This window comes from Danio rerio, chromosome 20, assembly GCF_049306965.1.
Source record: "Danio rerio strain Tuebingen ecotype United States chromosome 20, GRCz12tu, whole genome shotgun sequence".
NCBI lineage: Eukaryota > Metazoa > Chordata > Actinopteri > Cypriniformes > Danionidae > Danio > Danio rerio.
The window spans coordinates 24,863,322-24,984,657 of record NC_133195.1 but is presented as its reverse complement, the minus strand read 5'-3'; the positions used below and the strand labels follow the sequence as shown (position 1 = coordinate 24,984,657).

The 121,336-nt window shown below is 35.2% G+C and overlaps 1 protein-coding gene across 6 annotated transcripts; it reads left to right on the top strand.

Annotated features, from left to right (window-relative positions):
- The first annotated feature begins 2,292 nt into the window (after positions 1-2,292).
- kita (KIT proto-oncogene, receptor tyrosine kinase a) lies at positions 2,293-104,033 on the top strand. Of its 6 annotated transcripts, none has more exons than XM_073932141.1 (22): positions 2,293-2,469; positions 2,553-2,683; positions 61,865-62,125; positions 65,864-66,148; positions 67,277-67,416; positions 69,536-69,704; positions 69,851-70,037; positions 71,355-71,470; positions 71,905-72,019; positions 74,835-75,019; positions 82,387-82,493; positions 84,976-85,102; positions 85,514-85,618; positions 88,135-88,245; positions 88,331-88,469; positions 88,557-88,639; positions 88,899-89,029; positions 93,091-93,213; positions 96,691-96,802; positions 96,881-96,980; positions 97,102-97,207; positions 98,950-104,033. In XM_073932141.1, exons 3-22 carry the CDS (start codon positions 61,984-61,986, stop codon positions 99,121-99,123), a joined length of 2,757 nt encoding a protein of 918 aa, XP_073788242.1. In that variant the 5' UTR covers positions 2,293-2,469; positions 2,553-2,683; positions 61,865-61,983; the 3' UTR covers positions 99,124-104,033.
- Positions 104,034-121,336: the final 17,303 nt, after the last annotated feature.

The window sequence follows — 121,336 nt, the reverse complement described above, 5'->3', positions numbered from 1 at the left end:
CAAAAGTGCTCTATTGGATTTAGAACTGGTGACTGTGGAGACCATTTGAGTACAGTGAACTCATTGTCATATTCAACAAACCAGTCTGAGATGATTCACGCTTTATTGCATGACACGTTATTCTGCTGGAAGCAGCCATCAAAAGATGGGTACACTGTGGTAAAAAAGGATGGGCATGGTCAGCAACAATACTCAGGTAGGCTGAAATGGGCCTAAAGTGTACTAAGAAAATACCCCCCACACCATTACACTACCATCACCAGCCTGAACCGTTGATACACAGCAGGATGAAGCCACGCTGTCAAGTTGTTGATGCCAAAATCTGGCCCTAACATCTGAATGTCGCAGCAGAAAATGAGACTTATCAGACCAGGCAACGTTTTTCCACATTTCTATTGTCTAATATTGGTGAGCCTGTGCGAATTGTAGCCTCAGTTTCCTGTTCTTTGCTGACGAGTGGCACCTGGAGTGGTCTTCTGCTGCTGTAGCCCAATTACCTCAAGGTTCAACATGTTGTGTTTTCAGAGAAGCTCTTCTGCATACCTCAGTTGTAACGAGTGGTTATTTGAGTTACTGTTGCCTTTCTATCAGCTTGAACCAGTCTGGCCATTCTCCTCTGACCTCTGGCATCACAAGGCATTTGCACCCAGAACTGCCGCTCACTGGATATTTTCTCTTTTTCGGACCCTTCTTTGTAAACCGTAGAAATTATTGTGAGTAGATCAGCAGTTTCTGAAATATTCATGCCAGCCTGTCTGGCACCAACAACCATGCCACATTCAAAGTCACCTAAATCACCTTTCTTTCCCATTCTGACGCTTGGTTTGAACTGCATCAGATCGTCTAGACCAGTGCTCCTCAAACTTTTTTCATCAAGTAGGCTACCACCTCGGAAAAAAATTTAAGCAGTACTGAAATACAATAGCGTAGTAAGCCCAGTAAATCAGCTACAGTTCTGCACAGTTCAAAAACGTGGCAGATTAATTCTTATTATTAAGAATGTTTATCATCGTCGGCCACATTAAACATAAATAGTTGGAACGTTAACACTGTACTGTGCTTACATGTAAAACAAACAAACTAAAAACGTCAACATTTAAATTTAAATGTGTTTAAAGTAAAAAGAAAAGTGCTGTACTTAAATTTAAAGTATTAACTTATAGTAGCCAATTCTTCAACACCTAAAAATGTTGCCTGGACCTCAGAAGTACAGGCCCAAGGCCATATGTCACATAATGAATACTATTACAGGTCATATTCATATATAAATAATACTTTTTGATAAATTTAGAAATATATGTAGCATATACATATGACATATTTGATTCCTCCACGTACAACTAGAAGGAAGCCCGCGTTCCACATACCACAGTTTGAGAACCACTGGTCCAGACCATGTCTACATGCCCAAATGCACTGAGTTGCTGCCATGTAATTGCCGTTAACGAGCAGTTGGACAGGTGTACCTGTAAAGTGGCTGGCAATTTTTATATACATATTAGCACCCTTGTATATTTCCCCCCCAATTTCTGTTTTTCCACACATTTCTAAACACAATAGTTTTAATCACTCATCTATAATTTCATTTATCTTTGCCATGATGACAGTAAATAATATTTTACTAGATATTTTTTCAAGACACTTATACAGCTTAAAGTGACATTTAAAGGCTTAACTAGGTTAATTAGGTTAACTAGGCAGGTTAGGGTAATTAGGCAAGTTATTGTATAATGATGGTTTGTTCTGTACACTATCAGGAAAAATTAGCTTAGAGGGGCTAATAATTTTGACCTTAAAATTGTGTTTAAAAAATTTAAAACTGCTTTTATTCTAGCCAAAAGAAAACAAATAAGACTTCCTCTAGAAGGAAAAATATTATCAGACATACTGTGAAAATGTCCTACCTCTGTTAAACATCATTTGGGAAATATTTAAAAAAAGAATATAAAAATCAACGAGGGGCTAATAATTCTGACTTCAACTGCATATATATATATATATATATATATATATATATATATATATATATATATATATATATATATATATATATATATATATATATATATATAACCCTTTAGAATATTAATCATATATTTCTTTATAGGTCTATTAATTAATTAATTTATTTATCTATACTCTATGCTTTTAGTTTTACACCAACATAGTAAACTAAGTAACTAAACTAGTAACGTTTCTATACTTTTACCACTGTTACTTTTAACATAATTAAAGCATATTTAGTGTGGGCAGTCTCATATTGAAAGCTACACATTTCCCCCATGCAGCTTTGCGCGAATTACGGAAGCAACTTCCGTTTATTAAACTGGAGGGCTACTACAAGGTGGCATCTCCTCACAAATCATCACATTAGCAGAAATTCACATTTCTTTCAGCAGACCACGAATAGACTAGGCCAAAAAAACTAGCTACTAATGTCACGTTTAAATAATTCCATTAAGAATTAAGGTAAAACTACAAATTACATTTTCACTCCGGATTATTAGTAGCGCGCCATCGGTTTGTAATAATTTGTTTGTTTGTTTTTGTAGGAAAACGTAAAAGTTATTTACATCGTGCTAACAGCTTGAAAATCATCGCCCTGGTGAAGCCTATAGCTGAAATGCAGCTCAAATATCCATTTCAACTTCTCAGACCGCCAACTCATGCATTAACGTTACAGGTAAATAATTTCTTTCTTAAAACGTTTATGATTAAACCATTATGTCAATAACGTTATGCCAACTACCGCTCTCGACTACAATTGAGCATACAAATTAAATTATCTAATTATTTACCATGATTTCGACGGAGGAATCTTAACCAACAACTATTAACATAGCCAATTTCAAATTCAAGGCGTTCTATTAGGCATTGTTATGTAGTAAGAGCGAATGGCCACCAGAGCGCGCAATGGCATTATCTGTGAGCGCGCGAGTGAGAGCGCGCGTTCACTCGCTGCTATCTCTCCTTCGCATGGTTTGTTTAAATATTGTTACAGCTGGAGTTCTGGTTGCACCGCCTTCGTCTTACCTTGTGATACCAAAGTTAAACATTGAGAGAGTTTCTGGTTTTACAACAACAGGATATGCAAATAGACGGATTAGTGAGGAAAACGAGATAGGGTGTATGATAAATGTGATAAGGGTGCTATGAAACGTTTATTTAAGTGTACAATGATTTGAAAGCAGTCATCTCTATATGGGGAAAACCCCTTTAAAGGACAGTTTTTGTGACCCAGGAAATAGAGATACAGACTATACAGGCTACATAGATGCCGGGAGACTATTTAAAATGTTTTTAACAGGATGTAAACATGTTTTATTGCTTCATCATTTAGTGAAACATATTTTATTTCAAGTGTGTATCCTGTGAGAGTTATGAAAGTGTTTGGAGGTCTAGTGGAAAGTGTCCTGCACTTATGCAAAGGTCATCGGGAAGAGCTCATCACAGCCAAGCTCTTGGACACTTTTTAGACTAAACTCGTAATGAATGATGCCAGTGACGTACGGATTTTGAAGAGTTCTGTGTGGGTGTTCAAAACACATTGATTTCAATAGGTTTTAATCACTTTATTCGGTTTTTTGCACAGTGACTTGGACACTGCCAAAATGAGTGCACTCACTGCCTTGTCTTAGACTGACCTGTGGGTTCATAATATTTATTTCTGCATCATCATGGTGCATTGCCCAGTGTCGACTGCTCCATTTGTGTACAAGGAACATTTTAGACTTAATGGAAAGATTACCATTCCAAAAATAAGAACTCTTCATATGTATTATTAAGCAAAGTTCAAGAACTGTATAGTGTTTAGTATACACTATATTTCACTCACAACAAGAAGGTCGCTGGTTTGAGCATCGGCTGGGTCAGTTGGTGTTTCTGTGTGGAGTTTGCATGTTCTTCCCGTGTTCGCGTGGGTTTCCTCCAGGTGCTCCGCTTTCCCCCACAGTCCAAAGACATGCGGTACAGTTGAATTTGGTAGGCTAAATTGTCCATTGTGAATGAGTGTGTGTAAATGCGTGTATGGATGTTTTCCAGAGATGGGTTGAGGCTGTAAGGGCATCTGCTGCGTAAAATGTGCTGGATAAGTTGGCGGTTCATTCCGCTGTGGCGACCCCGGATTAATAAATGGACTAAGCTGAAGAAAAAAAAATGAATGAATGAATATTTCAGTGATATAGTAGTATAGTCTAGGCTACAATGTGTAACAAACTTTGAGTAAATTAATTTCGAATTGTGTTTCCATACAGTGTTTAGAAGGTGAACTTTTTAGGTGTAAATATAGTTTAATGGATAAACCAGCTCACTTTTAGTAAATTAAAGCACATTAAGTTACTAATATTAATTTTTAAAAATGATTATTGTAATAATTTATACTCTAAACCAGGGGTGCCCAAACTTTCTCGTATGAAGGTCAAATATCAAAAACCAAATATCATTGAGAGCCATAGGCAAATTTACCAAACTATTTTAGATTAAAGTTGCCATGGGTAATTTCCTAATTTCTAAATTGTATTATCTAATGTAGTATAACTTTTGAAATAATAACTTATAGCAATAAAAACATAACCACATTTATAACATAGTGGAGTTCAATGCTTAGTACACTAGTCAAGCAGAATCTGCCTTTGACTTGATTTGCTCACCAAATTCTCTGCATTGTCGGGTGGCAGTATAAACAACATCTGATTAATTTACACTATTTAACTCAAACATTTAATTTCAGTTTGTTTTTAACAATAAAACAAACATTAACAATCTCTATACCCTATCCCTATCCCCATAATTCTCTCTCTTCTCAGATGGGATGGTGGGCCAAATTAAAGCTTACCATGGTTCATCTTTGACCTAGTTTGGGCATTGCTAATCTAAACTGTACTTTAAACAGTATTTTAAGTCGAAAAATGTTGAATTACTAACAGTAACTAACCTCGTAATGTCTGCGGTGCGGGCATGAACATGAACATTATTGAGCATGTGGAGCTGAATGAAGAGGCATTGAAGATAAATCCAAAGAATCCTGATCAACTCTGGTAATCCTGCAAGAGCGGGTTTTTTGCCATTCCAGATGACTTTATTAATAAGTTATTTGAGTCATTGCAGAGATGTATGGATTCACTACTCCAAGCTCATGGGAGTCATACACAATATTCATTCTTTTTCCACTGCACCATGATTTTATATTCTATACTGTACATTATTTCTGTTAGGTGACAAGACTATTGACTACACAAAGTCAGACCTTACTGTCCTAATTAAACAATAAAAATCAAGGCATGATCATATTTTTTTTTCCAAAATAAGCATAATCTAAAGACTTTTGCCTTTCATATAAACCATGCCTGATACCAAATATCAACTAGAAGTCAAGTTATTTTTTGTTGTTCCTAAAACTTGTCTAAGCAACAAGACTTTTATCAGGCAGTGTATGAGGGTGTGTCTAATTAGGTGGAAAAATGATTAATAAAATAAAAAATGGCTATAAGCCAATTGCACTTAGAATTCTTAATCGTACTCTTAAGTTGATCTCGATCAAAAAATTGTAACTTGAACAAAACGTGTATTAATACAATTTTAGGCCAGATATACTAAATATATAAATATAGATCTTTCTGTATAAGTTAAGTATACAGTATAAAATTCAGTCTTTTGTACCTAATATACTTTATATATGTATATATACTCATGTGACTAGTTCAAAAGACTAAATTTTCCAGAAAAGCATTTATTTATTTATTTATTTATTTATCAAAAGTACATAGCAATATAGCAATATATATATATAATTTATATATATATATATATATATATATATATATATATATATATATATATATATATATATATATATATATATATAATAATTTTATATATATATATATATATATATATATATATATATATATAAATATATATATACATACACATGTATATGTGTGTATATATTTATCTATATATATATATATATATATATATATATATATATATAATTTTTATATATATATATATATATATATATATATATATATATATATAAATATATATATACATACACATGTATATGTGTGTATATATTTATCTATATATATATATATATATATATATATATATATATATATACATACACATGTATATGTATATGTGTGTATATATGTATATGTATATATTATATATATTATATATTATTATTTATTTTTTGCTAACCTATGTTTACCAGTTCTCAGTTCTGTGGGAAATTCTGGTTAACTCATCAAGCGACTATATTTAAATACTTTGTGGTTTAATCAAATTTAGTGTGAACAGATATCAAGATTTCACATGCAAGCTGTTCAGGTTAATTTTTTTTACATATTACATATGAGAATAAATCTGCAGAAATGCAATATCCACATTACTCAAACAAATGTAAAAAATATTAAGAAAAAAGTTACTACAGAGGAAATTATTTGTTTAGCATATGTATTAATTTTATTCATTATTATTTATTTATGTATTTGCTCAGCATAAATGTATTTATTTATTTAAGGACTTACTATAAAACACTACTTATGTTATTTATAATGTCTGTGTTATATAGAATGTGTAAAACAAATTTTCTGAAGAATCAAGTGTTCTCATTATCAGGGTTATTATAATTTCTGAGGGTCAGTGTCAGAGTCAGAGTCTTTATCTGGTATAACATGAAAGTGGCATTCTAGTTTTACCTTTCACAGAATGGGAGGTGCTTTCAGCAAAGCTATGCGTGAGCCTGTATGTACATATGCAAACTAAAAAGCTGCATAGTGTCACTTGACAGTTCTATGCAAAAGAAGAGCCAGTGAAAGATCATGTTAACAGGATGACAAGAGTGGGTGAGGGAGAGAGTCTAGGAATGTACTAGAAAGAGATGGAGATTTATCAAATGCAAGATGCTTTTTAAATAGCATTTTTGGTGTGGAAGAACATTTTCACCACAGTAAAGGGAAAATGATGAAAGCTATGATAATGGAAGTCATAATTATTACATAAAAACTGAAAACAACAAGCTGTGTCCAAGATTGATACGTCATGGGGTGACCTATTACTTGAAAAAATGCATAACTTGCAAAACTTTGCACTTTGAATATGTTTTAAGTCTAATTTTGTGTGATTTTTTACATTTTATCTCAGAATTATTACTTAGTATCTCAAAATTTTGAGATGTATTTTCTTACGATTTAAAAGATTAATATAAGAACTAGGCACGGATGGGATGATAGTCGTTTTCAAGGTATACCGCGGTTTGAAAAAGTCCAGGTTTTAAAACTGACAAAATTTTCTGTAATACTGTTCCTAAGGTATGTGTAATATTTTTTTATTTACTTTTTGTTTTTTAGGACAACAGTATCTTCAGCTGAAAAAATATCCAAAGATGCTGTTTTAAATTGTAAAGAAACCTGTTTTTAAAACTAACGAAGACAGCAGAAGTAAATAATTCATTTGAACTAACATGTTTACTGCTCCAAAATATTATATTAATATAATCTTTCAAAAAATAAAATATTTTGTTTTCAAATGGGAAAAAAGTTTTTCTCTTTTCTCATTTAGTATCTTATAACATTCTGATATCTTAATTTTTATCTCAGTGTGATTTTCAATATTTCAAAACATTTTTTTAATATTTCTCCTTTTTTTCCTCACAAAGTTTGGCTTAGTATCCCATAAATTTTACATTTTGCCTTATAATTATGACCCTCCCCAACCCCCCCCAAAAAAGTGGCTTATTATCTCATAAATTTGGTATTTTGTCTCATAATTATGATCCAGTATCTCAAAATGCTGTATTTTTAGCACAAAATAATTACCTCAAAATCGCAACCTGTTATTATGATTTATAATCTCTAAAGCTGTATTTTTAGCTTACAATAATAACTTCAATATCTCAACCTTTTGTTACGATTTATATTTTCAATGTCTCTTTTTTTCCTCAAAAAATAGGGCTTAATATCTCATAAATGTTACATTTTTATCTCATAATTATAACTGTTACAATTGTCATTTACCAAAACACATAATCCTCATGTGTCCGAAAAGGGCTTCTATGCATTTGCTCTAAAGCATCCTCCCACACCAATCAACTTTCCTCACAAACATTATATATTGATATTACACATTAAACATTAATAATAATATTATCCACACCCCAAATTGCGCATATGTGCATTTTTCTCACAATTGATCTCTCCTCTTGATGTCGGTTAGAGAAATACTCCCACCAAATTGTTCGCTCAACAATCATCCTGCCCAGTCCAGACCTGCCTAAGGCTGACATCATCTCTGAAAATAAAGCACCACTAATTGAGCCCTATACGTGTCTCCCTACACAGACGCCATGAACGGCTGAACAAGTGAGTTCAACAGGTCTTGTAAACATAACCTCAACATTTTCAACCTGTCAGAGTGATGGGTGCTGAGCCCAGCTGTCATTTATGCATGCAACAATCGCATGTCCTGTCGTCTGAAGATTAAATCCTTCAAAAGAAAACAAACTGAAGGTTTTGAACATATTGATCCAAACAAGACAAGACCTGGTACTTTCTCGCAACGTGTATCAAAACGAGCAAGCCGTTTAACTCAATCCACAGAGGGCAATGAAGTGAAATGAGATATTGCTTTGTTGTGCTTTATGCGAAAGCAGCGGGCTAGAATTGGATTTATGATGTATTTGGCTGCAGATGCATGTGAAGCATAATCACATTAGTAATCTCTCAGTCTTTCAGGTGTAACCGAATCCCCCACTGCTCTCTCATCACCTCTCATCGCTTGGCTCGGCCGAGAGAATATCGGCTCAGAGCGAGTTCGGATGGGCTTTTGTGCTGTTGTTGTTCGCCTTTGGATCCCCGAAAACCTCCCCGGAGCCCGTCTCTCGTTACCAGCCCGTCTCCACGGCCCGGTGCTCAGACCGCTCTCCTTGTTTGAATAGGGTATCGCATCTAGATTAAAACGCCATTTCTGTAAGTGATACCCTGATTGATTTATCACTCAGACAATAACACCCGCAATAAAATACAAATTGAAAACTGACAAAAGGTGCACGGGAAAACAGGCTTCCCTCAACACTGGCTTCTATGATTAAAATACTTATAGAGTTTACTATGTAACTGCAATTGTTATTGTATATTTGATATATTTTCATACATATTGTATATTTATGTAGTCTATTTTAGATTCAATTGTGCTCAATTCATTCATTCATTTTCTTTAAGCTTAGTCCCTTTATTTATCAACGGTTGCCACAGCAGAATGAACCGCCAACTTATTCAGCATATGTTTTACACAGTGGATGCCCTTCAAGAAGCAACCCAGGACTGGGAAACACCCTGACACACTCATTCACAATCATACACCACGTCCAATTTCGTTTATTCAATCCACCTATTGTGCATGTGCTTGGACTGTGTGGGAAACTGGAATAACTGGAGGAAACGCACACAAACATGGGGAGAACATCCCAACTGACCCTGCTGGGTCTCACACCAGCAACCTTTTTGTTGTGAGACGACAGTGCTAACCACTGAGCCACTGTGAAAACTAGTTTTGCTGTTAAACATAGCTCAAAAATATAGTATAGTATAGTACAACATGCTTCTTTAATCCAGCGATACCACAAAACATTTGGTACTTTTTATAATACAGGTGAGGGAAAAGTTATGAGACTTGAAATAAAGTTTCTGTATTAGATTTATTGGGTATGGATTTTATTCTCAGAAGGACTGATAATTTAATATCATTATATTGTTATTTAGGTCAACTGTTTCTTTCATTGATCCATTCATTCATTTTCAACTGTATTTCTGGGGCCGGGTCGCGGGGGCAGCAGTCTTAGGAGAGAACCCCAGACCTCCCTCTCCCCAGACACTTCCTTCAGCTCCTCCTGGGGGGTCTCGAGGCGTTCCCAGACCAGTCGAGAGACATAGACCCTCCAGCGTGTCCTGGGTCTTCCCCGAGGCCTCCTCTCGGTGGGACATGCCTGGAACACCTCCCTAGGCGTCCAGGATGCATCCGAAACAGATGCCCGAGCCACCTCATGTGACTCTTCTCCATGTGTAGGAGCAGCGACTCTACTCCAAGCTACTCCCAGGTGGCAGAGCTCCTCACCCTATCTATAAGGGTGTGCCCTGCCACCCTGCGAAGGAAACTCATTTTGGCCGCTTGTATACGAGATCTTGTCCTTTCGCTCATGACCATAGGTGAGAGTAGGAACGTAGATTGACAGGTAAATCGAGAGCTTGCCTTTCGGCTCAGCTCCTTTACCACAACAGACCTGTACATTGACCACATTACTGCTGCCGCTGCACCAATCCACCTGTCATTTTCATGTTTCATCCTTTCCTCACTCACTCCCCCACCAGGGATAAGGACTTTCCCCCAAGCTAGAGATGGCAAACCACCTTCTTCAGTAGGAACACCATGGCCTTGGACTTGGAGGTGCTGATTCTCATTATTTACTGTGATTAAAAATCAGGTTTATGTATCTAAAAAGTAATTTATTTACTCTTCTGAAGTAAAAATAATCTTAATAACTGTAATTGTGGAGTGAACCAACTCATCTAGTATATGTTTTAAACAGCAGATGCTTATCCAACTGCAACCCAAGACTGGGAAACACCCATACGCTCTCTATTTCACACCCATACACTACGGCCAATTTTGTTTACCCAATTTACCAATAGAGCTTGTCTTTGAACTGTGGGGGAAACCGGAGCACCCGGAGGAAACCCACACAAACGCGAGGAGAACATGCAAACTCCACACAGTAATCCCAACCAAATCAGTGACTCGAACCAGTGACCTTCTAGCTGTGAGGCGACAGTGCTAACCACTGAGCCACCTTACGACCCATCTAAAAAAGAATACTGTATATGTCTGTAATCATGGCACTTTTTTTGTTCTGTTAAGCAAAACAAAGGCTCTAAAGGAAAACAGAATTATTTTAGTTGATCAGATGTTTACTGAGTTTAAAAAAAGTTTTACTCAAACAAGCAATAAATCAAGAGGAAATGAGAATGAGAAAGTGTTGGTCGTTTTTTTAATCCTTCTACTTCAAGTTTTTTTTTTTTAATTTTAAAAAATCAATAAAGAGAACGTTGTTTCTTTTTGCTTCATTTGTGTGAGTAGACACTCATATTTTTTTTTATTGAAGGCATTTGCCAGTAAATGACTGAAATGAGGCATTATTCGTCAGATAAAAGTGTTGTTATAACTAGTCCACTCATGACTTGTTTTTACGGGATTTTTCACGGCTGCTTGATACTATTAATCCTTAATTGCTCAGTAAACACTATTAACTTCTTTTCTACACTAATCCAGCCACAATGCTATGTGTTGGCAGGTATGAAATGTTTGTCCAGTTTTCAGCAGGTTGTCTCCTGGCCTAGAACTTTAGACATCCTGGTTAAGAGAACAAATCAACAGCCTTATGTACAAATTAAACAACTGGGAGGCAAGCATTATGTACACATGCCATGAGTATAAAGAACATTTATCTGCACGCAAATACTCTGCTGTTTTCACTCTTTTTGTGCTGTAATTTGACCAAAAAAGTAGGTAGAGAGACTAATAAAGGGACTATTGGGTCTTATGATCTAAGATCAAGCTTTTTTTCTATCATGTGAACAGCCTATGTGCTACAGGCAAATTGTAAGCTGAGAAACAAACACTGTCTCTTTCACACAGATACACACATACAGTAAAACGCTGCACTTTTGAATCTCATAAAGGTATTTTATAATCAATTTAATGATAAAAATACATTTACAACCCCAAAAAGTAAACCATCTGACCACGGTAACAGCTTAACAGCTAAATTCACTCAAGTCAGTCTTTCATTTGGTTTTCATAGGTTTTATTTCTTTGCTTTATATCATTATAGGTTCAAGAAAAGCTTTTTTTTTTTTTTTTTTGCATGACACACTGACTTTTTCTGCATTTTCCTGAACATTATAAACATTTAGTTCTTGGTTTCGTAGAATAGACAAGAGACTTTCAGGAGTGTAATGTTTATATGAGTTCTTCACATAAACAAGTATTCTAGAAGCTTTAACAGATAGCCGAGAAGGCAAGTCTCATTTTAAAAGTTTTGTCCCGCTGTTCAAACAATGAGTTTAAAAAGCAATTGATACATAAAATGTGGAATGCATACAGTGTAGTATCTTCAAGATCCAAAAATTGAACGCAAAAGTGGTCTTAACAATTCTGGATGTCTCCTCACAATTTAAAAACACTATGGAAAAACTATAGGACATCCGCAGTGGGACAGCTATGAAGATTAATGCATGATCCTACAAATATATCATTTCAAGGGGTCAATTGACTTAAGTCAACTGACCTCATTTGACGAGGTCAAAATCTGATCTATAGTGACGTCCCGCTGAACAAACTCTTCTCCTTTTGCGAAGATCAGTGAATTGCAGGAATTCCACATGTCAAACGCAGACCGAAGGTTATGAAGTCAAACTCAAATTTAGTTCCTAGAGAATATAATTATATTTTGTCATGCGTCTCTTTTGATCTATGCTCTTCTCTGTCCCTCTCAATTAAATTCAAATATACGTTGTCCCTACATAACCTTACCACTTTTTATAGGCCAGATCCCACAAAATGGGCCCTTTGGGACATCTTTCTTTCAATCCAGCAGTATTCTCATTATTTTAATCCCTACAACAGTGAAATAAGGGGGACTGTTATTCTCTGCGTTTGTTTTCTGGATGCCTTCATACAAATCAGCACATATGGTTTGGAATTTCTCTGCTTTTGTTTTTGTCTTTCATGTTTCTTTTTATGAAAAATCTGAAATAGTGACCCTCTTTGACTATCATGTTTGTCAGCTCTCTTACTAAAATATATTACTGTTAAAAGTTGGGGATTAGCAATGTTTGCCTATATATAAAATATTAATACGTATATGTTGCCAAGATGCATTAAGTGTAACAAAAGTGACAGAAAAAAATATTTACAGGTAGCTCAGACGCATCCTGTACATATTTAGTGTGTTTAACTATTAATTGAAGCCTAATTTAGTTTGTTTTTGCTCTACCGAATGTTAATTTCAATCTCAAAAAATTGTGCAAACAATGTACAAAGTTGTAATTTTCCTCCATGGAGAAATGTTTTTTGACATTAACTGATTTGTCTTTAAAGACAGAATATGCTTTGATATGTGTGTGTATATATATATATAACAGTTCTGTCTAGTTCTCAAATCTGATTGGCTGATAGCCGTGCGATGTTCTGCAATATCAGAACTCCTACAGCCTCTTCTTTGCTGTGAATAACATCTGGTTTGGTTAATGGCTTATAAAGCTTTTTAAAATACTGCTTATAATGCTTTCCTAAAAGCATAAAATGATTTGGAGGAATAATTATTGCTGTTATCTCTCTTTTTTACTCTAATTAATACTGTTTTTGCTGTATTTGTTTTATATCGGCTAGAATGAAAACAGCTTTAAATAAAAAAAAATAAAAAAAACATTTTAGGGTGAATATTATTAGCCCCCTTAAGCAATATATATATATATATTTTTTTTCTCTTAAGTCTACAGGACTAACCATTCTTATACAGTGATTTGCATAATTACTCTAACTCGCCTTGTTAACCTAATTAACCCTGTCAAGCCTTTTAATTGCTCTGTAAGCTGAATACTAGTATCTTGAAAAATTTTTAGTAAAATATTATTTACTGTCATCATGGCAAAGATCAAATAAATCAGTTTTTAGGACTTGCAAGGAGTTATTAAAACGTTTATTATTAAGATAAAATTATTAAAATCATTTTTATTATTATTTTATTACTGTTTATAAACGTGTTGAAAAAATATTTTCATGAAACACAAATTGGGTAGAAAACATACTAGGGGGCTAATAATTCTGACTGTACATTATAGCATAACTTGCTTGTTTAACCACAAAATCCATAAGCACTGTTGAACATGACTAGTACAACCTGAAGATAATCATATCATCAGAAAAAAAAAGTCTTTTGTCAACAAGAAATAATGAAGGCTTGTTGAAGTGCGACTTTGTTCCCAATCAGTTCTCATGAGATAAATAAGATGGCCTATGGGGGTCTCTCAGACCTCGAGCAGAACATGAAAGGGCTTCATGCCGTGCAAATGCACTGTATTTATTAACCAAAGTACAGTAATTATTGAAAACAATAACAAATAATCCTTTCACGTCCATCTGTCATCTATGCGGTGGTTTTAGGGAATGAAGGTTTTTCTCTGAGAGCTTGTAGGTATTCCCAGCACAGAAGTCAGGCCATGGGCTTCACAAGCCCTCCTGTGCAGTTGCTAGAGTCAGTGCTGGGACTTCACTAACACTGCAGCTTATTGTTGCATTCTGGGACATTGACCTGAGGCTCCTCCCATTCTCAATGGTTTATATGTGCGTGTTTTTGTGCATGAATATCATGTGAGTTCTCACAGATCGAAGCTGAAGGCAGGGGATGCCAGCCCTTGAGTTTTAATGGAGGACTATACTGTAGCTCTGTTTGTATGCGTGCGTGCGTGTGAGTGTGTGTGCGTGCATGCATGCATTTACTTTGCTTTAATGTTATTTTTTGTGAGATTTTTCTTCTTTATGTTAACTGTTCAGTAAGTGACTCTTCAGATAGTGAATCATGTGATATAGTGGCGGTAAGGATGACCTGAGTCAAGTCAGGTCACTTTTATTTGTTGAGCCCTTTGAAGATTCATATTGCTTCAGAGCAGCTTCACATGAATTGTTCATCTCCATATCTTCATGTCTTACAATTGCATTCAGAATATTAGAGGTGGGTTGTAATATATCAAATATATTTATTTTATAATATACGCTACATTTTTTTAGCAATAAATAGTTTTATTATGTGTATATACATTTATAAGTATACTACAGACCAAAAGTTTGGACACACCTTCTCATTAAAAGAGTTTTCTTTTTTTCTCATGACTATTAAAATTGTAGATTCACACTGAAGGCATCAAAACTATGAATTGCCACATGTGGAATAATATATTGTCCTACTGAATAGACTGCTAGAATTTGTATTATGGCAAGAAAAAAAGCAGCAAAGTAAAGAAAAAAAAGTGAACATCATTACATAGAAATGAAGGTCAGTTAGATCGAACTTTGAAATTGTCCCCAAGTGCAGTCACAAAAACCATCAAGCGCTACAAAGACACTGGCTCACATGCGGACTGCCCCTGGAAAGGAAGACCAAGAGTCACCTCTGCTGTGGAGGATTAGTTCCTCCAAGTCACCAGCCTCAGAAATTGCAGGTTAACAGCAGCTTAGAGACCATGTCAATGTCACAGAGTTCTAGCAGGAGACACATCTCTAGAGCAACTGTTAGGAGGAGACTGTGTAAATCGGACCTTCATGGTAGAATATCTGCTAGGAAACCACTGTTTAGGACAGTCAACAAGCAGAAGAGACTTGTTTGGGCTAAAGAACACAAAGAATGGACATTAGACCAGTGGAAAACTGTGCTTTGGTCTGATGGGTCCAAATTTGAGATTTTTGGTTCCAACCACTGTGTCTTTGTGCGACGCAGAAAAGTTGAAAGGATGGACTCTTCATTTCTCACCAGCATTGCTGGTGACACTGTTGGGGATTTATTCAAAATTGAAGACATACTGAACCAGCATGGCTACCACAGTATCTTGCATTGGCATGCAGTTCCATGCGGTTTGCATTTAGTTGTACGTCATGTATTTTTTTTCAAAACGACAATGACCCCATACACACCTCAAGGCTGTGTAAAGGCTATTTGACCAAGAAGGAGAGTGATGGGGTGCTGCACCACATGACCTGGCCTCCACAGTCACCGGACCTAAACCCAATCGAGATGCTTTGGTGTGAGCTGGACTGCAGAGTGAAGGCAAAAGGGCCAACAAGGGCTAAGCATCACTTAAAACTCCTTCAAGACTGTTGGACTACCTCTTGAAGCTCATCAAGAGAATGCCAGGAGTGTGCAAAGCAGTAATCAAAGCAAAAGGTGGCTCATTTGAAGAAACTAGAATGACATATTTTCAGTTATTTTACACTTTTCAGTTGTTTTATACTCAGTGTGAATCCGCACTTTTCTTAGGCATGAAAATAAAGAAAACTCTTTGAATGAGAAGGTGTCTCCTAACTTTTGGTCTGTACTGTGTATATATACAGTTGAAGTCAGAATTATTACCCCCCCTGTATATATATTATAATAATTAATTATATATAATATGTAACCATATTATTTTAATAACTTATTTCTAATAACTGATTTATTTTATCTTTGCCATGATGACAGTAAATAATATTTGACTAGATATTTTTACAAGAAACTTCTATACAGCTTAACGTGACATTTAAAGGAATAACTAGGTTAATTAGGCTAACTTGGCAGGTTAGGGTAATTAGGCAAGTTATTGTATAACAATGGTTTGTTTTGTAGACTATTGAAAAACAAATTGTCATTATAATGGTGTTTAAAAAATTAATAACTGCTTTCATTCTAGCCGAAATAAAACAAATAAGACTTTCTCCTGAAGAAAAAAATATTATCGGACATACTGTGAACATTTCCTTGTTATACACACACACTATTTATTGCTTGAAAATGTTATTTTGCAAAATATTAGTATTCAGGTTAAAGTGCAATTAAAAGGCCTATTTATGTTATTTAGGTTTACTAGGCAATTTATTTGATAACTGGTTTGTTCTGTAACTTGTAATCTAAAAAAAATATATTTAAAGGGGCTAATAATATTGACCATTTTTATTCCCATTTTAATTCCAGTCAAACTACTGTAAAAGTAGTTGTATTTTCTAGAAGAAAAACAGGATTATAGGAAATGCTGTAAAAAATGTCTTTCCTCTGTTTCTTAGGAAATATTTGGAGAATAATGACAAAAAAATATAATAATTTAATGTAATTTTCCCATAATCTTTATTAACACACACATGCTTGCACACATACAGTAGACAAAATTGGATAAAATGTTGTTTTTACTCTGGCGGTCCTCAATGTGCTGCCAAAAAAGCATCGACCGGCATGGGTCGGTATTAGATTCTGAGAGTATGACAACCTTAGATAAAAATATCATGGTTTCACGGTATTGTGATTACTGCTCTAAAATATATTCTTTTTATTTGTCTGAGTAAAAACAATAACTTTTTCTACTTTGAACACAATATATTTTTATTTTGAGAAACATTTATAATATTTTGGAACAGTAAACATGTCAGGCTAAATAATTCAAATGAATCACTGGCCTCTGCTGTCTTCATTAGTTACAAAACATCTTTTCTGCTGGAAATTATGTTGTCCTAATTGTATTTTTTTTTTTATTAAAACAATTTTTTGACATATATTGTAAAAACGGTATAGCTGAAAATGTTTGCAGTTTTAAAACCTTGACTTTTCCAAACCTCGGTATACCTTGAAAACGGTTATCCTTCCATGCCCAGACCAACTGAGGCATGGACTCTACAAGACCTCTTAAGCTGCCCTATAGGTGTCTGGCACTAAGAGCAGATTATTCAAGTTCTGTAGGTTGTAAGATGATGCCAACACAAATCAAACTAGGAATTTAGATGTCAGGGAATACACTGAACTTCATTAAGGTCCTTCAAACCATTTATGAACAATGTGTGCAATGTGCTAATCAACTAAATCTGCTAAAAGAGGCCAAATCCACAAGAGAACGGAAATAATTGTGTACCATACTTTACTGTATCAAACTACTAAGTGGAATAAAGCCATAATTTACACGCCTTATCTCTAATATTGTATGCAGTTCAATCAAATTTAAATTGGTTCTAAAACATGAATCCCAGAAACTAGTCAAAACTGCTCAAATTTACCACAGCCAGAAACAAATGAGTTTGCATGCTAGACTTGCCACTGTTTAAACTGTTTAGCTTTAGGGGAGCACAATAGGCATCTCAAGCCAAGAGCTTCAGTACTTTGTATGCTCAGAGCAAAGCAGTAATGCTGCTGCAGCATAACGGTTTGAGGTTTGGCTTTGAGTTTTCCTCTGATCTTTCATATCCTCTTTTCTTTTATCCTTTTCACAACAAACCAACGTCTTAGCCTGAGATCTTCATCTTTCCGGCTTTGTGTGGAAGATTTCATGGTGAAAGTGGATGATGAGGCAAACTTTAGTTTTTGAACTGCATTGGTATTTTACTGCTTTTAGGCAACATAAATTTGAGGTCTTTTTTTTTACCCAGAAAATAGTGTTTTTCTCAAAACCGCTTCTCTTCATATTACAGCTTCAACTTTTTAGTCTGGCTTTAATGAAACTAATAGGTTTTGTTATCTGAAGCTGACTTCACTTGCCAGATATGCAATATATTTCATGGTTGCAAGAAGAATCTACGCCCTGCAAAACAATATTTCAGATGGCTTATGAAGTATAGTGCTTTTTGTGTTCTGTAATTAAATAAGGAGGAAATCTGATTATCTAATTCATTTTAGCCTCGGCCGGTTTGATGTCAAAACATTTGGAATAGACATAATATATTGAGGACTTTATATAATGCTTACACTTCTTGAAAGTCTTACACATCCCTGTCTGACTGGAGCCAGATAAAGAAATCAGCATGGTGTTGAGAGAATGTCATTTCTCATAAAGATCACCATGACAGTTTTACAACAGAGAAATTGTTTTCTGCACCCCCACACATATGGGAACTGACAGGAATGGCAATTGTGAAAATGGGAGAATTTAGTCTCATTGGAAAGGACGCACAATCAAAGGAAGCGAGAATTGTGCTGTTTTTGCACAGTTCTAGTGAGTTTTGCTAAATGCATGAATCATTGCGTGTGTTGAAAGTCGTCAGGTTCATCTGGGCAGAATGTGAGAAAACTGCTGGGAATACAATGTTGTTCATTTATGTCGTCTTTTTTATGTACCGGGTAACTGTGTGTGAATAAGTGATTGATTCACAGCTCACTTATAGTGGCTTTGCTCAAATTAATGATGATCTGATTAACAGTTTTCCCCTAATCTTCAATGAGAGGCATGGAACTGCTGTGACAGCACGGCTGAAACTCCAGATTTGAAGGAAAATCCATTTTCTTCTCTTTAATTTATTGAATAAACAAGAGCTTGGTCCATATGCTCCGTTTTTTTTCTGAAAGTGGAGCATTCCATTTGTCTGTTATACATAAATCAAAGCTTTAAATTACATTGAACTGTGTATTTAAAAAAAATAGTTAGTAAATCACTAGTATACTGATTTGCTAGATAAAATGATCACATGAAATGTGTCTCATAGACTTTTGCTGATTTTTAATGATTTAATATATCGTGATAATAAACGTACATTATTGATACTGTGGCCACTTCAAAATTCAGTAAACAATAATTTAAAATTTAAGCTTTAAATGTTAAATGTTACCGAAACGCAATCCGATATATAATACATAAAAAAAGAATAAAGAAGAGTGAAGAAACAGATCCAGGATATATATATATGTATCATATATATATGTATATATATATATATATATATATATATATATATATATATATATATATATATATATATATATATATATATATATATATATATATGTATGTATATATATATATATATATATATATATATATATATATATATATATATATATATATATATATATATATATATGATACATATATATATATATCATGTGATCGGATCTGGACACCCCTACTATTTATAGAGCTATTGCACCTTAACACTGTGCAATGAGGCTCCAATATTTACTATGAAAAACATGGATTAATTATGTAAAACCATGTTTTTTTTTTTACAGTGTAACATTTGTTAGTTTAACTAAACTCAATATGAAAACCACAAAAGAATTTATTAATCTGATGTAAATTTCTTAGTTAATTCCCAATCGCACATTAAAATTACACACATAATCTGATTATAAGTCATAATTATTTTATTAATTAAAGAATAACTAATCAAACTATGTTGTTTGCAAAACATAGAATTATTAAGAATAATTAAAATTAACAGTATTTAAATCTGGATTTTCTCACTTTTAATGCATTAACTAACATTTACTAATGAGTTTTTTTTTGTAAAGTGTTACTGATTTTACATCATAATGCTTTTTTTTTTACTCTGAACATACAATACAGCAATACATTAAGTATTTTGTTATACCTGTTAAAGTTACCTTTTCTGCAGTTTAGATCAATATAATGGTAATATATTGTGATAAAAGCTTCAGCAATTAATTGCAAGAAGAAATTTGAAACTAGCATAAGCCTATAGTTGAAAGTAGTAGTTCACCCAAAATGGAAATTTTCTGTTCATTTACTCTCAACAGGCCATCCAAGATATAGCTGATTACTTTCCTTTTACTTCTTTTCTTTTCTTCTACTTTTGTTGTAAGCTTCCTTGAGCACTTATTATTATTTTACACTTTTTTTTCCTTCACTAAAACACTAAAGACGATTGTCATCAGCAATCTGAGTGTTAAAATAGCAGACTGGCAAAGCAAAAAAAATATATATATATATAGCACCAGATACAGGTTTTATGAAGTGAAACAATAGGTTTGTGCAAGTCGTGTTCCCTTTACCAATGACAAATGCATTCTTTAAAAGAACTTCAAAGCTAGTCTTGATTGTTCCCAGAAATCTTATGACTGTTTGATGCATTGATGTCACTTTGGACAGAGCAAAATGGCGAAATGCCTTTAGTATTTTTCTACTTGTAGAAAATGATGAATAAGTAATAGTCTTCAGATAGTCTTTGTTACCCTCGTGCTTCGAAAAGCCTTGGGCAGCCAAAACTCAATCACCAGTTTGTGGTTTATTCTCCTTGGACTACTGGTTGTAAATTCTCACTTCTGCTGACTGGAAGCAACCCACAAGCCGTGCCTTAACAATTTGTGCCTTGTCAAAGTCACTTTGATTATAGTGATCTTTATTCCTGCTCATTTCTCTTATTCAACCCAATAGCTATAAGAACTGATTGTTTGCTTCTACTACGCTGGCTAGACCTTAATACTGCCTTGCTCAGAGATGTTTTGGTTCTTTTTAATTGAATCAAATTATCATAGCAAGTTATTTCATTTTACATTACATTAAACTAGTTTGTTTTATCAAGTTGAGTTTGAAATGGTCATACTTTATTTTCAGTTACAGTTCTCACTAATGAAATAATTAACAAGGATTTGGTCTCAATATACTCCCAATATATTATTGCTCAGCTTATTATTAGTTAATTAAGTAGTAGTTTGGTTTAGATATAAGTTTCATTTTCCCTTTCTTGTCGGCTTAGTCCCTTTATTAATCCGGGGTCACCACAGCGGAATGAACCGCCAACTTATCCAGCAAGTTTTTACGCAGCGGATGCCTTTCCAGCCGCAACCCATCTCTGGGAAACATCCACACACACATTCACAAACACACTCATACACTACGGACAATTTAGCCTACCCACACCTACCGGGAAACCGGAGCACCCGGAGGAAACCCACACGAAGGCAGGGAGAACATGCAAACTCCACACAGAAACGGCAACTGAGCCGAGGTTCGAACCTGCGACCCAGCGACCTTCTTGCTGTGAAGCGACCTACTGCGCCACTGCCTCGCTATAAGTTATATGTATATAGAATGATTATGCAGAACTTTAAAAGTTCTAATAAACACCAAATATCTTAATAACAGGCAAACATTTTTCTTAAAGTGATAGTTCACCCAAAAATGTCATCATTTACTCACCCTTGACATGTTTCAAAGCTGTTTGGCTTTCTACGTTCTGTTGAACACATAAAGAAGATATTTTGAAGAAGCATTCACTCTCATAGTATTTGTATTTGTCAGCTTTTTTTCAAAATATCACCTTTAGTGTTCAACAGAAAAAGGAAACTCATAAAGGTTTGAAACCACAAGAGTTTGAGTAAAAGGTGAGTTAACATTATTGGGTGAGCTACTCTTAAACCAAATTGTTCCCAAAACATGTCACAACTTATTAATCATATTGCTATTTACAGCGGTGTCCCTTCTTTATGTTCTACTATAGTGTAAAATCTGCTTAAAATTCTTTTTTTCAGGAATTCCAAACCAAATAAACCAGTTCATTTGAATAGGGTTTCAAACAGAACATGAAGCGACACACCTGGGGCCTCATGTATCAACGCTGCGTACGCACAAAAACTTTGCGTACGCCAGGTTTCACGCTCAGAATCGCTCACGTTTGGATTTACTAACAATGAACTGAACGTGGGAATGTGCGCAGGTTCACGGCAGCTTTCTTGCAGGCGTACGCACATTTTTTGTGCGTGTCTGTTTTATTTCCATTGGCGACTCCTAGAGGCAGTTGTGGTAAATTCCTCTCTACAAAGTGTCTGAGCCTTGCAATGGCAGCTGTATGAGACGGGTTCAGCAGGTATATAAGGTTTCCATACCATACATTTGACCAGCTAAACATTAAAGCACAATTTGCAGCGGTCGCCTGTTTTCCCAATGTAATCTGAGCAATCTACCGCACGCACATTGCTATAAAGACACTATCTGAAGATGAATTTGCATGCGTGTATCAGAAACATTTCCATTCAATAAATGTGCAAATTAAATATGATGCACAAACTTATTGATGATTCCTACTTGTCTTTCTCGTGATAAATAGTGGGCAAAATCTGATATGTAGCGGGAAAAAAACAAGAAAGAGTTCACCAGACACTGGTTTCGAGCCAAGTTCATGCTCGAACGTATCAATTCATGATCACATGTGTCTTACGAGGTGCGCCACTGAGACTGCTAAGGGTACTGCAACATTTTACAGCTATAAAACATTTTTTTAATGCACTCAGTGCGATGTTCAGACCCAACTGTGTTGACCGCATCAGCTAAACTCTCCCACTCTATTTTTTTCTTTTGTTGTTAATTCCGGAGAACAAACTTGCAAATAACACCGCTTTTCTCCGGTCTACCTCCGAAAGCAGCACCTCCATTTCACATTCTGTTCAAAGTTTCTCTTTTTGCTTGATTTTGCCATTGCTTTTTTCGTTGGGTTTTCCATTAGCATAGTCATTAGCATATTCATACGGGGGAGGAGGCAGGGAGGGGTTTTGTGCTCGTGCATGTTGCGCTCAGTTTCACGTTCATTCAGATGTACAAAAGAATATGCGTGAGATTTGGCGTACGCAGTGTTTCATACATCTGAAATTTTTTCTGCGTACGCACATTTACAGCTTTGTGCGTACGCAATGTTTTAGTAACATTTCCACGCAAGTCTTCGTACATGAGGCCCCTGATGTGGTGTGTTTTATTCATTCATTCATTCATTCATTCATTCTCTTTTCGGGTTAGTCCCTTTATTAATCTGGGGTTGCCACAGCGGAAAGATTGGCTGATAGCCGAGATATATTTAAGTAATATCAGCACCAGTACAGCCTCTTTACCCTTTGCAAAGAGCATAGAATGACCAGGAGGCGACACTCAGGACATTCCATTGCAACAGCAGAGCCCAGCAGCAGCCACTGATTCCGCCATTTTGGAGTGAAAGCGATCGGCTGTCCATTGGATCTTATTGTTGTCGTCATAACAAGCAGCTGCTTTGTTTTTTATTTATTTATTTAAAAAGTGCATTAAAGCTGAGATACAACCAGAAAGACGACAATACAACACTTACTATCACAATGTTCTGCACTTTTAACAGTTTATTGTACAGACTTATAATATGCTGTTGTTCTATTGTAGTTTTACTCCAAAATGGCCGCCGCACCATCTACTGTACTAACTGTTTGCCAAATTGCACTAGAGTGTCGCCTCTTGGTCATTCTAAGCTCTTTGCCCTTTGTGTATAACTCCGCCCACATACAGCCAGCAAAAAGCAGACACTACATATCTAAAGTTTAAAAGATGCTTGCTCAGCTGTTTAACTGTCAGCTTATGATTTAAATCCAACGCAGAAGAAAGTAGTTCCTACTACAAAAGGGTTTTTGAATCTCTCTATGTTTGATTTTGTTTTTATATACACAATTATGACGTCAAACTGTTGTATAAACGCTATATCACACTCGTAGCAGTGCAATATGGCTGTATATCGGTACTGGTGGGGGCACTAAGGCACTGGGCCTGCGGCCTTGTGCTAATGCACGCCTCCCACCAGTGCAGATATACAGCCATATCGCACTGCCACGAGTGTGATATTGCTCATATTTTATATAATAACATCATCAGAAGCACATTACAATATATAAATACAATACAATATCTATATAATATAATATTAATATGTAGCAATTGGCGGGGAAAGAGTGCACTTAGGGCCCAGAGGCTTATAGGGGCCATGATAATGTCATAGGGGGCCCAGAACATGCATTGGCAACCTGACACCAATATTAGTGTAACCAGTGGCGCAGTAGTGGGAACTATACTTGCACTTGTAGCTGTTTTCCAACTGTATATTGTGTAAAATATAATATGCAAATAAATAACATGTCTAAATTCGCAGCATTCTTAAAAGCGTAAACAAACAAATGCCAAAATTAGATTATTAAACTAAATTACTTCAGACAGCTTGTACCTTGACTGAGGATACATTGGGACACCATGTGTTTTTATTATAATATTTTTGAATTTAATGTAGTGAGACTTCTACTTTTAAAGAGTCCTATAACAATATCTTCTGTATGCATAAGCGAGGGGTGTGAGTAAATGTTTAACTGCAATGAAGATGGAGATTTAAAACGGAGCCGTTCCTTTTTTGCATTTTATCTCCTGTATGGACATACACTTATGTATGTGTATGAGTGAGGAAGAAAAATGAAGAGTACAAGTTAAGTTGTACATGAAGGAATGAGGTGAATAAATTTGTTAGTTTATCTCCTCAGCTTAAAGAACTATTCCTGAGTATCGACATATTTTTTACTGAGTATAAAACAAAGCTCCAGTTGAATGTGAAAAACACAAACTCAATGAGGGTTATTGAAGATCTAGCTCTCGTTCTGTCATCATGAGATGATGCATGAGCATTTGTGAAAGACTGTCATCAACACCCCTGCTGACATTCATTTAAATACAACCGTGAGTGAGGATGGTAAATCGATGCACTGATGAGCTGGGAAGCTCTTAACCGATCGACCCCCAGCAGATCTTTTCACATTTAGCCTCTCTTACTGTTTGAGACAACATATAATGGGATCATTCATCAAAGTTGGGCTTGTGATAAAACCACCGCAGCATCAAATTCAGATCAGCTTGTTATTGCAGCTCTCGAAACCGAGGTTACGTCCGTAGACTTGGAGGAAAAATACATCTTTTCTTTTAGACTACTCGAGTACACTCTCAGAAATAAAGGACTAGGTGTTACCTTTTCAAAAGGTACACATTTGTACCTGAAATGGTCCATATTAATACCTTAAGGGCACATATTAGTACCTAAAACATACAAAAGTGTTTCTCTTAAAATTATGTACTAATATATACTTTTTAGGTACCAAAATGGACCCTTTAAGTACAAATGTTTACCTTTTGAAAAGGTACCACCCCAGTGACAACTTTGTTTTTGAGGGTGTAAGAGTGACATTCAAAGAAGATTAACTTACCACAAAATACTCTTTCAAACACATTGCAACAATGTTCAGTTCATCAAGATTGGTTAGTTACTGATACCATTACATCCTATGTACATTTTTGTGAAAGTAATTGTGTTAAGACTAAAACAATTCAGATTTAATTAAATAATAGGTTATGGTTTACATAGGATCTTAAAACATGTGTAAATGAGAAAAAAATCTGCTTTTTTAAATGGGGATATTGAATTAGTAAGGAAGAAAAGAAAAGAACTCAGAGGTCAAATTAAGAAAGCTAAATTAGCATATAATGACAAGATTGGGGATAAGTTATTTAAAGGTAGTGCTAAGAAGGCATGGGAAGGAATGAACAGTGTAATGGGAAGAAAGAAACAGGCATGTTTATCACATGGTGCACCTATGATAGAAGATTTAAATATTTTCTTTGCTAGGTTTGATAAAGGGGAATGCAAAACTGAATGTGAGAAAATTGGATTTTATATTCCTGCATATATCCAATTAAACTCAATGAGCATGAAATAGCAGCCAGTCTTACTCAAGCCAAATAAAGCACCTGGCCCAGATGGGCTTAAAGGTCGTGAGTTGCTTTTCAGCTGTCTTGTGTATTCACTCGTTTGTTTCAGCTTTCGTTAGACTGTAAGGTGGTTCCAAATTTATAGAAAGAAACAAAAATTGTTCCAGTACCTAAAATATCTAATGCCAGTCAGTTAAAAGATTTTAGACCAATAGCTCTTACATCCATTTTGGGTAAATGTATGGAAAGAGTATTATCAAGGCACATCTGGAACAAAGTGGTCAACGATTTGGACCCACTTCAGTTTGCATATAGGTGAAAGATGGGCACAGACGATGCTGTAATAACTTTGTGTGATTTTGCTGCTGAACATATCCAACAGACTACAAATTGTTTTTAATTCAATTCAGATAGATATTCTCCTGCAAAGATTACTTGATTTAGAAGTGAATGGTGATCTTATTTGGTGGATAAAAGATTTCCTTTTATATCATCCTCAAAGAGTAGTTGTTAACGAAATGGTGTCTAAAACAATGATTGAAAATACAGGAGTTCCACAAGGAAGCATTTTATTACCATTTTTTCTCTTTACACAAATGAACTTAAGATCCAGGATTTAGGTTTTAAATTATTTAAATATGCAGATGATATGGCACTTGTGGGCCGATTGACTAAAATAGGAACAGAAGGAAAGACCCTGTACTATAATTATATAAATTTGCTTCAAAATTGGTGTAAAAGGTGTTCACTGGAGATCAGTTTTATTAAAACCAAGGAGATTATTATTAGCAGAAATAAACTATTCCTTAGTCAAGGGTTTAAACCTCTGGTCCTTGAGGGACATGGAATAGAAACAGTTGGCTGTTTTAAATATTTAGGAACACTTATTGACAGTGGATTAACATTTGCTGCAAATGAAGAGTGCACTTTTAAAAAAAGCAATGCAGAGATTATATCTCCTGAGGAGGTTACAACAATTTTACAACAATTGAGTCAAAATGTCCTGGAGATGGTATACAAGAACTTGGTTGAAAGTGTTGTGAGTTTTAACATGATTGCATGGTATGGACTGTTGACAATTAAGTAAAAGCAAAAACTGTTTCCAGTAGTAAAAATTGGCAGTGCAATTGTAGGGAAAGCACAAAGACAACCAAATGAAATGTATTCAATGAGAATTACACAGAAAGGACACATCAGTGTTGAAGATTGTTCCCATCCCTTAAATATAAAATTTCAGCTCCTGCCATCAAAAAGACAATTTAGGCAACCACAAATAATTAAAAATGTGTATCAAATGCCTTTGTGCCGAGTGCCATTAGAATTTTAAATACTGTGTTCTTAGTATGTAAAGGATTTTAAATTGAATTTATTTTTTTATTTTTTTATTTTTTTTATGTGATAAGGTTGAGTGTATTTGTGATGCCTTTTTTCTGTGATGTGTGTAATGTGAATGTTGATCTGTTTGTGTGGTGAAGCCAAAGATGAATTTCCACTTGTGGACAATAAAGAAAGTAAAGTAATACATCAGGTATCATGAAGTAGCAAAACATTAATGTTAGTTTCTACATATAATGATATATTTAAAAGTTACATAAAACGAGTGGACAAATATATGTTGTTAATATGCTGCTAATAGCGAATACTTTAAATAATATTAATGGAATAACCCTCATGTAAAATGTTACAGTTTTTTTCAACAATTTGGTGAATTGTGTGATTAGCGAGACCTATACGAGAGTGAGACATGCCATTTATTTTGGGGAAAAAATGTAAGTAGAAGTTTGTAGACAGAAATTAGGCATCACACACTGCAAATCTGAGCCTGACTGAATGTCAGTTAGCTTACAGCATTTGGTTCCACTTTATATTAGGTGGTCTTAATTGATACATAACTAACATACAGTATAGTACACTAAAGTTATAACTAATATGTACTTTAGTACATTGAAATTAATTATTTGTTACAATGTAATTATTGTGTAAATACATGGATTTATAATTTACTTATGATTGATTCAATCCCTGCATGTAATTACATCTGTAACTAATTTATTACATTTGTAATTAAACTGTTGACCAATCCTTACACCTTAACCCACCCTTAAACCTACCCATACCACCAAACCTGTCCCTAAACCTACTAATATCTCACCCAAAGAGCTCCAGATGTGTTCTGCAATACTTTATGAACACAGTAAGTAAATTGTATTTATTTTTTATGTAAGTAAATAGTAGTTAAGGCCACCTTATATATCAGTAAATCTGCTGTGTTTCTGTACAGTAGGTCTAACATTACAGCTTTTGGTTAGTTGTTGTTTAAATTCTCAATAAATGTATACACATGCACAGTGGACATCAACATTAGAGAACAACCTACAATTTCCTAAATTTTATGGTCAAAGCTTAATCATATTTATAGATAGAGAAGAGCAATAATTGTAGTAGAACAATTTAATTAAAACTTAATTAAAATTACAACAACAATTTATCAATATTATAGCAGTAAAAAATGAGAACGAAATGTAGACCCCCTTTCCTCTGTGATGACTAGACATCACTAGTCTCTCACAGGTCATCAGGAACTGCTTTACCTGTTTTGCTTTTTTTTTTTTTCTTCTTAATTATATTTAAGGAGATTACACAAACACAGTTCTGATCCCAAAGAAAAAACATACTATGAAGTAGGACTGCACAGTTTTGGAAGAGATTGCAATATATTGTTTTTTCTGCGATTTATATTGTGATATGAATGTAATTTCACAAGATCACCTTTATAGTTGAAAAGAATTTATCAATTTACCTTGATTGGGAGTTCATTTGACCTATTTTGCTTTGTTTTCTAAGATTTATATTGCTTATTGTGCAACCTCTTTATCTCTTTAGAGGTGTCAGTGTTAGTATGGTTTAAAAAAAACGCTATCTTATTTACTATAAATTACTGTAGTATATTTTCGTGTGGGTGCCTGACAGCTGAAAATAGATCTAGTGGTATTTTGCAGCCTCTGTTACTTTTTACCTTGTGCTTTTTTTTAGGATATGCATTTTCACATTCTGATTCCAGTGTCTAATTATTCAATTGTTAAAATAACTATAATTAAATGAAATATTCTTAAGAATAAAAATCTTTGGTAGATTGTACTTGCATTGTGATGATATTATATTGTCATTCTAGCATTTTATATTATGGGTGGCTGAAAATCAAAGGTGTGAACCTACACTGGTTTTATGGTTCGGTTACGATTATCATGCCATCGATTTGGTTCAATGCGATATCTTGGTGCATCACGGTGCATTGGAGAGGTTTTCCATACACATTTATGTTTTAACTTCACTGCACAAGAAAAAAGGTATAAATATACTTATATTTATATATTATTTGTAATACATTTTTGTCTTTTAATAAAACAGTCAGAACTGTACCTTTTAAAACTCAACTACATTCACAGTACAACATGGGCATTTACAGCAAATAAACAAATATCAATATCCTGTTTGCTTTCTGAGCCCTGTCGAGCGAGTTCTTACACCCCTATGATTGGTCACATGCTCAACAGAAAGGGCTGCGATTGGCTCTAACTCTCTGGCTCTGTTCACCGATAGGTGACACTGATAAACAGAATCGTTAATCACAGCTGATACATGATTGATGCAGAGGAGAAAAATTGCTCTGCAGACACGTGCTTGTGTTTGGATCTACAAGTATCGCTTTAACTGCTGAGAGGAGAAGAAATGTCAGGCCAGCAGGTCCAACAAGCCACGAAAGAGAGGGAGAGAGAGAAAGAGAAATTGAGTTTAATTTTTATTTTCTCAATCGCAGTGAAACTTCTTCTGTATGTCAGTGAAAGACTGTCCACCATACACACACACACACACACACACAGTGATTTATGCAGAGTTTCTGTGTTTTTAAGTAGTTTGAGTGTTTAAATTACTCGCCTCCCTCGCCATAGTAAGCTACCGCAACATAGCCCTTATGAGATAAATGACCTCAGTATGTAATAACTGGTTATGATCTATTACTGAACCGGTACCAAATTGTCTGTGTCTGCATCACTGTGCACCAAAGAAAATAAACAATGACAATAAAATCATTTATCGCGTTACATTTTGGTGCAATATATTGTACAACATAAAATAGATATCGTGACAGGCCTAAAACTTTCACACTATTATATTAGGGTTAAACCTTGCAATAACATCATCTACTCTGATCTGTGGTTTTAGGTTAATTATAATCCCAACAGATCCTGCAGTCTATTGAAGATTTGCACGTTGCGATATCGATGCTGAAACAATATACTATGCTGCCCTATGTAAAACTAGGATTCTGTAACAGCTCATAATAACACCTCTGGATTTGAAAATGGCACCTCAGACCACTTGTACTTTAGGGCTGTTTTATATGTCCAAACAGCCTTTTGTTTTCACACTAGAAGGTTGTGAAGACTAACCTCAACATAAGTGACCTAATTGAAGTACTTTATTGAATGCTATTGACACTCTCCTTCTTATAGGGTGGTTAGTGCATGTGAAACCACACTTCCTTTCTCTCACGGCAGGCTTGACATGTTAACTACCCTCTTTGTGGACATGCTGACAGCTTTATAGTGACTAAAATAAACACACAAGTGTATCTCACAAGCTAGCAAATGATTTAAAATTGGAGGAAGTGCTTCAAACAAATTATGCTGAGTCCTGGCTGTGTCTCTGTTTTCTTGGGTTTATGATACAAGATTATTATTTGAAATGAACCATATCACACAGGTACTATAGCCTTACTATAAGCAGTTTGTGATTAGATTAGTCACTAAACAGAAATGTGAAATGCTTTTTATGTTGTAGAAAGAACGATGTTCAACAAAATACCCATTTTGTAAGGAAACATGATATCAAACTTTAATAAATATTAAACTTATACAGATATATATATATATATATATATATATATATATATATATATATATATATATATATATATATATATATATATATATATATATATATATAGTTGAACAACTGAATTATTAGGCCTACCCTTTTTATTTTTTCCCCTAATTTCTGTTTAATGGAGAGAAGGTTTTTCCACACATTTCTAAAGATAATAGTTTTAATAACACATCTCTAATAATTTATTTTATCTTTGCCATGATGACAGTAAATAGTGCTTGACTAGATATTTTTCAAGACACTTCTATACAGCTTAAAGTGACATTTAAAGACTTACTGTAACTAGGTTAATTGGGTTAGGCAGGTTAGGGTAATTGGGCAAGTTTTTGTATAAGGATGGTTTGTTCTGTAGAGTGTTGAAAAAAAAAATAGCTTAAAGAGGCTAATAATTTTGTCCCTAAAATGGTTTTTAAAAAAATAAAACTGCTTTTATGGCCGAAATAAAACAATTAAGACTTTCTCCAGAAAAAAATATATTATCAGACATAATGTAAACATTTCCTTGCTCTGCATCATTTGGGATATATTAAAAAAAAATAATTAAAGTGGGGCTAATAATTCTGACTTCAACTGTATATTTTTTATTGTTTAACAGCCAAAGAACACACTTCACACTACTCATCCTCAGCACTTTCTATTCATTCACCTGTTAACACAAAGAAAATTCAACTAAGAAAAACTACTCTTGTAAGTCATACTCATTTATCCTCATTTTAAATGTAGCCAACAATTAGTCTAATTTCTATGCACTTTTCCCTCATTATGTAATCTCCCCAGCATACACTCATATGATGCAATTTGAATCATCCCATTTATCCACTCATATTTCTGGCATTCTGGGACGCTTCCAGTTAAATAATTTGTTTTATTTTATTATAAATATAATATATTTATATTTATACAGCAGTTCTGTCTGGTTTTTGAATCTGATTGGCTAATAGCCTCTTCACCCTTCACTCATATGTATTACTCTGCCCACATACAGCAACAGAGGACACTCTACAGTTTGACAAATATTGCTGCTGTTGGACAACATAATGCACTTTTGAGGCGTTTTTTTAGTCAAGATTGTAGTTGTTTAGATTGCAACTATGCAGTTTATTTATAAGAATAGTGCCTATTTTAAATATTTATAGTTTAGGAGAGACGACGCATTGGCGGCCATTAGTTTGTCTTTGAGCAAAGTTAGTTGTTCATCCACAAGATGATGACAAAGACCACATAATAAGCCCCAAGAAGAGTGAAAACACAGCTAATCAAATCATTATCAAACTGGTAAGTGACTTTCTAAGTCGATCTCTCTCTCTCTTTTTTTATGTTACAGTGCTGCATTTATACCATGGTAATTGTAGTGTATTGACTGTGAGATGCAACCCATATCAGGAATGTATGTATTTTGTGCCACTCTTCGTAAAACCGTGAGTTACTTTTTGGATGGCCTTCTATTTCTAATGAGTCTCCTGTTTTCGTTACTGCATAGTTGAATAAAAAGAAAGAAGAAATGCCTGCATGTGTTTAGTGTTTTTCCTTATAGCACAACAGTTATCTGGCAGTGATTGCGCTGCTTTGGCTTTTTCATGGATAATTATAGTGATCTCCTGATTACAGAAAGAAATCTCTGTAGACTATAGGGCTGCACGATTAACTAAAAAAAGATCATAATCTCGATTCGACCCTACAAACGATCTTAATTCAATTCGCACAAGTCATCACGGCAACTTTGACACCTTGAATTGGCGTTAAAAGTGACACATTCTGTATTTATAAGGTATAATTCTTCCAAAAAATGTCATTTTTGTCTTCATTTCTGTCTTTGTGGCTGCGAAATCACACCTGAGCTGACCGTGTTTGTTTACTTCTGAGAATGCGTACGTGCACGCATGACGCCTATTTTAGTGAACACAACCTGCAGAGGCTAAGTAATGAAGCTGTAAATAACGTTCAGTTTGTTGCAGTTTGTTGAGGCTTGATTTGCATGTTTGTGGGATTTTTCTCAGTGACAGCAGCTATAAGTTGCTCTTGGAAATGAAAGTGAAACCTGTGCGCACATCATTTATATAATCATAACGTATTTTAGAGTTACGATTACGACAAGCATTTGATTTGTTTTTTCTTTCATATCGAACACAGTGTTGTGCATGAAAATAAATGTTTACTGTGTCAGTATAACAACCCTAGCTTATATATAATGTTGAAAATGTTGCAAGAAGTAATCTGATAATGACAAAATTCTAATATTACCAGTGAAAACAAATGGTCTAATAATGATGTTAATGACAGATGACAAGCACATGTCTTAAACATAATAAATCAACTTCAGAATTATGAATATAGTTGTATTCTGATGTCATCATTTTACTGTGAATTAACAAACAGGTGATATTGAAAGTCTGTTCAACTCCGTTATAATGACTATACAAAATTTTGCAATTTAAGCAACAGTAGACTACACATAGGGCTAATATTATTGTTGTTTTACCATTCATTTATTCATTTACTTTTCGGCTTAGTCCCTTTTATTAATCCAGGGTCGACCACAGCAGAATGAGCCACCAACTTATCCAGCATGTTTTTACGCAGCGGATGCCCTTTCTAGTCACAACCCATCTCTGGGAAACATCCACACACACTCATTCACACTACGGACAATTTAGCCAACTCAATTTACCTGTACCGCATGTCTTTGGACTGTGGGGGAAACCGGAGCACCTGGAGGAAACCCACGCGAAGGCAGGGAGAACATGCAAACTCCACACAGAAACGCCAACTGACCCAGCGGAGGCTCAAACCAGCGACCTTCTTGCTGTGAGGCAACAGCACTACCTACTGGGCCCCTGCGTCGCCGTTGTTTTACCATATGTTTGAGAATTAACAATAATAATAGGCTAATTATATTAACCTTTATTTTACATTTACAGAATCATGAGAAAATTGTAATCTTGATTTTAAGCAAAATAAAAAATAGTGATTCACATTTTTGCCAGAATTGTGCAGCCCTAATGTAGACTGGTGGCATTTCATGCTGTTCAGCCCTATCATCTTAAAATGTGGGCAAAAAATCACCTGTTTTGTCATCACTTTAGACATTATGCTAGAGAATCATTCAAACACTAGCTCTAAAGAGACGTTTGTGAAGTAGCAGTGGAAGAAAGTAGTTCCTCCGCATACACAAGGTCTTTTGCATATATATTTATTTGGTAATTTACACATTAGGTACTGGATAACAAAACCAATTGTTATAACAATTTACATATGGGAAGAATGAGCAGTTTTTTGTTGGTTTTTGTTTTGTTGATTAACGTCTTCTTAGTTTCTCTGTACAGTAGCTACAAAATAAATATGCTTGTTTAAAAGTTAGCACGCGCATAAACCACAGCAGGCCTTTTTTTCTCACAGAAACATTCGAACGTCACACAAGAGTCTTCTACGTAAGTAACGACAACTAAAAATACAAGTCAGCGCCGCCCCTATTGTATCCTGTTAGTCTTTCTCTGCTCAGTCGGTCGTTTATTCAGCATGATGAGAAGCTAGAGAGCAGCACAAATATCTTAACCCCCGTTTGGTGTGAACAATGAGGAGTCTTCATGCCGTCTGCCTCGTGGACAGGAGCAGGCAGGAGGATCGCCTTGGGGAAACGATCACCATATCACATGGGCCGCGCTAAAAGAGAAGCTCCAGAGCAACAGCCTGTGCCCTACAAACTCTGGAGGTCTGGAGCAGTTTGAAAATGATGATAGAGTCGACATAAAATTGAGCTAACAAAAAAAAAACTGTAGAATAAAATGTAGAGGTTTATTTTTTCGTTCTTAACGAAGTTCTTACGAACTGTGTTTTTGTTAAATCCTAAATACAGTAAAATATGTGGGAAATTATTTGTTATTCTCGGAATGACATTGCTGAGTTTGAGCATTATTACTCCAGTCTTCAGTAGCACATGATCCATCAGAAATTATTCTAGTATGCTGATTTGGTGCTTAAGAATATTTTTTTATTATTACTAATATTAAAAACAGTTAACTTTGTTATAATTTTGTAATTTGTTGTTAATTTACTTTACCCTTAGACCATTCAAGATGTCGGTGACGTTTTCTTCAGCAGAACAATAATGATTTTATAGCAAAGAAAAAATGTACATCAAATGAAAAGCAGAGTTTAATTTTTGGGTGAACTATGCCTTTAAATGTTTATTGCCTTAATATTTATTAAACAAATAAATGATGGCTATTTAACATTCTATTATTATCAAAAAAGTCTGTGAAAAGTACAGATTTACCACAAAACCAATTGATATTTTCAACTCTGACAATAATAAGAACCATTACTAATAACTGAGCTTCATTTGAAAATAGTTGAAAATCAACTTTGCATGATTTCAAAAGGATCATGAGACACTCAAGACTCAGGAAAATTTTGCTTTGCCCTCACAGGAGTATATTACATTATATATTAATATGTATTTTATTAAATTCTATCATTTAGTATGTATCAAATAAAGGCAAAAAAAAAAAAATCTAAATTTTATAAAAACGAATACAATGATATCTCCACATGATCTCATTGGTTTATTCTGGACCATCTTTTACACAGTAAAACCTAACAGTCAACTTTATCACTAGAAATTACTGTAGTTAACTTAAAATGTACTGAAAGTTATTTCTACCCATTTGAAAGGAGTTTTGAACTCAGTGTTGAGGGTAATGAGTTAATTAAACACCTCATTAGTTCAACCTAAATGGAGTTAGTTCACAGTACTCATATAGATTCATTTTTTTGTTTTGTTTTGTTTTTTAACTCCAATGGTTTGTAGCAATCGATTTCCTCAAACGGTTTGAGTTGCCTTAACTTATTCAGTTTTACAGTACTCTGTTGGTTTGAGTTACCTTCATTTATCTGGTTTTACTGTGCTCAAATTTCTTCATTTACTCAAATGGATCAAGTTCACAGTACTCATTAAGATCAGTTTTTGAACTTAAATAGTTTGTTGAATCAGTTTTCTCAAACAGTTTGAGTGAGTTGCCTTAACTTTTTGGGTTTTACAGTGTACCAAGTTTGGTTAAAGGCCGCTCATCAACTGATTCATTTATGAGTAAATTCTACATTTAAAAAAAAAAAATACATATATATGTATATATATATATATATATATATATATATATATATATATATATATATATATATATATATATATATATATATATATATATATATATAGTTAGCATTAGAATGCTTGCCTAGCCTTATGCAAAAGCAGAAAAAGTACACTTTTACTTGTTAATGCAGTTCATTCCTGGCATCTAAAAAAATAAACCTATATAATTTCAATTATTTTTTATAAACAGTAGGTTAACATGACTTTTTGCAGTAATACAGTTGCCCCCAAACACTCTAACTTCCTGCATTAAAGTCAAGTTTGACAAACTAATTTCAAAAGGAGCTGATATGATTGATCTCGGCTGGCCTCTAATCCTTAATCAGCATCAATCCAATCAGATTTATTCAAGCTTACAATAAATAGACAGATATTACCATACTACCTTATATTTGTTTTGGAAGAATCCCCTTCTTCCTCCCCATCTCCTTCTTTTCCTCCCTTTACAAGGGGGAGCTTTCGTGATCTACCTGATCTCAGACCCCCTTATGTGCTTATTGACCATGCAGGAGCCCTGGGCTCAATTATCTCCGAGCTCAGAGCTCTCTCCCGGGACAGCATGCCAAACCTGCTAATAGCGTCAAGCAATATCTGAGTGTGAACTCTTGAAATAAAGTCTTGTATTTATTAGTGTAAATATTTTTATTTGTAAATGTGCATCAACGTTTGTATTTATTGTTTAACAAGTTGGATTAGACTTTACAGTGCATGATGTGGGTTATATAAAACTGGAGGGAAGGTTCAGGGGGAGGTTTAGGAACAGAACTTAGTTTATGTAATGACTATGACAAGCATGTACATTTGAAATTGGACTATAATATAAAATGCTACCAAAAGATGACTGGTGTATTTTAAGAAATCTGTGAGTTATAAAAAAAAATGTATAATTGCCCCTGGTTTCCCCTATTATGGTCATGCTCACTAAGACCTGTATTTGACTCTGTTTTGGGTCATATCTCAATCCCATCTTCTATTTTCCTCTCTCAATTTCCTGTAAGTTCTTTTATGTCCTGAAATCTTTTTCAGAGATAATCAACGGAGGCACGATGAAGCATATTTCTGTACATTTATGCAAGGAATATATGAATGTGACGGGCGACCGAAGACGGGTCTTATCTCCTTTCTTCATCAACTGGCAAAACAGCACAAAGCACTTTTAACTTGGGTTCACACACACATCTGTTTCATAGTCATGTGTCATTTGATAGAGAGCTATTAGCTGACATAAAAATAGTTTTTCTTGCTGTACTTTGCCTGCGGACAGGCATGGTGTGGGGAGGCTCCGTAAACACACACAGAGAGGCCTCTGTCCTAAACTGCTGGGCTGTGTGAATGTATGAGGCGGAAAGGCATGGGGGGGACTGTCGCTTATAGGGAACAAGCTCGGTTTTTGGTCACATTGGACAAGAAAAGCTGCCTATTGCGTTTTATTGCACTCTCTTGTGATGCCTCTTAAGTGGATCTTAAAGGATGGCGCCGTTTATCACGAAACATCATCCTCAATGTATGCAAGTGCACCTTAAGCCTGATACTGATATGACAGATCACTGTTACCTAAACAGAAAAAAAAACACTTCCCCTGGGCTGTACGTGTTGTACTTTGAGTGTCTGATTATTGTAAGTGATTGGAGGAGACTTTAGTTGGTGGATCAATATAGGGTGATATGGGTGAATATTTATGGGACTTTTAGGGGAGGTTAATAGTTTGAAGCGATCTGATTTAATTTAGATGGAGATCATGTTGCACTTGAGGCTAACCACCTGACCCCATTTATTGGCTATGCGTGAGAGAGAGATGTAGAGAGAGAAATGTGCTGTCGGAGCTTTGTGATGCCAGAGGTGGATTGTTACTATTTAAATAAATATGGTTAATAATGCATTCAGCGGGATTAAATGTTATGAAAACAAATCATCCTTAGGACAGTATGGGTTTTGCTTTTTTATTGACCATGTAAATTTGTCATGCATTTTTGTTAATACAGCAACAAACTATAAGGTGTCAGGAAAATCTAAATGATTTAATGCACAGATTTAAGTGGGTTTAAAAAAAATAAAATGGCAGCAATAAATTTTTAAAAATGTTGGTTTCCACAATGTCTTCATGTTGTCCCAACACAAATTGATTAAGGGTGCTTTCACACCTACACTTTTGTTTCGGAACGTATCTCGTTTGCCCAGGTAGCGCGGTTCGATTGGCATATGTGAACAGGGCAATCGCGCTCTGTTCCGCGCCAAAGTAATCGCTCCGAGATCGCTTGAATGAGGTGGTCTCGGCTCGATTGAAGCGAACCCTGGAGCGGTTCGATTGCAGTGAGAAAGCAATCCGATCCGAGTGCGGTTATATCACAGTGTTTTATGGATATGTAATAGGCATACGGCTATATGAAGAGAGAATTATGAGTAGGGCGGGAAGTTTTGCGAGTCTCCGGATGCCCGCAAACGAGTGATGATCTCCCGTTAATCTCGCGTCTCCCTCCCAGTCCTCAAATAGGCATCGTCGCGCACCCTTCTCACCCCTCCCCACCGTGTCTCTCCTCAGACACGTCACGCGCGCGCACCCTGTCAATCAATTCAATTCAATTACCACCAAACCACCACCTCTCCTGACAGCTGAGCGGGACGCTGCAAAATAAACCCTGACACTCTGACCAATGTGAGGAGAGTTTACTCGCACGGGACTTGTTTTAGCTCTTTTGGTCCGATTAGAAACTTTGCAGTGTGAAAGCGAACCGCTCCAAGAGCAAAGAGCAACAATGTAACAATTTTAATCTCTGTTTCGGAACAACTGAATCGATTCACAGGTGTGAAAGCACCCTAAGTTACCCTAATCGGTTTACCGATTCAAGTGGATTGAACATAAAGCAATTACTTTGTACCCCAAAAAAACCTTGAGAATTGTGTTATCTCAACTCATTTTAAATAAGTAGTTTGATCAAGCAGCAAAAGTCATTTTCTTCAGTCCACCAATGTTCATAATAATTACAATTTTTAGTAAATACTGTATATGCTTCTTCCAGCCTGATCTCACGAGGAAACGTATTATACGTTTTGTCAGTTTAGTGGCTAATTTGTACGAATTTGTATGAGTTCAGTCGTACAAAAATGTACGATTTTAAAAAGGAGGCATGGCACCCCACCCCTAACCCCAACCGTCATTGAGTGATGAGCAAATCATTCTAAATTGTACGAATTAGGTCTTACGAAATCATACGAATTAGCCACTAAATCAAAAAGTTACGAATTGCTGTGAGATTGCGTTGACTTCTTCCAAATAAAGTACACATTCGTTTGAAAAACATAAATACTATTTAATAATAATGGAAGGACTGTTAGAGAACTCCATTCACACAAAGACTATAAAATACGCTTAAAGGAAGTTTGATTTACACTTTTAGTGCCATGCAGAAAAAAAGCAGCACAATTCCTTTTATTTTCAAGGGAGTGATGACACATTTCAATGACAAGAGCGACTAGTTAGGTTTCTCAAATGAGATTTTGAATGAAAAAAAAAAGTTCCCAAATATGTAAAGTCACTATGTCAGAGTTTATTCATCTATTCTATTTCCTATCATTTGCAATAACCTTTTATTTTCTCCAGTCTGAAGCCACCTCAAACAAATGTAAAACACTTTGAGTGGTTATGTATCATTTATTTATTTATTTTTATTTAAGATTCCCATCCTTTCTTTCTTATGTGATACTCTGAAATGGCCAGAGTCCTTTGTTCAACTTTAGAACATAAATTAAGATGTTAAGAGAGATGTTAAGTTAAGAGAACTCCCTTATCCTCAGTTAGCAGATATGTTACTGAGTGTAATCATACAAACTTCAATATAATTTTTCAATTCAATTCAGCTTTATTTGTGCTGCGTTTTTACAATGTAGATTGTGTCAAAGCAGCTTCACATAAATGGTCATATAGTAACTGGATCAGGGTAGTTCAGTTTTTAGTGTTTAAGTTCAGTTCAGTTTAGCTCAGTTCAGTGTGCTTTAAAATCATTACAAAAAAACAAAAAAAATGATAACATGGGGAATATAAAATATAAAATAGGGAATATAAAAAAACTGAGAACATGGGGAACTCCAGGAATCACATGCGTCCCCTAAAGGATTCCTACATGTTCCTTGTAAAATTCCCACAGGACTCCTAAAAGTTCCCTGTAGAATTCCTTTAGAGGCCTGCATGGTCCTTGTGATATAATATCAGGAGTACTACATGTTCAATGTAGAATTCCTGCAGGATTTCTTCATATTCCCTGGAATGTTCCTGCAGGATTCCTGCATGTTCCCTGTTGGATTTTTGCAGGAGTCCTGCATGTTCCCTGTATGTTTCCTGCAGGAATCCTATGTTTTTTTTTTGTAAGATACCCACATGTACTCTGTCGGATCCTTGCAAGAGTCCTGCATGTCTCTTGTAAACGTCCTGCAGGATTACTGCATGTTCCCTATTAGACTCCTGCAAGATTCCTTCATATTCCCTGTAATATTCATGTATGTTTCCTCTTGAGTTCATGCAGGATTCAGGATTCCTTCATATTCCCAGTGGTGTTCCCTGTATATTTCCTGCAAAAAAAAAAAAAAATTCTACATGTTATCTGTAGGATTCCCTCATGTACCCTGTAGGATTCCTGCCTGTTTTGCCTGTTTTGTAGGTTGTTTCTTGTAGGATTCCTGCAGGAATTACCTGGTCTAAGCTCATTATTCACTAATTAGTTCTCACCTTCTGCATTCAAACACAAACCACATGATGACACTCACATAAACTTGCTAATGCCCACAAACATACACAGGCATCGTGTGCGCTTAAGAGAGAAGTTTGCTTTTATTTTTATAATCTGAAATTTGTTGAAATTATGAACCACGAGACCTTTATACATTTTTTTCATCAAATATTTTAAAATATGGAATTTATGCATTAAAAATATGTGTCATACAGCTCAGCTCTTACTGTCATTTTCTTTCTGGAAGTTACAAACAAATGCACTATTAAACATCATCTGTTTATGCAGAGGTTGATATTAATTCTTAACTGTGTTTTCCTTCACGTTATTGCATCAAAATACAGCCAATATGCCAGTCTTTTTTGTTGAGTTTAATTATAACTTAGCTTATGTTATCCACATCACCAATAAGGAGGTTACTCTGTATATAGGTTAAATTAAATAGCTCACTCATGTGGGTAATTTAAACATCCACCACTTAAGTTAGAATGATTTAACAAGGCATCTACTCTGTATTTTAAAATATTGTATTGACAAATTCAGTATTATTGTTTTGCACATATTTATTTTACATGTTCATCATCATCCTGTGTATGTGAGTGCATGTGTGTAAAAGAGAGAGAGAGCACTGAGAGTTGCGTCAGAGCAGAGCTTGTTCGCGACCGTTCTAAATATGTTCAATATAGAGCTTCTAGGGCCATTTTATTGAGAAATAAATGAGCATATAAAACCGTTTCTGGTTATATACAGTACCAGTCTAACGTTTGGGGTCAGTGGGATTTTTTAATCTTTTAAAATAAGCTTTTCCTGCACACCAAAGCTGCATTTATTTCATCAAAAATACAGTACAAATTGTAAAACTGTGAAATGTTATTGCACTATAAAATAACTGCTCAAAAGTAGAATATCATTTAATTTGATCATTTATTCCAGTGATTTTTAAAGAGGAATTTTCAGCTTCTTTACTTCAGTCTTTATTTACATGATCCTTCAGACATCACTCTAATATTTAATATTATTATTATTCATGGTAATAGTAATAAAAGCAATAATGTATGGAGTAATAATTTCATTTAAAACAACATACAATAAAAAAGTAGTTATTTAAAATGTTAATAAATATTTAGCAATTTACATTTTTTTACATTTAATAAACGCCACCCTGATGAACAGAATTTTCTTTTAAAAAGAAAAACATGAAAAAAAAACTAGCCTAAAACTTTTGACCGGTAGTGTATATGTTTTCCTTACTTAATAAATAACAGAAAACAATGTTACTTATGCAATATATGACAACTTTAATATGTTTCTAAGAAACTGAAAAAAGCACAAATGTCAGGGCATGCCAACATTTCTCCAGTGCAACAATCCCCCCTCTGCACTCTGTAGAAAATCGCAATAGAACAAAGCATTCAATCATTTATCAGTTACGAAAAAGTCATTTCATAAAGCATGCGTAGGGTTGCTTTTGGCATAGAATCATAACACACTGTGCAGAGAGTTACAGTAAAATGTACACAAAAGTATCCATTAAAGTTGGGAAAGAACAATAAAATGTGATTTTGAAGAGCACCATTACTGTTCCATCTGTTTCAGTGATACAAAAATATGTTCCCATTCCGTATAAATATACATCACTGTTGTGTTAAAAATTTGTTGGTTTCTATTCCTTGTTTTATTTTTGTTTGCTTTCCACAAAACAGATGTGAACGATTTCCCACCTGCATACTAACACTGTTTATGTTCACTTAGTACTTTTTGCAAGTTTCCATTGTTCCCATTTCAGTCTACAGTATATGTTGCATTTCTGCAAATATCATTTAGAGCAGGGGTCACCAATCTCGGTCCTGGAGGGCCGGTGTGCCTGCAGAGTTTAGCTCCAACTTGCCTCAACACACCTGCCTGGATGTTTCAAGTATACCTATAAAGACCTTGATTAGCTCATTCAGGTGTGTTTGATTAGGGTTGGAGCTAAAATCTGCAGGACACCGGCCCTACAAGAACAAGTTTGGTGACCCCTGATTTAGAGGCTTCTTTTAGGGTCAATTATAAGACTTACATATTTATGATAAAGATAATTGAGATGTTTGCATTTGAATCTCAACAACAGCAGTGATTAGACGACATTTTGAAAGAGCAGATCAACAGCGAGCTTGTTAAGAGTTAAGCATTAATGGTTGATCATTTTTATTGTCTTAAAAAAGCTCTTTCAGGAAAAGACACGTCCTGTTCAAGCTTGTTCAACAGCTTTTTGCCATACGATTTATATAGGGATACACAGGTATTTTTAACCACCCTTTCCTATCTGAAATTGATTTACTTATGTTCATTCTGAGTTATATATTAAAATTGAAAAATTATTTACATTGTAGTATTTAACAGCAGTGATCAGGCAACATTTAAGCGGGGTGGAAGGACAACAGCGATCTTGTTAAGTAGTAAGCCTAAGCTAGTATGTTAGCATATAGCTATATTCAGTAGGGTTTTTGCACATCTAGTGTTTTTCCATTTCATAAAGTTCCTTATACAGCATTGATGATGTAACGTAATCAATAATGGTAACACTTTACAATAAGATTTATTAGTTAATGCATTTACTAACATGAACTAATCATGAACAACACATGTACAGCCTTTATTAATCATAATTGAACATTTACTAATGCATTATTAACATCCAAGTCCATGCTTGTTAACATTAGTTAATGCACCGTGAGTTAACATGAACTAACCATTAAATACTGTATTTTCATTAACTAACGTTAACTAACATGAACAAATACAGTAGTAAATGTCTTGTTTATTGTTTGTTCATGTTAGTAAATGCATTAATTAACCTTATTGTAAAGTGTGACCTTAATAATAAATATTATGAAATAATAAAATGTGTTATTAAAAGGCCACATTTATTGTGTTTATATATGATACTGTGTATAAATATGAATATTTGTTTGCTTCAATTTTTAGATTAATGAATGCGCAACGTACCTTGAATGTACCCCGTATGTTTTATAATAATATTATTCATTAATATTCTTGTCGGCTTAGTCCCTTTATTAATCCAAGGTTACCACAGCGGAATGAACCGCCAACTTATCCAGCACGTTTTTACGCAGCGGATGCCCTTCCAGCTGCAACCCATCTCTGGGAAACATCCACACACACACACACACACACTCATACACTACCGACAATTATTATTATTATTATTATTATTATTATTATTATTATTATTATTATCATTATTATTAGGTATTATTAGATTTCCCACCTGCACACCAACACGTTATATGTTCACTTAGTACTTTTTGCAAGTTTTCATTGTTTCTATTTCAGTATATATGTTGCATTTCTGCAAATATCATTTAGAGGCTCCATTTAGGGTCAACTATCAGATTTACATATTTAGGTTGATTAGAATTCTAATATTGTTGATAATCAGTTGTAGGATGTTTAAAGATACAGGACAATAAAAGCATTCTTGCAGAGCTAATAAAACCTTCAAATGGCTGAGAGAGATGAAGAGAAAGATAAATACGGAGTGCACTTTTTTACAGCACCTCTTTGCACATAATACATCTTGCAGGTCAGAAAAAAGCATTTGCAGCAAAAGCTGAGGCTCATCTGACTTTTGAAACAGGTGCTCTTTAAACTTGCTGTAGGCTACAAAAGTTTCTTTCAACTGCTCTTGAGCAAAAATTGAAGAGTTTTCCTAAAATAGCCTAAAAGTGCAAACCTAAAGTCGCAGATCATCATTTTTTGTGTGTGTGTGTGATTTTTCCCACTGACATAAATCTGATCAGTGATTTTCTATGAAGCAATGATTTGAAAGGCTTTCTTGAGTTTGTTCTTTTATTAACACTATATTACTTTGATGATGAAAGTGGTACTTTATTTTCAAATATGTGACTTACCAGTGTACTTACCAAAGGGTTTTATAAGATAACGACATGGGTTAAGCTCAGTCTTTAGGGATAAGTTTTAGGTTAAGTATATTGTAATTACAGAACATGCGAATCAGGACCGTCAAATAAAGGGCTGTCAGTGTATTTATCCTAAAAAAAAATTCTAGAGTCATACATTCCCCTTCATGTTTTTCCAAATGTGCAAGACAGTGTTACATTGCACAAGTTATATACAGACCGCTTCTCAAATATCTGTGATGCTTCGGTGTCCCACTGTCTACTTTGGCTGAGTTGGCTACGATGTTGCTAAAAACATTGATGTTTTTTTCTTTGTGTAAAAAAGTTTACATGGTTTACAAAATGGTCCTTTGATATACACATCTACAAAAATACTGTTTATATATGCCAGGCTAGTATTTGGCGCTGTCACATTGAGTACGTTTACATGGGCGCCAGTAATCTGATTTTAATACGATTAAGAAAATACTCTGATTAAGCCTCTACCATGTAAACAGCTATTTTTGATTCATTTAATCTGACTCAGGTCATAATCAAACTGAACAAAAAACTGAGTTAAGACGTGGAGTATGCCGATTTTAGTCGCATTATTGAGGTGCAGTACAGACATGTTAACACCTTGATCATACTATTACCGTCGTGTAGGATTCCCCCAACCCCCCACCCCCACCCCCCAAGCAATATATTTTTTATAGAGAACAAACCACTGTAATACAACGACTTGTCTAATTACCATATCTTACCTAATCAACCTATTTGAGCCTTTAAATAGCACTGTAAGCTGAATACTAGTATCTTGACAAAAATCTAGTAAAATACTATTACTGTCATCATGGCAAAGATAAAATAAATCAGTTATTAGAAATTAGTTACTAAAAATGTGTTGAAAAAAAAATCTTTTTGTTAAACAGAAATTGGGGCTAATAATTCTGACTTTAACTGTACATCTCATTTCATGTTCCTTAAAGCTAGCAGTTGCCTGTTCAAATGCAAAGTGTTTCTCAATTAATGATAACATTCTATGGGTAAATATGTAACTACAGGCAAATTCGTCCTCCCGTCACATGTTTACCTTAACTTTACCCCTCAACCCCCTGGATTCGTTTATATGTCTGCCTTTGTCTTACAGTTCAACACAGCAGTCATAAGCAAATACAGCCAGTGTGTTCATGGGAATTAGATGAATCAGGCAGCCCAGGAGCTTCAAGTCATCTCATGAGGTTTGACAAGCATGACCAGGCTCAAGCCAGGGACCACTTGTATGCCAAAATATCCTGAATGATATGTTGTATTGAAAAAGGCCTTTAAATCTAGCCCACTTTCTTTTTTGTGCGGTTTTAGTTTGGATGTCATTCAACTAAACCATTAAAACAAGTAACTGCGAACTGGCGATGACCATGGAACTGACCGTTTCACTCTGTTTGCATTATATGATACATCAACACAAGTTATTTGGAACTGTGGTTATCTTATTTTCTTGAAAATTGCAATTGTGTGCTTAAGGTGGAACAAACTAAAAGTGACTGCATGAAAAAGATGATCTTATAGAGGAATTATTGCTAAAAATATACGTCTCATGTATATAGAAATATATAGAGCAGTGTAGAATGCTACACTCTAGAACAGGAGTCACCAATCTCGGTCTTGGAGGGCCAGTGTCCCTGCAGGGTTTAGCTCCAACTTGCCTCAACACACCTGCCTGGGTGTTTCAAGAATACCTAGTAACATCTTGATTAGATAGTTCAGGTGTGTTTGATTAGGGTTGGGGCTAAAATCTGCTGATCACCGGCCCTCCAGGAACAAGTTTGGTGATCCCTGCTCTAGAGTATAGCTCTCATAGAGCCTCACCCTTCTGTTTTACTTCACCCACGTAAAATGACAGCAGATCAATACACTCACTACAGTTTGACAAATATTACAGCTGTTGAACAACCTTTTGTACTTTAGATGTTTTTTTTAGACAAGAATGTAATTGTTTAGATTGCAACTAAGCAGTTTATTTATAAGGATAGTGCCTATTTTAAATATTTATCATTTCAGCGCGTCAGGCCATTAGCTTATACTGAGCAGAGCAAAGATGGCTGACGTTGTCCATCCACAGGATGTCGACAAAGACCTCATAATAAACCCTTAGGGGAGAAAAACTCTAACAAAACTTAGTGGCATTCTAAGTCAATCTCTCTCTTTTGTATGTTGTAGTGCTGTATTTATACCATAGTAATTGTAATGTATTTAGTGTGAGACGGGCCTCGCATATCAGGGATGTATGTATTTTGTGTTGGCCACTCTTTCTATAACCCTGAGTTACTTTGTGGCTTGTCATCAGTTTTTTTTTTTTTTTTTCTAAAGAGTCCCTTGTTTTTATTACTGCAGACTAGTTCAATAAAAAGAAAGAAAGAAGAAATGCCCGCATGTGTTTAGCATTTTTTCTTATCGCAAACACAACAGTAATCTAATAGTGATTGCGCTGCTTTGGCTTTTTCAAGGCTAATTATTGTAATATTCTGATTGCAACAGAGAAATACTGGGAAATGTCTTTAGAATGATGGCATTTTATGCCATTCAGCATTATAATCTTAAAATGTGGGCAAAATTTTTTTTTCATCACTTTGTTTTGTCATCACTTTGGATATTACGCTAGAGAGTCATTCAAATACTAGCTCTAAAGTGACGTTTGTGAAGTAGCAGCGGTTTCTGCTGTTCTGAAGTCAGCATCAGATGTGAAAGAATGGTGGAAGAAAGTAGTGCCTCATACAAAACGATTTTTAGACTCTTGTGTTTGAGTTTCTTTTTTATATACATGATTATGCCGTCAAACTGTTGTGTAAATGCAATATCACACTCATAGCAGTGCCAATTGCCTGAATATCGTTACTGGTGGGACACTAAGGAACACAACGCATGCCTCTCACTAGTGCCGATATACAGCCATATCGCATTGCTACTTGTGTGATATTGCTCATATATATCAGTAAAGAAATGTATTAAAAATAACTAGCAAAATACAATTTGACAGAATCTTCTTTTATAATTTAAAATAGTTTAAATTCTGTATTTATGTATCTTAAGACTGGCTGAGCATTAGTTGAATATATAGAAATTATTTTCCGATTACACTAACTTAATGGTAAAAAATGCAAATGAATGTCAGTTTGATAAGGAAACAAAGAATAGGGTGTCCAAGGAAATAATTATTTGCTTTAGCATACACAGTCTTAGATTCGTGTGATTGGTGTAAGAGGAAGAGGTAAATATTATGGTTTCGATAAAGCAGGGTGACTGCGGTCTGTTATAGAGAGACTATATATCCACATGTAAACAGCCTGGGGTTGTTACCTTAACTTGGGTTGCTTGTAATGAAGAGAACATGTTGTGGTGCTGAAGCTCTGCTGATGTGAAAGGAAATATCAAATATCTTTGCAACTGTTTTTGCTTAGTGCTGCTTATAAAGCAGATTTAAATTTAAAGGGATTAAATCACACAGCCTATAACAATATTTAAAATTTTATTTAATTAGCACATTTATTAGTCTTTGCTGGCATAGAATGCTAGTATGTTATTTCCCCATTGCTATACCCATGGGTTTTTTGGGGGGCTGTCCTAGAGAACTGAGCAAAAACGTTATATCGGAGAAAATGTGCAATGTCTTTTAATGTACACAGTTTCACTTGTATTAGAGCTGAAATAATCTTCTCTTAAACTTTCTTTTCATTTTGTCGTGACAATAAAGCATTAAACACTGTGAAACTGTGGTTTATAGTGTATTTAGAACAGCTAAAGGGTTTGGGTTATTCTAAATTATGTGGTGACCACAGCTTCAAGGGCCTTATTTAGTTTTATAAAACCATTACCGCAAAATACACATATTATAGATCAAAAGTTGAGGACAAACCTACAACTTAATAAAATTACTACTTGAAGCCATTTGAAGATGCTTTTAAGCATATTTCATGAGTTATGTGTACAGTTTTCTGAAGAATGGTGTAACCGTTTTTTTAAATATTTGAGAAAGCGCATGATCAAACTTAAAGAGCACTTTTTTATAGGCTGTTTACAAATGGTGATGTTTGATAGCTATCCAGACATGAAAACACTAGGTGTAAATGCACTCTGAAACACATTTGAGGCACATTTTTAGATTCTATCACACAAACTATTTCAGAAGGTGGTTTGGGACCACATGTCTAAACAAACAAAACTGGTCAGGTTTAAATGCATTTGGTTGTTGAAATTGCATACGTAAATTTTACTCCTCCCAAAATGTAAAAAATCTAATAATAATGTGACAGAGCTAATATGCAGCATCGACGCTAATATGCAACGGCAATGAGATGGCCATTTGATATGTTTGTTTGGTTTCATTTAAATTTAAATCTAAATTAGGGTGGTGCAGTGGGTAGTGCTGTCGCCTCACAGCAAGAAGGACACTGGTTCGAGCCTCGGTCCAAAGACATGCGCTATAGGTGAACTGGGTAAACACAATCATTCGTAGTGTATGGGTGAGAATGAGAGTGTATGGGTTTTTCCCAGTGATGGGTTGCAGCTGGAACAGCATCCGCTACATAAACGTATGCTGGATAAGTTAGCAGTTTTGCTGTGAGTGTGGCAACCCCTGATTAATAAAGGGACTAAGCCGAAAAGAAATTGAATGGATGAATTCTAAATTTGCCATTTTACAAACAAAGCATGCAGCTGTGATCCCAGCAACATTTTTGTTTAATAGACATCTAATAGACATAAACTTAGAGAACTATGCTGAAACAAGGCTAAACTTGGACTGTTAGTGAAAATCTAAAAGACATCTAAGAATAATCCAAAACTAATAGACAATCAATAGTGGTCAAGTAGACAGATCAGGCAGTCTTTATATGTGTAGTCATTCATTTCTGTTTATTTGATGACTAGTCTAGTTTTGGTTTATTCTAGGCATGGGCCGGTATAATATTCTGACGGTATGATAACCTTGGATATAAATATCACTGTTTTACGGTATCACAGTGATAATACTGTGATAATACTAAAATAATACTCTAAAATATATAATTGTAAATGATTGGGAAAAAAATAAAACCCTTTCCCCCTTTGAATACAATATATTTTAATTTAGGAAACATTTATATAATTTAAATTTAAATATTTTAGAACAGTGAACATGTCAGGCTAAATAATTCAAAAGAATTATTGACTTCTGCTGTCTTCGTTTGTTTCAAAAACACAGATTTTGTTTTAGAATTTAAAACGACATCTTTGGAGATCTTTTCTATACTGGAGATAATGTTGTCTTAAAAAACAGACAAAAAAAGGGAAATAAAAATTCTTACACATACATTAGGAACGGTATAGCAGAATATTTTGATGGTTTTAAAACCTTGACTTTTCCAAACCGCTGTATACCTTGAACACGGTTATCGTCTCATGCCTAGTTTATTCTTGGACGTCTATTCGTCTATTTTCACTGACAGCCCAAGTTTAGCCTTGTTTAGACATTAGACCTCTATTAGCCTTTTTTGTTTAAAAAAAAATGCTTGCTGGGATGCCACTGTGATTAGTGAGAAAAAAATTAAGAAAAATATAGCATTTTTTTTATTTACAAAGGCAGAGCATTTTGTTTTTTGAAGAGTAGGTTAACCAAAAAATATTAAGCTAAACCCTTAACAACCTTGAATGATATCTTGTGCATATCCGCTTGTTAAGTCATGAATATTTGTTTATAGACACTTTTTTAGTTTTTAAGTTTATTTCGACTTTATTTTTAAAACCATTTTAAGGTCAAAATTATTTAGCCCGTTTAAGCTATATATTTTTTCCGATAGTCTACAGAACAAACCATCTTTATACAATAACTTGCCTAATTACACTAACCTGCTAGTAAACCCTAAAAATCTTAGTTAACCTTTAAATGTCACTTTAAGCTGTATAGAAGTGTCTTGAAAAATATCTAGTAAAATATTATTTACTGTCATCATGGCAAAGATAAAATCAATCAGTTATTAGAAATTAGTTATTAAAACTATTATGTTTAAAAGTGTGTTGACAATCTTCTCTCCGTTAAACAGAAATTAGGGAAAAAAATAAACAGGGGGACTAATAATTCATGGCGGCTAATAATTCTGACTTTAACTGTATATATCGTGATCGTGATTTTTTCGAAAGTATTTCAGCAGTTTGTAAACGTTTATTATTACCATTTGATAAGTCTCTCTACAGTTTGATTGAGCACCCGAAAGCCACTTCGCATGACATCACACTTAACAAGCGGATATGTAAATCAAAAACAGATGTTTTATTTCACCTATATTGAAAGAGATTGAACCAATCTCACTAGGAAGCTTGACTATTTTGCTTATTGTCAGGAAAGTGACTGATTTGTATGAATTCATATGACTTCATTCACATAAAAACATGATTTTTTTAAAGGAGACGTGACTCCAGAACGTTAGCCCTCATTGGGGGTTGAGCAAATCATGCTAAAATGTATGAATGAGATTGTACAAATTAATACAAATTAGCCACTAAATAACAAAATTACAAAGATTCCAATGGGGTGATCATTTCAACACTGCAGCTGGAATTGCTCACTAGTTTATCTCTGGACAGGGCAAAGATTTGAATCTCAACGTTTATTTATTGTCCATCCTAACACCATTCCAGAATCTATTGCTATATTCATAGCAAGAACCAGTTAATAACCTGCATGTCTTTCTGCAGTGTGTTTTTTTTTCTAAGTAGGATGCAATCCTGGAGTAACATCTATGTTGCTCCTGAAACATCACTCCAGGTTCGAAAATATAATCCATACCTACTGTAATCCTAACCATAACTGTAAATCATCCCCCAAATCAGAGGGGATTGATAGTTGGATAACAATGATATAGAGGCACTTAACCCTAACTGTAAGCCTAAATTTAACATAAACTGTAATCTTATCCCTTAAATCTGATTGGCTGATTGGAATGTTGTTCCAGGATCAACATAGATGTTGATCCAGGAACATGTCCTACTTGCTAAAATCACACTAACCATCTTTTGGCTGTAGGAGGAAACCCAGTGAATACAGGGAGAACACAGAAAGGCTTCTTTGTGGCATTCGTCTGATTCATCATCTAAACAGCTTTGCCCAGGACAGTTTTGTGAAAAGAACTGGACCAAAGTTTACTTTACTAATGAAAGCAAGTTTATTCTATCTGGGTCCGATAGGAAACATAATTCTTGTCATCTAAAGTGTGGAAGAGACTCGTAAAAGATCACACCAGAGCAGTGTTTAAGACTAGTCATTCAAGTCAATGAAGTCATTCAAGTCAATTGTTCTCTATTATTGACCTCCACAGTATATGTTTGTCAAATATATGCTATAAAAATAGTCCCTGACAGTGACAGTAAGCAGCAGTGTGTAATACGACTCTGCTAGAGCTCAAATAAAAACGTAGACTTGAACAGTTCTCATGTTCTGTGTCATTTATTTATTTTTAACACAACATATGGTATTTCCTCACAAACATACGTCTGCTTTTCTCTCAGCAGAGTGCTGTTATAGTTTAAACCAGACCCGGGTCATGGCACAGTGTGAGTTCATCTATAAGACATTTTGTTAAACATGCAGTACTGCACTGTACCTGAAACCAAAAACTTTGAATGTCCTCTGAAGTGCCTTGAAACACTTAACCCCATCTAATGTGTTGATGTAATATCAACTGATACAGGAAGATGGGGGCCATGTTGAGCAGCTCCTCCTTATTATTATTTTTTAATAGGCAGTAGAGTTTTGTTTGTATTAAAGCCCAGCCAGGGCAGTTTAGTTCAGCCACATCTAACTGCTTATCACAGCCACAGTCTAACAGTATAGTGCTGAGTTTGTCTATGAATTGTGTAAAATTCAAATGGGTTTGATATGCTTTGTGGGAACAAGTGACCATAATCAGCTACAGCTTTAATGGAACGTTCCACTTTTTTGTAAATACACTAATTTTACAAGTTTTCTACAGTTGTATCTTCTTTAATCCATTTAACCAATTTCCGGATCTGACAGGAGCACTTTTAGCTGAGCTTAGTATAAATCATTGAAGCAGAATAAACCTTTAGCTTCTCATTCAACAATTTAATTCATTTTTTTGGGCTTAGTCCCTTTATTCATTGGGGGTCACCAGAGTGGAATGAATCGCCAACTTATCCTGCATATGTTTTAAACAGCGGATGCCCTTCAAGCTGCAACCCAATACTAGGAAATACCCACATACTCATATACTATGACCAATTTAGTCTATACAATTCACCTATACCACATGTCTTTGGACTGTAGGAAACCAGAGCACCTGGAGGAAACCCATGTGAACACAAGGAGAGCTTACAAACTCCACACAGAAATGCCAACTGGCCCATCCGGGACTTGAACCAGCAACCTTCTCACTGTGAGGAGACAGTGCTAGCCATTGAGCAACCGTGTTAACCGTGATGTCAGTTGGAATATCTGATAAGAACCTGTAAAGTGCAGAGTGATGCCATCAAAACACTGATTCATATTGGTGAAAGTGAAAGACTGCAAATTTTGAAATCACATACTGTATCTTCTAAAGGCAACTTTTATCTCCGTTTTGGAACACACTAGCTAACCTTAAAATCCATGTGAAAATAAAAACATACCACACATTGTTATTCATTTGGTGAACAATTAATGTGAAAGTTAATCCACTGAAAAGAAATGTCCATTTGCTAGTGCATTTGGTGTGGAAGTTTTTCTCTGCTGACATTAGTTTGACTAGTCACAATATTTTTACCATACCCCTTGTACGGTTAGTTTGCTATGAGGCAGTGATTAGCAAAAATATAGCCCCGCCCCTCATGACTATTTTGTTTCAGATGGAAGTACATCCCTACTGAAATAAAAGCCTCAGCAATATTTTTGATTCAAGCTGACTTTAACAGTAACATATTATACAGTCAACAGTACGAGTGCCATCCCTCATCCCTGCCATTCACCTGGGCTGGGTCCGAAACCGCCTACTACTCAGTAGGTACTGCATTAGAATCTAAACGTACTACTCAGCCGTTAGAAAAGTAAGTTCTATACAGTATGAATGTGAAAAGTATGAATGGAATTCAGACGTACTACATTCGCCATTTTGTCATAGTCACATGATCTACCTGTCAATTGTGTCGCTTCACTCCCATTTATAAATTCACTCGCAGGGCAGCAAGCATGGGATGCGCACTCCAGAATCTCACAGGAATTAGTAAGTCATCCGGGTACTTCTCGCATTCTTATTTTCGATTCTATGAATTCGGACATACTACTCGACTTGCATACTAATTTTAGCGTACTATATAGTATGGAAGTATGTGGTTTCGGACGCAGCCCTGGACTACACCTCCCACTATGCATTACACCAGTAACCCAGCTACAGCTGTGACCCATCTGACTCTGATTAAACTACACCTGTGGGAATGTATGACACGCATATAAGCACCACATTCACACACATTCAGTGCTTAGTATCGTTTTTCAGTTGTGGATATTGCCCTGCCTGTTTTGTTCCTTGTTTTATGTTTGTTTTCTTCCTGCCCTGACCTTCACTTCTTTATTGGACTATTCTGAGTGAGTGAGTGCTTTTTCTTTGTTGTTTACATTTAAATACAAATGTTCTTAATATTTAGAAAATCCCATAACCCATTTATAGCTATTACACCAAAAATACCTTTTCATGGGAAAAATGGTAGCAGTGTTCATTATTATTTTAAAACAAAATACTACGACAGTGTTTCTGATATTACATGTCAGTACTTTTACATCTTGTATTTCACTAGGTTATAAATGTGTAATCTTACTGAACTATCAAAACGTGTTTATAAAATGTACTGATTACTAGGACTGTACGATATTGGAAAAATCTGACATTGCAATATTTACTTTTTCTGCAATATATATTGCAATATACTTTGTTATACTTGGATGGAATTTTTCGTCACAATTTTATTTTAAGTTTCAGTTCTCACTCTTAGCAAACTGTTTTGACTTTTGCTTAAATAAACTCCTAATTTGCTCCTTTTTAACAGTTATTAATGTAGTTTAGGTATTGGGTAGGATTACGGATGTAGAATAAGATCATACAGAACAGTGCTTTAAAAGTAATAATAATAGTACTGCCAAGATTAATAGTGATAATTGGTCCCTAAAGTGTTACTAAATGTATTAATTTTGATTGACTGGGATGATTTAAATCTGAAAACTGGATTGACACATTTTCAGGTTACCTAAACTTCTAAGCTGCTTTGACACAATCTACATTGTAAAAGCGCTATATAAATAAACACGAGTTAAATTGAATATTGGGTTACGTTTTACATTGTTGTTTGTCATTCTATATATCATTCTTTCATTAAAGCTGCTTTGGAAATGTCACCTTTAATTCATAACAAGTATACTAATCCAAGAAAAAACTATATTTTTATTTCAAAGATGATTTAAAGGTAAATGAAGCCAACTGTCATAGTCATGATGGTGTCACTTGTATATTAATAAGTGAATATTTAACTATTTGCAACACATTTTGCTGAAAAGCATGATGTATACTGTACCACAGAGACACACTGGCGCAGTAATACCGATTTAATGAGGCCATGGGTATATATGTGGAATGATTTACAGCAGCTGGCTTAACTAATTTGTGCTAGTGTGTAGGATATAAATCCATTTTAATGTTTGTACATTTTGTTCTATTGGCACAATCATTGGGCATATTCGAGAACCATTCAAAATCATTTTGTTTCCCTCAAGGTTATATTTGCCTTGTTGAACTTGTTCAGCACTTTTATTTCACATTTGACAGTTCAATATTGAATAAAAAAAAACAAAAAAAAACAATGAATGTGTTTATCTCAGAGTCTGGAATGATGCAAAATCACAAGATGATGTTGAAGAATGGGAAAATAGCAACATGTTATTTTTTTTTTATAATTCAAAATGACTCCTGGCTACTGGCTCATTGAGAAATATGGGTAAATAACAGGGTGAAGTGGAGTTCGGCTGTCACATTTAAGTTATATGTTAGAATGACAAGTATAGTGAAACTCTGTTGTTTGTTATAATAAAAGCATAAAATATCAATCATTCTATTTTTGAAAGCCAATACAAATATTGGATATCAGTGGAGCAGATTAGGAAAGATACAAAGCCTCTCACAGACATTAATGACAAACAAATGCTTAAAACAATACTACCACTATCCACTCATTTATGTTTAATAGTTCTTTGTTCTCAGACAAAATCAAAGTATGATGCAGATGAGGCTAATCTTGCTGGTTCCAAAGCTAATTACCCCACGATGTGCTTGTCAAAATCAGTGATAACTGTGAAATAAATCAAACCAATGTGCATGGTTTATGAAAAGGAAAGTACAGCAGACCTACAACCCCCTGCTAAATCATTCACCTATCACCTCATGCTGTAAACATTATTGCTATCATGAGATAAGGTGATGTGTAATTATCTTTTATACCTCTTTTTGCATCTGGAAATACACAGCCTGTGTTCTTTTCTTTTTTTGTGTGCTAATAACATTCCATGAAGTTCTGTGAAAATCTAAATGTTTTAGTTTGTGTTGCAAATTCGCCATTGACAGATCAGCATTATCACACAAAGAGGAGCCTGTATTGAATCTGCAGTCTAATAAATCAATTAGATCGCCCTACTTATCATTATACAGTTTGTTATGGGCAATTCACAGTTTCTTCTGACAAGCCACGTGTCACCCCGTGGCACTTGTAACCTCTTTTGTGCGTCTCAGGTATGACTAGCATTATTGCTGTTGATGTTGTTACCTCCCTGTCCCCGCCCAGGCTCGCTCGTCGTTCCGCATGACCCGCGCGCAGGCTACAAGGTAGAAAACAAGGCTGGCCCTTTAAGACGGCAGTGATCGCTCCGCAGGCGACCGTTCGGCGTTATTATCGAGCTCCAAGACTATACAACACACATGAGATAGATGGACTTATAACAATGGAATATCACTGCGTTCTGTTTACTGTTTTGTTGCAGTTAATCATCCAACCAGGTAGGGCGGCTGTTATCTTTTTTTTGCTTTTTTTATGGTCTTACTTTGTTCCCCAAGCTTAAAGATAAACTAGAAGTTGTTCAGTGAGGAGTAGGGATGTGCACTTGCTGAGAAGAGAGCCTTGCTGAGTTACTACCGAAGCAAAACGGATTACTTTCTGAGAATAATGTATGGACCTGTTGCTTCTACTCATGATTCATTATTAAAGCAGTTTAATATTAATCTACACACTGTTCTGTCTTTCATTATAATTTAATTGTGTGTCAAGACGGGGCTTTCATGCTGGTCTGTCAGTCCAGAGCTCTCCCATTCTCTGAAAACTAAAATCTAAACAGCTTGTGAGAGTTTCCACTGATCATCCCTGTGAATCATATCCTCTTCACTTACCGTGCAGAGACTCTATATATCAGGAATTTAAGCAGTTACAGGAACCGCTCATTGAAACAAGATATTGATCCGGAGAGCGGCAGGTGAGAATGTAAAGTAAAGCCGATCCGCGCGCTGCTCTCAATTATTCATCACTCAGGCTCGAGCGCGCGCGCGTCTCCGCAACAAGTGGAGGAATATGAAGCCTGTTTCAGCTGGAGAGGGACGTGAAGGAAAGAGTTTAGACGCTAAAACAATTACACAAGTTTATTTTTTAGATAAAATGGCACGGTGAGCGATGAACGCATTGTCGCTTGAAAGCATTGGAAAGCTTTTGAACAAATGTTTTTTTACTAGGCGTTTAGTTATACATGCTGCTACAAATTACATTTTAAAAAGTCGACAAAAGTAGACATTTGCGAACAGAAATCGCGGTCATCTGAGGAGGTAGCCATAGCAACAGTGTCCAGCTTCAGCACTTTAGGTCCAGTAACATTAACTAAACACGTACTGTGTTTAAAACACTTTATTTTGTCAAGAATTAACATAAAGTTTGTTGTGCAATGCCTTTGAAGAACAATTTTGATTGTTCAAAATTAATTTAATTTAATGACATAACACTGAGTGGACATGTTTTAAAACGAAGAACGTTTAAAACATGTAAATAACTTGTTTTTTCCACTATAAAAACATTTTGTGGGAAATAAAGGTTTCATGGCTGTTAAACTTTCTAAGAACGTTGATATCAATAATGTTAAGGAATGGGCAGCATATATGACCAGAAATAAACACGAGTTTTAAAAGATATCTAAAGATAAAATTACACCTTAAGGTTAAAGTTTGTTGGAGTTTTCAAAAATGCCTTAATGTGTTTGCATTTTTGGTTAATTTTATTATTGTTCCTTTAGTCTGGACAAAGGTTGTATGTAAATGATCTGGAATTCCTTGTTTTATCCCAAAAGCCATTGAAGATGTTTTGCATGCTTCACCCTGACTTTTTTTTTTTTTTTTTTTTTTTTTTGCTTTGGCTCGCTGGCACCTCATGGACGTATCAGATGGTCTTTTGTACTGCTCAGATAAGCCCTTATGGATGTTCTAAAAGATGAGGGGCAAGTCTGGACTGCATCTGTTAACTGACCACTGCGTATCATGTGTTCAGACTTTTATCCCAGTGTAACTCGTGCTTTTAAACAAAGATACTTTTTGTCTTAGTTAGTTTTCAACTGCTGTTTTTCATGTGGTGAATTTACGTTTCAAGTAAGAATCTGTTGTGATGCTTTGCTTAAATTTCACGAACGCGCTTTTAGAGAGGCTTACCTGTAGAATCGTGGCAATCAGAGCCGTGGTATGAAGGACTTCATTCAATTCAAATGATCAGGTTTAGAGCGAGCGTGGACAATGCAGAACACATGCACACGCATTTAGTGTGGTTTTGGCATGAATCTGAAAATCAGCTTTGCAACGCCAGAGGGCTTCAGCGCTCAATTGACTACTTTGCATCGGGTTCTTTTAAACCGATAACGCTACGGGCTTTCGGATAACAGCCATGAGAAGTCGTTCACATGGAACAAATGTGCATAATTATTTAATGCCCTGATATAAACCGTTTGAGCATAATAATTATATTCATAACTAAGCCTTTTGGTGTTGCATGTATTAATTGGTTCTGCATGTAGGCTGGTGCCTCTAGTGACTAACGATGGTATCACAAGTCCCTATGAATAAATGAAAGATCTGTTTGCATCTGGGACTAAATGTTACTGATCTTGCAGGCTATCATATTTATCAAGCATCATTAGCTTATAGTGAACACTCAGCTCCTTTACATCACCTCTGTTCAGCAACTCATAATGCTGTCGTAATGGTGTAATTAAGATAAAAAAAAAACTCTCTGCATGGTTTAACCAATGAGGTGACAAGGTGATAATCTGCTTTACTAGTGTTACTCTCAGAGTTGTATTTCTCTCATTCTTATATGTCTATGTGGTGTTGGTGTTTGGAGCTTTGCGGAAGACAAGTAAACATGGAACGGTTGTGCTTAGGTTTTTCTCTGGAAGGACACCTGACTTTGCAGATGCTGTTTTCTTGGCACAGAGTGACAGTTTGCACTGAGGCAAGCAGCTAATCAGGCTAAACCACAGCTTCTATATTTTTATCATGTTATCTCATTTTAACTTGAGGCAACCATGGGGGCCGTAGCGTACCCCCTACCTCCTTTCTCACATTCTCAGAAATCAAGACTGAAATAAGCAGATGCAAAAAGTAATGTTTTATTGAACATTTATTGAAGATACTTCCATTCATACCATTCATACATACCTTTATTTTTAAGTTGCTTCTGCATCTAAACATTAACTTAGGAGTCATTAATATGATTATCTATCAATCTAAGCTAACTACAGAAAACAATCACGGCTTAATGCACAGAATTTATTAGCTATACCACAAACCATTCTTACACTTCGATACCATAATCTTTGATTTATACACACTACAGTGTATTGGGGTCATTTTGTTTGTTTGTTTGTTTGTTTGTTTTTTGTTTTTTTAATGATTCTGTTTATTAAGGTGGCATTTATTAAATGTAAAAAAATGTTAAATTGTTAAATATTAATTAAAAATTTAAATACATGCTTTCTTATTGTATGTAGTTTCAAGTGATTTTTTATTACTATCACAATTAATAATAATAATAATAATAATAATAATAATAATAATAATAATATTAGAGTTATTTTTAAAGGATCATGTGACTCTAAAGACTGGAGTAATGAAGCTGAAAATTCATCATTTAAATCACTGAAATCGATAATTAAATTATTTATATAAATATTTTATTTGTATAGGCGACGCAAGGTGGCACAATGGGTTGCGCTCTCGTCTCACAGCAAGAAGGTCGCAGGTTCGAGCCTCTGCTGAGTCAGTTGGCATTTCTGTGCATGTTCTCCCCATGTTTGTGTGGGTTTCATATATATATATAACTCATTTCTAATAACTGATTTATTGATTTTATCTTTTTCATGTTGACAGTAAATAATATTTTACTAAAAGGTTTTCAAGACACTTCTATGCAGCAACTAGGTTAGTTAGGTTCACTAGGCAGGTTAGTGTAATTAGGCAAGTTATTGTATAACACTAGTTTGTATTGTAGATTATTGAAAAAAATATATAGCTTAAAGGAGCGAACAATTTTGAATGTTAAAACTTAAAATGTTTTTTCAAAATAAAAACCGCTTTTATTCTAGCCGAAATAAAACAAATAAGACTTTCTCCAGAAGAAAAAAATATTATCAGGCATACTGTAAAAATTTAATTGCTCTGTTAAACAACATTTAGGAAATATTTAAAAAGGAAAAAAAAAATTCAAAGGGGGGCTAATAATTCTGATTTTAACTGTATATTAATTCATTCTCTTTTCGGTTTAGTTCCATTATTATTCTGGGGTCGCCACAGTGGAATGAACCGCCAACTTATCCAGCATATGTTTTACGCAGAAAATCTGCATAAACATCCATACACACTCATTCACACACATACACTACAGATAATTTAGCTTACCCAATTCTTCTTTACCACATGTCTTTGGACTAGTGAGGGAAACCGGAGGAAACCCACGGGAACACGGGGAGAACATGCAAACTCCTGGCAAAAATGCCAACTGACCGAGCCAAGACTCGAATCAGCGACCTTCTTGCAGTGAGGCGATTGTGCTACCCACTGCGCCACCGTGTCACCCTATTTTAAATAAAAGTAACTAAAATTGAAATATATATATATATATATATATATATATATATATATATATATATATATATATATATATATATATATATATATATATATATATATATATATATATATACTTTTATCTAAAATTAGAAAGAAATGACTAACTTAACATTTTACATTTTACTTAACATATTTCCACATATTTAAAACATATTTTTCCACAAAAAAAATAGAGAAAGAGAGAGAGAAATTTATTTATTTATTTTTTATCAAGAGCTCCAGTGGTTTTAGAGTACTATCTTGAGTATTTTTCTTTAAAAAGTTGCTATAGCAACTGCGGAGAGTAAATATTTTCCCTCCAAAAAATAAGTCCTTTTTGCTTTATCGGTGTGTTTGTTAAGAAAAAAATATAATTTATATAAACAGCTGCAAATTTTATTTCCATGTTACAAAGAAATGCTTTTTTTTTTTTAGTTTGACTGTTTTCCTTTGTTTCTTTGCAGTTTTTAAAATGCATTTTCACCATGTTCTCAGTCTGTTGGAGAAGTGCAAGATGACTACACCTTTATTTGTTTAAAACTCTAAAGCTTAAATTAAAGGTTGCATCTGTATAATAAATTGCAGCAATGATTGGAGCGTTGTGTGTAAAAAGATGCTATACTTCAATCAAGAATCTAAGATAAGATGAGCGAAACTAGATGAGCAGCTGTTCAACTGTCTGAAATTGCCATTTCTAGAGAAATTTATTTGAGGAACACGGTATAGACATTTTGAATTGAAATTGTGAAACTGTCCAATACACACCCAAAACTGCCATTTATGCAAGGGCTTTGGTTTGTGTGTTGGTTTGTATGTCTGTGTGTGTAAAATATGTACGTACTTGTCTATCCTCTTGTATGTTCATCAAATGTTAAACATTCTCGTTTCCTCTCAGGCAGGTCGAGGCCTACCATTACCCCAGAAGGTCCCCGGCTAACAGTACCACTGTACAGCAACTTCAGTTTGCATTGCCAGAGTAACAGTACAGTGCGCTGGCAGCATGAAAACCGTCCCATGCGTACCCTGAAGGAGGAACAAAGACAGGGTCAACAGACAATTCTTAAAGTAAACAGAGCCGGCCCTCAACACTTGGGCAAATATTCGTGTAGAGAGGAGAAGACTGGTGAAAAGAGCTCAATCTATGTGTATGTGAAAGGTAAGTGCATCTTTTATAGAGCGTGTTTTAATTGGGTGTAATAAATTGTCTGGGCTGAGTGACATGTCTGTAGGGCAATATTTAAGGAATTCTGAACCCTCCTTTACTGTATGTAATTTAGCATCTGCCTTGTTTGTTATACCTGCATGATTGTTGCTACCACATTTTTATGTGTTCGCAAACCTGCATGCCACAGTTTGAATAGATACTAGTAGAGATACTGTACAGACCAGTGGCAAAGGCAAAAACTGAGTGAACAAACTCTCAAATTAAATAAATTAAAATTTAAATTCTAACAAATAAAGATGTCATTATTGGTTGTATTTATCACAACAGTTTGTAGAAAAAAACTCAGTGGTAGAGATCAAACAGTACCATACATGTAAACTCTATATATATTTGGACCAATCAAACTTTATTAAACAGTATTAGATCAGGTATATTTGAATCAGGCAGTCTTGATTTAAACAACCTCAATATAGGACATCTGGGATCCCTTTACAGCACTATAATGAAGATGATATACTGCAGTGTTTTCCACCATAATGTGAAAATGTTGAGATACTCAACCAATGGACCCTATTCACAAGACTGCTATGATGAGTTTAACAATCATCATAATCTTAAAGCCTTGAAGGTTTATATTTATATTTTTAAAAAAACGTATAAACATATCTATCCATTTATGAATGTATATCATCTTTGCGTCAAATTAGAAAAAACTAATTCCTGCTCGTTTGAGGTGTTTTTAATGCAGTGTCTATGGGGCTGAGAGTAATTTTGATGTTATTCTCTCTTCTCATTGCCGTCATCAGTCTGACATGTTTTTTTTCCCTTTTTCTGAAAGTCTGGATAACACCATGGTGGAGTTTTTCATTTATTATTTCAACAAATAGGACTGAATAAAATTTGTTGTACTCTCCCATTCACTGCACTCTTAAGTTTATTTAGCTATGACGCCTTCCGCTAGTGAGAAACCCGGAAATGTGATAAGGGTCTATTGGATCGGGGTGGAATGTTATAGTGGGAGGAATGATGAGATTGGATCAGATCAGCTTGTTTGACATTCTAGCTTTAGCATAACTGGAGGATGCAAATGAAAGGATTATTACTTCTTACAATTGCTATGCAGGGTTTTTATTTTCTTCCACAAAAATCAGTAAATAAATTGTGTTTCATTTGTTTGGATTGAGAAACTGTATTAGGAATTAGGTATGGTCATTTTGCAAGATACCAATAAAATAACCAATATTTCTTTTTATTTAGAAATCAAATCAGGTCTTGATATAAAACCTGGTTAGAAAACCAAGCAAACAGATACAATTCTCAAATTCAGTTTTTCTTACAAAATCATTCCATGTAATAGACACCGATTAAATCGCTTATGGCTCGCAAGACATGTCTTTAACACTGGAACCGCCATGGGGTCAATTTTACCCATAACTGTTATTCAAATGTACATAACAGACATTCAAGCCTCCCAGTCATTGACCTTTACTAAAATTGCCTTATTTACAATTCCCAGATATTAAAAATTGTTTGGATAAAAAAGATTAAAAAGTGGGACATTTATACCTATACGCACCAGCGTGGGTTAAATTTAACCACTATAGAAAAATGTTTGTATTTAGGCACTGCTTATGTTTAAAATTACTCACCAATGACTTTTACTTTCAGTTTTACTGAATTAATGGATATAATAAATGAATAAAGTCACAATGACTAAAAGAAGATGGTTTGTTGAGCTATTAAAAACAAAAAAATGCAACAAATGAGGCAGTCTAGAGAAATAAGTTATGCATCAGAGTATGATGGCTGCAATTTAGAAATTTTAACCTACTCATAACCTACTCTAAAAATAATTTTCATTCATTCATTTATTCATTCATTCATTCGTTCATTCATTCATTCATTCATTCATTCATTCATTCATTCATTCATTCATGCATTCATTCATTCATTCATTCGTTCATTCATTCATTCATTTTCTTTTTGGCCTAGTCCCTTTATTTATCTGGGGTCGCCACAGCAGAATGAATGGCCAACTTATCCAGCATGTTTTACGCAGAACTGATGCCCTTCCAGCTTCAACCCATCACTTGGAAATAAAATAATCATTTCCTGAGTCTAGACACTTTTTGTTAACAGCGGCGAAAAACTGGGAAATAGTATGTTTTTTTTTTTTTTTTAGCAATTTCTAAATATAATTTACCTACACTGGCGATTTTAGGAATACATTGACCTCCGGCGGTTCTAGTGTTAAGGCAGGGGTGCCCAAACTTTTTATTATGAAGAGCCAAAGGTAAATGTAGCTGCCATGGGCACTTCCTAATTTATTTAACAATATTTAAAAATAACTAGAAAGCACTGCTTTGTATTAACTAATGCAGTATTCAATTTTGTTTTTACATTTTTATCATGAATTTATTACAGTAAAAAAAAGATTTAATTTATAACAGATTGGATTTATGCTAGTCAACTGTTCCTGATTTTGCCTTTATTTGCTCGAAGATGTCTTCTACTGTACATTGTTCTCGATCTGTTGAGTGACAATATTTATATTTTTACAAAGTAAATTAACGTATTTACATTTAACATTTAAATGAAACATTCAATTTCAGTTGGCTTTTATTTTGTAGCTCAGCAATAAAACAAACAAACAAAAAATATAATTATCAACTAGAAATAAAAATCTCATTCGCCCTTGCCCATCATTTGTACTCCTTTCTCGGATATGATGGTGCGCCATATCAAACGTTAAAATGGGCCATTATTTGCCTGCGGGCCCTAATTTGGGCATCTCTATTTTAAGGGATAGTTCACTCAATAATGAAAATTTACCAATAATTTACCTACCTTCAAGTGGTTCAAAGTGTCTTTCTTTTGACAAACACAAAAGAAGATGTTTTAAAAAACAATTGACATCCATTGTAAGAAAAGCAAATACTATGAAAACCAATGATTACAGGTTTCCAACATGTTTCAAAATAACTTCTTTTGTGTTTAACAGAAGAAACTATCTCATAAACAGGTTTGAAACAAGTAAAGGGTGAGTAAATGATGACAGAATTGTAATTTTTGGGTGAAATATCCCTTTCAGTAAATCAAATGGCAGAAATAATATATGATTTATTGGTCAATGATTGTTCTTAACCATCCATTATTAATCATTTATTGGCTTATACCGATATAGCCAGCAATTAATTGTGCATTATTAGTCAATATAAGTGCCACTCTGAGCCTTATAAACAGTAGGCTCACCACTTGTATAGAAAATACAGTTGCTCCATTACATGTGTTTTTCATGTACTTGTTCTAACTGTTTATGTTCTTTATCTTTATATCTTCCTCCCTAACTCTCCCTTTCTTTCTCCTACGAACACATGCTCAAGCATCTCTCATCTTCCTATATCATTCCATATACACCCACAGATGCCTCAAATACCAACCTTCAGCCCTCTTTGTTTACTTGTTACCTGCATGACCTGCATGTCATTCTGTGCCATGTGATTTTTCAAGCATGTTCTTATAATCCAACTTAACGAACACTTAAACTCAGTCCTTGGCAGATTTGTTTTTCCAAGTGTAAACACTGTTGGTGTGGGTTGCTTGTATTTGTTTGTTAGGTATGATGGAGGGTTGTTTTTCACTTTCTCTCTTTCTCTGAGCTGTAAAGTCTTGATCTAAGCCCCCTTGGTTGTGTTTCATTGGTTTTTGATTTAGCATTCCTCTCAGCAGATCCTGAAAATCCCTTCAGGAGGACCATCGTGTTCGACATTGTTGCGGCAGAAGGAGATACGACGGTGATCCCATGCTTGGCAACAGACCCAGATATGAAAAACTTGAACCTGCAGAAATGTGACGGACAGCCCCTTCCCAACAGTCTGCGATATTCAGCCAGTCTTGAGACAGGAGTGTCCGTGGAAAAAGTCAGGAAGGAATTTGAGGGATGTTACGTCTGCGTCGGAACTTTGGATGCCGCTACGGTTAAATCAGGAAGATATCAACTTACTGTTCGGCTTGGTGAGAGACAAAAATGGAGATATGCATGAATATTAGAGCTGTCAATTTAGTCTGAAGTGTAGTTAAGAAAGACAAATATATATATATATATATATATATATATATATATATATATATATATATATATATATATATATATATATATATATATATATATATACAGTTGAAGTCAGAATTATTAGCCCCCATGTTTTTTTTTTTCACCAATTTCTGTTTAACGGAGAGAATATTTTTTCAGTACATTTCTAAACATTATATTTTTAATAACTTATTTCTAATAACTGATTTATTTTACTAGCCAAAATAAAACAAATAAGAGTAACTCCAGAAGGAAAAATATTATCAGACATATTGTAAATATAAAAAAATTGTAATGGTCAATAAATCTGACTTCAACTGTATATATATATATATATATATATATATATATATATATATATATATATATATATATATATATATATATATATATATATACTTTTGATATTTAAAATAATGCTGCATAATAATAAAATACAGTAATTTAATTGCCAAGAAAGCCTTTAATTGATCAAGAGTGACAGGAAATATCTAAATCTGCCTAAGTTTAAAATAAATTTTCCCTTTAGCTTTTTGCTCAACCTTAAAAAACAGCATCACAGTTTCAAGAAGAATATATAGAAGCTCACTTGTTTTATGCATTGACTACAATAAATAGCAAATCAGGATTTTATCAATATTTCTGAAAAATCATGACAATGAAGATTAGTGTAATTATGATAAAAACTCAGCCATCACAGAAATTCAATAACATTTTTAAATGCATTTAAATAGAAATGGTCAATTGTATTAATATTTCACAATACTCCTGTTTTTAATGTATTTTTGATCAAATAAATGCAGCCTTGGTAAGCGTTCTTAAAAGAAAAAAGTAATTTTGTTCACAATTATACTTTTATTTTTGAGGACTATAACATTATTTATTTAATACAGACCATCTCATTGATTGCCAGCACTAATAAACATAACAAGAGTACACATACAGACACCAGACAAATGCATGTCCATGTAACCCCACTGTAGCTTGCTCTTCCTTTCCCACACGTTCCTGCTGCTTTGATACAATGCATCATAGCTCTTTGCTTTTAGTTCCAGACGCACCTCCTCCGATCACACTGGGTCAGCCTCAAAGAGTGTTGCTCACCCAGGGGGAAAAACTCTCCCTATCCTGCTCCACCTCAAATGTCAACAGCGACATCGCAGTCAAGTGGAAGGCTCCAAACGGAGTGGTAAGATCACCAACCAACCAGCTCTCACCTGTTTACCTGAGCACACTATGGCCACAACACACTCATATATAAACTGTACATACTGCAGGCTTTAGTAAACACCGCACCTGTCAAAGAAATCCACTGTTTTCCAAAGCATACTTATAGAAAGCATACAGAAGGTATGAGTGCACAAGGAAGTTTGTGTACCCATGATCAGTTGAGTGTTTGTACACTGAGGATGACAGTTTAAATTTTGTTTGTACTTAATATTTTGTCAAAATGAACGATGTGCAATTTGAAAGGCTCCTTTGAATTTTATATGATCAAGGTTTATAGATAGGGTAACACTTTATTTTGATGGTCCATTTGAGTATCAGTAGACTGTCTGCTTATAATCTGTTGATACTGCTCCTTCGACAGACATTTAACCGACTATAAGAAACTTTGCAAGTACATGTCAACTTACACTAGCCCTAAACTCAACCTAACAGTCTACTTAAAATTTTATGAGAATTAGTTTGCATGTAGATGCAATGTAACTTAAATTCAACAAACGGACTATCAAAATAAAGTGATCAAATATAGTTGTTCGCACACAGTTCAGCTAAAGTCTGTGTGAAATCAAAATGTACATTGTTATTCTTTGGGTGAATGTTTGTTAGTTAGTCCACTGAATAGAAATGGTTTTGGTCATTTTCAATCAAAGTCTCCCCAGGAGCTACTATGTTTTGAGTGAAGTATTTTTCTGTTGATGTCAGTATTCTTGACCACACCACTCTTACCATTAGTTTGCTATGAGGGAATAATGTGCAAAAAGAAATTCACACCTCCTACTTACTATTCAATTGAAAGTACATCAACAAACATTTAACTTTAAAGTGTAACCCTTCTGGTTCAACATCTTCCAAATCAAATAATAAAGGTTATCATGGCAATGAAGATGTATGGGCACTTTAATGAGGAAAACTGTAAACTTTGAGAACCACCACCAGACCACCCCTTGATATCAGAGGAGTGAGCCTTGTATAGCTTATTAGCTGGCCTCTGCTACACTGGGATATACACAAACAGATGTTTTACTAGTGTCTGGAACTTCAAGCCGTTGTGTTCGTGCCATGAGAGCATTCATGATTTTACTATTTATTTACACAATTATTTAAAGTATTAAACACTGTTATTTACAGGGGGTGGGAGGGTCCACCGGTGCCCTCAAAGTTCCCTAAGTCTATATGACTTTTTTCTTTCTGTCAATTTTAACTGGAGTTATTTAATTTGAAAAATATTGGCTCTTTTAAGCTCTGCAATAGCAACAGGCAGGTATTTTTCTTTAGCAGTCCAGAACAAGTCCCATAAAATACTTCCATTCGTAACGATTGGGGTGAGTAAACATCTCCTGTTGTGAACTGATGCATTCCTGTAAGAAAATATCCATATTCACTATTTACCCAGCACATTGAGATTTACTACTTTACCAAACCATATCACCAGTATTGTGTAACTTCTGCATACTGTTGTACATGTTTAAAAGATGAAAGACAAATGCAGTTCAATGTTCAACGGAGCATGCACTGCACATACTTCCTACAGCATGTCATCTGCCAGAAAGACCCCCTTGTAAAGCAGGTTTTATAATGGATGGATGCACTTTATTGGACTTTTGTAGAGTAGACTGTTAAAGACAAACACCCGCTTGCCGCCAGCTTGAAAGAGCCTGGAAATTCTTTAATATAACTCTTGAAGAAAGTCATATACACCCAAGATGCCTTGAGGGTGAGTAAATCATTGGATAATTTAAATTTCTGGTTAAACTTATGCTTTAACAACCACTGACAATCACATCTGTGAACTCCCGTACATTTTCAGGACTCGCAGCTGCATTTTTGGCAAACCTATGGTGTGAAAACACAAGCTATGTACATAAACAAATCTTCAGTCAGTCATTAAGACCACACTGGCATCTGAGACCGATCTTTGAAGGATGAATAACACGCTTTGTTTTACATAAAGATTTGGAAAAACAGCCACACCCACACATAGAGACAACCACAAGCACTTTACCCAATACACGGCCAATGCACATATTTTCCATAGTTGCCCAATCAGTTTATTGTCTGTTTTTTCTGTTGCATGTGCCAAGAACCCGTCAGTACACCAGAACTCACATCTTCTGACGGAGCCCATTACTCACGTGAGGACGGCCATCCTCAGCCTGAGCTCTGTGACCATGCAGGACGCCGGCAATTACAGCTGTGAGGCCATAAATGAGAAAGGGACCACTGCAAAGCCAGTCTGGGTCAACATCTATGGTAGATTTCATTTTATTCTTAGGGAATGCATGAATTGATTCAGTTTATATTTTAATCGCAATGAAATTTGCTTTGAAAATGTCTGTAAGACACATTAATACAATACACTGGTAATACAACAATGTTTTATGTGTTTGTGTCTCTAGAAAAAGGATTCATTAATATAACAAGTGTGGATAACAGTACTAGGAGAGTGCGGGCTGGTGAAAGTCTGTCTCTGCGAGTGGTAATGAACGCTTACCCAAAGCCGCATACTTTTTCCTGGAGCTACAGTGGTGTAAAACTTACCAATACTACTGATCATGTGATCACCAGCCGGACACATGGAAATAGGTAAAAATTTGGAATATTTTTAGTACTACAGACATTTATTGTTTTTCAAATGAAGCAATAGCTAAAGATGTATAGGTAACATATAGTTTGTTTGTTTTTTTGGCTAGTGTTAGAGGGTTTTTGTTTTCAATTAATTGGAAATATTGGCCAATATTGTTTTTTTTAACTGTGCTACTTATTTCTGCGGTTTTTATATTTCAATTAGCTTTTTTCATCATGTAATGCTCTCAATTACATTAATACTAAAAACATTTTAATGTAATTGCTTTTCTGCTTTTATGAAATAAATTAAAATATTGTGAGGACCACGTTTACATTTCACATTTAAAGTGATTAAAAAAGGACAGAATAAAGACAATGAATAAATTTGTGCAAAATGGTCCTAAAAAATACATACATCCTGACTTAAAGTCTTGTTGTCGATCCCAGTTGTAAGAGCAACAAATATTAACTTGACTTTTAGTTGATCATTTGGAAAAAGTGGAAGAAGGTAGATGTTTCTGCTGAAGACCTATTGGAATCTGCAAGGTCCAAGAGTTTTAAAGAAATCAGTCTTGTTTGGTGAAGGAGAAATCACTGTTTGGGCTTACATTCGGTATGGGGGTGTGCGAGAGATCTGCAAAGTGGATGGCAACATCAACAGCCTAAGGTATCAAGACAAAAGTGCTCTTTGCCATTCCAGATGACTTTATTAATAAGTTATTTGAGTCATTGCAGAGATGTACTGATTTAGTCCTTTAAGCTCATGGCAGTTATACACAATATTTATTCGTTTCCCACTGCACCATGACTTTATATTCTATTCTGTACATTATTTATGTTAAGTGACAAGACTTTTGTCTAAGCAAATTCAGACCTAATTAAATTATTAAAAATGAAGGCATGATCAAATCTAGAGGACTTTGCCTTTAATAATAGCCACTTTTCATGCCGAATGATTAACTAGAAGTCAAGTTTTCATTTGTTGTTCTTAAAACTTGGATAAGTGACAAGACTTTTGTCAGGTAGTGTATGTATGTATGTATATATATATATATATATATATATATATATATATATATATATATATATATATATATATATATATACATCTCTGCAATGACTCAAATAACTTATTAATAAAGTCATCTGGAATGGCAAAGAGCACTTTTGTCTTGATACCTTAGGCTGTTGATGTTGCCATCCACTTTGTATATATATATGAAAATGATTTCAATAAATTTGAACCTATAATAATTTTTTAACCATTAGAATAGAGTTCGTAAAAAAATCTAAATAAGCTGAAAGAAAATTTCCTTCTATATTTTTATCCAACAGTTACACCAGCGAGCTGAAGCTAGTGCGTCTCAAGGTGTCAGAAAGTGGCATTTACACCTTTTCATGCTTAAACCGAGACGCAACTATCCGTCAAACGTTCGAAGTCCATGTCATCAGTAAGTGAAAACTTTTAATACAAATGATAAATATTTGGATTTTCCACTTGCCAGAAAATTGCAAAGAACATACATGATCTATTGCTTTTGTGTGTATTCTAGTTCAGTAGTGATCAGTCATATTTCTTGAGCATTGTGCCTGATAAACGAACACAATTGTCTGTGTAAGACCCTGGCTTAAAGCCCACTAACAATAGTGGAGGCCATGTAAAGACAGATAAGAATGGATTGCCCTTGAAGACTGCAAACAAGACATTTGTCAAATTGTCCATTATATCCCTGAAACGGGTCTTACATTTCAAACAACAAAAATACTTTATATCTGGCATTTATTAATCCACATTTAATGTAACTGCTAACTAGACAGCTGTACAAACATCCATCCCGCTAACTAGGCTTGTAAATCTGACCCTGAACCGATCTTTGACTGTTAGGCAAACCGCAGATTGTGTCCTATGAAGGGCCGATTGATGGACAGGTGCGCTGTGTGGCCGAAGGTTATCCCACTCCTCAGATCAAGTGGTATTACTGTGACCTGCCTCATTCAAGGTATGTTTAATGCCAATTTCAAATACACCCACACACTCAGATACAATGGGCTCCCAAAGCTCCCTTGAGCAGGGTTAGCATATTAGCCTCTCTGAGGGCACATTGTGACGCAGCATGGATTAGCCGCTAACCGCTAACTTGATGTTTGATGATTGGACAACAAAGGCTTTAGCTTGTTATGGATGGGGATAAGCAATTTGACTCTGTCATGACTGTGACATCACCAAAGCGATTGGCTGCTGTCTGTCATGTGATGGGAACAAGCCGCTCCTGTACAAGGGCTGTTTGTTCTTGGATAGTTTCAGTGTTGACAGAACACCTTAGCAAAGACTTAGTGACAAGCTTATCCAATCAATTCCTCTTGATGATCAAATCCGATCGGGATAACGTGGCCTGCTTCAATTTGAGCATATAAACATGCAGTGCAATGTCTTTTGATCTCTTCTGTGTATTGCTCGCTGTATCTGTCGGGGGCTGTTGAGAAACTGTTGAGAGGTTTCCATCACAGACAAACGGTGTAATTATTAGTAATGAAGAGACAAGAGCAAGGAATGTAAACTAATTGAGATTATTTGCTCTTGCTTTTATCCAATGCTAACTCTGCTCAGAAGCATGCCCTGCTGAAAAATCCAGCTTAAACCAGCCAAGGCTGGTTGGCTGGTTTTAGCTGGTCGACCAGGCTGGTTTTAGAGGGGTTTTGGCCATTTCCAGGCTGGTTTCCAGCCATTTCCAGCCTAGTCTTAGCTGGTCAGGCTGGAAAATGACCAGCCAAATCCAGCTAAAACCAGCTTGACCAGCCTGGTTTAAGCTGGATATAGCTGGTTTTGGCTGGACTCCCAGCTTGGCTAGGCTGGTCAAGCTGGTTTTAGCTGGTCATCTCCCAGCCTGACCAGCTAAGACCAGGCTGGAAATGGCTGGAAACCATCCTGGAAGTGGCCAAAACCCCTCTAAAACCAGCCTGGTCGACCAGCTAAAACCAGCCAACCAGCCTTGGCTGGTTTAAGCTGGATTTTTCTGCTGGGCAGTCATAGTTAACACTGAGAGAGACAGCATAAAAAAAAAGAAACAAATAAATCATAGCCCTTGACGGTAGTGCATTCCAGTCTGATGTTTTAAATAAAAGAGCCCTCTAGGCCTGGCACTTTGCAGCTTGATTTTTTGCTTTCTTAAGGAAAGATCTATTTTTACACATATCTGTGAAAAATTCTAATAGCGCCTGAATGCAGTGAGAGATGTTTATCTCAAACCATAGAGCTTATAAAATTGATGTGCATTGATTTACTGATGTCTTGCATTGCTGATATGCAGTTCTGATATTCTGACTTCCATTGTAATTTATTTATTTTTATTCAAACTATGGAAGTCAATGGGGAAAAGCGCTTGCTTGGTCACCCAGTAGAACATGAAATGGAAACTGACTTCACACACTCCTGGTCTTATCATAAGCGGTTCATTGGAGCATCTTATTCCAAAGATATGAAAATGTGGACTTCATAATCTTTCATCAAATTCCCTTGCTGTTCCCTAGAAGTAATATGGATGGCTAAGTGCAAGCATTTTGCATGTTGATGCATGATTTTAATTGTAAATGCAAAAATAAATAAATAAATAAATAAAGCAGAATATAATAAGTACAATAAAATTATTTTATAAAAAATAGAAATTATGAAATAAAATTAACAAATTAAAACTAAAATTAATTAATAAGAATAATTAATAATCATAACAATAAAATAAAATTATATTTTATTTAAGACATTAATTACATTTAATTCTAAAAAACTACTGTAAAAGAATTACAGGTAAAATACTGTTTACATTTACAGCACCATTTATCTTGCTGTATATGTATTTACATAATTGTATGTATATCTTTACTGTAAAATATACAGTAATTTTCACCATGCAACTTTAAAATATAGTAACATACTGTATAACTGTGCTACAGTAAAATGCAATTCATTTTACAGTTTAATACTGTGTAATTTACAAATATCTACTGTTGTTTTCACATTTGTTTTTAAGCTGGTTGACCAGGACATGTTACTCATTTTTATTTAGTTTAACTTAAATTAAAAAATTTTTAAAAATTTAAATTAAACTATAAATAGGAAATATCAAATAAATGTTAATTTACAGTTGAAGTCAGACTTATTAAACCCCCTTTGAATTTTTCTTTTTTTTTAATGTTTCCCAAATTACATTTAACAGAGCAAGAAAATTTTCACAGTATTTCTGATAATATTTTTTCTTCTGGAGAAAGTGTTTTATTTCGGCTAGAATAAAAGCAGTTTTTATTTTTTTAATTATCATTTTAAGGTCAAAATTATTAGCTCCTTTAAGCTGTATTTTTTTTTATAATCTACAGTACAAACCATCATTATAAAATAACTTGCTTAATTACCCTATCCTGCCTAGTTAGACTAATTACCCTAGTTAAGCTTTTAAATGTCACTTTAAGCTGTATAAAGTATCTTGAAAATATTTAGTAAAATATTATTGACTGTCATCATGGCAAAGATAAAAGAAGTCAGTGATTAGAGATGAGTTATTAAAACTATTCTGTTTAGAAATGTCTTTAAAAAATCTTCTCTCCGTTAAACATAAATTAGGGAAAAAATAAATAAGGTTGCTAATAATTCAGGGGGTTTAATAATTCTGACTTCAACTGTATCTTTAAAACCATAACAGTTTCATTGAATACTAAAATAGCACAATATGCTAGATCATTTTCGCTGTATTTTTCTATACTGAGCATTTCTGGAGCACAGTTACTATATTCTCTTGGTCATTTTTGCTTTGAATGCCTCCTCAGGTGCTCTAATCTACTGAATGCCACTCAGGAGGAGGAGGATGTTGTCACCGTGACCATGACAAATCCTCCCTTTGGGAAAGGCGCAGTGGAGAGCCGTCTAAACATCACCAAGAACAATTACGCCACTCTTGAATGCGTGGCATCTGCCAATGGGGAAATCGTGTACACACTCTTCTCTATCAGCGGTGAGCAAACAACCTATCAAATATCTCTCAAACATGTTTTTATACACACACACACACACACACACACACACACAACACACCCTTTCAGACAATGACTGAAGACTCTGTTAGCAATTACGACGTCTTTTTCTCAGACGACTCCACCTACAAACCGCCTACAGTCTGCTCACTGACCTTCTGATCCATATTGCATGATCTGCAGGCTGTAATCAGAATTGTTAGTATGTCTTGGTGTTTATTAGCCTCTTTGTTGATCTTCTGCATAAAACACACACATGCCCTTTAAATCAACTTTGTACTGTGTCAGGATGGTCTGTACTGGCTGCGTTCATTTGTCACAGTTATGGTGGGTGTGTGTCTTTGCTTTGGTGTCCTGGTGGTAAATTATTCTGTTGATTTGTGTTGATTTGTTTGTTTTGGGGTTTGGTTTTTTTCCATCGTTGAGCCTGAGGGTGTGTCTCAATACACTCCCTAGGTCATTAGTTAGTATGTTTGCCAGTCAGCTATTTCTAGGGCTTCATTTTCACAGTTAAAATCTAACCTGCGCTCACATTATAGGCTGCAGAAAACGGTGAACATTAGCAGCTCCATAAATTCACTTGATAAAAGTATATATTTTTTAATTTTCAAATGCTGAAAACAAATATTGTGTGTGATTTATGCAATTTTGTTATTTATGTAATCGTTTAAAGGGGCTATATGTAAAATATTTGTGTGTTTACCACATTTTTATTGCTTAATATACATGTTTTTATAAAAACTTGAGAATTTTCCCACCTTCCTATTGGTTGACTTTGAAAGAATTAAGCTTTGTCAAAAGGATGTGATTTTTAGTCAATGTGTCATCCAAAGATAAGGGATTAAGCGATTAATCTAATTCATAGTCAGTCATTGTCATGATCAAATTTTTACAATATAGGTGATTACAAAAATTGTTACTTCTCCAGAATGTGTACGATCTATAGTTGCTAGGGATGTAACGGTATCAAAATTTCACGATACGGTAATACCTCGGTATGAATGGCACTGTACGGTATTTATTGAATCATTTAAAGGAAAAACAAATCTATTGAAGAGACTCAAAAAAAGTGCTAGAATGTTTAGGTTACCTCAACACTGAACATATCAATGACATACAAATTATCTATTTGTAAACTTTCAAACAGGAACTTAAAATATTCAATTTTAATAACAAAAAATATTAAACCATGAAAAAAAAAACACCACTCAAGCCATGACAAGCCATGAGTAAGATAGAGGTCTCTTGGTGGTACAAGTCAATGTCTCCATCAGTCTGAGCAGTGTGCTGTGTTCTGCTGTCCAATTGACTAAAAGAATCCCCATCATGTTAGTTGTATTCCCCGACTTGTATTTCAGCACAGTCTGGCAGTCCCCTTTTTTTGCATAACCTTTTTTTCTGTCACCTTTTCTTGTTTCTTTTTAGAGAGAAACTGAAATGCTTCCACACATCTGATTTAAAACCCGCTTTAGGTTCGACCATTTTTAGCTCTTTTTCTTTCCCGCTACTAGCAGCACCCTCCATTTCTGCATTACTGAATCTGTAGCGACAACAGACTGCAAAGGATGATGGCCACACCTGGGCTGATGAAAATTGTAGTTTCCGCTACCTCCCATTCGATCCATTCGCCTGAGCAAACTTTTCACCAAAAGACCTATGATTTTATTGAGTCACAACCATGGTAATATTGAAAGAAATTGCTATTGCGGTATGACGATATTTACAATATTGTTACATCCCAAATAGTTACTGTAGTATTTTTAATACTACTGTAATAAAATAATTATTGTTAGGTCTGAATTTTATAATTTACAGTTGTACACTACCTGACAAAAATCTTGTCCCCTGTCCAAGGTTTATGAACAACAAATAATAACTTCTATTTGATAATGTGGTATCAGAAGTGGCTAATATTAAAGGAAAAGGCCTCTAGATTACACTTATTTTACCAAAATAAAATATGATCATGCCTTGATTTTTAATTATTTAATTAGGACAGTAAGGTCTGACTTTGCTTAGACAAAAGTCTTGTCACTTAACAGAAATAATCTACAGAATATAAAGTCATGGTGCAGTGGAAAAAGAACAGATATTGTGTATGACTCCCATGAGCTTGGAGGACTGCATCCATACATCTCTGCAATGACTTAACTTATTAATGATGTCATAAGCAATGGCAAAGAAAGCGTTCTTGCAGGACTCCTAGAGTTATTCAAGATTCTTTGGTTTCATCTTCAATGCCTTCTCCTTCATCTTACCCCAGACATGCTCAATAATGTTCATATCTGGTGACTGAGCTGGCCAATCCTGGAGCACCTTGACCTTCTTTGCTTTCAGCAACTTTGATGTGGAGGCTGAATTATGACAAGGAGCGCTATCCTGCTGAAGAATTTGCCCTCTCCTGTGGTTAAAATGTAATGGGCAGCACAAATAACTTGATACCTCAAGCTGTTGATGTAGACATCCACTCTGCAGATCTCTTGCACGCCCCCATACTGAATGTAATCTCAAACCATGTAATTCTTTCACCAAACAAGACTGATTTCTGTGAGAATCTTGAGTCTGAGTATTTGTTATGATTGGGATGCAGTTCAACAGATGATTCAGTGGAAAAATCTACCTTCTGCCACTTTTCCAAATGATCAACTAGAAGCCAAGTTATTATTACTATTATTATTATTTTTGTTTTTACAACTAGGATCGACAAAAAGACTTTTATTAGGTAGTGTACAAGAAAGGCAGAATAAATAGTAAAGTATTTTTTTTATAATTTAGATCTCCGATAATGGTTATATTGCAGTCCTCATAGCAAAATATCAGCATATTAAATAAAATAATATTATAATGTTTAAATAAATAAAATTATATGTATCTAACATATATTTATATATGTATGTATGTATGTATGTATGTATGTATGTATGTATGTATGTATGTATGTATGTATGTATGTATGTATGTATGTATGTGTGTGTGTGTGTATATATATATATATATATATATATATATATATATATATATATATATATATATATATATATATATATATATATATACTGTATTATCATGTTAAATTGTTTTTTCTGCTGAACACAAATGATGCTATAAAATAATATATTGCTATATAATGCTATAAAAATAATAAACAATTATTTAAAATGTAATGCTCCCTTGTAATATTGCTGTTTTATTATGTATGAAATAAATGAAAAAACGAATATATGATATATAATAATAGCACTGCACACCTACACAAAGATGAAGCAACCTCAACCTCAAATGATCAGTTTTCCAGTGTCTAAAAACTCTTTTACCTCATAGAAAAGCATGAAGCAAAATAAAACCTTGACCCAGGTGCTTCTAGTTTCCCAGGAATACTCAAGCAACCAGCCAAGAGGAAACGTTCATCTCCTCACATTCACTCCAGCTGTGCTTTTTGAAAAAATCTGAACCAGCTGCCAACTCGCAGGTCGCCGCTCCTGCTCCAACTCAACCTGTGTAGGCAGACTCTCTTTTGAATAAGACCAGATAACAGCAGACTATTATATAAACAGAGGTGCTGAGTTTTATCCCTAATCTTGTTTCTTTTGTAAACCTAGCATTACCAACTGTTGGGGATTATCTCCAGAGTTTAGGGGGGTTTCGTTTGGGTTTGTTTTAAAAACACCAGGCTTTTCCACCTCAGTTATTGCTGTATTATTGCTAAAGACAGTGGTTAACCAAAGGTCATCCACATCCTTTTTGGATCGATTGCTACGTTTATTATTTCTACTACGTTTGTGTATGTGTAAAATCCTTGGCTACATTGTCTTCATTTAGCATTTTCCCTGTATTAATTATTAAAGTTACATTCATTGTACTTTAACAACCCAATTGTTAATATTATTAACATAATTAATATTAATTGATACAATTAAGGTAACACAATTTTGCACAAAATTATATAATTAACAATTTTATAATTGAATTTAACAAATTTAAAATAATTAAAATAGACATTGCAACTTATAATGGTTATCATTTAACTATTTTATCATCTAGTTTAGATTGTTTGCAACATTTATTTTGTGTGTGTGTGTGTGTGTGTGTGTGTGTGTGTGTGTGTGTGTGTGTGTGTGTGTGTGTGTACTGGTTTTGGTGGTTTACAAGGACACAGATTTGTATGATGACATGGGAATGACCCAGGTATTACATTGTTGAGGTTTATGAGACCATACCCTTTGTCCTTGCAATTCAAAATGCTTATATATCATACTCAACAGGTGTTTTTGACATTCGAAATGTGAGTAACTTGTATTCATTACATTGTGGGGACCAAATGTCCCCACATCATTTTTTGGTCCCAATGAGGAAAAGAGCTCATAAATCACACAGAATAAATTATGGTACCACTTTATTGTGAAGGTCCTTTTATTGAGCTTAAGTTACATTGCATCTACATGCCAGGTTAGAGTTAGTGTAAGATGACATGTACAGTTGAAGTCAGAATTATTAGCCTCCCTGGATTGTTAGCCAAGACCCCCCCCCCCCCCCCCCCCCCAGTTCATTTTTTCCCCAATTTCTGTTTAACTGAGAGAAAAATTTTACAACAGCTTTTATTCTATCCGAAATAAAACAAATAAGACTTTCTCCAGAAGAAAAAAATATTATGAGACAACATGAAAATGTCCATGGTCTGTTAAACATAATTTGGGAAATATTTAGAAAAGAAAAAAAAATTCTAAGGGGGGCTAATAATTCTGACTTCAACTGTACGTACTTGCAAAGTTTTTCTAAAGTCAGTTAAATGTCTGTAGAAGGAGCTTATTAACAGGTATTAAGCAGACAGTCTATTAATACTCAAATGAGAGGTAATTGGCATGTAGTTGAAATGTCATTTTTAGTCAACAAAATGTGCAATAGTGACCATCAATGGTGACCAGTCTTACCTAAATTATTTTGAAAATGGCAAATTCAGAAGGATTCCTCTGAGAGTTGGGTTTAAGCATAGAGTTGGAATAGGGGGTTAGAATATACAGTTTGAACAGTATAAAAACCATTGTCTATGGGAAGTCCAGATGAAGGCAGTTGTACAAGTGTGTGTGTTTGTCTACATTTAGCATTTTCCCTACTAAATTAGCCAGAAGTAAAAAAAAAAAAAAAATCTAGTTGACCTTTTGCTAGAGTTCATCTAGATTTGGACTGGAGGTTTTTAAGTGTTGTAGAGGATGAACTTTACAGTCGGGTTGCCCCAGGAAAGCCTGTTAGGTGATGTGGGAGCTTCTCAAGGTTTCGTCTCCAGCAGGAAAACCAGTGGGACAAAAAAGCCTCAGGCAGGAGCTATTCAACCTCGGCTAAGCGGGAGTCAGAAATGCCTGTTGTTCGGGAGAGAGCTGCTTTTGTGGGAGTGCTGGATGGATATGCTTGGATGCAGTGGGATGATGATAGATGGATGGATGGGCAAGGAAGAGAGAGAGAGAGAGAGAGAGAGAGACGGAGGGCTGTGAAAGCCAGTGGCAGGTTTACAAGGGATTACTTCCTGCAGAGTCTGCATTCTTTGATTTGAAATGGAGAGAAAGCTTCTTATAGCTTAAGAGCTTTACTACACTGCTCAGAACAACGCAGAAAAACAATAACACAACACGCATGAACACATACACACAGCAAAACACTGCTACAGTTTCAAAAGTGCAAAACAAATGAGTCGCGGTAAAGCGTTTTAGTGAGGATTATTCACACATCATTAAATACAAGAAATTATGACATAACTGTGAGGCATGTATTAAGTCATGTTGATGAGGTTTTACTGCTAATGAACTGTTTGTTGCATTTCCAGCAACACTGTGGTTTTGTCTCGATGTCAAAACCTTGTGCGATTTTTATTATTTCCATTGGGATTCTGGCTCAAGGGCTGAGACTAACATGAGATAGAGTGTGTTTTTCTGTGTTAACAGAATTGATCCTCAGGGATGAGCCGCGTGTATTGATTATCCGCTGATGCCTGAAACAGATTGTCTTCTTCACACGAATGCAGTGATTCCCAACAGAAACTAATCTCAGGGCTTAACAAGCTTAACATTTTTAAGTACTGTATAAAATAACCAAATTATGCTAATAAGTTTTTAAAATATTTGAATTGATTATTAAATAAATATTAATTTATGTAATGTCATGTATAGTAATGCTAAATCTATCTACAAATAATATTATTATTATTATTATCAAATAAAACAATTTAAATAAAATTAAATATTTAATACAATTACAATAAAATATGTTGTTAATATTAATTGTTTTTATTTATTTGTTTTTTGTAATTTATTTGCTCAAGTTTAACTAAGACTTTAACATTTTAAATTGTAATATATTTGCTGTAGTTTCTTTTTATTTTCTTATTTCAGTCAAATGTTGGTTAGTTTGAACTAGAGATCTGCGTGGGACTAAATTTTGAATCCTGATCCCGTCAGGTTTTAGTCCGGACCTGACCCATCCTGCTTATATTCAGCATTTGTTGTCCCGCTGCCCGACCCGCCCCATTTTCTACCCGCCGCGCCCGATCCTGCTAACGGGGAATGGTGGGGACAAAACCGAAAACCTCCCAGTGATACAGAGTCCAGATAGCCTATAACAAGCTGTCTGTATAAACACAAACACACACATAGACACACAGCACCAAGCAAGTGACACATAGACAGCACCAAGCTCTCTCTCCCTCATTTACGCACATACACACACACATAGACAGCAACAATCAAGCTGAACACAGCATCACGCTCTCTCATTCATACACATACTTACGCGTGCTTGCTCGCTCGGGAGTCAGGAGCGATTTTGTTAGACTGCCCGCTCCAGTTCAAATTACACCAAATTACCAACCGCTCCCCTGCTTTATTCGAAAAAAATTTCGGAATGCAGACCTCTAGTTTAAACCTTATTTTGTCATAGATTATTGCATTAATTAATCTTTTAAATACATTTTTATTCTAATGTTTTAAATTTATCTTAAAATATTAGATTTTTTAAATTAATTAATTAAATATTTTTATCGTTATTTTGTGTAAGTAATGTTCCCCTGGACCTCAGTTTGAAAATCCCTGCACCATACTATTTACGAGTATTACATAATATTATTATGCTTTGTTACAAATCGTTATTTATCCAAATTGTCTGTCATTTATCTTTTATGAGTCATTATTTAAAACATATCCTCATATCAAGATATCATCAATAATCAGCTAGAAAACTTACTATTCCTGCACCGCTATTAAAAGGGTCACATGTTGTGGAGTAGGGTTGATGGAGGAGTAGATGCACGTTTTCCATCTTGCTTGTTTCTGATGTCCGCTGTGTGTTGTTTTAATCTCCACAGAGAACACTGTTCCTCATGAACTCTTTACACCGCTGCTCATCGGTTTTGTAGCCGCAGCTGTTATCCTTGTTCTCATCCTGATCGTGCTGACCTACAAGTACATGCAGGTAAAATAGCATTCATTTCATAGTCTTTTGGCACAGGAAACACATGCTGACTCACTGAGGCACTTAAGTAATGAGATTAAATTGAATAGTTTTAATCCTCGCCATATTATAGCATTCAATACTGCAACATGTATTGTTGTTCTAGCGCAACCCATTTTGGGTTATTTGATATTGAACGTGATACTCGAATGCAGCGCAATTTACCTATCACACCTGGCTACACTCCCACACTTCAGGGGAATAGAAACAATACATGCTTAAGGAAATTATTTACTTAGTTTACTTAGTCAGGCCATAAGACCTGATGTTTATCTGCACAGTTTTGCACTGTTGCACAGAGGAACGACCACTGCAATTACTGTCCACACTTTTGTTTGAATAATTGATGTGTATTTACACTAAACTTTTATAGACTCCATAAACTGTAACTGAATCAAATGTAAAAGGTTGTCTCTACACATGTAAAGTGTTTAGACTGATCTTTGTGGATTTAAAAACTTAAAATGATATAAATAAAAAAAAAAAAAAAAAAAAAAAATATATATATATATATATATATATATATATATATATATATATATATATATATATATATATATATATATATATATAAAGAAATCCACAAAGTTCAGTCTAAATACTTCACCCGCACATATATAAATAGTACTGTCAATCAATTAAAAGAATTAACTAGTTAATTGCACTTTTTTTGAAAATTAATCACATTTACAGGACTGAAACTTTGGCTATTCAAATGTAAAATTAATGTAAACAAAAACTATTTAAATTCAAAATAGAATTGTTTGTTAGTATTTTTGATTAATTTGTAACACAGATTTATTTATGTAAACACCATACCCACAATAAACCATCAAGATCCTGGCTTTACAGCCATATTTATTACAGAAACAAAAACACAGGCATGTTAGTCCTCCTTTATACATTTAGCCAGTTGCTAAGACAGTCCAGTCTGTTGACATTATCGGGGGACAATGTGGACCTCTTTTTTGAATAATCTCACATAATCTCACGACAACTCGTAACTTTTTGATTTAGTGGCTATGGACAACGACGTTTTGGCAGGTTTGTTGCTAAGAACACACACACACACACACACACACACACACACACACACACACACACACACACACGTAGGACAGGGCAGCCGGATCGACTCCCTTCTGTTTCAACACGCATGATCGCGTTCATCAAATTTGCCTTAACTAAGCGTATGGCTGTATTTCACAAAGCTTTTGACACAACAACGCGAAGCAGACACTTGCGTTTATAGAGGAAAACACGTCAAACTTAATAAAACATTGGAGGGCGCATGCTGAAAGGCAGAGGAATGCGTGACTTCATCTGGCACTTCATTTACATGGACACCAATACTCTGGTTTTAATATGATAAAGATAACACTCTTATTAAGAGTCTACCATGTAATCAGCGATTTTTGATTACCTTAAAGGACCACTGAGTCATGAAATGTGGAGGTTTTTCTTTCCATTCGCCATGTGGTATCAAATTCCATTTAAACAGTCGAAAGGTAAAAATGAAACACGCAAAATTGCAAAAAAACTCTGGAGGAAATGCTGGAGAGCCTGGTGATGCTACATTAATTGTTTTATACTGAAACTTGCCTTTACAAAGTGCTTCCTAGGTCTTATCCATATATCTTTGCATGATAAACACACGTCGACCACAACAGAAAAAAAAACTGTAACTGCGTTAATTGCGTAATTTTTTTTAACGCGTTGAATATTTAAAATTAATCGCATTCGTTAACACACTAATTTAACTATATATATATATATATATATATATATATATATATATATATATAATTTTTAATTTTATTAATTAAATTTTATTTAATTATATATATATTTTAAATTTTTAAATTTAATTAATTTATCTTTTTTTTTGTTTGGGAACTAATGGGACAGTTACCCCTATCATGAAAACAACTGTATAATGAGGATAAAAAATTGTATAATCTGTCTTTCCAGTTCTTTTTTTGTTTGTTTGTAATTTGATTTAATTTAATTTTCCTTTTTACTTTGCATTGTTCGAAGGTTCACTTTACAATAAGGTTACATTAGTTTATGTTAGTTAATGCATTTGCTATCATGAATTAAGATTGGACAATACATGTTCAGCATTTATTAATCATAGATCAATATTTACTAATGCATTATTAAAATACAAATACTTTCTGTTAACATTAGTTGTTGCACTGTAATTCCAAAAAATAACAACAATACACAACTTTATTACCATTAGCTAACATAAAAAAACGAATAAACAAAGCAATAAATGTATATTTTATTGTTTCTTCATCATAATAAATATATTATCTGATGTTAAATAATACATTATTGTAAAGTGTTATCGTTACAATAAAGCTTAAAAAGCAGGTTATGTTTCTCTAGCAACATTAATCTTATTTTATCCCTCATTTCTCATTTCCATCTTCTACAGAAACCCAAATACCAAATCCAATGGAAAGTCATAGAGGGTATTCATGGAAACAACTATGTGTACATTGACCCCACTCAGCTTCCATACGACCACCAGTGGGAGTTTCCCAGAGATAAGCTGCGATTTGGTGAGTCTTTGAAAGTCTTCTTTAAAATGACTAAATCATATTCCAAACCACTTCTAGATATTGAAATATTTCTTTTGTTTGGAAAGGTTTATTGCTCCAGAAAAAATAAACACATTTCACACAGAACAAAGCTTGCTTCTTTTCACTGTTGGCTGTTGCCCAGTTTATGACACCGATAGCTGCCGCCTTCCCCGTGAAGGAATAGCTGTATCCGTCAACAAACAGGATCTAACAGGATCTAGCATATCCCACTTCCCCACAAGCCACACCTCTTTGATTCAAAAACAAGTTTATGTTCCAGTTGATAGCTGGTTTTGGATCAAGCCCCAATGACTGTAAACAAAAGTAAAACTGATGTGTGTGGGGACTGTATCAATATTCTCAATCAGATTTGCTTTCTTTCATTTCCAGGAAAAACTCTTGGATCTGGAGCATTTGGAAAGGTGGTGGAGGCAACGGCTTATGGGATGTCCAAAGCAGACACTGTGATGACGGTAGCTGTGAAGATGCTGAAACGTGAGTGAAAAGCAACGTAGAGTATGTTCAGAGTTTTGTGAAATACGAGTTGAATTGTTACAACAAGGCCTGTTTGACCAGCACGTTTATTTAAGCAAATGAGGCAGCGAGTAATGACACACCAGAAAGTACACAAACCTGCCTGATGAGAAGAGCAATGGTTAAACATTTGCAGTAACCCACAAATTTTGGTTCCCAGAACACTCTGGAATTGTTGGTTTATGCCTTTGAGCCATAATACCTTTAAATAAAACAAAGATTCACCGATCTGAATTACAATGTGTAAACTATTGTAAGAACCAAACATTTAGAATTATGATATCACAAAAACAGAAGAATTTTGAGGAACAAAGACAGATGAGAATTCAGAATTATCGGACTGGTTTTACCAGCAGGGCTTATTCTTAAAGTCGGCGTAAATCAGAAAGTAAGGTTGTCCTTTCGCTGTGAATTGACAAAAAAAACTGTATGATTTCGTCCATTGGGAACCAGTTGGATCATTGGAAGAAGGGCATTGCTAACAAAATGGAGGAAGATTGCTAAATGGGTGAAAACAGGGCAGAAACTTGATATACCCTGCCCCATGGGCATTCCATGGGACCAGAAGTGAAGAAAAATATTTTCAAGAGAGAGGGAAGGTTATGGTAGTCTCAGATTGGTTATTGTCAGACTCCTGTGTTGTGTCATGTGATCTTCCCCCATGTTTCTATGCTCCATGTGTGTTTATTTGTATCATGTGACCCCTTTGTTCTAGTTCCCGCCGTTTGTTAATGACCTATGAGTCTCACCTCTGTTCCTCCCCTGTGTGTCATCAGTTCCATTCTTTGTGTATTAATACTCCTTAGTTTAGTTTACTTCTGCGATCCTTTGCCATTCTGTGAGAGCCCAGGTGTGACAGGTATTTGATTAAATATTACAAGGACAAATATTTTTTTACAAAATTGTACATTGTTTATAATAACAACTACTATAAACGTAAAAATAAGGAGAGTAAATTTTGATTTCATGCCACCTTTAAGTCAAAATTAGGCCTTAAAATGACTTGACTAAGTGAAGTTTATTTATAAACTAATTTCGAGAGGATCACGTGCTCATGATTGCTTGCAGCCGGTCCTGCATTATTCAATTTATGATTCACGAATCAGATCATTCCTAAGCCACTATAAATACCCTACGTTCCATATAACAGCCATCTTCATTTTGAAGAATCCCCCTTCCACCCCTACTCCTCCTCCTTTCCTAGATGGGTGGCATGGGTGGCCCAGTGGTTAGCATTGTTGCCTCACAGCAAGAACATCACTGGTTCTAGTCCTTACCAAGCCAGCCAACGTTTCTGTGCAGAGTTTTCACTTTCTCCCTTTGCTCACGTGGGTTTATCTGGGTTCCCCGGGTTCCTTCCACCATCCAAAAACATGCAACTTAAGTCAATTGACTATTCCAAATCGGCACCATAGACATGCTCCTAGTAATTAGTTATCTCTTAAGGACAATCAATATCTGTTTCTTTAGCTACTACAGCAGGGGAGTTCTTGAGATCTACCTGAGCTCAAACTCCCCTCTCACGGCCCCGGGGTCCGCTCTATTTTAAGATTTGTTACATACAGTAGCTTGCAGTATCTTCTTCTGCCTAAATGGACAAATTATTTTTTGAGGTCACCTCATATTTTAGTTTCTAATCAAATCTATTGACCAATCAGGTTAAAATTATGTCAAATAATTCAAATGGTTGTCCTCTACTATCGGAAATGTGCTTTCTTTCAAGACCCAATTGCTTTATGGGCTTGAGTTCAACCACTCTCACTGGCAGAGCTGTGATAAAAACTAAATGCTATTGGCAGTTTTCTAGAAAGGGGAGGGGCTACTATATGCCCCACCTCTTTTTTATATTTCAGACATTGAGCAAAATATTCCATTTCCAAGCACTTCATGGGATTTTATGTCTGGTCTGTAAAACTAGGGGAATATAATTCTTGAGTTTGAGGGTTTTCAATTCTGAATTTATATATCTCAATTTAAATAATAATAATAATAATAATAATAATAATAATAATAATAATAATAATAATAAAAATCCGAACTGTGAAATAACTTTTCAAATATAAATAAATAAATAAATAAATAAAACGATCAGAAGATTGTACTGCACAATACCGGCATTTTTTGTAAAAAAAAATCCTTAATAAATATGCAATCGCAAGAAATGCAGTCAGACTTCTGAAAGAGATGTTGGCTATGAATACTGGCTTATTTTCTTGCAAAAATGTGTATAATAAAAATACATTTTTAGAAAACAAATTTGCAGGTTTGAAAAAAAAAAACTTTCAGAACTCTGACAGTTTCTTGCAGTTCTGAGATATTATTTAGCGAAAATTGCATAATGTATTTATTTAATCCTATAGCAGAAATGGAATTGCATTGATGTATTATAACAAAACTGTGTTTTATTTATTTATTTGTATTTATTTATTTTTTTGTATTATTCATGGTCTGTGTTTTTTTTTTTTTTTTTCCTATAGCGAGTGCCCATGCAACAGAGAAAGAGGCTCTGATGTCAGAGCTGAAGGTGCTTAGTTATCTTGGCAACCACATTAACATTGTCAACCTGCTTGGGGCATGCACTGTTGGAGGTGAGAGACCAACATTAAATATTATTTTTGCAGGTTTTTGCAGTGAATTGTGTGTTCTTCATTGCCAAACTGGTTTGTTGTGCAGGTCCAACTCTAGTTATAACAGAGTACTGCTGTTTCGGCGACCTGTTGAACTTCCTGCGCAGAAGGAGAGTATATTTCTACTACACAACACTAGGCGAAGATGCTTACTATAGAAATGTCATGATGCAGTCAGAACCAAAGTAAGTATCATAAGTATCATAACTGGTGAAGTTGAATAGCATGAAGATTCCTCCTGGATTCCCTAAAAAAATTATATTTGATCCCAGTGACAGCAGAAATGGATACATGACCATGAAGCCCTCTGTACTGGGAATCCTGTCCTCCGAAAACAGACGATCACTTAATAAAGGTTGGATTTATGTCTTGTGACTTCTTTACTTTAGGTCTTCTTGTCTTTTAACTTTTCATGTCATTTCATCTCTTGTTTCATCTCATTTCTTCTTAGTTCTCCAATTGTTGTCTTGTCTCTTTACTTTCTAAGAGTCTTCTCTTCAGCTCACCTTGTCTCATCTCTTTTTGTATTTTATTTTTGTCTTTAGTGTTCCTTGCACATTTCTCATCCCGTCTCAGCATGTTTTATGTCTTACTTGAATTTTTCACCCTTTAAGGGGATTCGTACAGTGATTCTGATGCCGTCAGTGAGATTCTGCAGGAAGACGGCTTGACTCTGGACACTGAGGATCTTCTCAGCTTCTCCTACCAAGTAGCCAAAGGGATGGATTTTCTAGCATCAAAAAACGTAAGTGTTTCTTTAGTGAATGTTTGGGAGGAGCCTAATCTTTCCTGTCAATCAATATTATACACAAGTGTGTATAAGCAGTGTACCAGCAACATCTCTTCTGGCATTCGGGTCCAGCCAATCCTGTGAAAAATGTCTAAAACAGATGAACTGCTGTTTTTAACTTTGACAATGAATTTTCGTAAAGCTGCTTTTATTATTGAGCTTTTTCCAAAACCTCCCAATCGCTGGTCTCCCAAGTAGAGAGAATATTTAGGATTGGGGCCACCCCTCTAGGCATCCTTCTGCAAATTCGCTAAGGTGCCGCCACTAACTTCGATCTTCTTCGCCTCCGTGTAGGCATCCATGTACCCCAGCTGTTTCAACTTCTCCATGCACTTCAGCTCATCTGGTTTCATCTGGAATATCTCCCATCACTTACATAAAAATGAGCTGTTAATAGGTTGTGGCATGTGCTTGCCATGTGTTGCTTGCAAATGTAACTTTTTTCTGCACATCCTTGGATTTAAATTGGAAATTGAATTTTCCATCCTTTTATTACTGGACTATTCACATTTTGGTTGCTTGGTAATTTACTTTTCGGGGGTTTAGCTTAGAGCTTAAATCAAATATTGGTTCGGAGCCACCAGAAAGCCAAGTTCTTTTCCATTGTGTTACAAGTTTTGTAAGTGTTAGGTCTTCTAAAATGACAAATTATTTGATTAATTACTTGCGCTCATGATATATTAAAACTTTCGTTCATCTTCAGAATACAATTCAAGAAGTTTTTGTTGAAATCCGAGAGCTTCCTCATCCTTCATAGACAGCGAGGTTTTTGACTTGTACAAAGAGTAGGAAAATGTTTGTAAAAAATCCTTAAAACACACCAAATGCCATCAGTAGTTCAGTCGTAATATAATAAATCTATAAGAATACTTTTGTGGACACATACAATAAAAATAACAACTTTATTCAAGCACTTCTTCTCCTCAGTGTCAGTATATTGTGCACATTCAAAACATCACCATCCATGACTTCATCTGTTTGAAAGAAAGCACAGGTGTATCTGAGGTAATATGCCAGCGGTGCGACATGTCAACACTCTTAATAATATTCATTCATTCATTTTGCTTATGCTTAGTCTCTATTTCAGAGGTCGCCACAGCGGAATGAACCACCAACTATTCCAGAATATGTTTTATGCAGCGTATTGAGAGTACATTCATGCACACACATTCACTATGGACAATTGGTTTATTCAATTCACTTATAGCACATGTCTTTGGACTGTGGGGGAAACCGTAGCACCCGTTGGAAACCCGTGCAAACATAGGGAGAACATGCAAACTCCACACAGAAATGCCAACTGGCTCTGCCAACTTAAACCAGCGACCTTCTTGCTGTGAGACGACAGTGCTAACCATTGAGTCACCATGCAGCCTACTCTTGATATTATTCCAGGTGAAATACTTAAGGTATATGGTTTGTTTTGAGAATGTTTTAGTACAATTCTGGACTTTGAACAAGTCTTAACCATCTGTGGAGAATGAGGCATCTCCTAGATTTCACCTAAAATATCCTTATTTGTGTTCCAAAGATAAACTAATAGCTCAAAGGTTTGGAATGATGTAGATGAGTAATTAATAACAGATTTAGAATTTTGTGTGAACTAACCCTTTAGCGGGCAACTTGTGAAATTAAGTTCTAAACAAGGAGGCTAGATAGGAGCCAGATCATTGAGTCCTATCACACAGTATATGTGCAGCTTCAATTCTTTTAGCATACCTCTACCTCCTATATTTCTCTTCCAATACGAAGGAAGGTCTAGCTCAAAACTTGAGCAGAACCTCGGGTTTGAGTGTCTTCCAAGGAACTCAAGCCAAGATTGCTTACCATTATCTACCGAGGCTCAATGGGCAGGTGAACTCGTTAATCATTTGTTTGTGCTCTGTCTCTCTAATGGATAGTGAGTTTTATATTCCGAGTGTTTGCAGTAATCCCATACCGCAGATCTTCTCGCTCTTCCTCTACAATGCCACAGGCTCACATTCCATTACCTCTGTCCAGTCAAGGATTGGGTTACGCCAGGTCACATACAAACCCACACATGTTGTCAGGCACATGCACACACTCATTCACTGAGGATCATGCCGAGAAATATCACATTTCCCCACTTGGTCAGCAGGTCCAGTATTCAGTTTAGTTGAAGAGCTCTAAATTAGTCACACCGAGTTTACTGTCAGCTCATTCATTTCAGCACCTCCGCGCTAACTTACATTTGGGAATGCGCAACGCTTCTCTGCTAATGAGGTTTTGAATTTTGGCACTGTTATTGTAAATACTTGGCACTTTGAATAGTCCTGACATTTGAAAGCAGATAGTTCATCCATAGATAACAGTTCAACCATCCTTTATTCTCCATACCATCTTCTATACTATCGAAATTAAAACTATTGAAATAACTCATGGTGACCAAGAGCTAAGAGCTAGATTTTCCAATAATCCTCAGTGGTGCTTTTTATAGCCCTTCCAGCCCACTGTTTTTATCTACAACAATCAATCAAAATAAAATAAAACACCCTGTACTACGATCAATTTAATTTTGTATGGGTGGTCCATCCTTGCTTCCTTTAACCCTTATGTACTGTTGGGGATGTTTTTATTCACTCTGGGATGATTTTATATCTAAATTTGGCCATAACTTATTCTGTATTTCAGCTAGCAGAATGAATTTTGGTGACATCTTATTTTGACACATATTTTGAGAAAATGCTTTTGAATTTTTTAAAAAAAAAACTCAGCGATACACTCTGGACAAATTTACTACCATTTTGTTATGTTCGGGATGAAAACATCCACTAAATTAAACTACTGTAAAAATGCATTTTTAGATATTTTTTTTATTTTTGCATGAATCTGTTTTAAACCTCATTCCTGATAGAAAAAAAAACAATAAAAAAACACTAAATTCTTTAGAAAATTACAGGATTTTTTATTTATAGGAACTTTTTATTTGCCAAATTCATAAATCATGTTACTAATTTGGTGGAAAAAAAACAAAATGACATATTTTCAATATAAAAAGTAATTGTTCACTGGATTTTTTTTTGTCAATAATTGCCTTTGACACATTGTTTTTGATAGATTTTCATTTTTTCCTCCCCTAATTTACTGTTGGTGGCTGTTTTTGCCTCATTGACTTTCATTATAACCACATTAGTTTGAAACCATGACACCAATGATGCATTTTTGATTGTTGGTGGTTTTTCCTGTTGGAAAGAGGTAAATTTAGTATTTTTTACTGCTGATGATCAGTTAGCTCTATTGACTTTTTAGATAGCCCTGTGCAAAAAAAGCTTACTTTCTGGATTATATATGAAGTATAACAGTAAATAAAAGTGTGTATGTGTGTCTGCGTGTGAGAGTGACCTTTACACACTTATTTTGATGTGTCTGAGAAAATCTAAATATGCATCTCAGCTTTCAGAACTACACGGAGTAAATAAAAACAAAGACTGTGTATTTATGCACCATCAAAAAAAGTCGATAAGGAAAACAGCCACCAACAGTAAATTAGAGAGAAATTTTAAAATCTAAAATTGCATCAAAGCCAATGTTGTTATTAGTTGTTCACATGTCCAAGACTGTGATAAAAGCTAAAAAAACAAATCCAGACGACAATTACTATTTATATTAAAAGTACACCCTTTTGTTTGTGTTTTTCAGCAAATCAGCAGAATCATTTGTGAATATGGCAATTAAAGAGTTAACATCCTATAATTTCCTAAACAAGTTAGTAGTTTTGATCAGGACTGAGGTTGATAAACAGATTTATGCAAAAAAATAAAAATAATTATATATATATATATATATATATATAAATCGAAAAAATATTTAACTCATGCATTTTTATGGCAGTTTAATTTAGTGGATGTTTTCATTCTTAACATACAGTAACAAAAGGGCAGTAAATCTGAACAGTGCACAAGGGTTAATGTCTGTGCTCTATTCCATAATATATTTGAGTGTATGTTGACTTGCATTTCTACATGAGTGTTTATTGTATGTGTGTGTGTTTTCAGTGTATTCACAGAGACCTGGCTGCCAGAAACATTCTCCTCACCCAAGGCAGAGTGGCCAAGATCTGTGACTTTGGACTAGCACGAGACATCACAACTGACTCAAACTATGTTGTCAAAGGCAATGTAAGTCATTACTTGTTCCTCAGAAACAACTTTAATCTACATTTTCCTGTGGATTTTCTCACTAGATTTTACATGTCATACGGTTAAGTAATTATGGGATTAAGTGAATGGCATGCAATCCAGATTGAAGACACTTCCTTGAAGTTAAAAGCATTTAATTGGCATTGGCATCAGGACTAAAGAGGGACTGTCAGCCCAACATAAGTTGCATCCCAAATGACAAACTGTACACTATGCAGGGTTGTGTGTGGGTTTTATCGGGTTAATATGTCATTCATCATTGGAGTATGAAAGCCCTGCCCTGACACCATGCAATTAAAATGTGACAGTTGAGTGCATTCCACACTTTGCTGCTTTTTGTTGTTGTTGTTATTGTTGTTGTTTAAATAAGTGTCTCATACAGAGCACATAATAATTTGAGATTTCTCAGTGAAACTGCACTACTTGCACTAAATGAAATGGAATAGAGCAAATGTGCATATTAGGGTAAAACTACAGCATATAGATTTGCATCAAGCAAGTGTTGCCATGTTGCCTTTAATGCCAAATACCTATTATTTCATTAATTAAATAAAATATATAATACAATAAAATGATTTCAATACTGACAACCTATTTAACATGAATAATAAGACAAAATTCATAATAGTGGATTATTGCTTTTTAATTTGTAATATTCATTCATTCATTTTCTTTTTGGCTTAGTTCCTTTATTAATCAGGGGTTACCATAGTGGATAGACCGCCAACTTATTCAGCACATGTTTTGCGCAGCGAATGCCCTTCCAGCTGCATCACTGGGAAATACCCATACACTCCCATTCACACACATACACTACAGACAATTCGGCTTACCCAATTCACCTATACCACATGTCTTTGGACTGTGGAGAAAACCGAAGCACCCGGAGGAAACTCACACCCGCACAGGGTGAACATGCAACCTCCACACAGAAATGCCAACTGACCCAGCCGAGGCTTGAACCTGTGACCTTCTTGCTGTGAGGCGACATTGCTACCCACTGTGTCACCATGCCCCTTATTTGTAATAATGATTTTTAAATTTGGTGAATTTAATTTAATTTAGTTTCTAAACGTTCGAATCAAACAAAATCGGCATTTTTTCAGGTTGCTCAAGCTAAAGCGCATTCGCACTCAAATGAAACGAGATCATGACACCAACCTCATTTATGGTGGTTCTACACATTATTATGCTCTAAATAATGCTTCGTCAGATCGTGCTGCTCTTCTGAAGTAATTCACAACTTGGTCTTGATGGTGAATCTCTTCCAGAAATGACAGCGACTCTATGATTACAAGTTTGTGGGCTTTTGAGTAGTCGCTGCTGTCATGAGACAGGACAGACTGTACCTCGCGTTCATTTCATACAGATTATTAAACCAAAAATCCTTCGTTTTCAAGTATAGTTGTTTAAAAGTACAAATTTCACGCTTTATTTAGATAAATTTCTTATGTCTGTGAAGCAAGTATTTGCTGAGATTCAAGTGTGTTTGTTGTGAAAGCACACGTCTGGACTGAGCTTTTCCCCCGTCCGTCAGTTTAAAATGATCAATGATTCATTTGCCATATTGACCGTTACACTCTTCCCCATTCAAAACTATACGAGTGACACATCTTGTGCATTCTATAGTCTTTGGTTTTATAAAGCAGATGTGTTTCCAGCCCCAACCCAGCACTGAGAGTACAACCCTCAGTGCTGGGAAACACCCACACACTCTCCCAATTACACACTAAAGTCAATTTAGTTTATCCAATATCCATAAACTAGAGCACCCGGAGGAAACCCACGCAAACATGCAAAAGAAAGGCAACCTTCTTGCTTTGAGGCAACTGTGCCAACCACTTAGCCACCTTAATGCCCCTCAATAGAATACATTTATTATAATTTATAACTATATTATAATCTTTATAATACAATAGATCCATTATAAATAGCACATCATAATCTGGAAACATAGACAAAACATATACTAAATACAAAATCTCTTTTTTTATCATCTCTAAAGCTGCTAAATAAATATCTTAAATCGTATCAGCATTCTGTTGTTGAATTTGAAGAAGGGTGCAGAATTCAGCCAATAAACTAATTTCAATCATGACAACTGTAATACATTAGCTTAGTTTATCTGGGCTCATTAGCTTGGATTTTTTTGGCCAATATTTGTTCATCCTTTCATATTTTTTTGTATTATTGTGGATGAGCTTTTTGTTTAAAGACAAATTTCTAACCCATTTTGGGACAGACAATAAAGCTTTTTGAATTTAATCAAATTAAACTTTTTTTGCCACAAGCCCCTGTAATTTATCCTGATACTCTATGTGTGTATATGTGTGTGAGAGAGATGGGTTTTATTCCAAGAGCACTTAGAAAGGAAATCCCCCTTAAAGCACTATGACCATATTCAGTATAAAATACAAGATCTTTTATCCATGTTGAGACATGCACTTTACCAGAATGTTAAATACTGTCAAGAGAGCCATGCAAAACAAGCTGAGAATAGGGTGATTTCTGCCATATCAAGACAGTTGATTTATTTTCCAGGATTTGCATTAACGAGAACACTAATGTTGCTATTGCTGGCTTCAACTACAGATACTCAATTTGCATCCAGGTTTTCATGGTGTAAACGAAGCCCAAAGCAACAAACAGTCATGACAAACATGGTTTACAGTTCAAGCCTTCATAGATATTTTTATTCTCTACATTTACAGTACTTAGAGCTTTAGTTTGAACACTTGAAATAATTAAGCCCTAGGTAAATTGAATACTATAATCATTTACCCCTTTTTTAACTGATTGCTGTCCTTCTAACAGATTACCGTGTTGATTTGTTTGTTTTGGGTGTGTCTCAATACACTCCCTATAGGTCATTAGTCAGTGCGCTTACCTGACAGCTATTTCTAGGGCTTCATTTCCATGAAATATCCAACCTATACCTGTACATAAAAGTCAGTAAAAACAGTGATTTATTTATTTATTTCAGTTTATTGTATACATTTAAAGGACCCTAAAATGAAAATTGTGTCATCACTCAATCTCCACTTGTTTCAAACCTCTTTGACTTCCTTTCTTCTATTGAAAACAAAAGAAAATCTTTAAAAGAATGCTGGAAACCAGTAACTATTGACTTACATAGTATTTCAGTATTCCTCCACCTATAGAAATTGATGTCAACTGGTTTCCGACTCAAAAGATCTTCTCTTGTGTTCAACAGAAAAGGTTTGGAACCACCGGCAGCACCTTTTAAGCACTGTGTGAAAGACCTCAAGTCATGTAACATCAATCTACAACTTGTTAATAACATCAAAACCACACGGTTGGAGTTTCCAAATGTGTGTTTTGATTGTAAACCGTTTCTATGGGAGTCACAGGAGAAATGTGTGATGCACTGCGTGTTTTTAAGCTGTCTGTGCTGTTAAGGAAGGAATGTGTGTAATGAGGGTTTTCTCTGCACAGGCTCGTCTCCCAGTAAAATGGATGTCCCCGGAGAGCATCTTTGAGTGTGTTTACACCTTTGAGAGTGACGTCTGGTCTTATGGCATCCTGCTGTGGGAGATCTTCTCTCTTGGTACGTTCAGCTCATCTCATAATAACAATATTATTATATGATAAACTGCTTGTTCATTCAACCATTGTGCTTTAAAAGGGAGTAGTCCATATCCAGGGATGCCTGTGGACTCTAAATTCTATAAGATGATCAAGGAAGGATATCGAATGGAGTCTCCGGAGTTTTCCCCAAGTGAAATGTAAGTTTGAGATGTGAGAAGTTCTGTAGGAAGATAATGACAAGATAATGAAACCATTTACATGCTACAAAAATGTTCCCAGACATACTGAAAAAAACATTGCTGTGTTGTTGTGTTTCAGGTACGATATCATGCACTCGTGCTGGGATGCCGACCCTGTCAAGAGACCCTCATTTAGCAAGATAGTGGAGAAGATCGAACAACAGATTTCAGACAGCACTAAACACGTAGGCTGCTTTCTTTATCTTCTCTTTTAGCTCTCAAAACTTTGTAAAAGTGCAAGGATTAATAACAAACTTGTTTTGTTTTCCAAAATAGTTTTTTAATACACAAACTATAAACTTTTACTATAAACTTGTTTAAAAGCAAATTTGCTTGTTATAGTTAACTTAAAACCATTTTTAAAACCATAAAGTGTCATCTCAAAAAATAATAATAATAAACCTGCTTTCTGCCAAGGAAATATTTCCCATTTTCATTCAGGTTAGTTAAAAAAAATAACAATGTAACCAAAATAAAAACTAAAATGTAAACAAATCAAAAATACACACATACTTGAGAATTTTTTCAGTACAAATGACAATAAAACGCAACAAAATAACGAAAACTTTAAAAATTAACATAACACTTTTTTTATGAATTTGTTTAAATACATTAAAAAATGCTGAATGGTTTGAAACATGATAACCATATCAAGCTTGTTATAGTTAAAAAGTCCTCTAGAGATTGTGCAGCACCATTGATGTGATCTAAGATCTGAAGAGTTGATGCCGACTACAGAGCACTTCTAAACGTCTCCATAATCCTGGACCAGGCTGTATCCTGAGCAGATTCTGTGTTGGTCATGGATTAGTTGAGAGCATGAGACCCCAAAAGAAAGGACCTGAAAGGACCCCAGTGACCCCGTGGGCCTGTCTGAACAACCGTCAGTGACCAACTCATACCTACAGCTTCTCCACGATGGACATCCAGCGTCTCCAGCCTTCAGCACTTAGACTGCAGCTCTGCACAAGAAGTTTGGTCAGTGGAGAAATGATCTCCCCCAACTGAGCCTGGTTTCTCTTGTTTTTTTTTTCCTTCACTTTCGTCAATTGGTGTAATTTGTTCCTCGCCACTGGGTTGCTTGGTTTGGGACTGCACATATATGGATTTGCTCTTCAGTGTTTGGACTTTCAGCATTGAAACTTAAACTACTCTGAAATAAACTAAAATTAAACTCCAATCATCGATCACTATATGGCGAATAAAGCCCGCCTTCTAAAACAGAAGCCAATTATTGATCTCTATATGGTGAAGAAACCCCACCTTCTAATACAGGAGCCAATCATTGATCGCTATAGGCTGACGATCCTCTGGGAGAGGTACTTGGACCAAACATGAGTTTCTGCAGATTTTGGGTGATTCAAACATTTAGAAATGAAACTAAAGAGTTAGATGTTGTTTAATTTTATTGGTGGTTCCTTACGCTTTGCAAGTAGTTTTGGAGAATTTGATGTTTCCCCATTTAAACAGAATGCCAGAGCATACTGCCCAAGAGACATTTCAAAGATGGCCGCAGAGTAAAATGACTTGTCTTAAAGGTCTTTGACTTTGACTAAACTTAAAACCATAAAATAATAATAATTATTATTATTTATTATATAAATGTAATGTTATAAAAAAATAATAAAGCATCGGATTTTTTCTCAAGAAAATGTTCTAATTTTTATTCAGTTTAGCTCAAAAATCTGAAACCAAAATAAAGACTAAAATATACGTTAATAAAAAATACACTGGTTTTAAAAAAGATAACAACTTAATTAGTCAAAATGTAACAATTGTAAAATAAAAACAGAAAAAGTTTAAAGTAAAAACAGTTTAAAGAAAAACAGAAGTCATTTCTGTATTTTTTCTGAAAATAAAGGTTTCTAAAAGTCATTTTTGGAGAATTAAGTAGTAAATAAAACAATATCTTCTCTTTTCTCATCAGATTTACTTAAACTTCAGCTCCAGGTTGCCAGCAGCACCAGGCCCCCGTGAGGAATCCAGTTCTCATGTCCATCGGCTAAACTCAGTGGGCAGTCACAGCACAGCCACTCAACCTCTGCTCTCCAGCAACGACGTCTTTTTGGATAGATCGAGTCCAAGTCACCCTGTAGTCTGAAAATCCACTCTCAGCAAAAAGCGTCATCTTCTAAGACTCTCTGCGTCATTGTAGCTGTCTGACATACGTGAGGACTTTGGTGAAAAACACTGATCGTAAATCTCAAGAGCTGTCCGGCTCTTTCCACCTTTCTTGCAGACTGTGTATATAAGAAAGGACAGTGATGGTGTGCTTTCCTATTACCATTTCATGCATTCTTTGGAACTGTGGGACACTGAGTTTTCAAGAAAGCTAATAATCAATGCTGGCATCATTCCATGGTACTATATCTCCAACGCGGATCTGCAGGAGAACTGAACTCGTTTTCTATAAAATCCCTTCATTACTTGGGATGTATAAACCTAATAATGCTTCTTTTTGCTAGTCGTCGAGTCTTTACACATGACAAAGTCAAAAGTCGGAGACAAGATCAAATCACGATGAGAACTTTGGAAATTCGACGTCATTTTGACATGATCTTTTAGCTGAAAATGCATTATATCGCACCTTTAACACTCGTGTGTTGAATATGACTCACTGAGTGTCAGTAGTAAAAGTGTAAATCGCTGTTATTTTCATATCGAATTTATCATTTCTGCTCAAAAATGAAAATATCCAACACATATAAGGCTACGTTATCTGGAAATGTATGTATAAGCAGCAATAAGTCCGCATTGTAACTTTGACAGCATGATCATGCGCAAGCCAAAAAACAAGCTACTTGATGCATGTTGCGTTGGGGCTAGTATTTTGTCTGTTGGCAGCTGAATCTGTAAGTTTATGTTTCGATAGACTAAATTAAGGCACAATTCATTTCACTGTCAGGAAAGGTGTTGAGACAGGTAGAGGCAATTCATCACAGCTCATCATTTACTCAGTGATATTTTGGTTACATAGCAGTATTATGTTATTGGCTTGTGTTGTCTTCTTTTTTTTTTCCTTTCAACATGGAAACGTAATTTGGGACAGCAAAATGATCCAGTCAAGTGGTAATTCAACCTTAAGGCATCAAACTTTTAGACAGTGTTTCTTTTAGGGATCACTTTAAACCGTTTCTGTCACTTCTACAAGGAAAATATCTGGTAAAAAAAAATACTGGTTTCATTTGTACGGCTCGGTTTAAAGTAGTTTTAAATAGGACGTGGTTCCTTAATGGTGGAAGATCAGGTTGCTTCTGTAGCATCAGTTCTGTTCTTTATTCCACAACAATCAGAGTGAAAACATATTTTTTTGAAACTGGAAGGCATAGCAAGTAGTGCTCTTTTGTACATTTGTAAATGTTTCGCTAGCTCTTTTTATTTTTTGCATGAAAAAGTAAGGTGGGGGATGATTGGTTTTAAGTAAAGACACCTCTTAAGTTACAGTACGTTTATGCAACAATGACCACGTTTACATGGACATCAATAATTTAAATATTTGCTTTAATCTGCAGAAGACAATAATATGATTAAAGTGTAACCCGAGTTGCTTTTTCAACGTTCGTTTCATGATCCCGTTTTACATGTTATAGCACATAATTCGATTAACGTTATTGCGTCACCACGCTGTTCAGGTTTCCTCCATAGTTTCATGCAATTTGGAGTATTTCATTTTTAAGTTGTCGACTTTAACTGCAGTTTGGCACTTACACTTTAGGAACATGTCATGCATACCCCCATGACAAACGAGATATTGGATGCGAGTATGAACTGCTGGAAGAGTGTTGTTTTAACTGAATTTGTTACCGCATTTCGCAATGCAGGTGTCTGTGGTCCTTCAATGACTTGGTAGGCGCAGAGAATAGTGTCAAACAGCCGTGTGTGTTTAGACCATTCTGTCACAAAATGCGGTGAAAATCCTACATGACGATAATAGTTTAAGTTGTTTACATGTATGTATGCATTTAAATAATGCGACTAAAATCGGCATACTCTTCGTACTACTCTGTACTGCACCTCAATAATATGACTAAAATCGGCATACTCCACGTCGTATTTCGATTTATGTTTAATTCGATGATGACCTTAATCGGATTAAATGAATTAAAAATCGATGTTTACATGGTAGACTCTTAATCAGAGTATTGTCTTAATCATATTAAAATCAGGTTGTTGGTGTCCATGTAAACATACTCATGTTTTTCACCTGTGTATTTGAAAACTTTCACTAATGACAATGTTGTCAACATGGTTCCTGAGGAAACAATTGCTAAACAACACTGTATTATGCTTGCCAGTTGGCAACGAAACAAAACACTACAGCTCTGTTCACATACAGCTCTGTAGTGTTTCTTGGTGTTGTTTTTTTTAGATTGTCAGTCACTCACAAATAGATAAATGATATCTGGACTGATTAGTGGGCGACATCATCATTTTTGCAAAATCACGTTTTTTGTTTTGTTGTTATTAAAAGTTGGCATTTCCAGACTGCTGATTTTTGCTAAATTTTGTGTAAACATTACGTAATTACATTATGTAACTACTTTACCTAATTACATAATGTAATTACATTACGGTAACCGGCGATATTGTAATCGTGATTAAGGGTGCTTTCACATCTGTGATTCGATTTATTTGGTTGGGCAGCAAATAATACGTTGTAGTTTTTTTTTTTCTGCAGTTTTTTTTTACACCACGCTGATTGCTCTTTTCCGAAAGTTTAAACAATCCAGAATGCAGCCATGTGACCACATTCACATCACTCGCCATATGTCATTGAACGTATTTCCTAAACTCCATATTCCTATGGGAACTTCGAGAGTAAACAGAGTAGGAAAATTTGGCTGAAATGACTTGCCCAATCATACTCCGCACAACTACGGCAGGTGGTTTAGTCCAAAAATGAACGGTATGTTTTTCAGTTGGGTCTGTTTGAGTTCAGATCATATTCTCAGCTCATAGAACAGTTCCAGTGTTCATTTGAAAGCATAACTGGACCACCTCTTTAAACCAGTCTGTATACTTTTTGGTCAGATTTTGGTGTGCACTTGACTGTGGTTACTGCGATACAACCCAGTTAAATGAGGCTAGTGTAAAAGCACCCTTAAACAATAACTATCATTTTATTTTTTGTTGTTTGTTTGTTTGCTTGGTCACACTTTATTTTGATGGCATATTTGTTGAATTTGACTTACATTACATCTGCATGCCAACTAATTTTCATTAGATTATATGTAAACTGTTAGTTTGGGGAGTGGGTTGGGGTTAGGGTTAGTGTAAGTTGACATGTACTTGCAAAGTTTCTTATAGTCAGTTAAATGTCTGTTAAAGAAGCAGTATCAGCAAATAGTAAGCAGACAGACTACTAATACTCAAATAGACCATCAAAAAAAAGTGTTTTATAATTGGCTGAATATATATTCAAAAGTTAAAATTTTGGACCAGCAGTGGGGCCAAGTTGGAGTACTTACTCTGGTCCCTCGGGCTCTGCGCTGGTTGTGGAAATTCTAAATTGAATCAAAACAATCCATAACAATTGGCTTGAGATTGGCAAGCAAATTTCGGGACATTGCAACCTGCAGAACCTGGTTAGTTAAAAAAAAAAAAAAAAAAGTTAGAAAAAGTAAAAAGTAGTTCAGGCAATGTATGGCCAAAATACCTAAATCATGCTCCATTTTCATTTCATTGTTGTGTAAACGTACTCTGAGGTTGTGCGGTCTCTCTGCGTTCTTGTGTTTGCGGAAATGGCGGGTTATTGTTTCCTACAGACTTGACTCAGTTACTCTTCTACACCAACTGTTGTGCCTGAAACGTTATCTCTGCTCTTTAGCCAATGAGAATCATGCTGCCGATGGTTGAGCCAATAGAAAGCTGCCGCTGGGGTGTAGAAACGGGTGCCAATGGCTTCTTGCTCTATGTAGGAATAGCCGACGAAGGATCTGCCAATAGAAAGGTGGCTTTCAGATGGAGGACACACACACACAAAAAGAGCGGCTTTCTGTTACTTAGATGAGCCAATCGGATTCTCATTCCATTGCCAAAGGGAAAAGGGCAGAGTATGCTTTTGAATATGAGCAATGACTGAGTCGAGCTGAGCAAACATCAGTAGTCCAGGCACTCAGTCAGGAGCTCGTTTCCCAGGTCTCCCTCTGTTCTTTGTGTCCAGCTGCTTCCTCCGCCGGATGTCTCACTTCCACAAAGTCAGCCGGGGAGATCTTATTCAGACTGTCTCCCATCTCCACGCCACACTGGGACATTGTTCCTGTTAGGCACTGGCTCTTGCTTCCATTTGCGCTAATGTGTTTTGCGTGTCTGCATGAGTGTGTGAATGTGTAAATGCAGGTCATTTGCTGTTAAAATAGCTGAGCACTGATGGATCCTCCAGTAGAAGGACTGTAGTTAATGAATTTCAGATTTGTCTGAAGTCAAATGCTGAAGCCGCTGCATACATACCATCACTATTTGCTCTTTTCTTTATGTAAATAATATATATATATATATGTGTATGTATATGTAAATCATATTGTTGCTTCTTATTTTATTACCATGGTACGTTCTCTCATGTGCTGCAAAGACTTTGTTTTGTATGTTACGGTTTGTCAATTCCATTTAAGTTTACTTGATCATCTTCTGTTATCGTCTTGCCTCTTGATTCATTTCTTCATAAGTGCAGTTTTCAGACACACGGCAGGTACAGCTGGTTATACATTTAATCCATTTACATTATATTCGCCGTTGCTTTTCTGTTTCAGTATTTTCGGTGGTGTCTGAATGAACGATGCCAGGAGGAGTATACGTGAAAACTAAACGCAGACGGTCCAGGACTCCCATTTGTGACCGCTACAGTTCTCATACGCATTTTTCTATAATTGAAAGGTGTTTTGCCCCTGAGAAGATTGTTTGTTTAATGTATTTTATTGTATATTTATTTTACAGTTTTTATTTTTAAGACAAATGTGCAAATCCTGTGTGTAGCTCTTGTTACTTCAGTATGTAAATAAATAACTGAAACCATGAGCCTTGTAATCATTGAGGTCTTTAGCTTGAAGCTTTTATTGGCCATCTGGAGGAAGATTATAGGTGTTCTTAAAAGAAAAGCAGACCACTGCTCTGCGTTATTTTGAAAACAACATGTCATGTGAGGAAAAGAGTGGACCAATTGTGATTTCGAACTGGGTCAAAGGGAAGAAAAATAGGTTTGTTGGTGGAATCAAAATTAGAGAACAATGCTGGAAAACTTGATTTTGTTTTTTATCAGAAATGTATCCATCCGTCTAAAAGGATTCACATTGTTGCTACAACTTACTAGTAAAAAAGTGCATTACAAAAATCGATGAGGAACTTTAATTGAAACTATGATATTAGCTCTACTGTTATCCGAATACACTCTTCTTAAGTCATTTCACAGTTGACTGACTGTAGTGAGTTCAACACTTACCAACAAGGATTTTCCAGAGATATTCAATGAGGTTTAACTCGGGACTCCGGGCTGCCATTTAATTATGTTTTCAGCTTGAAGGAACTGATTTGCTGTGTGACAGGGCTCACTGTCCTGCATGAAAATTGGTGGCTAATTGAGTGATTAGCACAGGTAAGCAAATACATTTGTTCTGTCATGTAACTAGGGCTTAATTTGTGCCGGAACACGCAGTATCCGAATCTGGCACCTCTGAAATCTGATCCGGACCCTCATTTTACCAATCCCCCTCCTCATCTAACCCTCTTCACTTTTGTCTGCAACACCCCCGCCCCGCTCACTTTCGTCCGCGACACCTCTCCATCCTCGGGTAACATGCCGGATCAGCTACACTGCATATAACTGTAGCTGAAACAAATACTCTAAATTAAGCTTGCTATTTTATTTATTTATTTATTTATTTATTTTTTTACTTTTTTTTTTTTTTTTTTTTTTTTTTTTTTTTTTTTTTTTTGCTGTTGAGAGGTTTGGTCACTGCATGGTTTTCAGTCTAAATTCTCTTAAACATTGAGACACTGGATGACACATCCGTACCCTGTTCAGAGCTGAACTGATGCTGCAGCATTGAACTGGTTGAGATTTTCTACATAAGCCTGCCCTCATCTGCTTTTGTATTTTGCAGTCTTTTGAGGGGACTTGATGAGTTGGTGACAGTGTAAAGATGCAATATTACAATTCATAGATTTGAAACGACCAGCTTCTCTTGCTATGACTGAAATGCTCTTTTTAGCCTTTATCTAGACAAGCAGCACTAAATAATGTAATCAATACACAGGAGAAAAGAAAAAAAATCAGTTATGAGCGTTTATCAGTGTCAGGCTTATCTAGACAACCTGCTGTCTGAGGGTTTTGGCCTACAAAAACAATCAAAAAAATACAATAAAAATACTTAACAACTTTAGAAATAGCAGGATAATACACTTAAATCCAAGTGAAATATTGCAAAATAATTACAACATTTCAACAAATTGCATATATGTTTGTTTCTCTTGATTTTTTTCCCCCTTTTTAAATGTTTTATTTAATATTTTTTCCTAACATAAATTTGGGTGTACTAAATTGTCTCCAGATTTGGCTTCAGTACTGAGTAATGTATATGTACAAATATTATACTGTATATGACTTGTGATGGTGTACTCAAGTATGCTGAGCAGTATACATTTCAAGTGGATCAATACCTTTCATCAAAGTTTTGATAAAACAACACGATTTTGAAAAATGTTTCTGATTCACTTCAAATGTTGACTACAGTATATATTTTACACATTTGTTTCAAGGGTTCAAGCTGGTGAATGATAATAAAGGGTGTTTGGCATGCTTTACTGGGAGAGAGCCCTGAGCTCAGAAGATCCTCAAGCCTGGGGCTCCCTCCCAGTTCATTGGGAGAGAGGGGAGTCTGAGTTCAGGTAGGTCTCGAGAATTCCCTGAATTCATTCATTTGGCATATTCCTTGATTATTAGGGTTTGCCACGGTAGAATGAACTGCCAACTATACCAGCATATGTTTATGCGGTGAATGCCATGTACTTAATGCTCATTTACTGTGCCAATTTGGTTTATTCAGTTCACTTATACTGCATGTCTTTGGACTGGGATAGGAAATCGGAGTACCTGGGAGAAACCCACACAAGCATGGGGAGAACATGTAAACTCCACACAGAAATGCCAACTGGCCCAGCCGAGACTTAAACCAGCAACTTTCTTGCTGTAAGGCAACAATGCCGCCATGCCACCCTGTCCTGGAATAATCTAGAAAAGATGAGGAGTAGGGATGGAGGGGAGGATTCCTCAAGATAAAGATGACTAAGGTAAGGAAATCAGGTTATGTACATTTGGATTTGTTTGATAGGTGAGCATTGCATGAGCTAATGCGGGACCAGCCATGGTCAATCATAAGCAAGTGATCCTCTTAAGATTAGTTTATAAGAAACTTGACTTACAGTAAATAGACAGTCTTTATATTTTTGGGAGAGGTAGATAATGATGGTTGACAAAGTACTTTTTTAATACATGCATAGTATTTATGAAGTGTCGTGCAACATTCTTGAAATAAATCCAATCGGACCATGCTCGTCTAATGCTTGCACTAAATGATTTTGGACCATATTGTCAGCCATCTGTTGGAGCATGCAGTAGAGTTTCTGCAGACTACAGCAAATGCAACTGTCTGTGAAGAAATGGTGTCCCATTTATGATTAAGCCCAATGGGCTGAAAATGATGTAAAAGCTTGTTGTCAGAGACGGTCTGTGATTTTGGATTCGCTGCTGCTTTGGACATCTGTTTTTTAATAGGCGACAGACATGAACCCACATTACAATGAGCCTTCATTTTGTTTGCAGAGTACCTCAGTAAATTGTTTTGGAGTCCTTAACAGTAAGATGAAGTGCATTGTGTACATTTAAGAAGACCTTAGCTGGTAGGCTCTGAGGTGTCCCAAAGACATCACAGCACTTTCTGAGCATGTGAATCTCCCAGCACAGTCAGAGTTTATTGTTTGCCTATCTGATAAGAAGCAAAAAGGATTTCCCACTATTGAAGATGACCAAAATACATACAGTGAGTCAGCAGCACCTGAGGACTTCATGAGAAAGTGAAAGAGAGTGAGGGGGAGTAAAAGAATAAAGTTTTAAAACATTAGGGTTTTGATGCCATACAAGAAACACCTGCAGAGACGTCCAGATGTTGAAGAAGTGAAAATAGTTACTCTTAGATGAAGTGTGTAATTTCCACTGCCGTTCTGAAAGGGGAATTGCAAAACTAATGACATGCTGCCAGGCTTATTTACAACCCCCATGAATGCCATCTTACCGTCCTTTTATCTGCATAACACACTCTAATTTTTTGAGAATGTGAAGAATTGTATAACTTTTTAACTCTAGCAAGAAAAACATACTAAAAAAATACATAAATATATTTTTTATTGTTGTTTTTGTTGCCTTAAAAAATGCTTTAATTTTGCACTTCAGTCAGAGTGGTTTGTCTAATAAACATCACCTCCCTGTGGTTTCTGTGGTGTCGATGACAGTTTGACCCGTTCATGTGCTCAGACCACGGAGGGTTGAATGGTTTGAGAGCTTTATGAAAGAAGTGAGGAAAACTTTAACTGTTTTAAACAGATAGTTCTCTCAAAAACGCTTACTCAAACAACACTTTTTCCAATTTAGTTTGATTTTGTTGTTGTTGTTGTTGTTGTTGTTGTTGTTGTTGTTGTTGTTGAACTCAAAAAGGGATATTTTGAGGAATGGTTAATACTGGTAGTCATTGATTACCATAGAGCAGTTTTTTTATACCATGGATGTCAATGGCTGCTGGTTTCCGGTATTCTTTAAAATATCTTCTTTCATGTTCAGCAGGAAAAAAAAAATCAAAAATATTTAAGCATCTACTGTACTTTACAATTCTCTGAATCTTTGCATTTACTGCATTTATTAGGTATTAGTTGGAGTAAATTGTTATTGTTCTTTGGTTTTTCCATTTTGAGTACAAATATTCATTCATTCATTTTCTTTCAGTTTAGTCCCTTTATTTATCAGGGGTCACGACAGTGGAATCCAGCATATGTTTTCCATAGCGAATGCCCTTCCAGCTGCAACCCAGTACAGGGAAACATTCGAACATTCACACACATACACTGCAGCAAATTGAGCTTAATCATTTGACAAAGAGAATGGTGTTTAGGATTTTAAAGAAAAACATTTTCTTAATTATTATGTTTTAGTTAGTGAGGTACACTGTCATTCTACAAGACCGTGTATAGCAGGGATATTTATCCTTTTAGATTCAAGAGTGAATCAGGTAGAAATTCTTTTTTTGTGTGTGTGTGTACTAGCTCTGTTGATTGGAATGTTTTGCCCATGATTTTTAAGTGAAGTTTCACAAACTACTTTCGAGAGGAACATGTGATATGATTGACCGCAGCTCTCATCTGCAATCATTAGATAGCCAATCAGATTAATCCAAACTCACTATAAGTAGCCTAGCAAAAAATTACTCCCTTATCCATTTTACGAAGAAACCCCCCATCCACCCCTTTTCCCCCCTTTCTTCCTTTACCACGAGGAGCTCTCGAGAACCACCTGATCTCGTACTCTCCTTACATGCTCTATCGACCAGGTGGGAGCCCTGGGCTCAATTATCTCCGATCTCAGGGTCCTCTCCCAGGACAGCATGCCAAACCTGGTAAAAGCGTCAAGCAATATCTAAGTGTGAACTCTTGAAAGAGATTCAAATTGAGAGTGTTTTTAGAAGGGAAATCAAAAAGTGATTGTTTTACAGTTGAAGTTGAGGATTTGGTTGTGCCGAGTTGCTGAGCTGATGAAGTTTGCACTCCATTTATGATTTGCTCATTCATTTTTTTTTAAATATCGAGGACCAAAATGGAAATAAGCCTGTGGCTTTTTTGTGTATTTTATCCTTGACAGTTTTTAAAATATGTATGAATTTGTCTAACTGGACTTGTTTGTATATTTTTGTTAAAATTGTAAAATAAAATCAACTGACCTATAGCGCATGTCTTTGGACCGTGGGGGAAACCGGAAGAAACCCAAACCAACACAGGAAGAACATGCAAACTTCACACAGAAATACCAGCTGATCAAGCCAGGACTCAAACCAGCGACCTTCTTGCTTTGAGGTGACAGTGCTAACCACTGAGCCATCGTGTCGCAGATTACAAATCTTGCAATTTAGAATTTTTCTTTCCGTAATAATTATTTTATCTTAATGTTTTCCATGACTGTGTAGACATGTATAATGTGCTGTCTTGGTTTTCCTTGCTCATTTTATACCATGCCTTCTGTCACATTCCTTGTGTCTGTGCCGTTACAGGAAATGAAAACTATCAGACAAGACAGCAACAGACCTCTCTGATTCAAGATAAGACTGTGACTTCATGTAGATAAAGAGTCTCCTGAGGGGGCGAGACTGTTGTTTGGGTCATAAGGCACAGCCTAACATTCCGGCATGAGATACAGTGTAGCATTAGCCAAAATAACATCAATGTTCAAGCCAGATTTTATTTTTATTATTTTTTTTTTTTCTTTTCTTTTTTTTGGATATGGCACAAATATGAGATCTGGGAACATCTTAATCCTGGATCCATCTATAATTCGCTCATCATTTATTTCTGGTATTCAAACAATAATGTAGTGCTCCATTATGGATTATGGGAGGCTCATGTTTTAGTTTTGGGAGTCCCCAAGAACTGGTTGACTTTTATCAGGATAAATAAATAAATAAATAAATAAATAAATAAATAAATAAATAAATAAATAAATAAATAAATAAAAACTTTAATTATCCTACAGCCAGCATTTATTTTATACCTTATGTGCTCAACAACTCCCAAATTAATTGCTCAAATTTTTCTTCCATTTCCTCCTTTTTGTGATGCTAGTCTGTTGTGTTTGGTCTACTGTATGGTAATCAGTGTTAGTTGCAGTTACAGTTTCAAAGCTGCTATAATTAAATGGCTTATCCTCTGAAAAAGTAAGAATTTACTTTATTTTTTTTTTTATTACTTACAAAATAGTCGCTTTAGATACAGTAAATAAATTCAACTGTGCTGTATAAATCAATTCAGGGAAACATAAGATTTGTAATTTTTGTTTTTCCAATATATTTTTTTCCAACTAAAAAAAGTTTACATTTATCAAGATGATTTATTCTAAGAAACAATGAATTCAGTGAGTAATTAGTTCATGACAATATAAGATAAATATATTTATTATATCAATGCAGAATATAAACTCAGAAAAGCAGAGTAACTGAGTAAGATATTAATAACAATATATAGCTGGGCTGCACAATATATTGATTAAGCATTGATATCGCAATGTGCACATCTGCAATAGTCACATCGCAAATCTGTTTGTTCACTTCTGCTATTTATAATTTGATTTGCATTTCAAGTCATTTATTTTTTCCACTTAACTGCAAATTAGAATAGAAACGGTATAAAAAGCACACAAACATACTAACAGTAATAGATACTGTACATTGTTATGGGTAAATGATGCTAATATTTGGCACAAATCCACTAATTTCCCTTTGTCACTGTTCTTTCTGTGAATGAATTATGTAGAAGCAGTGCGTGGTTCCTCATCGGTTAGTAACTCTATATTTCATTGCACCACAATATTCTATCAGGCTTTTTGGCTAAAAAAAAAAAAAAAAAAAAAAAAAAAAACAAGAGAAATCACGGTTTTAATTAGTTATTATTAAATTATTTGTAAATTTCACCTCTCCTGCTGTGCATGAACTAAGCTGTTGAATGGTCAGTGTATAAGGCAGCTAGGTTGACCTAGATTCAATTTCGATTACCATGTTATTTTCTAATTGGTTGCCTATTATGTCCTGAATATACTCCTGTAATGCATGCTGCAATCCTTTTTTGTCTGTCTTTCTTGGATATCTCACCTGTTCGCCAAAAATGACTAATTATATCCCTGGTAATGTCTGACACCGACGCTTGACTGCCGTAGCAAAAGTAACTAAAGAGGGCGGGGTTTAGCAAAGGGTCAATTACTCACTCTTCACATCCTCATCCTTTGGCAGTAAAAAAATGTATTTACCTTCACAGTGTCGTCTCGATTTGATGCCATCTCAGATCTATGCGTAGGTGTAGGTGGGGACTCTCTTAATGTTTCATTCTGGCTCTTTAAAAATGACTCATTTAAATGACTCTGAGTCGACTCTTTCTTTTAGAGACAACCACTTTAACACGGTACACTTTCAGATATCAATCTTTGCAGAATGTCTTCATTTACTTTGAGCTGTGGTACACTCTGCATGAAAGATAATTTTTCATAATCCATAACTGGGGCATTTTGCTCAGGTAATCAAAATATATTAAGATTTACTGACTGTTTTTATCTCCTTTGCCTTGGGCGGTGGATTGCCAGCAGTTTAACTGTAGAAGTGAAGGCTCACGAAGGTCTAAAAGTGTATAAACAGGGAGGAGTCGCTGCTGGCAATGTTTGAGCAGTTAAATGATGAAGCAAAGCCCCGGGCAAATGAAACTGAACACACACACAAAGATTGTGAGGCAGATTGGGGTTGTTTTTAAGGGACCTTATATGTGAAAGTAAATAAAGTTTCAGGGAGGGTATATACATGGGAATATGGGTTGGCATTTCTTGTCATTTTATAGTCAAGGGCCAGCCTGCACTAATGTCAAAATGGGCTGTGAAGAGACACTATTGATCTCTATTTAACACATAATGCATAGCAATCATCAAATCAAATGTGTCCTTCATTTATAATTATTGGTTATTATTACTGTTAAAGAAAATACAATAAAATTGCCTCGCTAGTTCTCCTTCATTGTGTTTTTTGCTCTGCTAAACTGATTTCTGTTGAAATTTCTTTCGCTACACGAGGATCTGATAGCATATTTCGTCATGAAAATGTGCTAACTACTTTTTGAATTGGAGGTAGGAAAATCTGGCAGCTTAGCACCAGTTTAAAGAGGAAAATTAGATTGGCAGTTAATACTGTAGATCAGTGGTTCTCAAAAGTTTTTCATCAAGTACCACCTCAGAAAAAAGATATCTTTGCAAGTACCATCATCATGAGCAGTATCAAACACAGTAGCGGATTAGGTCCAGTAAAGCAGCTAAAACTCTGTACAGTTCAAAACCGAGGCATATTAGTTCCTATTATTAAGAACATTTAAATTAAAATGTGCTTTTAAAAGTTAAAAAATGTAGGTTACTGTTCTTAAAAAGTAAAAAATCGAAAAAACTCCTGGTTTATGAGCATCTGGAAATGTTGCCTGGACCTCATAAATATAGACTTTATGTCATCATAATCATATACTGTATAAATAATTTTTGATAAATTACTTAAATATATGTAGCATGTACATATAAATGATTTCATTAATCCGCGTACCACTAGAAGGAAGCCCACGTACCACTAGTGGTACACGTACTACAGTATGAGAACCACAGCTGTAGATGAAAGGGATGACTTGCTGTTGCAAGCAACCCAACAGTTGTAATAGAACAGAAAATATAGAACATGTACTGTATTTTGTGCCACCATTTAAAAAAAAATAATAAATTATTTCTTTTAATTTATCTTGACAACTTTTGTTGTGTTTTTTTCTGAGAGTGTCAGCAGAAACTACCATGCTAAACAATGTCATGCAGATTAATGGTAAGGGTTGGATTATTGGTAAATATTATTACATTTTAGTTAGTTTGTCATTAATTTTCCTTCGGCTTAGTCTCATTTATCAGGCGTTGCCACAGTAAAAGGAACTGCCAACTATTCCGACATATGTTTTATGCAGTGGATGCCCTTCCAGCCTCAAACTAGTACTGGGAAACACCCATGCACTCTTGCATTCATAAACTAGAGCCAGTTATATATGTAATAATCAATTCACCTATAGAGCATGTCTTTGAATTGTGGGGGAAACCGGAGCACCCAGAGAGACCCACATGAACACTGAGAGAACATGCAAACTCCACACAGAAATGCCTCGGCTTGCCCAATTGGCATTTCTGTGTGAAGTTTGCACCTTTTCCCTCTGCTCAGATCAGCGGGCATCCACTGTGTAAAACATATGCTGGATAAATTGTCGGTTCATTCCACTGTGGGTACCCCTGATGAATAAAGGGACTTAGCTGAAAAAGAAAATGAATGAATGAATTAATTAATAACCCATATATAGCCTTTATAAAAATATGTATACAACTTATTACACTCAAATATTTCTGTGATATTTAATGCCAGTCACTATTCGCTGCCAACAAAAAACATTTTTACATTTCTATTTTTGTAATTTTAAAGAATGAATAGGGGCATTTAGCATTAAAATCATGATCATGAGAACATGAATAAGTTAGAATGATCTTTGTGTTTTCTCTCTTTTGGCCAATCAATCGAAATGTTTGGAGAGGCGGAGAGTGAGTTACTAACAAACACTGTACAAAAAGAAATTAGCATTGAATGGCACTTCCTGCAGATTAGGGATTTTTTTTCTACAGATCACAAAAAAAAACTCCTACACTGGTGAGCAACCGTCTTGTGTATGGGACGCATGCTTTCATCTGTCATCTCTGATATGAATTTGTGCTCAGCTCCACAATGGGCTCCTTTTTCTCCATGTTATGACTGGTGGCAACCAGCATCAGGAGACACTCAGAAGGCAGTTTTGCTTGTTTTTAAATAAGCACACAAGGTAGATGTCCCATATAGGGACAGTAGATTTTGACGTCATAACCAAAAATGGATTTCACAGTATGTAAAACAGGTTTATTTTACGATAGTCATTTTTATTTTTTATAAAGGTTGTTATTCCAGAAAATGTATAAAGGGCTTTATATAGTAAATAAGCTTGAATATTTAAGAAAAGAAAATTTCTTTATATTATGTGATTATTTTGTATTTTATTTTTAACCTTAGGAAACAAAATGTGACATTAGATAAACAACAAATTCTACTGTATGTTATATTTCACAATTGTGAACTGATAAGTAACAGTTAAAGAAAACTTAAATTTGAAAATATATAATATATATTTATATATGTAAAATGTATACACTAAACCTATCAAACTTTTTTTTCTCAAAATGTAAAAAATTACAATACTTGTAGAAATATTGGTCACATTTTTATGGTCTGTTTGTTGAACTAAGTAACATTGCATCTACATGCCAACTAATTAATATTAGCTTATAAGTAGACTGTTAGGTTGAGGTTAGGATTGGAGTTAGGGTTAAGGTTAGTGTAAGTTGACATGTACTTGCAAAGTTTCTTATAGTCAGTTAAATGTCTGTTGACGGAGCAGTATCAACAGATATTAGGCAGACAGTCTACTAATACTCAAATGGACCATCAAAATAAAGTGTTAATGAAATATTTAATAACTAAATGATCACTTTTTTTTAAAATGTAAAGCAATTGGCAACACTGACAGTCTCCTATATAGCATCTTACTCAGCCTCAAGCATGCTGTATGTGAGTTGGCCATGCCCACTTATTTACATTTTGCAGTATACACAGAATAAAAATTATTTACAGTATGTAAATATAGTTTACAGTACAGTATTTACAGAGATTATTTCATGGTACACTTTTAGAAATAGCTGTCACTGGGGTGGTACCTTTTTAAAAGGTACAAATTTGTACCTAAAAGGTCCATATTAATACCTCAAAGATACATTTTAGTACCCAAAAACTACAAAAGTGTTCCTCTTAAAACTTTTAGTTACTTATATATACTTTTGAGGCAACAATATGGACCCTTTAAGTACAAATGTGCACCTTTTGAAAAGGTACCACCCCAGTGACAACTCATGTACCTTTATTTCTGATAGTGTACACATTTCATTTCACAGTAATGATATATACTATACCATCATACTACCCAGCCCTAAGGGATCATTCACAACAAAAATGACAATTAAATAATATTTTACTTTAAAAAAAGCATTGTTCTAATGCCATTTCCATTTTCAAATTCTAAAAGGTTTGTGCAATTATTTTGTGCTTGTTTGTTTGTTTGTTTGTTTGTTTTTTTGTTTGTTTGTTTGTTTGTTTGTTTGTTTTTTTGTCAGTTTTTAAGTTTTATGCTTGACTCTAGACTATCCACTTGTTAAGTCGTGACGTAAGGAATACTGTTTCCGGGTCCATGATGCTATTCATTTGAATTGAAAAAATATTCATTCATGATCAATTTTTAGTCTTATCGCTCAGTTAAGTGAATTTTATATAAAATTATAGAGTACACATCAGTCTTTGGACTTGCTGCATCACAAAACAATGAATAACTTTCTGGCCATCGGATATTAGGCATGATTCGACCGTTATTTTCGAAAGCATTACATTGCTTTGTTTATTATTACCATTTGATGAGTCTCCCCATACAGTTTGATACAGCACTTGGACCCAGAAGCGGATATGGACGATACCATGGAAATTTCCTTTTTACTTTCCTTATTTTTAATTTCTATTTGCACATACTATATAAAAGGGCTATGAAGTCCAAAAAATTGCTGACATTTTTTATTACTATGCTCATATTTAAGCACCAAGTGTTTAAGTCTATCACATTTTGATCAAATGTTTGTATTCAAACTCTAAGCGCTGAAAGTTTTAGTTTGCTATCAGTTGCCAGCACACTCGCATTCATGGAGGGACGTTTAGCATTTTCTGTTTACCAAAAATGTTTAATGCTTGGCTTTAAGAGCTGAAACACATAAACATATCCTCCAAGCAAACATGCAAAAGAAAACATGTACTGAAGCTAAAAAAATAAATAAAATGTTTTTAAAGTCATTGCAAAGCGAGTACTGAACTTGTCGTTTACTCAAGTCATGCATCCCTACAAGCAGAGAAGCTGAGAAGCAGAGAAGACCAAAGCAGGGAAAAGACTGCTTCCTGTTTTTTTTTTTTTTTTTTTTTTTTTCCAAGCGGCTGAGGAAGTGTGTGTGTTGGATGTGTGCATATATATATACATTGAGGGGCAAATTTACCACAAGAACCATCATGAAGCCAGTCCGGAACAACACCACAACCCACACAGAGCGAGTGAAAATCAAGCTTAAGCAACAGCAATACACACACATATAGAATTAGTTAAGAAACGACCGGTGAAGAGGATGGAGAGATAGATGAGAAGGAGTGGGGAAATGTGTGCTGGGTTTATCTCTGATACAGTTCACTTCCTCTAACATCCCCACAGTGGTGTGGTAATAACAGAGGTAAGGATATGTGTCCACATACAGTACACTCTACACATGTTCTCATATTCCTCTTCTAAGAATCTACGTACTTGCTCAGTACTCAAAACAGCTCAGAGCAAATTAACCCTAAACTGGCTGAACAGAAGACAAACATACAGCGTTTAGGATATATGCCCCTTATGACCACATAAAATCTTTCAAAATGATGGGCAGAAAGGTGTGATGTCAAAACCTTTATCCTAGTCTGACCTCATACCTTAGACTTAGATGAACTTTGACCAGCCATGTTGCTTTGAGGAAGACTGAAGACCACATGAAACTGTTTGAAAACAGCTTTGCTGTCCTGTTTTTCTATTGAACCAGGATGCTTGGGTGAATATGGAAAGTAGCCAATAGGCATTCGTTACATCACAGCTGTGAATCATGAACGAGTTGCAGGTGGCATTAAGTGGACGGTCATGCTCACTGTAAAGAGAATTTGACTGTTATTCAACTGGATTGAGATCGGGTGGCTGTGGAGTAAAGATGAAACGATTTACCTATTTCACTATTAATCGCACTTTAATTTGTCGCAGTTAATTAATCATAAAGGCTTCTCAACACAGCATTTCTGCACGGAACAAAACTGCTTTAACTAAACAAAGTTACACCAACTGTAGCTAGTTTGAGGTTCCGAGCATGTACTCCGAGGCTAATACGCACACACACACATACATACTGTATTAACTATGGCTGAGGCTTAAACTAAGGGCCGATCACATATTGCATTTTGGCGTGCACAAGTTTGTTATTTCCAATGGAGGCTTGCAGTTTGCGTGTGGATATTGTGATAACTGGAATGATCAGTTTCATACTTGGTATGGAATAAACACTTTTCTACTTAAAATAACTTTCTACTTAAAATTCTTAAGTAAAAAATAATAAGTAAAAAATACCAAACAAGGTTGTAATATAGTTTATCGAATGTGGCGTTCAGATGGCATTTGTTCTCTTTAAAAGGGAGATACTTAGCTAATATGTAGCTTAGATTTATATTATACATTTTTTTTTAGAATTTAATCTTATTTTTATTTATTTATTTATGCATTGTTCTTTTAAGGGATGTAACGGATCACAACCCACGGTTTGGAACGCATGTGACCCGCAGATTAATAACTTTTTTAAACTGGTTTAAACTTTTTTAATACAACATTTATAACAGTTGCAGAGAGATTGCCTCCCGCATCATTCAAATTGCATATATGAAAGCATTTTGGCTTACTTGTAAAATATAATGATGATAGAAAAATTTGTAGTGGGACCTAAATACTTTATTAGGATATTAATTAAAGGTGTTTTCTTGTCACTGTTTGTTTAGCCTGCGTTAATGCATTCAGTGTAAAGCTACACAATTAAACATTAAAAGATTGTGATCTCAATTCAAACCACCGCAACATGAATGATAAAAGGGTATGATTTGCATATGTTTATTAATCCTTAGATTTCTATATTTAGCTTTATCAGCAACAGAAGCAAAGATCATTTTTCCTATTGAATGTTGTCCTTTTTTCAGCTGGTTGTTTCTTGATTTTTATTTTTTATTAAAATTACTGGTTCCAAGTTCTGTTTGTTAAAACCAATGGTTTTTGCAGTTATATTTACATTTAAAGCCAATTACATTTGTCTCCTCCCTTTTTTGCTGGTCCAAAAAATGGTCTGATCCGTGACTCAAAAACCGTAGAGTGATCTGAACCATGAGATTTGTGATTCGTTACACCACTAGTTCTGTTATTCATTTTCAGTGTAAAATTATTACTTATGTTTAAATGTCACAAACGTTTTTTTTGTTTTGTTTTTTCACTTTTTTTTTCACTTTTTTTCAAGTCTAAAGAGAATTGGACTATTGATTGTCTTTTATAGGAATTCTGTACTGTTTTCATTGGTTACTGAGCAGCATATGAAATCAATGAATGCATAATAATCATGAAAACCGTGATGATTCCTCAGACTATAATCGTACAACCAAAACCTATAATCATTGCATCCCTACAGTGGAGGTTATTTAAGTTCAGTCAGTGAGCTCATAGGCTACATTCACACTGTGAGGCTTAAGGCTCCAATCTGATTTTTTCTCAGATGATTTTTTATTTTTTATTTTTGCATTGCTTTTTAAAACAGATTTCAAGTGTGAACTGGTCATGGTTAAATATTGATCTGCATGCACAGACACACACCATACACTTTCTAAGTATGTACACAATAAGTTCATTCAAATGCATGTCAAGCCGATTATGATTAATCAGTTGACATGAGTAATGTCATGTAAACATATTACCCAGATTTTTTTTGATAGTCAAAATTTATCTTAAAGGGCACCTATGATGAAAATCATCTTCTGGATGCTGTTTGGACAGAACTGTGTGTAGACATAGTGTGTCAACAGTCATATTCGAGTGGTAGAAACACAAGAAGTTTTTTTATTTTATTTCCTGACGTTAAAATAGGATCCAAATCCCTCCCATTTTGAGGCTGACCGCAACGTGACATAGGATTGCAGTTTCCCAGCCCATCGAATTGATTGACAGCCGCATATTGACATGTATCCTTAAGTAACGCGTATAATCAAGTCAATAAGACAGGACATGCACAAAACAACAAGGATTAAAAGATCTGTTCAGCTCTATGTGATCATCAATCATCATCAAATGTGATCAACAATGAGTTTTACAAGTTTAAAACAATGCATGTTTGTTGTCTTTACTTGATCACCACAGCTGAAGTAACTCCAGCCGAATTAAGGCTTCAATTACCTCCACAACAAATACATCAAAAAATCATTGGGAAAGTTCTTACTGTAGTACTTTTCACAAACGCTACGTGAGATTTGCTTCCTTCATGTCTGTCACTGTGCTGTTTATCTGCTTATCGCAGCCAAGGCGGATATTACTCTAACAGGTGTGGGAGAACTAGCATTAAAGGCACAGGCAACAAAAACTGCTACATTGTTCAGAGCAGAAAATTCCAATATTCTGTAAGGTATAATAAATAACCAGAAACTTTTTAGACACATTCTGTACACACACAAAGACTCAACTTAAATTTCGAAAAAGGGGTAAAATATGTGCCCTTTAAACAAAATCTAATTTTAACGTGTAGTTTTTTTGCCCAATACCCTGGTTTAATTCTGCAAGAAGTCTAAATTTTCAGTGTTCTGGCAGTTTATTCATGTGCCAGAGTAGAATGGTGGCACAAAATGATATAAATGTCATATGTATTCCAACAGATCAACAGATGCATTGGATTTAAAACCCTGTATTAAATAGGAAAAAATCATAATTAAAAATTAGATGTTTTCACATTAGTGTGACGCCGTGGTGCAGTAGGTAGCGCTGTCGCCTTCAAAGCAAGAAGAGCACTGGTTTGAGCCTCGGCTGGGTCAGTTGCCGTTTTGGTGTGGAGCGGTTGCCCCCACAATCCAAAGACATGAGGTACAGGTGAATTCAACCCAAGCTCAATTTGGAAACGTAGTACCGCTGACGTTTCTGGAGAGTGTGATTTATGTAGCAGGAAGTACGTATGACGGCATTTCATTTTTTTTAAGCGAACGCCACGGGGTGGTGTGACGCCGTTCCTCTTCGTGCTCGCCGACTGGCCGCTTACCTTCGTAAGGGCTTTCCCGCCGCAACCAGTTTATCCAGTTAGCTCGTCGAGTACGCCGACAGAGTTTAGACGTGGAGAGGAGCTGACCACAACAACGGCGACGATGGTGGGTTTATGCAAGAATAGTGCGGGCGCGAACGGCGCAGATTCGCAAAAATAAAAACTGCACAAATACATACCTCCCGGGACGTATTTCCCGGTCTCCAGAAATGTCCACGGGACTACGTTTTCAGAATGAGCCTGGGTTGGGTGAATTGGGAAGGCTAAATTGTTCGTAGTATATGAGTGTGAATGAGTGTGTATGTTTCCCAGAGATGGGTTGCAGCAGGAAGGGCATCCGCTGCGTAAAGCATATGCTGTATAAGTTGGCGGTTCATTCCGCTGTGGCAACCCCAGGTTCATAAAGGGACTATGCCAAAAAAAAATAAATGAATGAATGTTTTCACATTATTCTGACAAAAACAGATGCGAGTCACATATCTGATTAGGGCCTCAGTTTCTTTAGTTTTCCTGCAGTGTGGACCATAATCAAGCTCAAGAAACCAGTCTGAAATTATGTGATCTTTGTGACATGGCATGTATCTTGCTGGAACTAGCCATCACAAGACATGTAGACGAGACATGGTCAGCATCAATTCTCAAGGAAGCGATGTTGTTTAAATGACACCCAGTTGGTCTTTAGGTAAACAAATACTGTAAGTCAAGAAATCACCCCCTACACCGTTACATCAGCTCCATTTGAACAATTTATACTGTCATACCACTATTATGAGTTATGATTTTTCCATGTATTTCCATTTTTCCAAATTCTGACCATCTCAATGTTACCCCAGAAAACTGAATCCTAGGCTTACTGTACCTGATTTTTTTATGCTGTTGTAGCCCACCTGATTCAATGTTTGATAGTTTGTGTGTTAAAATATGCTCGTCTGCATCCCTCAGTTCTAATAAGTAGCCATTTTAGTTACTGTGTTATCTTTCTATAAGCTCAAACATATCTGAACAGCCTCTCGTGTTACTGCATTTTGCCCACAAAACTGCTGTTCACTGGATATTTTCTCAAACTATTCTCTGTAACCCCAAAGATAGTTTTACATTTAAAAATCCACAAGGAATACACTGCAAATTTCAAACTACCAACTTTCATCCATTTCCCCCACTGCCTCATAAGACAAGAATGCCAGCCGCAAATGTTTCTGCCACCGCATTGTTTTTGTCCAATCTTTTATAGTACAGAAAGCTTTACACAAGACCCCAGGCAGAACGTTGGAACGTTAGTGTTGTAATAGTACACTGGACCGCTGGTTACAAAAGGATACTGTTTTAGAGCACCACACACAATGCAATCACACCATCACAGAAATCACACAATAAATCAAATCAAACTGTTGGATTATGCCAAACACATAAAAGTATGCACACAAAACAACCTATCCTCAAAAACCCTACTTTACATGCTTATACAGCGTCTAATGCACTCCTTTATTGTCCTGCATGAATATTT

Bases quoted from the DNA above. Each gene is read 5' to 3' on its own strand.
- kita (XM_009294635.5), top strand. From the start codon at position 56,781: ATGGAATATCACTGCGTTCTGTTTACTGTTTTGTTGCAGTTAATCATC. The intron at 69,705-69,850 runs GTAGATTTCATT...TTGTGTCTCTAG, and splicing joins AGTCTGGGTCAACATCTATG to AAAAAGGATTCATTAATATA. The intron at 75,020-82,386 runs GTGAGCAAACAA...TAATCTCCACAG, and splicing joins CACACTCTTCTCTATCAGCG to AGAACACTGTTCCTCATGAA.